The sequence below is a fragment of the Schistocerca serialis genome, chromosome 6 (genome assembly GCF_023864345.2).
Source record: "Schistocerca serialis cubense isolate TAMUIC-IGC-003099 chromosome 6, iqSchSeri2.2, whole genome shotgun sequence".
Lineage (NCBI taxonomy): Eukaryota > Metazoa > Arthropoda > Insecta > Orthoptera > Acrididae > Schistocerca > Schistocerca serialis.
The window spans coordinates 444,557,378-444,701,556 of NC_064643.1; the positions used below are offsets into that span (position 1 = coordinate 444,557,378).

Sequence of the window (144,179 nt, forward strand, 5' to 3'; positions counted from 1 at the left end):
CTTTGAGCCGGTCGTGGGGCCTGTAACTGGCGTCAACACACCAGTTCTCCAACCAGTGACGCGGAACTTCGTCGTTTAGGGAGCGACGAACATAAATCTGCCAATAGGGGGATGCCTCGCCTTATTCGATGACTAAATTCTCAAAATCAGAAATTAGTTATGGACCTAATCAGAATTTGAAATAAGTATATGGAGGCTCACTTGTATGTGGCACCAGAATAAGATAAGAATATTAATAGTTTAAAATGGAACTAGTATACTATAAACGATGAATGTCTCTGATAGGCTCGATAATGCGGATCGCTGACTGTGCGCGACCGCAGAGCCAAAGATACTGCTAGTGTTGGAGTAAGAGAGCGCTGGGAGCACTGTAGTAGGGAAAGACGATGGATTTGGAAGTTTCGGTGGTGTGCTGTGTGTAGCCACCAAGAGTTAGATTAATGCAGGTATGTCAGTATTGTTGAACACGGAAGTAGAAGTCTTCACGCAAATAAGGTAAAGATGTTCAATATTTAAATCTGTTTTTTCCAGCGCGTTAGTATAGAATAGTTGGCTGATAATTTGTAATTGTTGAGTAGCCCCAGAATGTATGTAAACTGTTTTGAGAAAAAGACTAGCTAGATGTTTCATTTTTGTAATGCTTTTAAGATTTGTTATCAGAGCCATGTGTAATTTGATGATTTGCATTTTTGTTGGAGTAACGACGTTAGATAATACTTGCTGTTTAAATCTTATTGTTTGTAAATAATTTAACTTCAATTATCAGATGTTTTTGAAAACACAAACTTAACTTGCAATGTAACTTTGCTAAAAAGAAAAAAAAACAACTGAGTTAAGAATTCACCATAATCAGTACTGCCTCCCAGTGCAGGTCATATATTTTTTTAAGGAAGTAGGATTTTCTTAAATGTTCTCGTTTATCAGCCAAAAGAATTTCATGTGCATTTCAAGTATTATGGCCAGTATTGTTCACTGCTGAGCCTGTAGTTAGCATTCATATTTTTATGAGAGAACAGAATACATCGCGTTCCACCGTAGCTGCTCTAGAGGTAAGATACTTTATTTGTTATGTGCACAGGGACCAAAGTTACCAGTTTTGAACAGGGCCAGATGATTCAATGCCTAAGGGGCTGAATGCATTTTGCAGTGACTGTATTTCGTTATTGGTATTGGGAGTTGCATTGCCCAATCGATTCGTGTAAAGTTTTGCTAACAATAACACAGAGTAAGCGCTCCAGTTGCAGTTAAAGCACGGCACATGACAATTCGAGTTCTTTATCCATTCCACAGATCTGACTTCATTCGACGTAGTCGTAAAGTTTGTTATTTAATTCGTATTGAAGAACGTTACACACAGAACGTTACAAACTGAAGCATATCAAGGTAAAAGATATAAAAGATACCCGTCACAGTCTCATCACAACAGAAAAACAGCCAATACAGCTTCGTTTTTGATATTGCACAGTAAGCATTCACTTTTGGCGAATTTCAAAGGATTTTCCGTAATTCCTTCTGAATACAAGCTGCGCTGTTGTAATAGATAAACACTCAAAAACACTATTATTGCTTTGTCGCCAAGTTCTCAAGGTGCTGCATTCGAGCGAAAAACGACCATCTATATGTCTCCATATGAGCCCTAATTCCCCATATGTTATCTTAGTAGTCTTTACGAGAAATGTATATTGACAGCAGTAGGATCGTTCTGGAGTCAGCTTCAAATGTTGGTCCTCTCAATTTTCTCTATAGTGTTTCTCGAACAGAACGTCGAATTCCCTCCACCGATTCCCATTTGAGTTCCCAAAGCATCTCTGTAACTTATGAGTCTTGTTCGAAACTACCAGTAACAAATCTATTACTGTGTCTCTGAATTGCTCCGATGAGTTCCTTTAATCAGACCTTGACCGGATCCCAAACACTCAAGCAATACTCAAGAATAGGTCGCACAAGCTTGCTATACGTGGTCTCCTTTACACATGATCCACACTTTTCGAAAATTCTCCCAATAAACGAAAGTCCACCATTTGCCTTCCCTGTGTGAATATTCAGATGCTCGTTCCATTTCATATCGCCTTGCAACCCAACGGCCACACATTTAAACGATGTGGCTGTGTCAAGCAGGGCACTACTGATGCTGTTTCTGAATTTATGTTCTCCCTACTCATCTGCACTAACTTACATTTTTCAACATTTAGAGGCACCTGTCCTATATCACACCCACTAGAAATTTTGTCTGAGTCAGCTTGTATCCTCCTACAGTGACTCATCTTCGACACTTTCACGTACACCACAACATCATGAGCTAACAACGCAACAGGCCGCCAGCGCAGCTGTCTTATCACACTTCCCTGGGGCACTCCTGCCGATGCCCATCTCTCTGAACTCTCGCTCTCGTGGACAACACACTGGATTCTATTGCTTAAGAAGTGTTCGAACCACTCCCGTATCTGGGAACCTATTCCAAATGCTCGTATGTTCATTAACAGTTTGCAGTTGGGCACCATGTCAAATGCATTCTGGAAATCTAGAAATACGGAGTCCGCCTGTTGCCGTTCATTCATTGATCGCAGCACAGAGGGGTCCAAAAAAATGAATCCACTGCTTAAAAGTCCATAACTTGCAAACTAATTGACGGAGTTGTCTCGTTTTTGGTGGAAGTGTAGCTTGAAGTCCAACTTCGAAATGGTCACCATTAACATTCACACACAAACGATACCGCCGAACTGCAGCACGAACTACTGACTGCAAAGTGTTCAGTTGGATATTTGCACATGAATGTACGATGGATTCTCGAAGTTCATCCAATGTGCGTGGCTTTTGTCGATACACGACGTCCTTTAGTGTTCCCCACATGTAAAAGTCCAGAGGAGTTAGGTCTGGGGAACGTGGTGGATACTCCACAGCGCCTCTAGAGCCTATCCATCTTCCTGGTAGATTTACGTCGAGATACGCCGTAACACGATTTTGGTAGCGGGATGGGGCATCATCTTGTTGAAAGTAAACTCTTCCGTCTCCATACAAGTCTCGGATGGCAGGTAAAATGGATGTCTGAAGCTTCTGAAGGTACACCTCACCGGTAACTGTGCCGTCAAAGAAGAATGGCCCAATCAAGCCTCGGTAAGACAACCCACACCACACATTTACTCCTGGCAAATTCACGGCTTTGTCTACACGGACGTTCGGATTTTCGGCGGCCCAGTAGATGCAATTGTGGCGATTGACTGTACCATTGAGTTTGAACTGTGCCTCATCAGACCACACAATCATCTCTGCAAACTCTTCATCGTTGCGCACCATGTTAGCAAACCACTCGCAGTACTCCATTCTTCGATCTGGGTGGTCCTCGTTCATTGCGTGTAACAATTGTGTGATGTAGCACTTCCACTTTGCTGTCTTCAAAATTCGCCGAACACTTGAGCGATTCACCCCAGTTTCACGGGCACATTGTCTCACAGACTTCTGTGGTGAGCGAGTGAATTATTGTAACACACGACGGGAGTTAGATGGACTTGTTACTGTTACATGTCATCCAGATAGTTGTTTGTGTACATCTTAAACACAGCCTTCGGCTTCAAATTTGTCTCGACTGCGACGAATCGTTAAAAATGTCGGTGACTCTGTTTGATACTCATTTCGCCATTGCCGTTGAACCTCATTAATGTTTCCGTACTTAAAATACCACTTCAAAACTAACTTCCTTTCATCGAATGAAAGCCTTGTGCCAGCCATGTTTACTCGAGTACCTAGGTGCAACTAAGAACAAATCACTGACTATCTGGTGACTGTCATCTGACAAAACAAAACAACGCCATACAGCGTATGTGTTGCGATTGCCGGAACTACAAACTATTACCCTACCAAAGATGAGACAACTCTGTCAATTAGTTTGCCAGTTATGGACTTTTTAAACAGTGGACACATTTTTTTGGACCCTTCTGTATATAATATGAGGAAAGGGCTTTCTGAAACCTTTCTGATTTGCAGACTCAACTTTTTGGTCTCTAGGAACTTTATTGCATTCAAACTCAGAATATGTTCAAGACTCTGCAACAAATCGACGTTAAGCATATTAGTCTGTTATTCTGCAGGTCCGTTCTTTTGTCCGTCTTATAACAGGAGTCCACTGCGCTTTTCTCCAGGTGCTTGAGACTCTGCACTGGACGAGAGATTCGCAAAAAAATGCAAGATAAGTAAGGGGCCATTGCTGTAGAGAACTGTCTCTAAAATCGAATTCGAATTCCATTTGGACTTGGTGACTTATTTGTTTTCAACTATTGCAATTGTTTGTGTACGCCTTGGATGCTTATTACTATGTCGTCCATATGGGACTCAGTGCGGTAGTCAAACGACGGAATGTTTGTACGATTCTCCTGCATGAACGATTTCTTAAACGGGGAATTTAAAATTTCTGCTTTGGTTTTGCTATCTTCAGCTATCAAGAAGCATTAGAGCCGCTTAATTTTACACGGAACTGTACAGTGCTGCCAAGTGGTGTCTAAGCCACGTTCAGGATGAGGAACTGTTGCGTGGCTTTAAAGTTGTGTGTGTGTCTAAAGGTGTGTGCAGAGATATGGGCCGGTAATGTCTCCATACGTGTGTTATGTCAGAGACCGGTTTATTCTCATGAGTGGATTCTGTAAGTGCGGAGGAGGACGAGATTGTCAATATCAATTAAGAAATGTTCTGGAAGGGCGGAGTCTCGTAAGAAGACAAAATGATATTCATTATAATTTAATTCACCAGAAGTATACATCAAATTTGGTATATCTTATACGAGCAGTAGTATTTGCGTGTATTCTCAAAATGAGGAAAGTTATTCTTAAAATAGTAATCGCTAATAAAACCAAAACACATAACAATTGTTCTGTCTGTCTTAGTAGCTTTGTTACAAATGACATCTACATTCGTCAGCATGTGCCCACGAGATGACTGGCGATGTTATATCACAGACAGGGATTTACAAAAATGGTTCAAATGGCTCTGAGCACTATGGGACTCAACTGCTGAGGTCATAAGTCCCCTAGAACTTAGAACTACTTAAACCTAACTAACCTAAGGACATCACACACATCCATGCCCGAGGCAGGATTCGAACCCGCGACCGTAACGGTCGCGCGGTTCAGGACTGTAGCGCCTAGAACCGATTGGCCACTCCGGTTGGCGATTTACAGTTAGAAAAGCATTCCGCACAGTTGTGATAACAGGCAGCGAGGCCAAACATATACTTTGCGTTTCGGGTTGATTCCCGAAGTGATTCAGGAACCATATGTGGAATAAGCGACTCGTGCGCGGAATAGCAGGTGATGTTTCCGCTGGGAGTAGCTGTAACAGCGAGAGTTGCTTCAACTCGGGTAAGTATCTTTGGCACGCAAAGATATGCTAATAATGCTCGCAGTGAAAAGTATTGGACTGGAGAAGGAACTCATACATTGGCGACAGTTATTCTGTTGAGCGTATTCCTTAGGGCAGTAAAACAATTGGGGAAACGTAGTTTCCAGCCGCTGGAACAAGACAAAAGGTGGTAAGCGGGTATAATAAATAGTATGCCAGGATTAAAGTAGTGTAACGGATTTACGAGGTGCGTTCAATAAGTAATGCAACACCTTTTTTTTTTCTCGGCCAATTTCGGTTGTGATACATAGTGGAATGTTCCCGCTTCAGCCTCTACAGATTCTAGAAGTTCCTATAGGGGGTGGTGATACACGTTGCCATCAAAATGGCGTCTGTAACGGTTGTGCTTTCCAAACAGAGAGTTGTCATTGAGTTGTCATTTAGTTCTGGCAGTGAACAAAAGCACCTTGAGTCGTTGGACGAGACGTGAATAATCATCGTAACAAGGTCGCGCAAATCTATCCAGTCTTCCGAGTGCCGGCTGGTTCCACACAGCTGTCTCTCCTATAGTGATGGAACGTGTGGACACTCTTAATCGAGGTGATCGACGGATCACAACCAAACATCTCGCTTCATAACTGGATGTTTCTGTTGGTGTCACTGATTCACTCTTCACCAGTTGGGGTTCTCTTAGGTGTGTGCCCGCTGCGTTCCTCGTCGTATAACAGAAGACCATAAAGGGCAACAAAGGACCATCTGTGCGGAATCTCTCGCAAGTTACGAGACTGATAGTGACAATCTTTTGTTGAGCATCGTCACAGGCGATGAAACGTGGGCTCATCACTTCGGACTGGAAACAAAACGGCAATGCCACTTTTACTTTCCTTTTTAAATTCTTTCCTTCTTTAAACTTAATTACTAAAAGTTCGAGGGGGTAAATTATAACGTGGGGACTAGAACTTAATTTTAACTAATGAAGGTTTATTTTTATTTCTTTTTAAATGTAAGGTCTTTCATTTATGAAACGTCGATTGTAAATGAGTGACTGCAAAAAACTATGTCCCCACACTAAGCGAGGGGAACAATACAAAAGAAACTCAAAATAAATCCTAAATGCCTCCACCTTTTTTATTTCAACTTAAAGTACAGATTTTGAAAATATCATCCTCTTCAGGTGTTGGCTTCTCGCGTACCACCAGCAAGACCTAAATGTTTTTGTCAATAGTCACTGTTACTGCAAATATAATGGTAGCAGCTGGAATTTCCGCTTTAAAATAGTTGAGGAGGCCAATGTGGTCTCAATGGATACATCACTGACAACAAGCACGGGCAAAATATGCTGTCAACTCACCTCCGATACGTGAGTTCCAGTGCGTGATTCGGAAATGAACTTCTCCTTCTCCATTAGAACGTAAGGCCCCACGCAAGTCTGCGAACCAGAGGAGAGCTTACAAAACTTCATTGACCTGTTCTTCCTCATCCACTCTACAACCGGATCTTGCGCCTCGTCTGTTTGGGCCAACGAAGCAGACACTCCGTGGGGAGGTTGATGAGGAGGTTATTGACGCAGCAAGACGTTGGCTCTGATGTCGACAGGTAGAGAGGTACCTTGCGTGCATATAGACCCTCCCAGTAAGGGGGGTAAGGACGTAGCATGGTTGAAAAATAAGATTTTGTAGCCAAAAGAGTGGGGAAATGCATGATGTATTGTAATCCTGAATAAAACCAACCTGCATTGAAAAAAAAAAGAGTTGCATTAGTTGTTGAAGGCCCCTCGAATATCAGATCGTGTGAGGGGTATATCAACGCACTATTCTTGTATGAGTGTTAGGCACTTTTGCAACGGTAACGCTACGTGCAGCAAGATGCACGACCAGGTGCAGTGAAGCGATATGAAGTGTGCGCTGTGGAAGTAGGAGTGTGCCACGGGGCACCCACCTGGCTCCGCCCTGCCGTGGAGGACAGCGATGTACGGGCAGACTAGTCTGCCTGATGAAGGTACGGTTTATTTTAGAAGGATGAGGATTTCGTAACCAAACAGAAATATAATGTTGGGACACAAGAGCACAACTGATGGAAATCACTTCACTTCTTAGTTCAGGAATATAAATAACCCACATAACCTTCCTTGAACCTGTAAATGGATAATGGAAGTGTAGAGGTGTAGAAACAGCGAGCTTAACGATAGTCACGTCTACCTTTTGAGAGAAAAGCCACAAGCCATGAAGTTGTTCGCCATGGCGGTAGTCTGTTACTAGATTAGTACTAGGATCAGGCGATCGTGGGCTTGTCTATATAGTCGCTAAAAGGCAATTGGCATCTGCTGCCACAGAAACCACTGTAGTGCTCTTGACGAAGGAAGGTGGTGAAGTTGACAGATTCTGAGTGCAATAGAAAACTACGACTTACGAGTTCATTCATGCATTAACGCTCGCATTTTTCAACTATGATTGCGGAATTAGTTCCTCTCCATACGCAAACAGCTGTGCGGTAAAGTACCTGCCGAAACAGCCGGCTTCGTTAGGGACATGGTCGTGTGCCAACTAGGCTCTTTTTAAGGGTGCCATATTCGACCAAATCAAGAAGAAAATGTTAACCCCTGAGTGAAGCTACGACGGGAGACTGCTAACATGACATTGTAATTAGGCTGTTTATGTTTTTTATTGGTAACGCCACCTCTGTATGAAAATCACTGACTGTGCTGTGTGCAGTCTGTGGCTGCTTTGCATTGTCGTAATACTCGCCATTGTAGTGTTGGGCAGCAGCAGCTGGATGCGAACAGCGCGTAGCGTTGCACAGTTGGAGGTGAGCCGCCAGCAGTGGTGGATGTGGGGAGAGAGATGGCGGAGTTTTGAAATTTGTCATGAACTGCTATATATATTATGACTATTAAGGTAAATACATTGTTTGGTCTCTATTAAAATCTTTGATTTGCTAACTATGCCTATCAGTAGTTAGTGCCTTCCGTAGTTTGAATATTTTATTTAGCTGGCAGTAGTGGCGCTCGCTGTATTGCAGTAGTTCGAGTAACCAAGATTTTTGTGAGGTAAGTGATTTGTGAAAGGTATAGGTTAATGTCAGTCAGGGCCATTATTTTGTAGGGATTATTGAAAGTCAGATTGCGTTGCGCTAAAAATATTGTGTGTCAGTTTAAGCACAGTCATGTATAATTGTTCAAAGGGGACGTTTCAACATGTTCGACCACGGCTTATTGCAAAATACTCATTCCCGTTTTGACAGTTCGTTCAGGTGAAACTGAGTAGATGGACACACAGTGAGGTGAAAAGTCATGGGACAGCGATATGCACATGGACAGATGGTGGTAGTACTGCGTTCACAAGCTATAAAATCGCGGTACGTTGGTAGAAATGTCATTTGTACTCATGTGAAAACGTTTCCGACGTGATTATGGAAGCGCGATGGGCATTAACAGACTTTGAACGTGGAATGTTAGTTGGAGCATGCGCATGGGACATGCAATGCCGACTCGGTAGGTGATGTTTGAAGAGATCGCTGTCTCAAAAATCTACAGACACCAGTCTTCGAATGTTGACATGTATTTTGACCGGAAGCCAGGTTGGGATCTTTCTATGCGTCGGTCTGTGGGTCTGATGATGGAGTAATATATCTCCGAAACTGGTACCACGATGAAATAAGAATTTGGAAATTTAGACGGTAGAAAGTTGTTTGATTTGACATTCTGTACTTAACAGCCGAGCTCCCACACCATCTCTGAAAAGATGGACATAAAGAGAGCTCTACAAAGTGTCGACATGTTACCTTGTTCTGTTCAATCACCGAATATGTCTCCAATCGAACACATATCCGACGTAACAGAACGACAGCCCCAGCACCATCCACAAACACTATTAACCACCCTTTTATTGGCCGACGAAGTTCAACAGGAATGGAATGGAATTCAATCCCTCAAACTGACATCCGGCACCTGTATGACACAATTCATGCACGTTTGCATGCTTACATTCTATATTCTGGCGGTTACACCGGTTATCAATGTATCAGTAGTTCACATTTGCAATGGATTATTTCGCACTTATGTTAACTTGTGACTTCGCAATGTTGCTCACTTAAATATGTTAGCTAGACAAATGTATTCCCGAAATTTCGTTAATGTACATTAATTATTGTTTGCTCTTGCACACGCCCTTAATTCATTATCTAATGCTGTTGGCCGATGTGTAGTTGCAAGAACATTTGGTAGTGTGCCTACAGTTGTGACCTGTGAGCATCACAAGCTGTTACAAATATGTGCTATGGTTTTTCCAATTTTATACATAATTGATTTCTCGTTATTACAAAATGTTAAAAAACTTCACAGTTTATTTAGCACTTGACTGTCAAATCTGTAATTCGTTCCTGTAAAAATTTCGTTTGGCGTTCTGGGGTAATTATTGTAATTTTGCATTTCTGCTTTCCGCTGCGCTTCTGCGTATGTGTATTAATTAAGTTACATTCTCGAACTTTAAGTCATTATCTTTGTTTGTAATGATTACCAAGCCTTAAATCCACATGTTGCGCCTGATAGATAAAAAGCAGTTACGTGTTTATTTCTTTCGTTGATCAGCCCAGTAGATACCTGCACTTCACGCGGTGCGCAGCACATCCACTGTTCAGCCAAAACATTATGACCACTGCCCAGCGCGATGTTGGATGCCACTTAGTGGCGTTGCGAGCACGTGACACGGTAACAAAAGTATGTAAGCGGAGCAGACACGGACGGGGACCACCCTTGCGAAGATAAGGGCTGCAAATAGTGCATGGGGGCTTAATAATTTATTATGAATGCAAATTCTTTTTAATTTTTTTTTTAGTAGCTGTATGTCCGGCTACGCAGTCTCGTAAACGGTTGGCCCTGACTAGTTTTAGTACGCAATCTGACTGCATAGAATAACAACAAAGAATGAAAGAAAATTTCCGTTACACAATTAATTAAGTCCACAGCAACTATAAAACGTACGAAACCAAAGCACAAGTGTAACTGTTCTGTGTGTGGAAGTGTGATTCAACGTACACATCTGGCACGGTTCTTCTTCAATAAGACCAGATATTTTAAATACCATTTATACTGAAGTAATTAAAAAAAATAGAAATACTATAATTGCGCAAGATAACCAGAATTACACTCTAATACAAGAACACAAGCCAGATGCTTTGTTGACTGAACCTGTAATGACGCATTATTCAAGACATTGAAATAATAAAAAGAATAGGGAATTTTTTTTTACCTTCATATATATTGACGAAAAGCACTCTGATCATTACAATATCTCCATTAGAACAACGTCTGCGGTCTATCCCATCAAACAGCTGCATAAAACACGGAACAAGCACTCACTACTACAACATCTCAACACCGACTCGCTACCACCTCTCAACAAACACTCTCCACCACGACTTCTCGACAAGAACTCTTCACTACGACATCTCAGCAAGCACTGCCTACTACGAGTTCTCGACAAGCACTGCCAGTGGAGGCGGTGGAATAATACTCTTTGGCGCAATCTCTGGCGCTGTGGCTCAGTGTAGCCACCTTTCAATAGGGAAATACATTCAGATAAACGACTTTGACAAAGTGCATCTACGGAAATTGGTAGGACACTGAAACTGCCACTAGGCACTAAATGGTTGGACGTCCACGACTCTCCACAGAACGTGAGGTTCGGAGGCTTGTCTGCTCCTTAAAGTAGCATAGGTGGTGATCTGTGGCATCTATGCCGAAAGAGCACAATGCTGGTGCTCGAACAAGTGTTTCGGGCACACCGTTAAGCGCACATTGTTGAACATGGATCTCCGCAGCAACCACCCATACGTGCTCACATGTTGACCCAATGACGTCGTCAATTACGGCTGCAGTGGACACGGGACCATTGCGATTCGACCGTGGATCAGTGGAAACGTGTCGGTTCTTCGGGTGAATCACGTTTTTGCTGCACTAGGGCGACGGTCGTCTACACAAACGCCGTCTCGAAATTATCGGCGGCTCGAAACGTGCACCGCGTCACGGACACAGGCTGGTGGCAGCAGTACTAAGTTACGGGAAACATTTCCTAGCGCTTGCGTGGGACCTGTGCTAGCACTCGAAGTCACGCTGACAGCTTCAAGCCATCTGCATCCCTTCATGTTGCATGTCTTCTCCAACGGCGATGTCTTCTTTCACAAGTACAGTTGTCCATGTCGCAGAACCAGAACCTCTGCTAGAGTGGTTTGAAGAGCATTATGGTGAACTCACGTTGATGTGTATGTCTTGGAGACCAAATCCACATTATTTAAATACTATGAAATCTATCTAGGTAGCTATCGGTCGCCATCACAGTGTAGGCAAGTTATAGGCACGTTATATTCTCGAATTACATGATCTGTACTTAGACATCTAATGCCACATACCTCCACAAACCTACCAACAAACTGCCGGATCCCTGACACGCAGAATCAGTGATGTATTTCGTTCTAAGGAAGGACAAATAAGCTATTAAGGAGGTGTTCACGATGTTTTGGCTCATCAGCGTACTTCTTCCTGTGCTTACGTCAAGTACAGCCAACGAAGTGAAGCGTTGTACTTATCATATTGCTAGATGTATCTTTCAACGTTTTCTTGGGTGATTATGCATTTAAAATTATGACACCAAATGTTTCTGTCACTTTCTATTATTTACAAAGACTATAGGTGAATATTGGCTGTGACAGTTACATACACTGCTGGAAAAAAATTCAGAACACCCTTTGAGAGGTTTCCAGTTCACTTAAGATTTATAGTAGCAACAGCACATGTGGAGTACATGCCATGATTACTTTTACATGTCGGTAGTAAAAGCGGCTCTGAGGTTCCAGGTACCGACCCATGCTGGAACACCAATTGTAGCGAGTGGTGTAGCCTCCACAGGTAGCAACGCAGGCGCTGACTCTATCATCCAGTTGATCATGCAGATGGCAAATATTGTCATGGGATACGCAGCTATGCAAGAGTTATTGTTGACGAGCCTCAAGAGACACTTCTCGTCCCATCATATCCCAAGGTGCTTGATTGGAGGCAAGTCTTGCCAAGTACGTTTAAAAAAAATGGTTCAAATGGCTCTGAGCACTATGGGACTCAACTGCTGTGCTCATAAGTCCCCTAGAACTTAGAACTACTTAAACCTAACTAACCTAAGGACAGCACACAACACCCAGCCATCACGAGGCAGAGAAAATCCCTGACCCCGCCGGGAATCGAACCCGGGGACCCGGGCGTGGGAAGCGAGAACGCTACCACACGACCACGAGATGCGGGCTCCAAGTACGTTCAGTTTCACGGGCTGTGTGGGGGTGAGCACGAATCTGTTGAAACAACAAATCACCTTCTTGTTGCAAGAAATGCAAAAGAAGGGATCTAACAATATTAGCATGCCAAACAGAAACACCCACGTGATCGAGAGTTGTAGTTTACCGCACCCCAGACCATAAGGCCAGGTATGGGGCCAGTTTGCCTTGGACGAATGCACTCTATGAGATAGAGCTTATCCGGTCTATGCTATACACGCAAACGATCATTACGTGCTTGCAGGGAGAATCTGCTTCCAATGTTGCAGACCACTGCGCGCTATTCCAAGTGATTCTCTGATGGCACTAAGCGAGCTGTTCACGTACTCTGGCTAGAGGAACGCGTGCCTGTACTCCCAGCGAAAATAACCAGTTTGCTGCGGTAGCTGTTCGATCTGCCAAGCTACCCTTACAATCTGACGATCCTGGCAGGCTTCTATGCTGCGTGGACGTCCAGAGCCTCGTCTGCGGATGTGAGATCGTTCACGTGACGGCTGATACCAGCGCCATTGCACAACCGACGCTGCTCTTCCAACTTGTGTGGCAATTCTCTGCAAGACCATCCCACTACTCGGAAGGCCATAATTTGACCCCTTTCAAACTCACCCAGTGGGCTGTAGGAAACACGAGTGCGTTTTCATGACTTGGCATCCTGCTTGCTTTCAAGTATGCATCACATTAAGCCCTCTGGCTATGAGCCTTCCTTATGGCATTCAACAGATGGCTCATAACCAGAAGGCTATGAGCATCTACTATCCGCTAGGTTGCGTATGCCGTCATCTGATCGAAATTGACGTCGTGTTTCCAGATGTACTAACTTTTTTCCGGCAGAGTATAATGTATTAATGGCACGTTTTGGTAGATTTTTACCTAACAACTGTCATGTTGAATTGCAGGGCACCTGACGATGTTCGTATACGATGAAACTCGTGAAACTCGCTATGGGTAATTAAATCAACCTAAGTTTATAGCTGTGGTGGTTTCCTAAACTTACATATTAATAAGATATGGAAACAAACATATATGGATTCTAATGTGATCAGTATTGATGAGCAGAACGGTACACAAACAGGAAACATTCCGACCGTGTTCTTGATTGAAACAGTTGATTGTAGAAATAGCAGGTAGCTAAGCGGGGGAAAATCCGCTGCTCGTGGTCTCGGGGTAGCGTTCTCGCTTCCCGAGCGCGGGGTCCCGGGTTCGATTCCCGACGGGGTCAGCGATTTTTTTCTGCCTCGTGATGACTGGGTGTTGTTGTGTCGTCATCATCATCATTCATCGCCATTACGGTCGGAGGAAGGCAATGGCAAACCACCTCCACTAGGACCATGCCTAGTAAGACGGTGCGAGTCTCCCGCATCGTCCCCCTACGCTCTGTAAAGAAGCATGGAACTTCATTTCCATTTTTTTCAAGTAGAGGAAAGGACTTCAACACTTCTTCGTGACATACAGAAGCAACAAGGTAACTATGTAGCACACATTACCAGTCAAATTTTTAATGGGAAATAAATAAGTACTTTATTTTACAGTGATAACAGTCTTAATGAACACTCCATACAATGTAGGTAAAATGAGAGACACCTGTTGTTACAATAGTAGTATCAATATGAAAATAGTCACTAGCCAATATCTTCAACAACACAGTCTCATTAACAAGAAGGCGCTAATGTTCCACCTCGGAAAAGTGCTAATGCTGGATCCGCTTGTCAGCGGATGTGAACAGACATTTCTGCAGAGCAGAGCGTAGTAGCTGCAGGTCTTCAGCACACAGGCTTTTGTCGCCGCTCCAACCTCAGGTTGATTCCGCCAATTGGTGACGGCACTGGGATGTTCGGAGCCAACCTTAGCTTCATGTCTCCAACAGGCAGTAAGTCAAAGTTTGATAGCAGATGTACTATCGCCGTCTTCACCTGCATCAACGCGAAACGCATACCTGCAACAAAATAAGCGAGACATCACTTCGTTGAAGGTACGAAAAATAATGTTACATATTATCACTCTTGAAATATGGTAGCGAATCAAAAAACATTTTTTATTCAACATCTCACATAAGATTTTTTTATAAGTTTCGAAATTATTCTGTCAACGGAACCAGTATTGATTCTTTATAGCCACAGAGAGGTATCAGGAATTTGTAAACGTTGAAATCCTGTAGTACAAGTGTTTTAATCAACATAAGGTGTTCGGCAATGAATTCCTTATAAATCATAATGTGCAGCGTGCTAGCTTGCGAGAGAGGATGGAATTACGACCATCCATCTCGTACACAGGCCACTCTGAGTGTGGTTACACGGTTTTCCAAGTGGTTTAAGGGAATTATGGGAGGTACCTAGTCTTCATGTCTTAAAATACGAGGCACAAGCAGACTTGTCAAACTATAGTAAGCTTCCCTAGACTACCGTACGTAAACGTACACTAAGATAGTTTTCATAGTATCTTTGGTCTGATACAGTAGTACCTGCATTACCTGTTGCAAACCTACTCGGCGTTACCTCATAATGATCGCTCCCTTTCCGTATGCAATGAGTGTCTTACTAGATTCCCCTAAACGCAAGAAGTGGTGAACCTTGTATAAACTGAGTGAAGATATATAAAGGGCCGGGTAACCTACGGAACACGTTTTTTTCTGCAAAGTAATCCTCCTGTCTCTTACTCAATATTAAAGAGTGTTTATAGTAAGACGCAAATTGTCAACGTATAATTCAGGTTTTATTGTTTATTTGTAACGTCAAACCGAAGGATGTTGTAGTAAAAATCAGGAAAACAAGCTAGATTTATCATATAGCGCTATAAAACGCAATTTTCTCAACAGAAAGCTAAAAAAATGTAAAACAAAAATATATCAAACATCGCTTACATAATTCGTCGAACTTTCCTCATAAACAATTTTCGCATTTATCAATAATAACAGGAAACTCTTGCATTTCATCAAGATGAAGAACGTTCTATTGAGAACAAAATAACCATAATAATTATACATTTTCTTACGCTTGCGCATGTAAAATGTACTTTCATAAAAAATAACGACTTTGGTTACGTAAAAGTGCAGAAGTCACACTATCAATTAACTTCTATTAATTACAAAATCCAATTTATATTCTGTATGGATATAATATACAGAATGGACTAACACTGAATGGTGTGCAATTCTAATTGCGTGAAAAAAAAACTAAACAAACAAACAAAAAACAAAGACTTATCGTCGGCCCCCATTTTCTTTCTCACATATTCCATTGTGTGTGTGTGTGTGTGTGTGTGTGTGTGTGTGTGTGTGTGTGTGTGTGTGTCTCCAATTCTCCCGATACTACCGGCAATCCTGCCATTTACTATGTCATTTATGTAGTGTATCAAAACTGCCGAACCGTAGTTTTCACAAAGCACAATTCTACAAACAGTTAATATATCGTGAAACTTCCTGGCAGATTAAAACTGTGTGCCCGACCGAGACTCGAACTCGGGACCTTTACCTTTCGCGGGCAAGTGCTCTACCACTTGAGCACTTGCCCGCGAAAGGCAAAGGTCCCGAGTTCGAGTCTCGGTCGGGCACACAGTTTTAATCTGCCAGGAAGTTTCATATCAGCGCACACTCCGCTGCAGAGTGAAAATCTCATTCTGGAGTTAATATATCGTAATTGACAGAATTAAGTTTACGTAATTCAGAGACAGGTGGAGCCCACCAATTCCGTCCCAGTTTTAACTGACGTCTCAGGCGACAGGAGGCGCTACCGGCCACAAACTTACATAAAATAAACTGTGCCAAATCTTGAATGAATGGAAACCACATGACGGGGTAATCCCTCAGAAACAGAGAGAGGACGTGCGGCGAACTTCACTCTTGACGTTTATAAAAAAATGTATTTTTGAATTTTGATACAAAAGAAAGTTTTCTATCTATCTTTGGCAAGAAGACAGACAATAAAGAACTCGATCTGGTAACATAGTAGCATTGGGAACGTGTTTCAAGTTTTTTATAGAACTGGAAACCGCCTCCGACATCTTGTAGGCGTACATGAATGCTAACGGTGTGGACTATACTACGAAATATTTATCGTTTTAGCCCTCCCCCCCCCCCCCCCCCCCGCCCCTTGATCTTTGTTTAGTATTTTCCTTTGCCAGATATCTTAGTCCTATAAGCAAAGAGAGCTTCACTGAAAGTTTAAACGCAGCCAAAACCTCTCAGACAAACAGAAGCTAAACGATTTCAAAGTTAGCGTAAGGAGGGCTATGCGTGAACCGTTCAGTGAATTCGAAAGTAAAATTCTATGTACCGACTTGACAGAAAATCCTAGGAAGTTCTGGTCTTACGTTAAATCAGTAAGTGGATCGAAACAGCATATCCAGACACTCTGGGATAATGATGGCATTGAAACAGAAGATGACACGCGTAAAGCTGAAATACTAAACACCTTTTTCCAAAGCTGTTTACAGAGGAAGACCGCACTGCAGTTCCTTCTCTAAATACTCGCACAAACGAAAATATAGCTGACATCGAAATAAGTGTCCAAGGAATAGAAAAGCAACTGAAATCACTCAACAGAGGAAAGTCCGCTGGACCTGACGGGATACCAATTCGATTCTACACAGAGTACGGGAAAGAACTTGCCCCCCTCCTAACAGCCGTGTACCTCAGGTCTCTAGAGGAACGGAAGCACAGCTAGTCCCAGCTTTCAAGAAGGGTCGTCGAGCAGATGTGCAAAACTATAGGCCTATATCTCTGACACCGATCTGTTGTAGAATTTTAGAACATGTTTTTTACTCGCGTATCATGTCATTTCTGGAAACCCAGAATGTACTCTGTAGGAATCAACATGGATTCCGGAAATAGCGATCGTGTGAGACCCAACTCGCTTTATTTGTTCTTGAGACCCAGAAAATATTAGATACAGGCTCCCAGGTAGATGCCATTTTCCTTGACTTCCGGAAGACGTTCGATACAGTTCCGCACTGTCGCCTGATAAACAAAGTAAGAGCCTACGGAATATCAGACCAGCTGTGTGGCTGGATTGAAGAGTTTTTAGCATACAGAACACAGCATGTTGTTCTCAATGCAGAGACGTCTACAGACGTTAAAGTAACCTCTGGCGTGTCACGGGGGAGTGTTAAGGGACCATTGCTTTTCACAATATATATAAATGACTTAGTAGATACTGCCGGGTTCGCGGATGATCTGTAGTATACAGAGAAGTTGCAGCATTAGAAAATTGCAGCGAAATGCAGGAAGATCTGCAGCGGATAGGCACTTGGTGCAGGGAGTGGTAACTGACCCTTAACATAGACAAATGTAATGTATTGCGAATACATAGAATGAAGGATCCTTTATTGTATGACTATATGATAGCAGAACAAACACTGGTAGCAGTTACTTCTGTAAAATATCTGGGAGTATGCGTACGGAACGATTTGAAGTTGAATGATTATATAAAATTATTTGTTGGTAAGGCGTGTGCCAGGTTGAAATTCATTGGGAGAGTCCTTAGAAAATTTAGTCCATCAACAAAGGAGATGGCTCACAAAACACTCGTTCGACCTATACTTGAGTATTGCTCATTAGTGTGGGATTCGTACCAGGTCGGGTTGACAGAGGAGATAGAGAAGATCGAAAGAAGAGCGGTTCGTTTCGTCACAGGGTTATTTGGTAACCGTGATAGCGTTACGGAGATGTTTAATAAACTCAAGTGGCAGACTCTGCAAGAGAGGCGCTCTGCATCGCGGTGTAGCTTGCTGTCCAGGTTTCGAGAGGGTATGTTTCTGTATGAGGTATCGAATATATTGCTTCCCCCTCCCGAGGAGATTACGAATGTAAAATTAAAGAGATTCGAGCGCGCACAGAGGCTTTCAGGCAGTCGTTCTTCCCGCGAACCATACGCGACTGGAACAGGAAAGGGAGGTAATGACAGTGGCACGTAAAGTGCCCTCCGCCACACATCGTTGGGTGGCTTGCGGAGTATAAATGTAGATGTAGATAAGGAATGTGATTTCCGTAACAAAATGTGGTTTAGACTTCACTTCTATCCATTTTTTATGTTTAAAGATTGCTTACACATGATTCAGATACAGTCGCAGCTAGAACAAGAAGCATAGCTCATTGTATGAAAGCCAGTTAAATTATTTCCATTGCTGTAGAAATGGTGTAAATATAGTTTCAGATGGCGGTAATATTAGCTGTTTAGTCAACGAAAATTTAGTGTAACATCACATGGCGATTGGACGCGAATTTCTAATTATACCGAATAATATACTCGTATGTCACTGAAAAGGTATCATTTAATATAAAGGGGCCAAGTTCAGTATGAATCCGAAAATACTTAGTTACGATTTAATTACGGCGGAAAACTTAAGGATTTCTTACAGTTGCATATATGGCAGACCTTAGAATTACATTTTTACCACATAACGCATAGGCTGCGTAACGATACTACGTCCGTATCTAGCTTTCCTAAACAGTGTACAAAACAAAATGAATCTGAAGATCCTTTGTCATCTTAACAAATCAGGTGCTCTCACGGAGCTTCATACGGAGAAAACTCTTCAATACACAGCGAAAAAGATAAACGTAGAGCACTAACGCATGTCAGTAAAATAATCTATTAAAGTAAAGAAAACTTACAAGGACTGATTGTAACCGCGATCTTTAATGGCAAGTACAGGTTATCCAGTTCATACTATTGCATTCTGCCGGAAATCCACAAAGTAATGGAAACACTTGGAAAACTTTTATCTCGTTTGCTATGTCTGTCAGTATTTCCGGCGTCTTTATTGCTGTGTATTTCACTATCATTAGGATGGTTTAATGTACGTACAATAGAAAGTTGAAAATTTTTTGGTCTGTCCCAAAAATGATACTGTTGTCAGAGAAACGTTTGTTTCTGGTGGCACAGCCGGCCGGAGTGGCCGAGCGGTTCTAGGCACTTCAGTCTGGAACCGCGCGACTGCTACGGTCGCAGGTTCGAATCCTGCCTCGGGCATAGATGTGTATGATGTCCTTAGGTTAATTAGGTTTAAGTTGTTCTAAGTTCTAGGTGACTGATGACCTCAGATGTTAAGTCCCATAGTGCTCAGAGACATTTGAACCATTTTTTGGTGGCACACGTACTACGTTAACGTAAGTCAAGGACCAACATGACTATCGTTTCATTCAAATAATAAAGATGGCCTACTGCTCCCTCTGTATTCTGTTTGTTTCGCACGATTTAGCACCAACGGTGATATGTCCGAAATTACTCAAGCTGTATATGGAGTCTGCTCTATCAGTTTGAAAAGACGAGCTGAAACTGACAGTACATCACTTGATAATGATCCACAACCACAAAACGTCTCTGGCGATAGCATTTTGATGTTCTGTGACCAAGCTAACGCCATAGGATTATGTAACATGTTTTGTGCTCACGTATTATGACGTTTTTTTAGAACGAAAATCTCCTCTACAAAAATCAACATGGATTTCGCAAGCAGAAATCATGCGAAACTGAGCTTGCTCTTTTCCTCCATGAGATTTATAGCGCTGCAGGCAGCGGCACTCAGGTTGATGCGGTGGTCCTTGACTTCAGTAAGGCATTTGTCACAGACCTGCGCACGGCTGGTTCCGGCGGAGGTTCGAGTCCTGCCTCGGGCATGGGTGTGTGTGTTTGTACTTAGGATTGTTTAGGTTAAGTAGTGTGTAAGCTTAGGGACTGATGATCTTAGTAGTTAAGCCCCATAAGATTTCACACACATTTTTGAACAGACCTGCGCAAGACTTATTTAGGGACAGAACTCAACACCTTGCTCTTAACGGAACACAGTCGAATGATGTAAACGTAATTTCTGGAGTACCTCAGGAAAGTGTGATAGAACCGTTATTGATTACAGTGTATGTAAGTAATCTAGTAGAAAATATCTGAGCTCTTTTAGAATGTTCGCAGATGATACGGTTGTCTATAAGAAAGCAGCAACGCCAGAAGACAGTAACGATTTGCAGAATGACAAATGGACGATTGATGAATGTTGCAATCTCTGGCAGATGAGCCTGAACGTAAACAAATGTTAGATACTGTGCATACATAGGAAATGAAATCGACTTCTGTACAGCTACACTACTGATGAAAAACCGCTGGAAACAGTATCTGCCGTAAAATATCTAAAATTAAATATCCAGAATGACCTTAAGTGGAACGACCGTATAAAACAAATGCTAGATGCCAGTCAGATTCATTGGAATATGTTTAAGGGAACTTAACTCATCCGAGACGGAAGTGATTTACAAGTCGCTTGTTCGACAGACTCTTGAGCAGTGTTCATCAGAGCTAATACAGAGGCTTACCATGCACCATTTGCGAGTTGAACAGGGAAGAGGAGATAAGTTACTGATTCCAATAGTACATCCCGCCACTCAGCTTTAGGTGGATTGCGGACTATGATGTAGATGTGGGTGAGGGCTATTTTACGTGAACATTTTACTATGAAACAGTTTTGCTCAAGATGTTCTCCTCCGTATCTCAGTGTTCCGCGGGGATGACTGCAATGCAGACGACCTGGATTCGATTCCTGGTACTGTCAAAGATTTCTCGTGGTGAGGGGGACTGGTACGTGGTGCACTCAACCTCGTGATGCCAACTTAGGAGCAAACTGAATGAGAAGCAACGTCTCCAAGCTCTGAAAAGTCAACTAAACGGCCTGGAGAATGATGGGTTGACCAGATGCCCCTACATACCACAACTGCTTGACGAGGCAAGGCAGAGGATGACACTGCAGTCGGGCCTTCAGGACCAGGGCGAGAGGAACGTTTGTATTTTACTTGCTCGAGACGAGTGTCACATTTCTGGCATATTTATCCCGGAAAAACGCGAATACGAAATCGTCAGTAGTTCTTGGAACTTTTCCAGCAGTGTCTGAGTGGACTGATTTGTTAGGTGGACAAAATGATCCACACCATCAGGGCAGACACGGAACAACAGCCTAGTCACAAGGCAAACTCTCCAATGTGCGCCCCACAGATTCAGTGGTAAGCGGATCCAGTGGACAGTCTGTCAAAATCCGAACACAGACCAAGCATAACAACAAGAAGAAGATTTACTGAACTACAAAAAAAGAAGAAAAATAGGAACAATGAACGGTCCACGTTGAAGATGTGTAGTCGAGCGAATCTCTGTAGCCATGGCGCCGTGGTTCTTTGGGCACTGTGTTAGTCTGCGAATTTGTAGATCCGTGTTCAGATCACCCTAATGTCCTTTTTTTCACGAAACTCTCTGTTCATTATATTCAGATTTGTGTCTGTGTCTTGATGTAACGTCAGTTTGCAACAGTGAATGGTAAGGAGGAGACATCCAGACGTACCTACCAACTCCTCGCTGTACGCAAGTACCACATGATATGACTCTTGCGTTCCGTTTTGAAAATTTTGACTTTTCAATTCCTTTGTTGTGACGTACTTCACACCCGTTTATGTGCTGCTTTAATTTCTGTGAGAGGTCTATTCGGCATCTCGCCTGCTGTCACTATTCATCACATTTATTTGCGACGGTAATATATCCTTACCACATGACTCATATTCCATTCGCACAACCAATATATATCCAGAATGAGATTTTCACTCTGCAGCGGAGTGTGCGCTGATATGAAATTTCCTGGCAGATTAAAACAGTGTGCCCGAGCGAGACGCGAACTCGGAACCTTTGCCACTCGCGGGCAAGTGCTCTACAATCTGAGCTACCGAAGCCCGACGCACGTCCGGTCTCACAGCTTTACTTCTGCCAGTATCTCGTCTCCTACCTTCCAAACTTTACAGAAGCTCTCCTGCGAACCTTGCAGAACTAGCACTCCTGAAAGAAAGGATGCTGCGCAGACATGTCTTAGCCACAGCCTGGGAGAGGTTTCCAGAATGAGATTTTCACTCTGCAGCGGAGTGTGCGCTGCTATGAAATTTCCTGGCAGATAAAAACTGTGTGCTCGACCGAGACTCGAACTCGGGACCTTTTCCTTTCGCGGGCAAGTGCTCTACCATCTTTTCTTTTTTTTTTGTGGACATCTGACAATGTGTGCCCCGACCGGGTCTCGAACCCGGGATCTCCTGCTTACATGACAGACGCTCTATCCATCTTTTTTTATTGTTGGTTTTTTATTTTTATTTTATTTTTTATAAGGAAGGGAAAGTAAACATTTGCTCCAATTTCTAATAAGAATAGAATGGACAAAGTATATATCATTTCTAGGCTGCCGTTGAGCAATATAAGAAATGAAATGTCTTCTTCCTCAGTTTTTTTTTTTTCTTTTTTTTTTTTTTGCAAGTAGTAAACAGAAATTTTATGGTGCACAAAAGACTATCACTTCATTGTGGAAGGAAAGTTGCTCCGCTGCTCTGCGAGAGAAAGAAAATGTTAAAACGAAAATGGGAAAGAAAAAAATGCCTTCTGCATTGGTGAGCATCTGAAGAGTATCTTAAAATTCCGACAAGAACTTAAGTCCCAGGAAGCACATAGGATTCATACGTACAGGTCACTGGCAACCTCTGCTATCCGAAATACTGTATTTGAAGCATTTAACCGTTAATTATGATTTTCAGCATATTTCCAAATATCCTCCTGTAGTCACAATGCTGGCTCATTTTAAAGTGATAAGTTTCTATGTAAGAATAATAGTCTAGGACAGTAGCATGCCTATTCTGCATAATAAACGATGCTGTGTGGCCCATGATCCAAGTTGCAGCGTTGTTTTTTGCTCGTGGATATCTCAGTTTTTGTAGCTGAATGATCTCTAAAAGGTTTACACCACTGGGCGTCGTACGATATATCACCGACAATCGTTGACGAAGAAATGTAGTAATTTCTTCTGCATGTCCGCACGTGAACCTATGAAGAAGCGTGTCGACTCTTCCGCATGCGTCACAGTTGGGCGTTGGATGAAGGCCTATTTTATGTAGCTTTTCATTTGTTGCTACTTTATCGTTGACTGTTAGATACCAGTCGGCTATGACGCGTGATGGTAACATGTCGCTGTGCACATTCCGCCATACTATACTCCAATGTGTATGTGGATGTTTTTCTTCGAGACGATACCTGTGGTTTGTTGTCATGAGAAGGTCATAAAGCTTCCTGTTCGTCAGGCTTCCGTTATCGACGATGTTGTGTCGAATGTAGCTCATTTCCATGTAGTACAGTCGCACATGTCGATAAGAAAGTGGAATGCCGGCGATATTAACGGGTGCGTCAAGGCTTTGAGGCTTCCACCGCTGAAAGAGGTTTCTGATGATATTTGTCCTCCGGGTATGAAACTCCTTCTTGATGCGATTTAGGAGCACGGTGACACATTTTTTGTGTACTTTAATGAGGTTAAGGCCACCTTTGGAAGAAGGTAAGGTTAAGGTATCGAATTGAACTTCGAAAATGTGCCCCCTAAAAAGAAACCAACATAACGCTTGTTGTATACTCTTGGCTAGATGGTCGAAGATTGGAAGAATTTGCGCCAAATAATTCATCTTACTCGTAATGGCGATCTCGATGGTCTTAACTTTCTGTAGTATGTTCAAGTCACGGTCGGAGTGAAGTATCGAAGCAGCACTTAATTTATTAAGCATGTGTGACCAGTTCGTCGTCAGGAATTTGTCTGGTTTGGCCTCAAAGGTAACACCGAGGGTTGTGTGATAATCCTTAAACTTGCACCAGGTAACATGGGATATGTCTCCGGTACCGCCACCGATCTGCAAAGCTGTGGTTTTAGTTCTATTTAGTATTGCTCCTGAAAGAAACGTGAATGTTTCTAAAAGAGTTTCCGCTGACAGAAGTTGTTGCGATGAAGACACAGTTACGCAGATATCGTCAGCATACGCAATGCATGGGATAGTGACAGACTCGACGCTAAGCCCGATCCCGCTATGCGCTAAGTTGTTCAGTAGCGGCTCTACTGCAATGGCGTACAAAATCATTGACAGAGGACATCCTTGGCGGATAGATTGCTCAATGGAAACTTCTTTTGTAAATTGGCCATTAATGAGAATCCGTGAAGAGGCGTTCGTAGTAAGTTTTCGAATTAATTCTATGAGATGAGGTCCAAATCCTAGTTTCTTCATGCTTTTAAAGAGGAAGTCATGACGTACACGGTCATAAGCCTTCTCAAAATCTAGAAAGATCAGAGCGTCCTGTCCTTTGGTTTCAGCATAAAAACAGATGATGTCCCTCAAATCGCAGGAAGCTGAGATTGCACTTCGGCTTTGCACTGCACTGCACTGGTAACTGCCTAAAACCTTGTACATTACGGTTTGCATTCTTAGCTTAATCGATCTGGTGATGATTTTGAAATCGGCATTCAGGAGTGTGATGGGTCGCATGTTTTCGACCTTCCTGCTGTTCCCTTTTTTCGTTAAGGGCAGGATGATACCTTCCGTAAATGCCTTGGGTATGACTTCCAGGTCCCAGACTTCATTCGCTATCTCGAGGAGTGTCGGACGGAGGAGGTTCCAGTATCGCTGGTAAAACTCAGCGCTGAGACCGTCGGGTCCTGGTGATTTCCCTTTCTTTGCACTGTGGACTGCCAGTCGGATTTCGTCCTCTGTGAAAACAGATTCCAGATTTGCATTATCCTGTTGCGACAAGCGACAGCTCAAGGTCCTAAGAAAATCGTCGCACGAGTGTTCATCAACGGATTGCTTCTTGTAAAGTTGACTATAATAGTCGTAGACGTGCGAGATGATGTCACGTTGCTTCGTGATGGCATTCTCAGCGTCATCAACGGCGGCTTCAGTCAACATGGCTTTACACCGTTTCGTCGTTCTCAGGATGTGGTACAAGGGCCCGTTCTTCGGCGGCAACATCCTTGGGGTGGGCTCGCACGATGATGCCTTGCATTCGTTGGCGTTGTATCGCCGTGATTTTCGCTTTATATCGTTTGATCTTTACGTCGATATCGCGAGAAGGATTGTTAGTGCGACTGTACAGTTCTCTCAAACAGCGATAATAAAACTCAATAGTCCGTTTCTGCCAGAAGCTTTTTTGTCGAGCGTAGCTCATGAGGGTGAGGCGTAATTTAGGCTTAGCACACTGAATCCACCACTGCAGTACGCTATCGTAACGACGTCGTTGCCGCTGGAGCTGTTGCCACGTTATGTTCACCTCCTCTTCAATTTGGGCATCCTGCAGATGGCTGACATTCAATTTCCAGTAGCCTTTCCCGCGGTAAATTTGCTGCCGTTGTAGGTTAAGGTAACACTGATATGCACAATGGTCTGAGATGTTGACAGGAGCTATGTCACAATTCACAGTGTGTCGCTGGAGGGCATCGGACACATAGATCCTATCCAGCCGACTGGCAGAAAGACTGGTTACGAAGGTGTACGCTACCCGTTCACCATGCAGTTGTTCCCATGTATCGTGAAGACGCAGGCCATGAATTAAATGTTCAAGTTCGATACATCTGTTCATGTTAGGAGTTTGGTCTCTGTCGTTAAGCACACAATTGAAGTCACCACCAAGGATGAGATGTGCACGATAAGCGCTAAGAAGAATGGGAACCTCGTTTTTATAAAATTTTGAACAATCTCTCTTATGAGTACACGTTAACAATCTGCACACCATTCACTCGAAGAGAAATGCCACGACACTAGGCAACCGCTGCACATCCGTAAAGGGTATACCGTCGCGCAGAAGGATGGCAGTGCCTGGAGATTGATGTTATTGTAAGTAGGCTGTTTACGTTTTCTTATTGGCAACGTTACATAGCGCTTTGTATGAAAATCACTGGCTGTGCTGTGTGCAGTCTGTGGCTAGTTTGCATTGTTGTCTGCCATTGTAGTGTTGGGCAGCAGCAGCTGGATGTGAACAGTGCGTAGCGTTCTGCAGTTGGAGGTGAGCCGCCAGCAGTGGTGGATGTGGGGAGAGAGATGGCGGAGTTTTGAAATTTGTAAGACTGGATGTCATGAACTGGTATATATATTATGACTATTAAGGTAAATACATTGTTTGTTCTCTATTAAAATCTTTCATTTGCTAACTATGCCTATCAGTAGTTAGTGCCTTCAGTAGTTTGAATCTTTTATTTAGCTGGCAGTAGTGGCGCTCGCTGTATTGCAGTAGTTCGAGTAACGAAGATTTTTGGTGAGGTAAGTGATTTGTGAAAGGTATAGGTTAATGTTAGTCAGGGCCATTCATTTGTAGGGATTTTTGAAAGTCAGATTGCGTTGCGCTAAAAATATTGTGTGTCACTTTAAGCACAGTCACGTATATAATTTTTCTAAGGGGACGTTTCATATGGCGACCCTGCCAGGATACCTCACTGGAATCTTCTGATTTTTTTCCTTGTAGTTTGTGTAATTAGTGTAGCCTTTGTTTATTGCTAGTGCATAATCATAGAGAGAATTTCCTTTGTAATTGTAGTTTTTCGTTGTTGTACAGTAAAACAGTTGTGACTTGCATGTAGATTTGCACCAAGTATTTCGCAGCTGCACTTGCAATTAAGTAGACATTATTTGCATTGCTATGTTATCTTATTTTTGCTCTTCAAATTGTTCTTTTCTGTGTTATCGTGTGAAATATTGTGACAATAATGGCGTGTGAAAAACGTAATACTAGGCTCCAAAGTAAACTGAGAAATGACAGTGAAGACGAAAGCAGTGTGTTAGCGCCACCGAGTAATGAATTAACTAATGTTCAAAGTAGTAATTTGGTAATTGTACATAGGGAAATGGAGTGGGCTGCAAACAATGGTGTAGACAGTGAAACAATTAGTGAACAGGGAAGCATTAGCGATCGATCGGTTGGCAACAGCTTGCGTCAGGAATCCGAAATGACAGGACACAATCTTGCAAATACTGTAGATTCAGGTTTTGCGTCCTCACCGTTTTATCAAATAAGTCAAGACACATTTTCTGCTTTTCAAACTGCGAATATTGCTGGTTCAAATGTATTGCTGAATAGCACTGAGGAACACGTTTCAGACACCAGTGCATTGTTATTACGATTAATGCAACAAATGGGACAAAAGCTTCAAAAGTTAGACACAATGGAAAAAAATTAGAGACAAACACAGCAAAAGCTTCAGAAGTTAGACACAATGGAACAAAATCTTCAAAAGTTAGACACAATGGAACAAAATCAGAGACAAACACAGCAACAGTTAGACACAATGGAACAAAATCAGAGACAAACACAACAAAAGCTTCAAAAGTTAGACACCACACTTGAACAAACACGTGAAGATTTAACTACTGAGTTACATAACATTGAATCGAAATGTCAAAAATTTTGTAATGACGTAAAAACACAAATTTGTGAGCATTTACAACCTATTTTTTCGCAGCATGAAAATGCATTACAGAATCACGAAGCATCCATAAAAGGACTGCAAACTATTGTTCATGAAGATCATGAGACCTTGCATGCTAAAATTGACTCGTTGCATCTACCGATTCGGTTACGCAACTTGCAAAAACTCAAGAAAACTTAAAGGACACAGTAGATTGAAATTGGTTCAGAAAGACACATGGAGGAAATTAGTTCATTCTCAGAGAAAGTAGTTGAACTTTTCGATCAGCTGAATAATTTATCTACAAAGGTAGATGATAATCTGAATGACACAAAACCGGTAGTCTTTAATGACACAGACAAGTGCGAACAAATTAGGAAATTCAAACAAAATCAGAATCAAAGTAATACGCAACACCAAAGAGAAATCCGGGAAGTACAAGATCAGCTGACACAGCTAATACAAGAATTACGTATTTCAGAGGCCACTCGTGCGCCAATACGGGAAGAGGGACATAGAAATACGGAACAGCCACAATATAATAACTCAGGACACTTCGGAAATTATGAAAGAAATTGGCAAGGTACACCGAATTTTGAGATGGAACCGCCGAAACGACGTAACAATGACCGACATGCGACTCGCCGACATGATGATTTTGCCTATAAGCTGTTCATTACTACATGTAAATTCAAAACATTTAAGAATTCTGGCAACGACATTCATCCACAAGCCTGGCTTCATCAATTCTCTCATTGTTTTCCGCCCAACTGGTTATTAGAACACAGATTAGAATTTATGTGTGGCTACTTAGAGAATGAACCAGCTGTAAGAATGCGATCGGTCATTCACGATTGCCACAGTGAAGGAGAATTTTACCATGCCTTCCTCTAAACATATTGGTCTCAAGCCACACAAGACCCAGTAAAACATGGCATCATAATGATGAAACATTTCGAACAATCTGAATTTTCCAGTCTTGTGAAATATTTTGAAGACATGTTGCACAAGAATCAGTACCTATCAAACCCATACAGCCCCTCAGAACTCATCCGCATTTGCTTAATCAAATTGCCTGAACATTTACGACATATTATTTTGGCAGGACGCTGCAAAGACGACATTGAAGCTTTTCAGGGACTCTTACAAGAATTAGAAATTGACACTGGCAATCGCAGAACGCGAAAACAGGAACACAACAATTACACGTCACATCCGTCGCAATTCCACGATGAAAGAAATAATAACTGGACACGACAAGGCTATTCTTACAACGCAAATCGTGAACAAAACAGACACCACCCATATGACAACCACTGGCAGAGTAACAGTTACAGAAAAAGATCCCATTTCCGTAGTAATGAATATGACAGAGACAATCATAGAAACAGACAATATGGCAACCAGAACTATTATTATCACGGGAGACAGAATAACTTCAGATGCAATGGATCACCGTGCAGTGATAATTCAGGGAGAAATTCTCCACTACTTAACCGACAAGAAAGAAACTACAGGAACAACCGACATGACGACAGACGATATAATCATAACGACAGACCGGAATTTCATCAGAACTGGCGAGATTCAAACAGAGCAGGGCACTCTCGACATGGTGAATTTGTAGAAGTTAGCTCTCCTAATCCCAATAACGACGCGCGCCATCAAAGAGACAGACAATGACTCGCACTGCAGGCAGCCACGTGCGCCCGCTGGCTCCGAGAAAAATAACATGAGACACTAGCCTTGAGAAAAATTTTAGCATTCCTTACCGACGTATACAACATGATAATTGCTTTGAAGCAGAAACTTTGCGCACTAGAGAGTAAAGGATTGCACCACATTTCACATGTAAAACCGTTTATTGAGAGATAATCTGTTTTTTAAACTTTATGTTTGCCATAAGACATTTCACTTCACATTTCTAGTATGCTTTGTGAGACTTAGAAACTCTTACCATGCAACAATGTTGGAAGTTAAATATCCAGTCAAGAACCAAGAGAACATATTTAAACAGATATTACGAATGCATTGTTATGGTGAACAGACGACAAAGTGTTATTGTATTTGTACATTCTTGCTTGTTAGTTGCACGATTACGTAATGACTATCAGGCTTACATACTTAGGACATATACTGGTACTGCTAATGAGATTTTAATGCAACATTTTGGTTTACTTGAAGATACATTCTGGATTTAAAGTACTTTCTGAGAGATACCAGATGACACAGTGGTTAGTTTATGTGACAGTTACACGATTTTATCATGACGCTACTAATGAGTGACAATTTACAATGTTGCTTTTGCGATGTTTCTGTTTTATGTCTGCACAGTTTTATGTATTATTCTGGAAAGTAAAACATGTTTTAGTAGTAACTTTTGTGGTATAGCTACAAGGAGACAGCGTTTTCCGTAGCACAACAGTACGTTACAGCACAGTACTTTCTTCATCACAACAATAAGCGTAATTACTAAGATATCTATACGCAAAGCATTTCACTTTTGTTTATCATGAGGTAAGTACATTGACTTCTGCAGAACTTAGCTTTCGGAGGACGATAACTACGAGACTTCCACAGAGATTATCTTACAACATGACGCACAGTTTAGCGCTACAGTACACGTATTTGAGTGTTTAATTTTGTACTTAAAACATTTATTTTTAAAGATATTTGAAGTACAATGATACAAAGGTTTTCCGTGATACATTTCATTCCATTGCTGTAATCTGTAACACCTGAGGGTATAATTACATTAATCCTCAGGGGGGTACACGCTTACTTTGTGTACCATGTGTTTGGCAAGCACAAAGAGCCCTAACTAATATGGTATTTGCTTATACAACTTTACACATCGGTACCATATTTCTCTAACACACAAATTACACAGCTATCTGATCAATTAACTGAGAGATAAACATTTTTTTTACTACATCAGTGACAAATGTTTACGCAATTACACAGTTGGGCAACTTCACACTTATGAAATTGTATTTTGTCTGTACTTTGTGAACTGTTCATATTTTTTCGGACCCATTGTGATATTATGAGAGCTTTGAATGATATATATGGTATGGGATCACGATTTTTAAAGTACTTTTGAGGCAGATGACACTTTTGACATGAGCAGAGAATTTTTTTTAGGTTTTGAAATTATTGGAGGATGCTACGACGATTTGAGAGTTGACTGGGGTGTTATGATGTTATTATTATGATGACTATGTGTATTATGCTGTTGAGGTATGTTTATGATCAATAAGCTGATGCTATATGAGTTATTTGAGTATGCTACGTATCTGTTATGATGAAATATTGAAGAAGTGTCAACGAATAAGGTACGGAATAATGAACAGTGGTTAGGGATTCTGGTTTGTGAAAAGGTTGTTGGAAACCAAGAATCGTACCTTAAGAGTTATGAAATGTATGTAAATGCGTGAATGTATTACAATGCCGCCGAAAATTTTTTGGACTCTGTTATATCAATAGGATTTTGTTTCTACAGATTTGTAACGCAAATTCTTGACCTGTGAAATATTTTTTTATGAGACTGTCACTGTAGCGGAAACTGTCGTAAATATTTCCGTAAGAAAGTTAAGTGGCCACCTGCACGTAATGCATTGTGGGCAGCTGCGCGACAGTTGCCTGGAAAAAAGCCATTAGTGTGTGCCTTTCAGAGGCACAGGTGGAAAAAAAAGAGGCCATTATCCTCGCTATTGACATTTCTTTGTAGAAAGCATCGGAAATACGACACGCTCAAACTTGAAAACATATGATTATACTGTGGAGCTTTTAGTTTATGATATTTGCTAAAATGCCTAATGAAATGATGAGAAACATTTTACTTCTATTGTCTTTCTAGTTGAGAGTTTGCTCATTTTGTTTAATATCAAGTTTCTAGCTGCAGCAGCATTGGTTAAAATAAAATTTAATAGATGTACTAATATAAATATTTTATGCCTACAGATCCAGTAAATAATTTTATGATCTATTCAAAAAAACGAAGGAGCATAAAAAGACATTTCCCTTCACAGGAACTCCATACATAATTTTCTTTTCAAGTACTTGGTAATTTTTTGTAGAATAAGTTGTGGTGCACCACTTTAATGACATAGATATTAAGATGTGAATATACATTTCCCTTATCTGCGTTGTTGTCTTTAGTGTACTATTTTTTCTGCTTGAGCTATGTCATGTTTAGGTATAAGTTATTTCATTTTCTATTGCTGTTTACCAGGCATAGTGCTACTAAATTTCACTTTACATTACTCTGTTAAGCCAGTTTTACTATGAATTTATTTTTCTTGTTTGCTTTGCATTGCCTTATATTAGTTGTAATATTGCATTTGCTTTGCTAATTTATGCTGCTTGCTTTGCCATTTGTATTTTTTATCATTGCTGTTTGTGTTAATTGTTTTGTGCTGCTGCATTGCCTCGTCCCTTAGTTTAGCATCTGAGCTCAGTAGATTTAAGTTAGCTTAAGATGGGGTAGGCTATATTAGAGAAAAGGTTGTGATGAATGGAAAGAAATGCATTGAGAAGCTATAAGAATATGGTTTCGCCAAAAAAAAGTATTTTGAAAGAGGACATGAACAAAAAAGTAGGGTTTAGAGACAACAAGTTTAGGTAGGATTTTCTTGGGAATAAATGATGAGGTAAGATAACGAAAAATAAATAATGAGGTAAGAAATGTGTGAACATATAAATACAGAAAGCATGCTTGGATAGAATTTTTTGGTGGAAACAAATATTGAAATAAGAGGAAAGATATATGGAATGAAGTTTTGGGGTGGACTGGAGTACCAAATGTCACACTGAAAACAAACCCTGTTCTGTATTTTTGTGTTATTACACTATGTGAATTTGTGTTTTTCCTGTCTGTACGTGATTAGCTTATAAGATTTACGTTGTAGAATTTTTCTAATACTATGTTATTTACTTTGTAAAGATGTTTAGACATTATTTATTCTGTTTTGTTTTAATGCTCATGTGTGAAGTTGATGTTTCAAGAGTTATTCTGATCTTTTATGTATGTACTCATGTCATAATTCCTGTAACACTGATGTATATGTTATTTCGATTCTTTTGTAAAGCTTGTACTACAAATGTTATCTGTATTGTTATGTTCTTTAATGAGGTATTTTGTACCTTTGTAATTGTATTCTTATGTTATAAAATTGTAATTGACACCAGTTCATCATATTATTAACTTGTAAGTTCCATTTCACTGCACACGTTTCTGTTGGTCATCGTATATGGACAATATGTGAGAAGTAGGGAGTGATAGTGTTTGCACGTGTGTTAATAATTCAGCAAGGGACTGGATAACAGCATTGCTGGTTCTAAGGACAATTCCCAAAATTTTTTGTGAGTGCACAAGTGGTGGTTATGGACTAGCTACATTATCCGCAATACTCTTCAGTGGTGATGGTGCACCTGCACAGTCGCAACAGATGGCTGCTGGCCGTCTCTACATGGACTACAGTGGGTCTGCATCTTTGATGGCCCACCCATACCATTATTTCTACAAGGATTACAGTGGGTCTGCACGTTTGATGGCCCACCAATGCCATTATCTCTACAAGGACTATTGCATCTTTGATGGCCCACCAATACCGTAATCTCTACCAGGACTACAGTGGGTATACTCTGTGATGACCTACCTACCAATATTCTTCAAAAAGTCGAATGACTCTGCTGTGGGTTTCCTCTGTTGTGGCCCATTACCTGTCTGCACATCGAGAGTCAGCACTGTCTTTCCGTTGGAAGGACAACACTACTTCTTCAAGACTGCATGGAAATCCACTACTTCCGCGTGCGTTTTCTTTTACTGCTCAGACTTCGAGAAAAACTCTGCAATTTTACTGTGATGAATGATCACGACTGTCTTTATGGACTGTGAGAAAATTTTAGCTTTTGACCTACATTGTATCAGTAAGTGTGTGCGTTTGATATCTTTGTTATTGTAATTATGAAAAATTTTATCAAATCATTATTGGCCACTGCCCAAAACAATTTGTAAAATTTTTTGTGGGGAGCATGGCGGCTATGTAAGTAGGCTGTTTATGTTTTCTTATTGGCAACGTTACGTAGCGCTTTGTATGAATATCACTGGCTGTGCTGTGTGCAGTCTGTGGCTAGTTTGCATTGCTGTCTGCCATTGTAGTGTTGGGCAGCGGCAGCTGAATGTGAACAGCGCGTAGCGTTGCGCAGTTGGAGGTGAGCCGCCAGCAGTGGTGGATGTGGGGAGAGAGATGGCGGAGTTTTGAAATTTGTAAGACTGGATGTCATGAACTGGTATATATATTATGACTATTAAGGTAAATACATTGTCTGTTCTCTATTAAAATCTTTCATTTGCTAACTATGCCTATCAGTAGTTAGTGCCTTCAGTAGTTTGAATCTTTTATTTAGCTGGCAGTAGTGGCGCTCGCTGTATTGCAGTAGTTCGAGTAACGAAGATTTTTGGTGAGGTAAGTGATTTGTGAAAGGTATAGGTTAATGTTAGTCAGGGCCATTCATTTGTAGGGATTTTTGAAAGTCAGATTGCGTTGCGCGAAAAATATTGTGTGTCACTTTAAGCACAGTCACGTATATAATTTTTCTAAGGGGACGTTTCATTATCAATAAGAATGTAACCGGGCACTTCTAAGACTGTGACTACCTCCTGTAGGAGGGCAATGTCAACGCTGGTACCATACAAGAAATCAGTTAGCGAACGGAGTTTCACCGCACTTTGAATTCTATTGACGTTAAGTGTGGTAATGTTGTAGGTTTGGCTGTCGCACATGATGGTTCAGAGGGCAATGAGCTCTGAGTGTTGGATCGTCCTTCTCGACGGCTTTGAACCAAATTCGTTGGTAACGTCTGGAGTCCGAAGCGAAATGTCAAAACCAATAACGGGTCAGGGAGTGGAAAGGTCGCGCGCAGTGGCCATGCGCGATAGCAGGTACTGCTGCAACTCGTTCTGTCGCCACCACGGCTCATTGCTGTCGGGGTGCTGCGCGGTGCGCGCGCCGCCCTGCCCGCCACCGCCGGCTGAGTCTGTCACCGTGGCTGCATCCGCCTGGCCACCGCGCGGGGCTGCGACTGACGTCAGCGAGTTCCTGCGGGAGCGCTGCTGCAGCTGCTCGCTACTCTGTTCGCTCTTCCTCTTAGCCGTTACGGTGCTCTGTTCCCTCTCAGCGCTCAGTAGTGCCTTCAGGTATTTGGTTTGTTCACGAATGCGTTCTTGCCTCGCGGTGTCCTCGCAGCGCACGGAGCAAGATGATTGAGGTTCAGTCTCGCTGCCACTTTCTGACACGTGTACGGGTCTCAAATCATCCGACTTTTCCTCTTTGCTACTATTCCCTTTGCTTCTGCTTCGGCGGCCTTTCTTCGTTTCTGCTGCAGTCTCTACCGATAGGGTGGTTCAGGCAAACTGATCTGCACCCGCTCCTGTATCTCACACGGCTTAGTGTCAGAGGTGGCTGGCGCATCGTTGGTATCCAGCGGTAACTGCCCCGGTGAGGATGACGGTGCCGAATCGACGTCCGTCCTACCGCGAATGTCTTTGACACTGCATTCCACCTGAACTGGCATCTCCGCCTCGCTAACATGTTCCGGCTGCCGGGGTGGTGGTACAGTCCCCGCGACTACCTCACTCAATAGCGGAACAAGCTTTTCACTACCGTCTGCAGGACGTTCCCGTGGAAGTTGAAATGGACGTCGACGTGTGCAGTTCATCCGCAGATGTTCTGTTGAATTGCAGATCGAACAGGTAGGGGGTTGCCCAATGTAAGTTACCTGTGTGCGACAGCCGCCAATGGTAACATACGAAGGTATATGCTTTTTTAAGTCTACACGTACACTTCGCACCCCGCTGTTAACTTGGTAGTGATATGCACTCGACCATTTTTCATTTGTAACTGACAAAACAGCGCCGTACAGTGACAGAGAACGTGCAATCAGATCATTAGGGCACTCATGTGGCACATTAAATACCCTGACGCTTCTCACTCCGTATCCCGAAGGCACGATTTGGACATTACTAATACTGCCATCGTTATGACGAAATGGTCTCACACCAGCATGCTCCTCAACGAATTTCTCATAAGCGTCACTCGAAATAAATTTGATAAATAACGAGTACTGCACTAAGTCCAACTGGAACGTGTCGACTATATCTTCAAGCAATTTCAAATCCTCAAAAATGCACTCATGAATTTCAAACGCCGTCGGTCGCAAGGCAGCGCGATCGAAAACACACTGAACGCTGTTCGCTCTCTTAATTGCCGACATCGTCCTTACAACAGTTGTACAGAAACAAACGTTAACAGCGCTCGCACACGCTGCTCAGCTCTTCACCTCAGCGACAAGTGCTCTACCATCTGAGCTACCGAAGCACGACTCACGCCCGGTCTCACAGCTTTACTTCTGCCAGTATCTCGTCTCCTACCTTCCAAAACTTTACAGAAGCTCTCCTGCGAACCTTGCAGAACAAGCACTCCTGAAAGAAAAGATACTGCGGAGACATGGCTTAGCCACAGCCTGGGGGATGTTTCCAGAATGAGATTTTCACTCTGCAGCGGAGTGTGCGCTGATATGAAACTTCCTGGCAGATTAAAACTGTGTGCCCGACCGAGACGCGAACTCGGAACCTTTGCCACTCGCGGGCAAGTACTCTACAATCTGAGCTACCGAAGCACGACTCACGCCCGGACTCACAGCTTTACTTCTGCCAGTATCTCGTCTCCTACCTTCCAAACTTTACAGAAACTATCCTGCGAACCTTGCAGAACTAGCACTCCTGAAAGAAAGGAGGAGACGAGATACTGGCAGAAGTAAAGCTGTGAGAACGGGCGTGAGTCGTGCATCGGTAGCTCAGATGGTAGAGCACTTGCCCATGAAAGGCAAAGGTCCCGATTTTGAGTCTCGGTCGGGCACACAGTTTTAATCTGCCAGGATGATTGAACCAATATATAGCACGACAATTGCCCAGACTACAGAAGGAAAAGAGACACGTCAATGACCGGACGAAAAGTTCACAGTTTTATGAAAAAAAAGGTGTACGAGAGAAATCTGAACACGGATCTTCGGTTTGCAGACCAACACCGTGAGCAGACAACCACGACACTAAGGATCTTGTAATTCGCTCGATGTTTCACATCACAGCTTGGCCCGTTCACAGTTTCTATTTTGCTTTTTTTTTTCACAGTACACGTTCTTCCTGTTTTCATGTTTGACCTATGCTTGATGGGCAATCCACTGGGCCATGTTGTGTTGTTGTGGTCTTCAGTCCAGAGACTGGTTTGATGCAGCTCTCCATTCTACTCTATCCTGTGCAAGCCTCTTCATCTCCCAGTACCTACTGCCACCTACATCCTTCTGAATCTGCTTAGTGTATTCATCTCTTGGTCTCCCTCTACGATTTTTACCCTCCACGCTGCCCTCCAATGCTAAATTTGTGATCCCTTGATGCCTCGAAACATGTCCTACCAACCGATCTCTTCTTCTAGTCAAGTTGTGCCACAAACTTCTTTTCTCCCCAATCCTATTCAATACCTCCTCATTAGTTACGTGATCTACCCACCTTATCTTCAGCATTCTTCTGTAGCTCCACATTTCGAAAGCTTCTATTCTCTTCTTGTCCAAACTAGTTATCGTCCATGTTTCACTTCCATACATGGCTACACTCCATACAAATACTTTCAGAAACGACTTCCTGACACTTAAATCTATACTCGATGTTAACAAATTTCTCTTCTTCAGAAACGCTTTCCTTGCCATTGCCAGTCTACATTTTATATCCTCTCTACTTCGACCATCATCAGTTATTTTACTCCCTAAATAGCAAAACTCCTTTACTACTTTAAGTGTCTCATTTCCTAATCTAATTCCCCCAGCATCACCCGATTTAATTTGACTACATTCCATTATCCTTGTTTTGCTTTTGTTGATGTTCATCTTATATCCTCCTTTCAAGACACTGTTCATTCCGTTCAACTGCTCTTCCAAGTCCTTTGCTGTCTCTGACAGAATTACAATGTCATCGGCGAACCTCAAAGTTTTTACTTCTTCTCCATGAATTTTAATACCTACTCCGAATTTTTCTTTTGTTTCCTTCACTGCTTCCTCCATATAAAGATTGAATAACATCGGGGAGAGGCTACAACCCTGTCTCACTCCTTTCCCAACCACTGCTTCCCTTTCATGCCTCTCGACTCTTGTAACTGCCATCTGGTTTCTGTACAAATCGTAAATAGCCTTTCTCTCCCTGTATTTTACCCCTGACACCTTCAGAATTTGAAAGAGAGTATTCCAGTTAACATTGTCAAAAGCTTTCTCTAAGTCTACAAATGCTAGAAACGTAGGTTTGCCTTTTCTTAATCTTTCTTCTAAGATAAGTCGTAAGGTTAGTATTGCCTCACGTGTTCCAACATTTCTACGGAATCCAAACTGATCTTCCCCGAGGTCCGCTTCTACCAGTTTTTCCATTCGTCTGTAAAGAATTCACGTTAGTATTCTGCAGCTGTGACTTATTAAACTGATAGTTCGGTAATTTTCACATCTGTCAGCACCTGCTTTCTTTTGGATTGGAATTATTATATTCTTCTTGAAGTCTGAGGGTATTTCGCCTGTCTCATACATCTTGATCACCAGATGGTAGAGTTTTGTCATGACTGGCTCTCCCAAGGCCATCAGTAGTTCTAATGGAATGTTGTCTATTCCCGGGGCCTTGTTTCGACTCAGGTCTTTCAGTGCTCTGTCAAACTCTTCACGCAGTATCGTATCTCCCATTTCGTCTTCATCTACATCCTCTTCCATTTTCATAATATTGTCGTCAAGTACATGCCCTTGGCCCGCATGTCGTGGTCGTGCGGTAGCGTTCTCGCTTCCCACGCCCGGGTTCGCGGGTTCGATTCCCGGCGGGGTCAGGGATTTTCTCTGCCTCGTGATGGCTGGGTGTTGTGTGATGTCCTTAGGTTAGTTAGGTTTAAGTAGTTCTAAGTTCTAGGGGACTGATGTTAAGTCCCATAGTGCTCAGAGCCATTTGAACATCGCCATTGTATAAACCCCCTATATACTTCTTCCACCTTTCTGCCTTCCCTTCTTTGCTTAGAACTGGGTTTCCATCTGAGCTCTTGATACTCACACAAGTGGTTGTCTTCTCTCCAAAGGTCTCTTTAATTTTCCTGTAGTAAGTATCTATCTTACTCCTAGTGAGACAAGCCTCTACATCCTTACATTTGTCCTCTAGCTATCCCTGCTTAGCCATTTTGCACTTCCTGTCGATCTCATTTTTGAGACGTTTGTATTCCTTTTTGCCTGCTTCATTTACTGCATTTTTATATTTTCTCCTTTCATCAATTAAATTCAATATTTTTTCTGTTACCCAAGGATTTCTATTAGCCCTCGTCTTTTTACCTACTTGATCGTCTGCTGCCTTCACTACTTCATCCCTCAGAGCTACCCATTCTTCTTCTACTGTATTTCTTTCCCCCATTCCTGTCAATTGTTCCCTTATGCTCTCCTTGAAACTCTCTACAACCTCTGGTTCTTTCAGTTTATCCAGGTCCCATCTCCTTAAATTCCCACCTTTTTGCAGTTTCTTCAGTTTCAATCTGCAGTTCATAACCAACATATTGTGGTCAGAATCCACATCTGCCCCTGGAAATGTCTTACAATTTAAAACCTGGTTCTTAAATCTCTGTCTTACCATTATATAATCTATCTGATTACTTTTAGTATCTCCAGGATTCATCCATGTATACAACATTCTTTTATGATTCTTGAACCAAGTGTTAGCTATGATTAAGTTATGCTCTGTGCAAAATTCTATCAGGCGGCTTCCTCTTTCATTTCTTCCCCCCAATCCATATTCACCTACTATGTTTCCTTCTCTCCCTTTTCCTACTGACGAATTCCAGTCACCCATGACTATTAAATTTTCGTCTCCCTTCACTACCTGAACAATTTCTTTTATCTCGTCATACATTTCCTCAATTTCTTCATCATCTGCAGAGCTAGTTGGCATATAAACTTGTACTACTGTAGTAGGCATTGGCTTTGCGTCTATCTTGGCCACAATAATGCGTTCACTATGCTGTTTGTAGTAGCTTACCCCCACTCCTATTTTTTTATTCATTATTAAACCTACTCCTGCATTACCCCTATTTGATTTTGTATTTATAACCCTGTAATCACCTGCCAAAAAGTCTTGTTCCTCCTGCCACCGAACTTCACTAATTCCCACTATATCTAACTTTAACCTATCCATTTCCCTTTTTAAATTTTCTAACCTACCTGCCCGATTAAGGGATCTGACATTCCACGCTCCGATCCGTAGAACGCCAGTTTTCTTTCTCCTGATAACGACGTCCTCTTGAGTAGTCCCCGCCCGGAGATCCGTATGGGGGACTATTTTACCTCCGGAATATTTTACCCAAGAGGACGCCATCATCATTTAATCATACAGTAAAGCTGCATGTCCTCGGGAAAAATTACGGCTGTAGTTTCCCCTTGCTTTCAGCCGTTCGCAGTACCAGCACAGCAAGGCTGTTTTGGTTAATGTTACAAGGGCAGATCAGTCAATCATCCAGACTGTTGCTCCTGCAACTACTGAAAAGGCTGCTGCCCCTCTTCAGGAACTACACGTTTGTCTGGCCTCTCAACAGATACCCCTCCGTTGTGGTTGCACCTACGGTACGGCCATCTGTATCGCTGAGGCCTGCAAGCCTCCCCACCAACGGCAAGGTCCATGGTTCATGGGGGGCACTGGGCCATATTACCATTAAAACTGATGGGGTACGGTGGGGAGTTCACCTTGTCAGTAAGTATAAGGCAACATCTGAAATAGCTGAATATAATTTCAACGTAGGAAATGACTTCTTCCTGTTTATTACAAAGGCTGAGAAAGATAACTGACGGATGCACTGAGGTGACAAAAGTCACGAATAGCAACATCCACATATACAGCTGGCGGTAGTACCGCATACAGAAAGTTCAAAGGGCAGTGCATTAGCGGAGCTCTCATTTTCACTCAGATGATTGGTGTGGAAAGGTTTGCAATATGATTACGGCAGCACAGTACGAATTAATAGACTGTGAACACGGAAGGGTAGTTGGAGCAATGGGACATTGCATTTCGGAAACAGGTAGGGAATTCAATATTCCGAGATCCACAGTGTCAAGAGTGTGCCGACAGTACCATATTTCAAGCAACACCTCTCACCACGAACAACTCACACTCAACTACCGAGAAGAGCGGTGTTGGGGTGGATTTGTCAGTGCTAACAGACAAGTAACACTGCGCGAAACAACCTTAGAAATCAATGTGGGACGTACAATGAAGTCTCCGTTAGAACAGTGCTGCGAAATTTGACGTTAATGTGCTATGGCAGCAAACGACTGATCGGAGTGCCTTTGGTAGCAACACGACATCGGCTGCAGCACCTCTCCTGGGCTCGTGACCACATCGGCTGGATCCTAAACGACTGGAAAGCCTTATCCTGTTCAGATGAGTTCCGATTTCAGTTGGTAACACGAAGCCATGGATGCAAGTTGTCAAGAAGGCACTGGGTCGTCTGGACCAACTGAAGCGATCATTGAACTGAAAAAAAAAATTATGTTCGGCTATGGAGATCATCTGCAGCTACTCATTGACGTCATGTTCCCAAACAACGACGCAATTTTTATGGATGACTATGCGCCATGTGACAGGGCCACAATTATTCTCCATTGGTTAGGAGAACGTTCTGGACAGTTAGAACGAATAGTTCGGCCGCCCAAATCGCCCAACATGAATCCCATAGAATATCCGTGGGAAATAATCAAGAGGCCATTTCGTGCACAAAATCCTGCTCTGGCAACACTATCGCAATTACGAACGGCTATGGAGACAGCATGGCTCATATTTCTGCAGGGGACTTCCAGTGATTGGTTGAGTCCATGGCACCTCATGCTGGTCCACTATCCGGGCAAAAGGAGGTCTGACACGATGTTAGGAGTATCTCATGACTTCTGTCACTTCATTTTATCTTACAGCCTCTGAAACAAATATTTGATAAAAATATGTGATTAGGAAGGCAGGATCGCTAAGGAAGAAAATCGTTTTTCACCGGTGCACCCCTTTACAGAGCGCACATATCTACATCAACATCTATATCTAAATATACAATTGCATCTATACACCGCAAGCTTCTTAATTGTGTGTTGCGGTGAATACCTCTATTGATCCCTTTTCCCATTCGCGCAAGGCACATGGAAAGAACGACTGTCAACAAAATTCGGTATTAGCTGTAATTTGTCGAATTTACTCGTTGCAGTCAATTCTCGAGACGTATGTAGGAGGAAGTAATGCTTTGCTCAACTCTATTACTTCAACTTGGTAAGGATCCCAGACTGATGTGCAATACTCAAGAATCGGTCGAAAAAGTGGTTTTTATGGCAGTTCATTCACGAATTAATTTCTTTTCGTTAAGATTTTTGCTAAGAATCTCACTCTAACATCTGTTTTTCGAACTGTTAGCTCCATAGGGTCATTTAAATTAAGGTCGCCCCGTATGGTTACTAACGGCTTTGCCACAGTGATAACACCAGTTCCCATATCACTAAAATTACTCCAATCGAGGAGAAACTTGGCCGGTCGCTATGGCCGAGCGGTTCTAGGCGCTTCAGTCCGGAACAGCGCCGCTGATACGGTCGCAGGTTCGATTCCTGCCTCGGGCATGAATGTGTGTGATATCCTTAGGTTACTTAGGTTTAAGTAGTTCCAAGTCTAGGGGACTCATGACCTCAGCTGTTAAGTCCCATAGTGCTTAGAGCCATTTGAAGCATTTGAAGGAGAAACTTGGGTAAAACATAACAATGGCCGGGAGGGCGGTGTGCTAACCATATCCCCCCCCTTGTATCAGCATCTAGTCACACCTTATCGATGTGGCTGACACGGTGGTCGGTCGGTACCGTTGGGTCTTCCGAGGCATGCTCGGACGGAGAGAGCATGGATACTCCTATATACTTTACGGAAGTTAATGTTTCCATCAATATGTCACCAATAGTGTAATTGTCAAGTCGTGAATTAGTTCTCAAATGTATGCGCAGCAAGTTGCATTTATCTACGTTCACGTTCACTTGCCATTCCCTGCACCATTCGTCAATCTCTGCAGATCTTCCTGCAGTTCACTACCGTCCACTGCCGTCGCGACCTCCGACCAGGAAACCCAATCGTCTGCAAACAGCCTCAAGGAGCCTGTGACGTAATCCACTAGATCAATTCTGTATATATTGTAAACGATAACGCCGTGCGGAGTGGCCGCGCGGTTTGAGGCACCATGTCGCGGATTGCGCTACCCCTCCCGCTGGAGGTTCGAGTCCTCCCTAGGACATGGGTGTGTGTGTGTTCTTAGCATAAGTTAGTTTAATGGGAGTTGGAATGCCCTATCCCGACAATGTTAAGTTTAGTGACTTGGCTTCCCTGTATTTCAGGAACCACTGTAGCCATTGACGTGAAACTTTTACAGGACATTGAACTGTATGCCCTGCGTCTACTGAACTACAATCTAACTGCATTTCAGCCACTGCTTTTGGAAAATACAATATTTTAATGACACGATTAAAATTGTGTGTACATTGTTGTACGTTATCCCAAATAATTTTAATTACACATAGCATTACGTTGTTCTTTTAGTTTAGTAGACTGAGGATATGTGTGTTATTACTCCCTGAAAATCTGAATACTCTATTCGAAGTTATTTCTCAGATTTAGGGAAAAATGCAACAGAAAATGTAAATTTTGAGGAACGGCTTCAAAAGTTTCTAAAGACTGTAACTCAATTAATATATGCTTAATTTTTTATTTTTAGTCACTCAGAAGCACCCTGCACCATACTGAATATCATCCTGTTCATCTTTTTCCACGTTTTTCTTCTTTTATTCTTTCCGGACTCCTTAGTGGCCAACTGTGCTGCATACTCTGCTTTACCATTGCGAACCTTGTCCATCCGTTCAAGTTCTCTGATTCAGATTTTTTAGGTTAGATGGCCTTGGGCAAGTACAGACAGGGCAACAGCCTCAACGGGTGCGGGGCAAAGTCAGGACATGCGGGGACCAAGCAGCAATCGGTATTGTAATTGTCAACTGTCGAAGCTGCGTTGGTAAAGTACCGGAACTTCAAGCGCTGATAGAAAGCACCGAAGCTGAAATCGTTATAGGTACAGAAAGCTGGCTTAAGCCAGAGATAAATTCTGCCGAAATTTTTACAAAGGTACAGACGGTGTTTAGAAAGGATAGATTGCATGCAACCGGTGGTGGAGTGTTCGTCGCTGTTAGTAGTAGTTTATCCTGTAGTGAAGTAGAAGTGGATAGTTCCTGTGAATTATTATGGGTGGAGGTTACACTAAACAACCGAACTAGGTTAATAATTGGCTCCTTTTACCGACCTCCCGACTCAGCACCATTAGTGGCAGAACAACTGAGAGAAAATTTGGAATACATTTCACATAAATTTTCTCAGCATGTTATAGTCTTAGGTGGAGATTTCAATTTACCAGATATAGACTGGGACACTCAGATGTTTAGGACGGGTGGTAGGGACAGAGCATCGAGTGACATTATACTGAGTGCACTATCCGAAAATTATCTCGAGCAATTAAACAGAGAACCGACTCGTGGAGATAACATCTTGGACCTACTGATAACAAACAGACCCGAACTTTTCGACTCTGTATGTACAGAACAGGGAATCAGTGATCATAAGGCCGTTGCAGCATCCCTGAATATGGAAGTTAATAGGAATATAAAAAAAGGGAGGAAGGTTTATCTGTTTAGCAAGAGTAATAGAAGGCAGATTTCAGACTACCTAACAGATCAAAACGAAAATTTCTGTTCCTACACTGACAATGTTGAGTGTTTATGGAAAAAGTTCAAGGCAATCGTAAAATGCGTTTTAGACAGGTACGTGCCGAGTAAAACTGTGAGGGACGGGAAAAACCCACCGTGGTACAACAACAAAGTTAGGAAACTACTGCGAAAGCAAAGAGAGCTCCACTCCAAGTTTAAACGCAGCCAAAACCTCTCAGACAAACAGAAGCTAAACGATGTCAAAGTTAGCGTAAGGAGGGCTATGCGTGAAGCGTTCATTGAATTCGAAAGTAAAATTCTATGTACCGACTTGACAGAAAATCCTAGGAAGTTCTGGTCTTACGTTAAATCAGTAAGTGGATCGAAACAGCATATCCAGACACTACGGGATGATGATGGCATTGAAACAGAGGATGACACGCGTAAAGCTGAAATACTAAACACCTTTTTCCAAAGCTGTTTCACAGAGGAAGGCCGCACTGCAGTTCCTTCTCTAAATCCTCGCACAAACGAAAAAATGGCTGACATCGAAATAAGTGTCCAAGGAATAGAAAAGCAACTGGAATCACTCAATAGAGGAAAGTCCACTGGACCTGACGGGATACCAATTCGATTCTACACAGAGTACGCGAAAGAACTTGCCCCCCTTCTAACAGCCGTGTACCGCAAGTCTCTAGAGGAACGGAGGGTTCCAAATGATTGGAAAAGAGCACAGATAGTCCCAGTCTTCAAGAAGGGTCGTCGAGCAGATGCGCAAAACTATAGACCTATATCTCTTACGTCGATTTCTTGTAGAATTTTAGAACATGTTTTTTGCTTGCGTATCATGTCATTTCTGGAAACCCAGAATCTACTATGTAGGAATCAACATGGATTCCGGAAACAGCGATCGTGTGAGACCCAACTCGCCTTATTTGTTCATGAGACCCAGAAAATATTAGATACAGGCTCCCAGGTAGATGCTATTTTTCTTGACTTCCGGAAGGCGTTCGATACAGTTCCGCACTGTCGCCTGATAAACAAAGTAAGAGCCTACGGAATATCAGACCAGCTGTGTGGCTGGATTGAAGAGTTTTTAGCAAACAGAACACAGCATGTTGTTATCAATGGAGAGACGTCTACAGACGTTAAAGTAACCTCTGGCGTGCCACAGGGGAGTGTTATGGCACCATTGCTTTTCACAATATGTATAAATGACTTAGTAGATAGTGTCGGAAGTTCCATGCGGCTTTTCGCGGATGAGCTGTAGTATACAGAGAAGTTGCAGCATTAGAAAATTGTAGCGAAATGCAGGAAGATCTGCAGCGGATAGGCACTTGGTGCAGGGAGTGGCAACTGACCCTTAACATAGACAAATGTAATGTATTGCGAATACATAGATAGAAGGATCCTTTATTGTATGATTATATGATAGCGGAACAAACACTGGTAGCAGTTACGTCTGTAAAATATCTGGGAGTATGCGTGCGGAACGATTTGAAGTGGAATGATCATATAAAATTAATTGTTGGTAAGGCGGGTACCAGGTTGAGATTCATTGCGAGAGTCCTTAGAAAATGTAGTCCATCAACAAAGGAGGTGGCTTACAAAACACTCGTTCGACCTATACTTGAGTATTGCTCATCAGTGTGGGATCCGTACCAGGTCGGGTTGACGGAGGAGATAGAGAAGAGCCAAAGAAGAGCGGCGCGTTTCGTCACCGGGTTATTTGGTAACCGTGATAGCGTTACGGAGATGTTTAATATACTCAAGTGGCAGACTCTGCAAGAGAGGCGCTCTGCATCGCGGTGTAGCTTGCTCGTCAGGTTTCGAGAGGGTGCGTTTCTGGATGAGGTATCGAATATATTGCTTCCCCCTACTTATACCTCCCGAGGAGATCACGAACGTAAAATTAGAGAGATTATAGCGCGCACGGAGGCTTTCAGACAGTCGTTCTTCCCGCGAACCATACGCGACTGGAACAGGAAAGGGAGGTAATGACAGTGGCACGTAAAGTGCCCTCCGCCACACACCGTTGGGTGGCTTGCGGAGTATCAATGTAGATGTAGATGTAGATTAATTCCCATAAGCTGTAACACTTTCACCCTATCGATGTTGCCATCATTAAAAGCAATAACAGCATCACCGACCCCCCACTTTAGTGTCTTCATTCCAAGAAAAACATTTTTTGGCAAGCGAGTCGATATAAGATTATTGAACGACTCATTGGGATTTTAAGTCTGATCATGCAGACACTTCTCCAGTAATTCAGGATTTTCGAGATCTCTGTAAATAGGTTTTATGATATCCATGACTGCTGCTGGGATGGAATGTTTATGGCTGTATGAACTGTTTGAGTACTGGGCATTGTGGTTATTGCACCATGAATCAGGTCCAGGAGGGCAAAGGTGGTGTACTGGTTTTTCATCAGTTGACAGTCTGTGGAAGAAGGTAGCCCATACTACCTGTTTCATTTCCAACAAATCCTAAATGGGCATCCCATAATACTGCTGTAGTTCATCAATCATTTTGTCTGTCAGCCTGCCTCTTATGGTTTTACCATCAGAAAGTTATATATATAATTTTATTCGGAAAAGTGCAAATTTTATAATGAGATAAAAATCTGAAAATGTTAAAAAAACATTTTCCATTCTTACTCCCCTAAAGTAGTGTGTGAGTCTAGGGACCGATGACCTCTGCACTTTTGTCCCTTAGGAATTCGCAAACATTTGAACATTTGTAAACGATAGCGTTCGTATCAAAATTTCTTCGGGTATTCCTGGAATTACGTTTGCATCTGTCGATTTCGTTCCGTTAAGACCGATGTGTTGATTTGTTTCAGCAAGGACCTCTTGGACCGTGTCACAAATCCGGTAACCTCGTATTTTATCCATTATATGACAGCATGGCCTGCATCGAAGGACCTCCTGAAGTCAAGGAACACGGCACCAATCAGAGCGCCGATGTCCGGAGTTTCACTACGTTTTTGTTTTCGGAATCCATGTTGACTTTTATACAGCAAATTTTCTTCTTCAAATTATTATAATGCATAAGCATAAGACATTTTCCGTAATGCTTCATCTGACTGGCGTCGGCGATACACGCCTATAATTATGTACACCTTTTCTACAACCGTTGCTGATAACGGGACTGATGACAATGGAAAAGCGGAGGTATTTGATTACGAATTGTAGTTCCGGCCTCCTAGCTTAACCAGATTCCATCTGTCTCTTACACACCGAGTGAGATACAGCAGTGGTAGAACGCTGGATTCCACCTTTCGCGAAGCTACATACCGATTTAGGTTGAATACTGTTTCCACTTGTCTCCACACCTAAACAGCAAGTGAGGAACCGCAGTAGTACAACACCAGAGCCCATCTGTCTGGCACATACACACTCAATGACGTACCACAGTGGTAGAACACTGATTCCACCTGTGCCTACACCTACACACCAAATGAGATGTTGCGGCGGTAGGACACCATGCAAGATTTGATATGGGATAGGTATCCTGCTGATACTTCCATTATTTAAAAGTAACAATAACAAACATCCAAAAATAGGATAAGGTATAAATAAAGACCTTGTTGGACGTCCCTACCAAACGAAGGTGACGGACTAACGCAACAAATATTTCTGTTGTTCTAGAGAAAGATGCTAACCGCAGCTTGAATCACAGAATTGACACAAGAATTGGAAAGACAAAAAACATTAAAGGATGAGAATTAATAGACAGAAACTGTTTCAGAAGTAAAATCCGCACTTTAGAAGCCTACCAAGGGCCGAAACAAACGCAGGGAATAATATCGGTATAAAGCGTCAACTTAACAATACGATCTGTGAATTTTTTATAGACTTTTATGCTGAATTTTATTGTCTCCATACGTAATAGCTGTGTACCGTCGTCCTACATGATTTAGAGCTGTTGTCTTTGACGTTTGCCTCAAGCACTTCAGTTCTGAATTTATCTGAAAATCGTAGATGGCGCCAACTGTCAGTTGGTTAGAAACGACACTAAATGTAGTTATTGACGAACGTGTAGCATCTACACGTCGGAAATTTTACAGTGATACTTACGTGTCAGTTAAACTGGAACTACATACATGTTCATACGAAATATTATTTTTTTAAGTAAAAAGCTATAAAGATGATGAATGGAGTGACTCACCAATACAGATGCGTGGACCTTCGCCAAAAGGCAGAAAGCTGAAAGGATGTCTGGATGCCTTCTGCTCCATAGAGAAGTGCTCCGGGTCGAATTCCTCAGGGTTGAGATAGAACTTCTTGTCATGATGGAGTCCCAGGACAGGAACGATCACCTTAGTCCCTTTTTCCAAGACACAATCGTGTCCTGGCAGCTTATAGTCCTTCTCGACCTCACGATTTAGAATTGGAGCGGCCGGGTGAATTCGAAGGGTTTCTGTAAAAAAAGGGACATATCTCAACGTAGATATCTTAGAGAGTATTCTAAAGTGCCCTCCACGTAAAGTCTTATTGCTCCTCATATAAAAACATAGTAATCTCGATTGAGTAAGAGAAGATCTGTCATTCAGAAATTCGTAAACTGTTTGGTTTATGGCCAGCGTTCTTTTATAACCGGTGTTTGCTGCCCTATGAACAGTAAAATAGGTAACAGCGTAGGAGGCTATGAGCGGAAGGTTTATGAATTAGATATTTTTATTCTGTATAATACAATGAAGTGCCAAAGAAACTGGTACAGATACGTGTATTCAAATATAGAGATATGTAAACAGACAGGATAAGCGACTGCGGTCGGTAACGCCTATACAGGGTGTTACAAAAAGGTACGGCCAAACTTTCAGGAAACATTCCTCACACACATAGAAAGAAAATATGTTATGTGGACATGTGTCCGGAAACGCTTACATTCCATGTTAGAGCTCATTTTATTACTTCTCTTCAAATCACATTAATCATGGAACGGAAACACACAGCAACAGAACGTAACAGCGTGACTTCAAACACTTTGTTACAGGAAATGTTCAAAATGTCCTCCGTTAGCGAGGCTACATGCATCCACTCTCCGTCGCATGGAATCCCTGATGCGCTGATGCAGCCCTGGAGAATGGCGTATTGTATCACAGCCGTCCACAATACGAGCACGAACAGCCTCCACATTTGGTACCGGGGTTGCGTAGACAAGAGCTTTCAAATGCCCCCATAAATGAAAGTCAAGAGGGCTGAGGTCAGGAGAGTGTGGAGGCCATGGTATTGGTCCGCCTCTACCAATCCATCGGTCACCGAATCTGATGTGGAGAAGCGTACGAACACTTCGACTGAAATGTGCAGGAGCTCCATCGTGCATGAACCACATGTTGTGTTGTACTTGTAAAGGCACATGTTCTAGCAGCACAGGTAGAGTATCCCGTATGAAATCATGATAACGTGCTCCATTGAGCGTCGGTGGAAGAACATGGGGCCCAATCAAGACATCACCAACAATGCCTGCCCAAACGTTCACAGAAAATCTGTGCTGATGACGTGATTGCACAATTGCGTGCGGATTCTCGTCAGCCCACACATGTTGATTGTGAAAATTTACAATTTGATCACGTTGGAATGAAGCCTCATCCGTAAAGAGAACATTTGCACTGAAATGAGGATTGACACATTGTTGGATGAACCAATAGCAGAAGTGTACCCGTGGAGGAAAATCAGCTGCTGATAGTGCCTGCACACGCTGTACATGGTACGGAAACAAGTGGTTCTCCCGTAGCACTCTCCATACAGTGACGTGGTCAACGTTACCTTGTACAGCAGCAACTTCTCTGACGCTGACATTAGGGGATGGACGTGTACGGGTATGGTGACAAGCTCATCAAACCATCGACCCTGCAAGGCAGTAGGGGACGTTTCAACCTGCTGGAGGTTCTATAATGGTATATGAGACGTGTGCAGGTGGAGTGATTGGGACCCCTGATATGTCTAAATACGACTTTGACAGGTGGCACGTACGTAAGCATGTTGTCTGATCACCTGCATCCATTCATGTCCATTGTGCGCCCCGACGGCCGTGGGCAATTTCAAAGAGGACAATTCGACATCCCACACGTCCAGAATTGCTGTTGAGTGGCTTCAGGAACACTCTTCTGCATTTAAACACTTCCGCTGGCTGCGAAACTTCCCAGATATTAATATTGTTGAGCATATATGCAGTGCCACGCAACGTGCTCTTCAGAATAGATCTCCACCCCCTCGCAATCTTACAGATTTATGGACATCCCTGCAGGATCCATGGTGTCAGTTCCCTCTAGCTCTACTTCATACAACAGTCGAATCCATACCACATGATGCTGCGGTACTTCTGCGTGCTCGCGGGGGCTCTACACAATATTAGACAGGTGCACCAGTTTCTTTGGCTCTTCATTGTAAAATAAACAATGGTATTCCAACCATACACAATAACTGCTGGCTGCTCGTGGATGATTAATGACAAAGGAGATTAAAATTACGTAATAGAACTGCTTGGATTTTTCCGAAAATCGTCAGGTGTCTGTGTGAGTGAGTGTGTGTGTTTGTGTATGTGTGTGTGTGTGTGTAGAGTACATAAATGACAGATTAAAGAATCTGGCAATTATAGTTAGGGGTCGAACGATGACAGATTAAAGAATCTGGCAATTATAGTTAGGGGTCGAACGATAGTCTTCTTGGACATAAGTGGGTAATGCTCGTTTCACAACAATTCCAACGAACGTGACGTCATTTTGACGCCACGTGCAATATTGACGACGGCGTGATCTTTGTGACAAGGAAGAATATGACTATTATTCCTCTTCGATCAAGTCGAAGTAATTTAAGTTCTCCTCTTAGATTCTTGCAGCACACACTAGGAAGTCGCTATATATTCGGGAATAAGGGAATAAAGATACAAATGTTTGTGAGAAGAAAAAATACAAATTTTATAGTAACTCATTTTAATCGCAGCATTTAAAGCTGCACCTTTATGTTCCAGCCGAACCACATACTCGGAAATCATCATATATTCGCAGATAGTCAGACTTTAGTGAAAAGGGAGAATATGAATTTTTTTGGTGCTAACTTCAGACTCAGCAATTAAAGCTGCACCCTTAGGTTCCTGTCCCACCGCACCCTCGGAAAACGCCACACATTCGTAGATGAACAGCGAAATATTTCTGACGAAGAAGAATACGAATGTTAATGCTCCTCGTTTCACTCGCATCAATTTATAATGTCCTCGTAGGTTTCTCCCTAACCACACACTCGAAAGGCGGCACATATTCAAAAATAAAGAGACAAATATTTGTGATAATGGAGAATATGAGTTTTATAATTACTCGTTTCAGTTGCAGCAATTTAAGCCGTCCTCTTAGGTTCTTGCCTAGCCATATACTCGGAAATTGCTAAATATTTATTTCACCCTTCGTTCTTAGATCGGACTGAACGTAAGTACCATCTAATATTGCAGAACGTATTTGTATTACGTTCACAAGAAAGTAACAGAACGTGTTAACGACGGTCACATGGAAAAGTAAATTACATATAACGGGTTGCGAACCAACAACTTTCGACTCCAGAAACCACAACATTATTCATTAAGCAGCTAACCATGTGATGTTTGCCTCGGGTCTTTGTAATGATATTCTATCTTGAATTATTGACGATAGCAACTCACTCCTAAGGGAGCGTTATAATGTATGGAACTGGGAACCTAGAAACGACGGAGAGGCTTCTTCCCCACTGTAGCCCGCAGTGGTACACAACCCCACAACAGGCTACGGCAGTCCACCCACCCCATCGCCGCCCCACACTGAACCCAAGTTATGGCACAGTTCGGCCCCCAATGGACCCCTACCCTCTCCTCCCACCCCCCCCCCCCTTCCCTCCCGAGAACGTCTCACACCAGAGACGACTGTAACCCCAATGATTGCGTGCTAGAGTAATTATGGTGTATGCGTACGTGGAGAAAGTGTTTGCGCAGCAATCGCCGACATAGTGTAACTGAGGAGGAATAAGGGGAACCAACCCGCATTCGCCGAGGCAGATGGGAAACCGCCTTAAAACCCATCCACAGACTGACCGGCACACTGGGCCTCGACACTAATCCGCAGGGCGGAATCGTGCCAGGGACAGGCACGCCTTCCCGGCTGGAAAGCCGTACTTAAGACCGTTCGCATAACCTGGCAGGCTTAAGGGAGCATTGTTATATGAAGGCATCAACCGTCGATAAATAGTTACGTGACACTTTATTATCGCAATAATTGTCGTGGTTTTGTAAAGTTACGCGCGCATGAAATTTTGTGATAGAACCGTATCGTCTACTAACGAAAGTTGCTCATCGATATTTTGTGTGACGTGAAAATTACGTCACGTTTAATAGAATTGTGAGACGAACATTACCCGTCATATAGGTACAAAGACATTGCTACTGAAGGTAGCGTAGCAAGGAAGGATTCGTGATGTGTCGGCTTCGTTTATTTCGGGGGGCATTTGTGGCTTTAACCTCGGTACGACTTTACATTGATGCTGTAGATTTCTTTGATATGCATTGTTGTGTATATCATTAAATAGCCAAACGGCGGATGATGGTGTAATAAGTGAACAGCTACATTGTTGATCGTTTGTTTGGTAATTTGCGTTCTTTTCCGTAAATGACTCTTAGTATGTTAGGATCACATTTCAACTACTACAGTGTGTGAAAAAATCATAATCATACAACGTACCGTTCACAACCTTTTCCAAGTATGGCATCTGAGTCATTATATCTTCATATGTCACATCGCCGTTGTTCTTTTCCAGTATGTCGTCAATTTCTTCTTGCATTTTCTTCTGGATATCCGGGTGTCTAGCGAGCTCGTACAGACAGAAGCTTATGGTGGTGGAGGAAGTTTCGAACCCAGCGAGAAAGAACTCCCACGACTGTGCTGCCACCTCGCTGATCGTCAGGGTCTTACTTTTTTCTGTCAAGTAAAAAATATCTTTGTAGGCAGTCACTTACGTTACAAAACAAACACGTTTAATAAAGCATAATCCTACTACAGTGATTCATGGAACGATTCATTATGAAGATTTCCCACTAGTTATTGTCGATGAACATTATGTAGGACTGAAATACCAACACTAATTGCAGAAAACGTGCTTCTGACCCATTCTGTCGCTAAACTCATAATATTTATAAAGGAAATAGTGCACAAACTTAAAGAAGATACTTTCTTATTTATACAGGTTGTTTAGAATTGAGTGTTCTACATTCTTTGGGAGGCTGTGGTGGTGAAGACTAGAAAAAAACCCATAAACATAAGTGCGGAAACAAATAATCGTGTTGAGAACGACGTTCATTACTAAGTTCTTATTGCCTGTGTTCGCTTCTGTACTTGGTCCTCCGGCAGTGAGGGCAGTGCCCGTCAGCATGTTTCCAGTTCTAACACTGAGTTAGCACTATCACGATAAACGCCAGTGGGCAGGCGCAAATCCAAGAGGTGTCAAGGGGACGAGGCATCATATTCGCTTTAATACCTTTGTGTGGGGCATGACCTGATGGTGACAGACTCATGTAATCACGAAGTTCAATAGAGAAATGTGCAGGGGCTGGTTCTCACCAATTTATTCGCGATAAACAATCCGCGTTACTGGAGATCGTTATCTTTGCAGGAACACAACGATGTGATTTTCGCACCTTGACGCACCGCCTCATTTTAACTCCTCGCATGATAGTACCTACCAATATAGTTTAATTAACGGTGGAATGGTCGAGGATGTGCGTCGTCATGGTCTCCCCATTTGTCTGGTCTTAATCTCTTGGATTTTTGGTTTTGGGGACATTTTGTATACTTCACAAACATCGACAGCGTAAAGATGTTGCGTAAGCGTCTGTCTCAAGCATGTGACTAACTCTGAGGCAGCTATGTGTGATAGCTCGAGTTCGTGATTCTTTATGAAAGAGGACTGAATGATGAGGTGTGAATGATAGGCACTTTGGCATCTCCTGTAGTTTCAACGGACGGATGGTTACTGCAGGGAAGAATGATCTGTACATCAACAACTTTTTATTTCAAGTTGTATGTGAATAAGACTTTTTTATGGTTTTGGCCAGTACTATCTCCTGGGACAATACAGGACATTTTTAAAACGACTTATATAAGATACGCTTAATCACTTCTGTTCGTTCCTGTGTGTCTAACAGATCTCAGTGGAAAATTTAGAAAGCACTAACGGTCTCTAATGGAAAGCTACACAAGTACAATACACATCTTTACTAATGGGGACGGCCGAGCGGTTCTAGGCGCTTCAGTCCGGAACCGTGCTGCTGCTACAGTCGCCGGTTCGAATCCTGCCTTGGGCATGGATGTGTGTGATGTCCTTAGGTTAGTTAGACTTAAGTTCTAAGTCTAGGGGACTGTTGACCTCAGATGTGAGGTCCCATAGTGCTCAGAGCCGTTTGAACCATTTTTGAACTAATGGAGAGGCATGAAGAAATCAATTTCTTAGTCTGTTCTCATGAACCACGTACAATATCTCGTTAATTTTATGATCAGTTAGTTCTACTGCCTGCTCAACAAGTATAGATTCACTCCCAATATTGGCAATAGAAACACAAAACTGAACGCCATATGAACTCATTCCTGTCACTTTCACTATCATATTTATATCAATGATAACTGATACAGAAGCCGCTTAAGTACTTTCAATTGAGCTGTCTTGCACCAGATGCAGGACAACCTAAAGTAGTGATAATAATTCCAATGCTCCCACAGCATGCCTCCATCTCCTGGCATTCATACTGAGGGGCTGGAAGTGTATGACTTGTACGGTAAGCGCTGGAACTTGGTTTTTAGGAAGTCAGTAGTTCCCCATCATGGATGAGCTTGCAGAGGTGTGGCAGGGAGATATCTAATTGTTGTCCGACGTATCGTCATGAAAAAAGTGTTATTAAATATTCACTTGATTAGACAATTGAGAAAAGAAGAGCAGTCGATCGCAAACTCCTTCGTTTTATTACAGCAGATCTAGATTTTAACTATCACACAGTCATCTGCAGTGCATATACCAAATGTGGCATTAGTGCAAAGCGTCAGATAGTAAACAATATTGGTGGTGTAGAGCGCGCTTGAGTTTAGCATTCACTCATGTGCTGTATTTTTCTCCGCTGTGTATGTTGGACTATCACTGCACACAGTGAGATCATACAGAGTCCAATCTGATTCATTTGATTGGTCAGGAAACTACAACAGAGGAGCTAACGCCCCCATGGCATAAGCTGTACTTGGTGGCCAAGAAGGTGCTGAGGTAGGCAAGCTGCGAGCAGCGCGGTCCAGGCAGTAAAGTGATGGTGTCAGCGAGTTGGGAAGGGCGCTAACGCAAGGCGCATACACTGGCCTGTGTCAGCGTTCACGTAGACTACACTCTGATTCACGAATGACGGGTCCAGAATAGATCCAGGCACGGACGAGGGATGTAGTGTAGGCAGTTCCAATCGACAGTTGCGGTACAAGAATATGGTTTCTTTCTGCTCCAAAAAAGTGTACACCCTTCAAAATTATGTCTCTTGCTCGCTTATCTACAATTCATCACTTAAAACCACCATCAGCCATGATAACTCGCAACAGAAGGAATAAAAATTCACTAAATAACTCGCTACGATCACGTTTAATGCTTGCACTGGCTACAGTGTCCGCAACAGACCACTCAGAGCATTACTGAAAGCTCACTGACTCGAAGAAGGCGTAATGCCTGGCTTGCAGAGAGAGCATAAACTCGAACGCCATCATTATTGACTCCAACTTCACCCACACACCTCAGGGAGGGCGCACTGGAGCCACAGAATCAAAGCGCGGACCCAGAGTGTCTGGAGACTTGTGATGGCAACAGTGCCTGCAGTTGCCAGTGGGGGAGGACAGCAATAGAGTTTGTCTGCACACGCGAAAGTGGCTGAGTGGGTGTAGGGCTCTGGGTTCGAACCGTAACCCACAAGGGTGGGAGGCTGGTCGCTAAGTCAGGAGTATGAGATCTAGCATGAATGGTAGGCCTGTGTCTAGAACGGCCAAGGTCAAGTGGTGGCAGCTTGTAATTTCTTGTAGACTTATAGACTGGCATGGACCTCCTCTCGAAGCTGGTGGTTGGCAGACTGCAGGCATCCGTCTAGATATGAGTAGTATTTATATGAACTTGGCTCATCCCTTGTTTCGTGATCTGTAGCAACAGTGGCTGTGCCTTTCTCCTGTGACAAAGATGAAATCTGCAGGGATATGATTTGTAGTAATTGCCCTGAAGGTGTGGAGGCAGTATTGTCGACTCAGCGGGTTTCTCTTGGTTTAACCATGCCTGGCTGGCCTCTGTCTAATCTGCTTTCATATGCCTCTTGCATTAACGGCGTCATTATTCAGAAATGCCGAGTAAAATAGTTGCTGTGCAACATGCCTCTCCTCTGCAGGCGATCTGACCCACCAGATCACAGTTCATTATACAGTAGCTCTGCAAAGACTTGATATGCATCTTACAGGTTACTCATTATGTAAAGTACATTCAGTTTTTCCTTTACTATAGCTCAGCTAAACTAGAGGCTTTATTTTTCTTTTTATCTAAACGATGTTCTCTATGACTAGCCCGCTAATTATCACTCGTTTTCACCCGTGACCATGACTCCATTGAAACCTCACAAACTTGTAAAGGAACGGTGTCACGTTCTCCCTTGATAAATTTCTTAGGAATTATTTAACAGCGAATGGTGCTACTCAGTTAAATATTCATGCTTGGCAATCTTCTTTGCTTATCACGTGGGTTTTCAACTAATTCTTGGTTACTAATCATTACTTATTACAGGTAACCCAATCTACTATCAACTGATGTACTGTGAGTTTCTAGTGGTGTGTGGGTATTGACTCTTGTCAAAAGGAATTGGACCAGCACATAATCGTGATCAGTCGGTACTGGTTCCCAGTGTCACAACATGATAATATACAAACAGAGTTTGTTCATTAGTCCCACCTCAGATGGTACTTCCTTCCGAACCTTCAAAAGGCCAGCTGGGTACTGCTCCAAAGGCAGCAGTGTACGGTTTAGCTGCGCATGCTCTCCATGATGTATAGCAACCATGTATCCCAACACCTCTACTGGGGCATCCTCTGTGCTTTAAGCCAGTGACTGCAAGAACCTCGCTTTGGAAACTCCTAGGTCCAGCAAATCCAATCAGGTCTGTGTAATGCTCAGGAGTCGGTTCATTTTCCCAACAGCCGTTTCCCCAAACCTCGTTGCCTCCGCCATTAGTCCCACAACGTACATACGTTACACAATATGCTCTGTCACAGGTTTACTAACTGGATAGTGTGATATTCTATTCCAATTTTGTTACTCTCTGCCACTTCTCTTACTCGACCCAGAGTATTATTATGCTCTAAAACCTCGTCGACAGCTGTGATCTCTAATATCATCTTCAGCAGCCTCCCTCCTGCATCTAACTATCCTCTATAATATCTCTGCAAAATATGTGGCATCAAATATATCGCTTGGCGAAATTTCTCCCGCAACCGTCCGTAAGAAATACGTAACCCCTGGTATTACTCTCACACTTCTTCTGGCACTCCCTTTGGCCCTTCTTCAAGGTGCCACTCTGAGAATCCCTCCTCTAGCGTTCACACTTCGCTTCTCACATGCCAGGCATTCTATACCAACCATAATATTTATCGATGATGATTGGGAATTTATTCCTCACTTTGCATGCACTGTGTGTAAGCCTTAACATCTATCGGTTACTAGTGAGAATGGCATCCTCCTGTCTGGATAACAGCACCCTTCCCTTCAATTGTTGGTCCTGCAACGTGCTTACTACTTCTTCTCTGAAGATTTGCAGTGTTGCCGGGACTATAACGTCCGTCATGATCGTCTTTGGTGTTGCCGCAACCCAGGTAAAAGAAGCTGCAATCATTCCTCCCCCTCCCGCTTTCCGAAAGACCCAACGTTGATAATCTGCTTCCATAGATAAAAAAATCAATATGTCATAATACTTCTCTTGTACTCGATAAATCATTACAGTCCACCTCAAAACAAACCAGGCGTGGATAACCCTTAAAATTCCTTAACTAACAAAATAATCCACTAAGCACATATCACACATATGAGATACAATCACTGACAATCCTTCCCTTCCACGTAACAATAAACGTCCGAGACTAGCATTAAAAGTAAAATTTTTTTCATACAGATATGCTGAAATAAAATCCCCCTACGTATTTCAGCAATCCTTACACATATGGAATTTCATGTATGGCTTGCTCTCCACTCTTCCTCTTGTTGCTCGCCTTAGGTGCCAAAATCTGTGACAAAGAGTCCACAGTGCGCTGAAAACGTCGAAGGTGCCTCACATGGACAACAGTTGTCTGTGCAAGCAAATGCAATTTCACATTACTGCTGATGCCTTTTCAATCACTTGGTATGGCCCCTAGCACCGTGATAATTTCTTCTTCTTATACTTTGGGATATATGAATTTGTTGACGTTACTCACAGTCCTACTTGATACCCTAGTAATTTACCTATACGCTTCTCCATCCTCTTCTGATCTTCCAGTGCTTTGATATTTGTCTTTTGCTCGCTTTTCCAGAAATTCTCAACGTCGTTGCAAATTTCCGTACTGCTTTCCTACTCGTATTACATTTTGGTTTGACTACATCAAATGGTAAACGCACATTCCTGCTATACACCACCTTATGCAGCGAAAGGCTCGTGCCAAGATCCCTTTTCGAATTGTATCACAGTCATTATGGTGGCAATTGAAATAATGGCTCGACATCTTACGAGTAATTCGATGGACGTGCTACTTCCGTTACCATGTGGATTTAATGGACTAGTTCTGAGTTCATAAGCCCACAACACAAGGCACAACTGCTACACCAGATCTCACGTGGAGTTGGTAATTTGGTCCATGAGTGTCGTCTCAGAGTTATTTACTTTTACCTTGCTCTCATAACTGAAATGGCGATCATCACAGGGACTCTTTCATAGGGAATGATCAATAATAGTCAGAATATAGTGTTTTGATACTGGCGTCTGACTAACAGATCTAGCAACGTTGGAATGTGGTTATGGCATTTTTTAAACCAAAAAGCATTCGATGACACTAGTAATGACCCTAAGGGACTGTAAGTGCTGCCTTTGTTCGGTCCTCTGGCACTGCTACAAACTGGTGATAACCACTCTTTCGATCTATTTGAGAAAAGTTCTTACAATGCTCTAAGCTACCAGACTTTTCGTAATTTTAGATATCGGTTATGCATGCATCACTGTTTTACTACTTAAGTACTGATAATTGCGACAGAATCTACGCTTCTTCATTCTGTCTGATGAATTCTTAGGTATGAACTTGACCGGTGCTCCCCAGCGACCAGTACTTTGTTACGTCATTGTTCAGTTGTTGGTTAATAAATTCTTGCATATTCGGTTGTAATTGATGGGGCATCATATACGGTTTCCAGTACACAGATCCATTATTTCCAGTAGGAATCCTGTGCCGTGTTAAGGGCGTTGCGAGCAACGGACCATGAGGGCTAAACAGGTCTTCAAATGCTAACAATTCTTCCTTAGCTACCCTCTCTCTATGTTTGCATGTAATGCCTTGCTTATGGCTATAGTTCACACTTGACCAGCCCCGATCGTCTTTGTCTATCACATCTAAATTAGTAACTAACAATCATTTGCGTAAACTAAATTCATTGTTACTGAAACTATCCACACCGATGGAAGTCATTCTCACACCGTTTATTTCCTGTATATATACAATATTGCAACGTATAATACATCACAAAGCCTCCAACACATCATTATCCTCTGGAGGCTCTACCACACACACTTGTTAATAACGACTTTCGTTCCCCCAATCACCCAAGTAATTTCCCAGTGCCTTATAGCGAATTGAGCCTTAATGATTTTGCCTGCATATTAATTGATTTGATCTTTATGACAAACGAAACTTGTGATAATACGTTATTGATGACAGTTTCTTCCAGCTGGAATAATGTCCCTGTGAGTTCCAACATGCATCGCAGAAAGTCAGTTTTAACATGGTGCTTTCATAGGACTGTGCAACACCCTTCACCAACATGGGGCACAACCTTCACACTATCCTGTAACTATTCGCTCCAAACCTGAAACCCAGCAGTGCTCACTGTAGTGACTCCACATCACTACACTCTACTCTATGTAACCTATAATGTGGAAGGTTTAACTGTATTCTAGTGTCCAATAAAAATCAGTCTTTTCTACCAGTTACATCTAGTAAGCAATATTGCACCTCTGGTAGGATTTGAAGTTCCAAGTTGTGATTAATGATACACTCCTGGAAATGGAAAAAAGAACACATTGACACCGGTGTGTCAGACCCACCATACTTGCTCTGGACACTGCGAGAGGGCTGTACAAGCAATGATCACACGCACGGCACAGCGGACACACCAGGAACCGCGGTGTTGGCCGTCGAATGGCGCTAGCTGCGCAGCATTTGTGCACCGCCGCCGTCAGTGTCAGCCAGTTTGCCGTGGCATACGGAGCTCCATCGCAGTCTTTAACACTGGTAGCATGCCGCGACAGTGTGAACGTGAACCGTATGTGCAGTTGACGGACTTTGAGCGAGGGCGTATAGTGGGCATGCGGGAGGCCGGGTGGACGTACCGCCGAATTGCTCAACACGTGGGGCGTGAGGTCTCCACAGTACATCGATGTTGTCTCCAGTGGTCGGCGGAAGGTGCACGTGCCCATCGACCTGGGACCGGACCGCAGCGACGCACGGATGCACGCCAAGACCGTAGGATCCTACGCAGTGCCGTAGGGGACCGCACCGCCACTTCCCAGCGAATTAGGGACACTGTTGCTCCTGGGGTATCGGCGAGGACCATTCGCAACCATCTCCATGAAGCTGGGCTACAGTCCCGCACACCGTTAGGCCGTCTTCCGCTCACGCCCCAACATCGTGCAGCCCGCCTCCAGTGGTGTCGCGACAGGCGTGAATGGAGGGACGAATGGAGACGTGTCGTCTTCAGCGATGAGAGTCGCTTCTGCCTTGGTGCCAATGATGTTCGTATGCGTGTTTGGCGCCGTGCAGGTGGGCGCCACAATCAGGACTGCATACGACCGAGGCACACAGGGCCAACACCCGGCATCATGGTGTGGGGAGCGATCTCCTACACTGGCCGTACACCACTGGTGATCGTTGAGGGGACACTGAATAGTGCACGGTACATCCAAACCGTCATCGAACCCATCGTTCTACAATTCCTAGACCGGCAAGGGAACTTGCTGTTCCAACAGGACAATGCACGTCCGCATGTATCCCGTGCCACCCAACGTGCTCTAGAAGGTGTAAGTCAACTACCCTGGCCAGCAAGATCTCCGGATCTGTCCCCCATTGAGCATGTTTGGGACTGGATGAAGCGTCGTCTCACGCAGTCTGCACGTCCAGCACGAACGCTGGTCCAACTGAGGCACCAGGTGGAAATGGCATGGCAAGCCGTTCCACAGGACTACATCCAGCATCTCTACGATCGTCTCCATGGGAGAATAGCAGCCTGCATTGCTGCGAAAGGTGGATATACACTGTACTAGTGCCGACATTGTGCATGCTCTGTTGCCTGTGTCTATGTGCCTGCGGTTCTGTCAGTGTGATCATGTGATGTATCTGACCCCAGGAATGTGTCAATAAAGTTTCCCCTTCCTGGGACAATGAATTCACGGTGTTCTTATTTCAGTTTCCAGGAGTGTAAATTATTCTACACCTGCCCACTTCGTCTTTTGTTCCTAAAATCCTGCTTCTAGTGTCAAGTTATGCCGCATTTCATACATTGAGCTTGGGGACGCTCCTGCTGGATGTGGCCAAACATGGATATCTGCAACATTTTTTGTCAGTTGAGAAGACATCATTCTCATACATAGCAAATGCCTTTGCTGCCCCATCAAACCCACTTTGGTCATTCGTAATAAGTCTGTCTCTTGGCTGCCATTATACTATCTACAAATGATGACACATCTTTTTTTGACTTTTCTGAAAACAGGAGAAACTAAATTTGCATAAATTGAATCTAATCAAGGAGCAGTCAAACCGGACAAGGCCAAACCCTGTCTCATAGCAGCTAGCCATCTAGACGTCTCTCAATTACTTGTCTTTAATTATGCTACTTTATTCGCCAAGAGACACCCTGTCTCTCTGACTCTAGCATTGTGGAAACCCCATCCACCAAACCACAACGAAAAAAAGGAAAAAAAGAAAATAACAAGAAATAACAACAACAGAAATACACACACACACGCACGCAGAAGCAACTACACTAATTCTTAATTTTACAGCTAGTGATAAGCGACCATGACTCAGTACACTGTTTAGTAAAATGTCCTTAGTGATGACACATGTGACAGCTAACAGGTTCTGACTTAGTATATAGCGTGCTATGGTATAACAGATTGAAATGTGTGCGCCTGACTTTGTACATTCCGGTGTAATCTCCTTTACAATTTCCACTGAACTGTGACAAGTTGGTCAGTTCTTCCAGCTTCAAAAACTCCACCTTCAAGTTTCCGTGACAGTCTCGTTTCTTAACCATTCCTCATGGACACAAAACAAGAGAAGGAAAAGCAGTCAGACGTCTCACCATTCCTTGTACTTGATGCAGTTTTCTTGGGCTAAAGACATGGTCCTGGACCTCACTGCAGATGTCAGTAACCGTATCACTCACCCTTTGCAGGGAGCGAGACTGGTTGACCTCTATGATGGGCAGTGGAACTAAGTTGCGCATGGTCAGGATGTCAGTCTTTCCCTACTGTGGGCGTGGTTGCAGTATAGTGTTTGGTGGATGCCTGGTTATTGTCTGATATATTGTCATGAAAATAGCATTGTTATTCCCTTTGTTGTATAGCAAACTACAACATTCGACAGTGCTCAGTGGAGCCTACACCCTCAAGCCGTACTTGGCTGGCAAGGAGATGCTGAGGTAGGCAAGCGACTTGTTGTCACTGACCAGTTGCAGTATCGCTTAGCCAACATAGCAAAGGAGTTGTCTATCCAACAAGGGTGTTGATACAAGGTATCGACACAAACTTGGTGTAGGGCATGCCGGAGGACATAGAATCATGCCACAGACTGTGAGTTAAAGAGCATTGAGCTCTCATTTAAATTTATGGCGAAAGAATCAGCCTTCAAGAATTATGAAACGAACCCTGTCGTGCAGGACCGGATGCCACAAAGGGCGCAGATTCACCACGAGATGGGGAAACGCAAAGGCGTCTATAGTCTATTGAGGCTTAAGCGCTGTAATGTGCAAGTGAGACAGACTAGAACCTTCGTCATAGGGAAACCCAGTGGAAGGCTTTTGTGCTCAATGAAATGTAGCAGTGTTAAATATGGCGGACCTAAGATTGGCCATAAAGGGAATCATTTGTGAAAACTATTTAATTCTGTAGTAATGCAGGGAATGGAGCCACAGTAATTTTAATCTGCTATCCTCCATAAAATTTCATGGTGATCCCAATAAAACTTGAATGTTGATCATATCTATAATAGTTTAGGATTTACTGTTAAAGTGAAACTAACAAGTTTTGTAACAAAGACCTGAATGCTAAAATCTTAACGCTGTGGACGATCTTAACGATCGACATTCCATATAGAAGCGCATGATTCAAATAACAAACTTTGTAAATATCAACTCTGTAACTTTATTTGTTTCAAAATATAAAGTAAATTTAAATTATCAGTATTTTCAGTTAAGCATCACATCATCATTTCCTCCAAACGAAACACATTGAACGATGACAGCATGACACCTCATTGAATTATTAGGTAATAGAATATTTGTTGTAAAGTTTAGTGCATAATAGTTACTTTCGTTCTTCATTTACTTATCAGAAAGAACGCTGATGCAACGCTACTGGCCTTGACATTCAAAGATAAGAAGGGAATTGCATTTGTTTTATGTAAAAGAATTTAACGTCTGTTATGTTATGGATATAATTGTTACTTTATTTAGAACGTGACAGTGGTCAAGCTTTGATTATTTAAATATGTTAAAATGTAATGTAGAATAAGCTGTAGCCAATCAAATGGACGACTTCGGGAAAGAAAACTGCGCTAGTCAGTTGAGCGAAGATGTTCGGTGCGCGAAAAACGCGGTCGGAGACGGGCAGAGGGCAGTTCTGGTCGAGACACCAAAGGGGACAGTTCGGATGGAGACGCGAAAACGGACAGTTCGGCTGGAGACACCCAAGGGTACAGTTCGGATTGAGACATGAAAGCGGACAGTCGGTCTTCAGGCAGCTAGCAAGTGAAACGACTTAGAAAATTTAGCGTTGTGTAGTATCGCGAGACAGTCTCTGAGCGGAGAGCAGCCGCGCAACTGGTGTGAGCTCTAACTTTTCGCGTAGATAACTTGTATTTCGGGATGAGATTATGAATGATCGAACTGTGTCAAATTGATATGCGCTCGAGTGTAACGGTAACTCTAAATACGACCATTTTCACTATTAGTTTGCTTTCTGAATAAACATTATTCTAACCAAATCGCAACTGTGTGGCCTACATCATTTGTGGGTCGTTAATTTAGCTCCCGGTATTATTATTACTGTTATTATTACTGTATTTCGCAAACTTGGCAACAGCCAGACAATTAAAGCAACGGATCACAAGTGTCTAATTTGGGGCGTGTAATGTGACACGTGCGGTTCCACACCTAGACGAGTTTGAACCAAGACATTTCGACGAAGTGGAACCGCATGAGAGCCCGAACATCTTTGGGATATTAGCTCGCAGGGCGCAGTGTGATTGGAGGCGGCTCGCAGCGACAGTGCCTGTCCACGCAAGCGCAGACAGACAGCAACAGCGTTTCCTGCAAGGATGAAGGATACGAGCAGCTGCAGAGTCTCAGTCTCGAACCAGACACCACAATGGTAGGAGGCCGGCAGCAACAAGGAATACAGGAAAGCGTTGTTTCAATGTGATGGTGGCCAAATTTTGAGTGGAATGCTGCATTATACGCAAAGCTGTTATTTGTGGGGACAAATGGGTAAAGCCTATAGGTTTTATTTAAGAGGTCAAATCAGTTAGTAATGCACATTTGTTTCAATGCATAACATCCCTGCTTTGCCAAAGTCGCTGATGCATTAGCTTCTTGACCCTTGACAGCTGGTTTTGGTGCTGGTGATAACAGAAATTAAGTTACCATCAAAGGCAGGATTAACACCAAACAGGTCCCATCACCATAACTAGTGCCAACTTGCTGAGCTACAACCAAAATCGTCCCCCCTGTGTCACCTGGAGTGAAGGAAGACACACTGAAATGTAAGAACATTAAACTCACATTACATTCATTGTACCTTCTTGTTTAACAACTTTCTGGGTATGCTATTTTTACATGAAGTTACACAGTACATTATGCGTGGTTCTAGTTGTAACACTTACATTTCAATGGGTTACGTATATACTATAAAGGAAATACTGTGAAAGTTATTATGAAACTGTATATCGTTACTGCAGTTCTACCGGAGCTGATTTTTCTCTGAACGAAAATTACTATTAAATTTTGAATTCGGTCTTCCAAAGCGAGACAAGAGAAGTGCTAAAACCTTAGACGAGTTCACTCTTGGTGCACGCAGGGAGAGAGATGTTAGTCTCCGTATAGCCATTGTCTAAGTCAGTCAGTTTCAAAGGATTTCAGTAATATGAAGCAGCGAATACCGAAAAAGGAATATTAAAACGACTCGGATGGAAGGATTTGGAGGCAAGCAGGCCATATTATAGCTTGCTTCGTGATCTAATGATGAGAGGCCAAATTTAATACGACGGGGCTGCTACGCATTGGAAATAACCAAATAGTCATGCTGAGATAAGGCAAAACTTGCTTTGGACAGTATGAATATGTGGAAATCCTCTGACTGGAAGCTCTATACTGTTTTTCAGCTGCAATAATGTTAGATTATTCAACGTTCCTTTCAGTTTCGTAACAGGAAATAAGCTTTCTTTCTTTTTGCTTCATGCATTTAAAAAAGAAAATTTACTTTCATAAGTTTTTGTAAACTTATGACTTTGTTTGAATTAATTTAAATGTGAATTTTACATATAATCCTTCCCTGTTTTGTGATGTTTAGTAAAAACTCTATTTCTGATGTTTAACTGCTATATCTTCTCCAATATGTTAGTCTGACAGTAGCGTTTCAAATTATGTGCAGGGTGATAATTATTGAACAATATGAAAAAAACCTAAATTAGTTACGAACTACAGAGTGCACACGCCTTATTCAACATGTAAACGTCTCTACAGATATGCCGTGTTCGATATGCCTGCCATCATTGGCGATGATGTGGGGCAGACGAATAGTGAAATTCTGAATGACCTTTTTGAGTGTCAGAACATCTACATCTTCATTTATTTATTTATTTATTTATTTATTTATTGTTCCGTGGGACCACATTTAGGAGAAGTCTCCATGGTCATGGAACGAGTCAATACATGAAATTATAACACGATTGTAGAAACAGATAAAATGAAATATAAGAAACATATTCAGGCGACAAGTCGTTAGTTTAAATAAAGAAAATCAAGAATGTAACACTGGAATTTGCTTTATTTTTTTTTTATCTCATCCAAGAGCTCCTCGACAGAATAGAAGGAGTGAGCCATGAGGAAACTCTTCAGTTTAGACTTAAAAGTGTTTGGGCTACTGCTAAGATTTTTGAGTTCTTGTGGTAGCTTATTGAAAATGGATGCAGCAGAATACTGCACTCCTTTCTGCACAAGAGTCAAGGAAGTGCATTCCACATGCAGATTTGATTTCTGCCTAGTATTAACTGAGTGAAAGCTGCTAACTCTTGGGAATAAGCTAATATTGCTAACAACAAACGACATTAAAGAAAATACATACTGTGAGGGCAATGTCAAAATTCCCAGACTATTGAAAAGGGGTCGACAAGAGGTTTTCGAACTTACACCATACATAGCTCGAACAGCCCGTTTTTGAGCCAAAAATACCCTTTTTGAATCAGAAGAATTACCCCAAAAAATAATACCATATGACATAAGCGTATGAAAATATGCGAAGTATACTACTTTTCGTGTTGAAATGTCACTTATTTCAGATACTGTTCTAATGGTAAATAAAGCGGCATTTAGTTTCTGAACAAGATCCTGAACATGGGCTTTCCACAACAGCTCACTATCTATCCGTACGCCTAGGAACTTGAACTGTTCCGTCTCGCTTATAACATGCCCATTCTGTCTGATTAAAATGTCAGTTCTTGTTGAATTGTGGGTTAGAAACTGTAAAAACTGAGTCTTACTGTGATTTAGCATCAAATTATTTTCCACAAGCCACGAACTTATATCATGAACTACATTATTTGATAATGTTTCAATATTACACACAAGATCCTTCACTACCAAGGTGGTGTCATCAGCAAACAGAAATATTTTTGAATCACCTGTAATACTAGAAGGCATATCATTTACATAAATAAGGAACAGCAGTGGCCCCAGCACCGACCCTTGGGGAACGCCCCATTTAACAGTGCCCCATTGGCACTGAACATCATTACCACTCTCAATATTGCGGAGGATTACCTTCTGCTTTCTGTTCTTAAAGTAGGAGGCGAACCAATTGTAAGCTACTCCCCTTACTCCATAATGTTCCAACTTCTGCAGTAATATTTTGTGGTCAACACAGTCAAAAGCCTTCGTTAAATCAAAGAAAACACCTAACGTTCGCAACCTTTTATTTAATCCGTCCAAAACCTCACAGAGAAAAGAGACTATAGCATTTTCAGTTGTTAAGCCATTTCTAAAACCAAACTGTACATTTGACAGCAAATTATGTGAATTTAAATGCTGCAGTAACCTTGTATATACAACCCTCTCGATAACTTTAGCAAACACCGATGGCATAGAAATAGGTCTATAATTGTCAACATTATCCCTGTCTCCCTTTTTATAAAGTGGCTTCACTACCGAGTACTTTAATCGGTCAGGAAACCGACCACTCCTAAAGGAAAAGTTACAGATATGGCTAAGTACTGAGCTAACATACGTGGAACAATACTTCAGTATTCTGCTAGATACCCCGTCATATCCATGAGAGTTCTTGGTCTTTAGTGATTTAATTATTAACTCAATCTCCCTCTTGTCAGTATCATGGAGGAGCATTTCAGGTAACAGTCTCGGAACACTTTTTTCTAAGAGCGCTATATGATTCCCTGTTGGGACTAGGTTTCTATTTAGTTCACCTGCTATATTCAGAAAGTGATTATTAAGTACTGTACATATATGCGACTTATCAGTAACACGGACATCCCCACTACGCACTGATTCTATATTCTCGACCTGTCTCTGCAGACCAGCCACTTCCTTTACGACTGACCATACGGTTTTAATTTTATCCTGAGACTTAGCTATTCTATCTGCATACCACATACTTTTTGCCTTCCTAATAACTTTTTTAAGCACCTTACAATACTGTTTGTAATGGGCTGCTGCATTTAGATTTTGACTGTTTCTAACGTTTTGATATAATTGCCACTTTGTTCTACAAGATATTCTTATCCCTTTAGTCAGCCACCCAGGCTGCCTGTTTGTGCTAGTACCCTGTTTTGAACGTTCTAACGGAAAGCAACTTTCAAAGAGCACGAGAAAAGTCTTGAGGAAAGCATTATATTTATCGTCTACTGTATCAGCACTATAAACATCTTGCCACTCTTGTTCCTTGATAAGGTTTAAAAAAGTCTGTACAGCAACTGGATCAGCTTTCCTAAAAAGTTGGTAACTATATTTAACATGTGTTGCAGCACAAAAATCTTTTAGACTTAAAATTTGTGCATCATGATCTGAAAGGCCATTCACCTTTTTTGCTAACAGAATGCCCTTCTAATAATGATGAATGAACAAAAATATTGTCTATTGTTGTTCTACTGTTCCCTTGCACTCTCGTTGGAAAGAATACGGTTTGCATAAGATTATATGAATTAAGGAGGTCTACCAGCATCCTTTTCCTTGCACAATCACTTATATAATTAATATTGAAGTCACCACATATAACTAACTTTTTGTATTTCCTATAAAGTGAACCAAGAACCTCCTCTAGCTTTAGCAAAAATGTTGTGAAATCGGAGTCTGGGGATCTATAAATAACAACAGTAAGAAGTTTAGCTCCACTAAATTTAACCACACCTGCACAACATTCAAACACCTTTTCAGTGCAGTACTTTGAAACATCAATTGACTCAAATGGGATACCGTTTTTCACATACATGGCTACTCCCCCACACCGCTAAGACCACCTCATCTACATGAATACTCTGCGAATCATATTTAGGTGGCTGGCAAAGGGTTCTTCGAACCACATTCACAACTCCCTATTGTTCCAATCTCGTATAGCGCGCGGAAAGATCGAACACCTATATCTTTCCGTACGAGCTCCGATTTCCTTTATTTTATCTTGGTGATCGTTTCTACTTTCTACCTATGTAGGTCGGTGTCCACAAAATATTTTCGCATTCGGAGGAGAAAGTCGGTAATTGGAATTTCGTGAGAAGATTCCGTCGCAACTAAAAATGCCTTCCTTTTAATAATGTCCAGCCCAAATCCTGTACATTTCAGTGACACTCTCTGCCCTATTTCGCGATAATACGAAACGTGCTGACCTTCGTTGAACTTTTTCGATGTAATCCGTCAGTCCTGTCTGGTAAGGATACCACACCGCGCAGCAGTATTCTAAAAGAGGACAGAAAGCGTAGTGTAGGCAGTCTCGTTAATAAATCTGTTACATTTTTTAAGTGTCCTGCCAATAAAACGCAGTCTTTGGTGTGCCTTCCCCACAACATTTTCTATGTATTCCTTCCAATTTAAGTTGTTCGTAATTGTAATTCCTAGGTATTTAGTAGGATTTACGGCCTTTATATTTGACTGATTTATCGTGTAACCGAAGTTTAACGGATTCCTTTTAGCACTCATGTGGATGACCTCACACATTTCGTTATTTAGGGTCATCTGCCAATTTTCGCACCATTAGATACCTTTTCTAAATCGTTTTGCAGTTTGTTTTGATCTTCTGATGACTTTTTTAGTCGATAATCGACAGTGTCATCTGCTAACAACCTAAGACGGCTGCTGAGATTGTCTCCCAAATCTATTATGTAGATATGGAAAAGCAAAGGGCCTAGAACACTACCTTGTGGAAAGTCAGAAATCACTTCTGTTTTACTCGATGACTTTCCGGCAATCGATGCTGTCGATGACCTCCTGATGACTATTTTCAGCTCAGCAATGGTTTTGCGGTTATTGCCGTACACATTTTCTTTAATATAGCCGAATAAAAAGAGTCGCATGTGTTCATATTCACAGAACATTGTGGCCAATGGAGGCCCATGCTAGTGGCCTCTGGGCATCCCAGAACAGAATTTGGTCCCCAAAGTGCTCCTCCAGGACTTCAAACACTCTCCTGTTCGATGCGGTCGAGCTCCATCTTGCAGGAATCGTATCTTGTCGAAAGCGGGGTTACTTAGAACAATGGGGATGAAATCATCTTCCAAATCCTTAACATATCGTTCGGTAGTCAACGTGCCATCAAGGAATATCGCACCGATTATTACGTAACTGTGCATTGCACGCCACACACTCTTCGTGGGTGAAGAGACTTCTCGATCGCGGAATGAGTGTTCTCAGGCCCCCAAATGGGCCAATTTTGCTTATTGACGAACCCTTCCAAATGAAACTGGGCTTCGTTGCTAAACAAAAGGATATTCACTTCAAAGTCCTGTTCGTCATTTCTGTGGACAATAGTGTTCGCGAAACACAAGCGCTGTTCCATGGCCCTGGGGCTTAATGGCAGATGGATTTCATTCTCGTACGGGAAGAGATGCAGGACTTCAATAACAATTTGTCGCAGTGTCTCCCAGCTTATTCCCACCTGTCGTGCTGCTCATCTGATCGATTTTCTGGGGCTGATTTGAAACGCAGCACGTGTTTCTCGATGTTTCCTGGCGCTTTCAGCCTTTTTGACGACCGACATTGCCAACAATGTCGTCATGAACACTACCCGCTCTCTCAAACTTGCGAATCAAATTCTTGGTTGTTAGCATATTTGGACTTGTTGTCTTCATTTTAAACTCGGTCGCAAACTTCCTTTCAGCCGCAGTTCGGCTGTTATTGCTCGCATAGTGTGCCTTCATAAGCGCTATAAGCTCGGTCGCACTGCACCGTAACGTTTGCACGTGCAAATGGCCGACAACAACAAGACGCATGCGCATACTAGTTCCCATCATTCGCCGCGGCCAGCTGTGCAGTTTGAATGGCCTAACGCAAACCGTTCAGAAGTTATGACGATTTTATTTCATACACTTCAATAATTGTCACCCTTTAGATTTAAGATGACGACTGCAGTAAATACCAACGTTGTTAGTTCATGTCTAGTTACGAATAAAATATTAAAGTTATAAGTTACAGTAATATTATCTTGAATGCTTTCATAAAATGAATTCTCCTATCTGTTGCAGTTTCAGGCACATTTTCTGCTTTGTAGTGTTGTACTCAGTACAGTAATATGTAGAAGTTTAGATAAGTTTTGTAATGAGAAAAGTTATTTCGTACAGATGTAAACGAAGGAAACTATTTCTTGGTTTAACATCCTGGTCTTTACGAAAGTAGAAAAGCTGTATGAAAGAAAATACTGGTAATCATTTGGCTGAAATGTAAAACACATAGTTGCCCTACTCTAACTGGTAGCAGATATTAACAAGTAGAGCTTCTAGAGATGTGTTACACCAGTCCCCGCCTGAGTTGTAGTCCAAGTCTTGGCGCTGCATTTCCGATAAGAAACATCATCCATAACTCAAGTAACCAGAGAAAATATTAGTGTTAACATGCTTTAGAAACGACTGTCACCTATTAGAATGTTTGTTGGAGTAACAATAGTCTTGAAAGTAACAAAAGAAGTTTTTCAGGCCTTGATTTGTTAATTAAGACTGCTTTTGATTTTGTGTTTTGTAAGTAACTGCATCGAAAATTGGTTTTCATCTTAGATGACTAAGTCCCTTTACATAGTTGCTACCCATTCATTCTTTACACTTAACTTAATAATATAAGTTAGTATTTTGTTAAACATGGTGTTAGATTGGACTGTACAATTAATGTCAGGCAACAAATGTTTCATAACTATTGTGGTTACATTCGGTCAGGTCAGAAATTCTGAATCAAGTTTAAACCCAAGAAACAATAATAAAGGCAATACAAGTAAAAAAAGAAAAAAATGTAAGCTACTGATGACAGCGAACAATAGCAATATGGCTCATGATAGATCTCTCATAGTCTATCCGACAATGAAGAAAGATTCTACATGACTATTTTAAAATGGATCTATACCTCCAACTACTTATTCCTACTAAGAGGTGTAGAGTGCATCGGTGATGGAGAAGGGGGAGATAACATGAAGCCAGCATACTGGTATTAGATTGCTCTAAAAGTATGAAAACCTGGTGGACAATCATATTTCAGAAACTGTGACTTTTCAGGGACTGATATGAAGTTAAATTCTTTTAGGTGGCCACTTCTATACTAGGAGTGAGAATTATTACCGTTTTAGAAGAAGAAATGTGGCATGTGTATTGTCTGGGTAATCAACAATATTAATTCCAATGATGTTAAATCAGATATTTGTTGCATATTATGTGCACCAGAACAGAATAATGATATCTTGACATGGTGCAAGAGCATTTAAGGATGACAGTCTAGATAATGAGAGATATAACATTTAAATTTATTTTTAACATCATTGACACTGAGAAACAGGACTTACCTTCCTCATTCTTCTGCCGTACAATTAAGAAGCTGTCGTCGACGTATCCTTTGTTCTTCAGCTGAATCATCAGCTGTAAGAAGTCCTTCCTGATGATGCCTGTCTCCTCTCGGTGTTTGACTGTGTCCTTGACGACGCGTGTGAAGTACTCTGCGACATCCTTTGGCGTGAAGGGTACAGGCAGCAGTTTGCGCAGTTTGGGATTAGAGAGGCCCAGAGACAGGGTCAGGAAGGTACGCAGGGATGGCTTGAAGAAGCGCCGCCCCCACTGACGGAACTCCGCCTCGGGGTTGTGCTGACTGTCGATATCGATTCCGAAAGCGCAGGATGCGATGACGTCAGTAGTGTAGCGGGCAACCAGCTCGCGGACTTCCACAACACTGCCCACAGGTGTGACATCAACCAGAATGCGTGCATTGTCGCGCACTATACTGAACATGGCGCGCATTTTTCCCGACGTGAATGTGGGTGTCAGTTTCTGGCGCAGAGACCGCCACTTGGAGCCACCGAGGAGGAAAAGGTGTACTGACAGGGGATCTGTTTCCTCGTCGATGTAGATGCCCCGGTCGGGAAAGTGGTTGAAATCCTTTACTAGGATCGTTTTGATCAACTCTGGATCCCGCACAACGAGGACAGGGTAGTTTAATGCGTAAATACCGACGACATCCTTGCCATCTGTTTCTAAATAGATGTCCCGCAGGTCCTCGCTAGGGTTCTTCCTCATTAGCGTCGTGTTACAGGCATTTCCTAGCGGGAAAGTTGGCTCTAGATATGGCAAACCTTTCTTCTTCCAGTATGTATAATTGATTTTAAATTTGACATAAAGTATCGCGAAAATAGTTGTCAGGAGAGCCAACATTTCAGTCCCCCATGAATCGAAGAAGATAGCCATTTTGATTCCTAGACAAACGAAAAAAAGAATAGAACATTAGTCTGATAGCACGTAATTCCTTATATGCTTTGCTGCATTGTTCAGGCCCTTGACTACCACACTTTAGAAACAACACTAAAGTGAACTGTACGATACGAACAGAATAAAGAACAGGTGTTACCTATCCCAGTTCTTCATGTCTCTTTCAGCACTTTAATTCCACTATAACTTAGCTTTCAAACATCCGAAAAGAAATATGAAGCTGATTCCTATGAAGTTCTCTTTCCTTTTGTACCTGATGTCGTCTGGATAAACTGATGTATTCTAATACATGTGGAGTGATAGATGTTGTGAGAGAAGCCAATTTGTTGAGTAGATACGTTGATACAGTAGATGAAGCAGATCTACTATGCTGTTTTCAGTCTAGATTGTTGCAAGAAATTTGTTAAGATTAAGGGACGTTCTTACACAAGTGCGCTTGCCACGCGAGACTGGTCACAGGATTAGGAACAGTGCCATTGTTTAATATAACTGCTTCTAAACTGGTAGTATCTATATCGTTCAATATAGATTTTACATAATTATATCCTTTATCACATATTCACGTTTCAGAAGTAACAAATTCTCTTTACTGTCCATACATTTCTTGGGACAAAGTATCAGGTACACCGAGTGGCCACGCGGTTTGAGGCGCCATTCACGGATTGTGCGGCCCCTCCTGCCGGAGGCTCGAGTCCTCCCTCGAGGATGGGTGTTAGTTTAAGTCAGTTTAAGCAGTGTGTAAGTATAGGGACACATGACCTCAGCAGGTTGGTGCCTTAGGAATTCACACACACACACACACACACACACACACACACAAAGTACCTGCTTTCTGCCACACTTTAAAGTGGAAACATAAATAAATACTTGACTTTTATTTGGTTTACTTTTATTATTCCCTTCAGAACCGTCCTGCATCAGTTCGTTTTTTTCTTCTTTTTTAGGGAGCAAAGACAACTGAGGTAATAGACGCCCTTGACATAAGACCACTAACAAGTAAAAGAAGTTAAAAGTGACTACACACGTAGCCCAATAGGCAAACGGAAAGAGAACTAAAAACAAGGACTTCCTCTGAGAGAAAGATCCACAAAATACGCTGTACAGACAGCAGAGGTCCCGAACCAAATATTAAATGTCCTTCGCGTCGCTCGCTAAAACTGCCGGTAACTCGGACGGTAAACATACAGTGGAACGTAAGCGGTTAAAAAAAGGGCCTTCGGTCAAGAAATGGCGAACTCTCAAATGTCGATGAAAATGAGCACAAAGTGGTGGTGTATCACCAGTTAATAAATGGCGATGGCTATAAAGGCAGCACCCAATACACAACCTAGCTAAAAATGTTCCCCTCGCGACGAGAGACCCAAGAGAAGATTGGCCATGTCGCTGGGAGAGGATAAACTCCATCAAGCTTGTTCCAATGAAGAGAAGACCATTTGTGATAAACCTTACACATATTCCCGTCAGCCACATGCAGACAATATATGGTAACAGGCATTTAACGATCTAGGAGGCACATTGGCATATAAAATACTCCAAATAAAAATGTAGATCAATTTTTGCAAGTTTAGATCCATTGTTGTGGCTGGACAAAGAGCAATTTCTTAATTGTGCTTCAGCTGCAGTGAAGATAAGTTTTGACTATTTTCAAACACCTGTAGCACGTCTGTGAGACGTTTGAAAGTGAGTGTGTCAAGTTTGGAGTGCAAAATACACAGCGCGCGTGGTATGTAAGTAGAAGTTGACCTTTTTACTTTTTCTATGAGGGGTATTCAAGAAATAATGCAACGCATCCTTCATCTCGGCCAATTGCGGAATCCGTTGAAGGACTTGGGGAATACTATGGCTTCAGCTCCTGAAGTTTGGTGTTGTGCTAGGTGGCAGCACTATACATAGCTTTCAAAATGGCGACTGTAAACAAGGTGCGTCCCAAGCAGAGCGCGGTCACTGAATTTTTTTTTGGTGGAAAACCAAAGCACCGCAAATAATCATGGGCGCTTGAGGAATTTCTACGGTGACCTGGCAGTGAACAAAAGCACGTTGAATCGCTGGGCGAATTAATCCTCTCCCAACGACTTGGCCGACTTTCTCTTGGGCCTGTCGTCGCGAGGGCAACATTTTTAGCTGGGATGTGTATGGGGCGCTGTCTTTATAGCCATCGCCATTTATTAACTGGTGATACCCCACTATTTTGTGCTCATTGTCATCGACATTTCAGAGTTCGCCATTTCCTGGCCGAACGCCCTTTCTTTAGCCGCTTACGTTCCACTGTATATGTACCATCCGAGTTACCGGCAGTTTTAGCGAGCGACGCGAAGGACATTTAATATTTGGTTCGGGACCTCTGCTGTCTCTACAGCGTATTTTGTGGATCTTTGTCCCATAGGAAGTCTTTGTTTTTAGCTCTCTTTTACTTGTTAATAGTCTTATGTCAAGGGCACCTATGACCTCAGTTGTCTTTGCTCCCTAAAAAAGAAGAAAAAAACGAACTGATGCAGAACGCTTCTGAAGGGAATTATAAAAGTAAACCAAATAAAAGTCAAGTATTTATTTATGTTTCCACTTTAAAGTGTGGCAGAAAGTAGGTACTTGTGTGTGTGTGTGTGTGTGTGTGTGTGTGTGTGTGTGTGTGAGTGAATTCCTGAGGCAGCAACCTGCTGAGGTCATCTGTCCCTATACTTACACACTGCTTAAACTGACTTAATCTAACTTATGCTAAGAACATCACACACACACACCCATCCTCGAGGGAGAACTCGAGCCTTCGGCAGGAGGGGTGGCGCAATCCGTGACATGGCGCCTCAAACCACGCGGCCACTCAGCGTGCCTGATACTTTGTCCCAAGAAATTTATGGAAAGTAAACAGAACTGCTTACTTCTGCAACGTGAATATGTGATAAAGGACACAATTATCTAAGATCTATATTGAACGATGTAGATACTACCAGTTTAGAAGCAGTTATATTAAACAGTGGCACTGTTTCTAATCAGAATAAGGTCGTGCAAATCTGCCCCACCTCTCGCGTGGTAAGTGGCCACACGCAGCTGTGACGACTGTAGTCTTGGAACGTGCGGACACTCCAATTGGAGGTGTTCGACGGATCATAATCAACCACCTCGCTGCACAGCTGGACGTTTCTGATGGTAGTGCTGACGCAGTCGTCCACCAGTTGGGGTACACATAGCTGAGTGCCCGCTGGGTTCCTCGCCGCCTAACAGACGACCGTAAAGAGCACCGAAGGACCATCTGTGCGGTAATGCTTGCGCTTTACGAAGTTTATAGTGACAATTATTATCGAACATCGTCACAGGCAATGAAAGATTGGTTCATCACTTCGAACTGGAAATAAAACGACAATCCATAGAGTGGCGCCACACCACCTCTCCTCCGAGGGAGGTAGTCATGGCGACGACCCTCTAGGACTCTTAAGGAATTATTCTGTTGGATGTCCTCCCTTACGGAGCAACGTTCATTTTTGAAGTTTGCTTAGCCACCCTTAGGAAACTAAAGAAACAACTTCAGTGTGTTTGTCGCCACAAAAATGAACAATAACTTCTCTTTTTCCATGACTACGTAGGGTCTCAAGACTGCACACCTGAGAGCAGCTCACAAAAATTCTCTGGACTGTTCTGCCTCACCCACTCTACAGCTCGAATCTCCCATCTTCCGACTTCTATCTGTTTGTCCCAATGAAGGATGCATTCCGCAGGAAACACTACATGCTTGACCGGGAGGTTATTAATGCAGCGAGACGTTGACTCCGACGTCGATCAGTAAGGTGGCGTCATGCAGCCATTCAGACCCTCCCAGTAACATGGGGTAAGGCGTCGCATTGAACGGATATTTTGTTCAAAAATAGGGTTTTGTAGCCAGAAGTGTGGAGTGCACTGGGCTCTACTTGCTTTCATAAAGAAAGTGTTGCATTAGTTGCTTAAGTCCCCTTGTCCTTTTACTACTATAGCTACTGTCTTGCGTTTAGTTTTATATGCAAGTCGTCTATCAAGTACAAAAGATGTTTCTCTTGTTCAGATCGCACAAAAATATCGCAACTCACAATCTATATGAGCTCTCCAACACGAATTCCGACTCTGAAATATTAATACTCAGATGGAGATGATAACAGTTCTAATAAAGTTGATGAAGCCGTTGACTATAATGAGCATGATTGACAAACTGAGAAGGAATAAGATCCTGAAGATATTTGTAGTGGAGGTACCGGTTTGCAAATAAAATGTATTTCATCGGAAGATAAAACAGAGTAAATAGAAGAAAATCGGAACTGTCAATAAAACCAAAACAAAATGTAAAACTTCGTTTAAACATTTTTGCTTATTATAATAAACTTATAAACTGTGAATCTTAAAAATGCAAATCATTACTTTAAATAATAAAATAAAAACGCTTTATTTAATAAAGGTAACAGACTTTCATTTGTTATGGACCTCTATGCAAAATTCTGGTAGAAGCATGCCACCTGTAGCAAAGATTATCAATTGAAAACCCTGAGGTAATAATAATAACCTAATAAATCAGGTATTCCTTAAATGTGGCTCCGTTTAAGTGATTAATATGTAATCGACTGATACGGAGTACAAAGTACGCCGTGGGCCCGCTAACGTAAGAGGAATGACCTTGCCCACTAGAGGGTTAAGAGAAATTGTGCTGTCATAGAGAGCTTCCTTTGGTAGCTTTCCAGACTTCCTATTTAGCGTCTGACGTTGTCCATCAGATTAAATCATAAATAGATAGACTCGTTAGCATGGCTGGAAAGCAAAACTATGCAGTCTCATATACTATTTTGAGCGAATATTTTCATTTCTACAGACCTACTACAACAAAAATCTTTGCACGAAACAACAAGTCTACTGTTAGCAGTCACAATTTATTTATTTCCACGACGCAATTCGGAAGTTTAAACCTCCATTATCAGGCGGATTTGTGTGAATTAACGCCACATGTATGTGTTGTGTTACGACTTTGGGATAACCTGTGGCATTATCTCCAATCGTTACAGGATGTTTTCCTATCGTGTTACATGACAAACACAATCAGACATTCCACAATGAGATTTTCACTCTGCAGCGGAGTGTGCGCTGATATGAAACTTCCTGGCAGATTAAAACTGTGTGCCCGACCGAGACTCGAACTCGGGACCTTTGTCTTTCGCGGGCAAGTGCACTACCATCTGAGCTACCGAAGCACGACTCATTCTGGAAACATCCCACAGGCTGTGGCTAAGCCATGTCTCCGCGGTATCCTTCCTTTCAGGAGTGCTAGTTCTGCAAGGTTCGCAGGAGAGCTTCTGTAAAATTTGGAAGGTAGGAGACGAGATACTGGCAGAAGTAAAGCTGTAAAGACCGGGCCTGAGTCGTGCTTCGGTAGCTCAGATGGTAGAGCACTTGCCCGCGAAAGGCAAAGCTCCCGATTTCGAGGCTCGGTCGGACACACAGTTTTAATCTACCAGGAAGTTTCATATCAGCGCATACTCCGCTGCAGAGTGAAAATCTCGTTCTGGAAACATCCCCCAGGCTGTGGCTAAGCCATGTCTCCGGAGTATCCTTTCTTTCAGGAGTGCTAGTTCTGCAAGGTTCGCAGGAGAGCTTCTGTAAAGTTTGGAAGGTAGGAGACGAGATACTGGCAGAAGTAAAGCTGTGAGTCGTGCTTCGGTCGCTCAGATGGTAGATCACTTGCCCGCGAAAGGCAAAGCTCCCGAGTTCGAGTCTCGGTCGGGCACACAGTTTTAATCTGCCAGGAAGTTACAATCAGACGTTGTGAATACTGTGGGCAGCTAACATGGACACTAGAATATAATATTATAGGTTACATTTATAATATTTATCATAACACAGCGAATCAAATGAAAAAATGTGAAAATAGCTATATTTAGGCCCATATGAAGAAAATTTGTTCGGTAATTTACACAAAAACAACGAAATATTTTACTAGTTGGAAACTTCAAATGATCATCTAACATATCAATGCATGTGCAGACGTTTCCTTAAAAAACAAAAAGGAAAAACAACTGGGATGCTGTTAATTCCACTTGCACAAGAACAGTTATGTAGAAACAAAACGTCAAGCATTGTCCTTTGTTGTTGAATTAGGTAACAGCTGAATTACTTGTGTCTCGTAAAATGTTGTTTCATTTTTTACCGACCAAAGAACGATGTTATGTTTTTCGTTATTGTTTTTGTTGCTGTTGCTGTGTGTGTGTGTATGTGCGCGCGCGCGCGCGCGTGTGTGTGTGTGTGTGTGTGTGTGTGTGTGTGTTTGTGTGTGTGTGTGTGTGTATGTGTGTATGTTTGCCTGTATGATAAGATTTTATTGGAAGAAAATTTCGCCGTCTGTAATTAGCACTAAATAGCACAGCATAAATTTTGGCAAAGAAGGGAAACATAACGACTCAACATAGAGCTCAAACTTCTATCAGAAAACTGTAACAGGGAAAAAGCATTTCTTAAAGAAAGATATTTGTCTAGTTAGACGACAGATGTAGGCAGATTGAGTGCAGTTTTATGATATAGCCTTTCACCTGACTGGCAGTGTGGTGTTGAAGTTTTTTTCGTAACATGCAGTACTTGAGGCGTTGTGCTTCAAACTTCTTTTCGCCGAATTCGTTTTTTTTTTGTGGTTTTGTGTGGTATCTCTGTTGAAATACATCTGAAGACCTACGAATAACCTTCATACACCGACAATATCTCCTCATTTTGCTGTATTACGTCGCAGGTAAATACAAACCTTAAAAATGCTTTTAGTTTGTGAGATTCAGACGTAGACATATCCACCAGTCATCACGCTCTATCGAAGTAAACAATTTGATTTCTTTCTCCCAATTAGTGCCCAAGTGCTCAGTCTGAGTCTCCATGACCTGTCTATTTGTGTTTGTGAGTGGTGCTGCTGTCAGGTAAAGTTCTGAATTATATAACTGCGCCAGCTACATTTGTTTACTTTTACTGCTTATGTTTGTACACGAACATTATTTAATATTAATTATCTATAGGTACTGGATCTGGTACCGCGCGCCGCGGAATTTGAGTCCGCGACAGACGTCATGGACGTCGAAGACCCACAGTCGTCTCTGCACCATCGCGCCCTAAGCTGTGGCGGCGCGCGCCTCCTGGCCCGCTTTTAGTGTGAGGGCGCCACAGGGGGACACGTGGTCCCAGCGGCCAATAGCGGCGCCCCCGACAGCGTACTTAAGCGCCTGCCTCGCGCTCAGCCAGGCGCCTGTACTCCCATGTCCCACCCAGTCTCCATCTCTCCACCCTCCTTACCCTCTCCCAAGGTGGCTTCCGCCGGCTCCCCCTCCCTGATGATGTCCTCCTCCCCTGCATCTACCCCTCCTATCAACTTTGATCCTCCCCCCCCTCCTGTGTCCTTTCCTTCAGGCACCCTCCCTCCCCCCCCTTTTTCCCTTCCCTTCTCTTTCCCTTCCCCCCTCCCTCCTACCCTCTCCTCCGGGCTTCACTCCCCCTTCCTCCCTCCCCCTCTCTCCTTTGCCCATGGCATCTCTGCTCTCCCCTCTCCCATTTCCCCTTCCTCCTCCTCCACCTCCTCTCTTGGCAGGTCCCCGGACTCGTACACGCTGAGTGGACATTCGCGCGCCGGAGATCATCGCCATCAGTGTCTCGTGAGTGCCGTCGTGTTTCCTGTTCAGTGTTCCCGTCATACTCCATCGTTCACCTGTGCCGTCGCCTTCTTCAGTGTTAGTGCGTCGTGACAACAGTTTGTAGTGAATTCTCGTCAAGTGTGAACGGCTCCGTGTTTGTCTTTATATGTCTCCTGTTTTATTACCCACCGTTATGTCACATTTGTGTATTCTTTCTGTTCTTTCTTTATCTCCTCTACGGCTGAAGAGCGGCGTACTGTGCTGCTGACAGCCTGCCTGTTTGTACGGGTTTGAAAATAACAATAAAGAAAAAAAAAAAAAAAAAAAAAGCTCAGCCAGCAGTCTAACATCACGTGCGTCTCAGGATACATCACCTCAGACAGCATATTGACTTTCGTGTTTCTGTTCCAGTGGACGTGGTTGTCTTGTTTGGTTCGTTACTTTGTTGTCTGTTCTTGTTGTGTTGTAACGTCCTCCGTTGGTCGTGTCCGTCCTCTCCCGTTGTGTTGTTGCTACCCCGCAACCGATCTGGTCGCCGTTACAACACTGGACTACTTAGCTTCCGCATTTCCGCAGATTGTCGTGCCCACGGAAAAATCTAAGCAGTGGAAAAAATAATAACTGGAAATGGAAGACAGATGTTAGGGCGTGGCGAGGGAAGCAGAGGGCATTGCGTAGTCTGGCCAGAAGCTTACCAAACTCAATACTCCTGGGCAGTCTGCGCACCTTAGAGACAGCAGACAGAGTCTCCAACAGAGGAGCCCTGTGCATTACTCAGACAGTGGGCTGCATTGATGCCGGTGTGTAACGTAACTACGTCGGTGCGTGAGAAACAGCGTGCTGCAGTCGAGTTTCTCCAGGACACGTAACCCACACGTGCAGCGCCTACTCCTTCGTCATGACAATGGCAGGCCACACGGAGCGTTGCCACATGTCCAACAATCCGACGCCTTGAGTTCAGTGTCATCGACTATTCTCCATATAGTCCCGATTTGGACCCAGCCTATTTTTCTATACAAGATTGAGTATGCACTGAGTGCATGGGGTGTATACGAACACACACATACATATGGATGCATAAAGGGTGTCCTGCCATAATCACTTTTGAAATTACGGAGGCCAAGAAAATTATGGTCCTACAGCTTGAACTTCCGGCGCTACACATTAGTTTCATATTTTTAGCACAGTGATATTTGTTGTAGTCCCCATATCGTGTTAGTGGTCATATAAAGCAACGTATATATTCAATTTTTATGTCGTGAGATGGTAATACATTCATATTTATCTAAAGAGTGGCTGATCTGCATACTGCTGTGTTTGTGTGACCAGTAGTGCGTCTTATTTCTGTATATTCCATAAAGTATGATCTGGCCTTGTAACACAAATCAAACGGCCTTTCTGTGCTGGTATTGTGAATGGCTGCATGAAAGGGGAAACTACAGCCGTAATTTTTCCCGAGGTCATGCAGCTTTACTGTATGGTTAAATGATGATGGCGTCCTCTTGGGTAAAATATTTCGGAGGTAAAATAGTACCCCATTCGGATCTCCGGGCGGGGACTACTCAGGAGGACGTTGTTATCAGGAGAAAGAAAACTGGCGTTCTACAGATCGGAGCGTGGAATGTCAGATCCCTTAATCAGGCAGGTAGGTTAGAAAATTTAAAAAGAGAAATGGATAGATTAAAGTTAGATATAGTAGGAATTAGTGAAGTTCGGTGGCAGGAGGAACAAGACTTTTGGTCAGGCGAATATAGGGTTATAAATACAAAATCAAACAGGGGTAATGCAGGAGTCGGTTTAATAATGAATAAAAAAATACGAGTAACATATTACAAACAGCATAGTGAACGCATTATTGTGGCCAAGATAGACACGATGCCCATGCCTACTACAGCACTACAAGTTTATATGAGAACTAGCTCAGCAGATGACGAAGAAATTGAAGAAATGTATAATGAAATAAAAGAAATTATTCAGATAGTGAAGGGAGACGAAAATTTAATAGTCATGGGTGACTGGAATTCGGTAGTAGCAAAAGGGAGAGAAGGAAACGTAATAGGTGAATATGCATTGGGGGTAAGAAATGAAAGAGGAAGCCGCCTGATAGAATTTAGCACAGAGCACAACTTAATCATAGCTAACACTTGGTTGAAGAATCATAAAAGAAAGTTGTATACATGGAAGAAGTCTGGAGATACTGACAGGTTTCAGATAGATTATATAATGGTAAGACAGAGATTTGGGATCCAGGTTTTAAATTGTAAATACACTGCTGCAAATGGAAAAAGGAACACATTGACACCGGTGTGTCAGACCCACCATACTTGCTACGGACACTGCGAGAGGGCTGTACAATCAATGATCACACGTACGGCACAGCGGACACACCAGGAACCGCGGTGTTGGCCGTCGAATGGCGCTAGCTGCGCAGCATTTGTGCACCGCCGCCGTCAGTGTCAGCCAGTTTGCCGTGGTATACGGAGCTCCATCGCAGTCTTTAACACTGGTAGCATGCCGCGACAGCATGGACGTGAACCGTATGTGCAGTTGACGGACTTTGAGCGAGGGCGTATAGTGGGCACGCGGGAGGCCGGGTGGACGTACCGCCGAATTGCTCAACACGTGGGACGTGAGGTCTCCACAGTACATCGATGTTGTCGCCAGTGGTCGGCGGAAGGTGCACGTGCCCGTCGACCTGGGACCGGACCGCAGCGACGCACGGATGCACGCCAAGACCGTAGGATCCTATGCAGTGCCGTAGGAGACCGCACCGCCACTTCCCAGCAAATTAGGGACACTGTTGCTCCTGGGGTATCGGCGAGGACCATTCGCAACCGTCTCCATGAAGCTGGGCTACGGTCCCGCACACCGTTAGGCCGTCTTCCGCTCACGCCCCAACATCGTGCAGCCCGCCTCCAGTGGTGTCGCGACAGGCGTGAATGGAGGGACGAATGGAGACGTGTCGTCTTCAGCGATGAGAGTCGCTTCTGCCTTGGTGCCAATGATGTTCGTATGCGTGTCTGGCGCCGTGCAGGTGAGCGCCACAATCAGGACTGCATACGACCGAGGCACACAGGGCCAACACCCGGCATCATGGTGTCGGGAGCGATCTCCTATACTGGCCGTACACCACTGGTGATCGTCGAGGGGACACTGAATAGTGCACGGTACATCCAAACCGTCATCGAACCCATCGTTCTACCATTCCTAGACCGGCAAGGGAACTTGCTGTTCCAACAGGACAATGCACGTCCGCATGTATCCCGTGCCACCCAACGTGCTCTAGAAGGTGTAAGTCAACTACCATGGCCAGCAAGATCTCCGGATCTGTCCCCCATTGAGCATGTTTGGGACTGGATGAAGCGTCGTCTCACGCGGTCTGCACGTCCAGCACGAACGCTGGTCCAACTGAGGCGCCAGGTGGAAATGGCATGGCAAGCCGTTCCACAGGACTACATCCAGCATCTCTACGATCGTCTCCATGGGAGAATAGCAGCCTGCATTGCTGCGAAAGGTGGATATACACTGTACTAGTGCCGACATTGTGCATGCTCTGTTGCCTGTGTCTATGTGCCTGTGGTTCTGTCAGTGTGATCATGTGATGTATCTGACCCCAGGAATGTGACAATAAAGTTTCCCCTTCCTGGGACAATGAATTCACGGTGTTCTTATTTCAATTTCCAGGAGTGTATTTCCAGGGGCAGATGTGGACTCTGACCACAATCTATTGGTTATGAACTGTAGATTAAAACTGAAGAAACCGCAAAAAGGTGGGAATTTATGGAGATGGGACCTGGATAAACTGACTAAACCAGAGGTTGTACAGAGTTTCAGGGAGATCATAAGGGAACAATTAACAGGAATGGGGCAAAGAAATACAGTAGAAGAAGAATGGGTAGCTTTGGGAGGTGAAGTAGTGAAGGCAGCAGAGGATCTAGTAGGTAAAAAGACGAGGGCTAGTAGAAATCCTTGGGTAACAGAAGACATCCTGAATGTAATTGATGAAAGGAGAAAATATAAAAATGCAGTGAATGAAGCAGGCAAAAAGGAATACCAACGTCTCAAAAAGGAGTTCGACAGGAAGTGCAAAATGGCTAAGCAGGATGTAGAGGCTTATCTCACTAGGGGTAAGATAGATACTGCCTACAGGAAAATTAAAGAGACCTTTGGAGAAAAGAGAACCAATTGTATAAATATCAAGAGCTCAGATGGAAACCCAGTTCTAAGCAAAGAAGGGAAAGCAGAAAGGTGGAAGGAGTGTATATAGAGGGTCTATACAAGGGCGATGTATTTGAGGACAATATTATGGAAATGAAAGAGGATGTAGATGGAGATTAGCTGGAAGGTATGATATGCGTGAAGAGTTTGACGGAGCACTGAAAGACTTGAGTCGAAACAAGGCCCCGGGAGTGGACAACATTCCATTAGAATTACTGACGGCCTTGGGAGAGCCAGTCCTCCACCATCTGGTTAGCAAGATGTATGAGACAGACGAAATACTCTCAGACTTCAAGAAGAATATAATAATTCCAATACCAAAGAAAGCAGGTGCTGACTGATGTGAAAATTACCGAAATATCAGTTTAATAAGTCACGAGTTCAAAATACTAAGGCGAATTCTTTACAGACGTATGAAAGGACTTGTACAGGCCGACCTCGGGGAAGATCATTTTGGATTCCGTAGAAATGTTGGAACACGTGAGGCAATACTGACCCTACGACGTATCTTAGAAACTAGATTAAGGAAAGGCAAACCTACGTTTCTAGCATTTGTAGACTTAGAGGAAGCTTTTGACAATGTTGACAGGAATACTCTCTTTCAAATTCTGATGGTGGCAGGGGTAAAATACAGGGAGCGAAATGCTATATACAATTTGTACAGAAACCAGATGGCAGTTACAAGAGTCGAGGGACATGAAAGGGGAACAGTGTTTGGGAAGGGAATGAGACAGGGTTGTAGCCTATCCCCAATGCTATTCAATCTGTATATTGAGCAAGCAGTGAAGGAAACAAAAGAAAAATTCGGAGTAGGTATTAAAATCCATGGAGATGAAATAAAACTTTGAGGTTCGCCGATGACATTGTAATTCTGTCAGAGACAGCAAAGGAAGCTTTCGAAATGTGGTGCTACTGAAGAATGCTGAAGATTAGATGGGTAGATCATATAACTAATGAAGAGGTATTGAATTGGATTGGGGAGAAGAGATGTTTGTGGCACAACTTGACTAGAAATAGGGATCGGTTGGTAGGACATGTTCTGAGGCATCAAGTGATCACCAATTTAGTATTGGAGGGCAGCGTGGAGGGTAAAAATCGTAGAGGGAGAGCAAGAGATGAATACACTGAACAAATTCAGAAGGATTTAGGTTGCAGTAGGTACTGGGAGATGAAGAAGCTTGCGTAGGATAGAGTAGCATGGAGAGCTGCATCAAACCAGTCTCAGGACTGAAGAAATGGCTCTGAGCACTATGGGACTTAACATCTGTGGTCATCAGTCCCCTAGAACTTAGAACTACTTAAACCTAACTAACCTAAAGACATCACACACATCCATGCCCGAGGCAGGATTCGAACCTGCGACCGTAGCAGTCGCGCGGTTCCGAACTAAGCGCCTAGAACCGCGAGACCACCGCGGCCGGCGCCAGGACTGAAGACCACAACAACAAAATCACTAGGGTCTTGCAGTAACAGCAGAGCTCTTGCCTCTGGCCAGTGTCAGCAGACAGGTTGAAATCGTACAATCACTATCACTATAAGGAAACAACCTGTAAAATGTTTGAAATACCCTGTAACTCCGATTCTGATCCGAGGACGTGGGGAAAACTTTCTAAACATGTGCCGTCCCAACTACAGGTTTTCAGTACAAACTGCTCCCAGGAACAAAGCAGAACATTACATTTTCATTGTTGGATACACTCTCTGCCAGGCACTTTTGTGAGATTTCCATAGTAGCTATGTGGATGCAAATCGTTTTTTAAACGATTTTTTTTCCAAAATCGCCACATCATGTATAGCCTAAGTAATATCGAGTGTTTTTGTACATAAAAAACAGTTTAGTTTGTCCATGATTGTTAATTGAGATTTATTAAGTATGGTGGACTCGCCTCCGTTGTCGCAGACACGCACAGAGTGGAAAAAAACACGTGATGCTACACGCTATTGACACTAGAGTGGCAATATCCACTGCCTACTCACATTGTGTATGTGACTACTTTTCACGTATTCTTCGACAGCATTTATGTCTGTTTGGTGCAAGTATACTGTACTGGCAGAAACCGTATTCTGCAGGCATATGTGTCACATATCATTCCAAAAAGCTGTCGGAGGACGTTCTATATGCCACAAAACATATAATCATTTCGTATTTTTATCAAGCTAATAAAGGACTTTTTTTAGTGCAGCAAAAAGTGAGTTCATTTGCAGAAGGGGAACCACTACGGAAATGAGCTGCAACAGTGTTCAGCCGTGTTCCGGCTCGTATCGGGAAGTTGCTAGTGTGCCAGAGACATTACGTCTCCGCCACTGTGGACTCGCCTAGAGTGGAGGGGGAGGGTGGGGCCAGTGAACTCAATGCCGGTGAACCTGTGCCAGTGACAACCATACTCTTAGTAATTATTATTTAGTTTCAGCCGTTAAGCAAGAGGTTGTGCTTCGGATGTATTGCAACAAGTGTTTCTGCCACACGTTTGCTGTGTTTTATGCAGTGCCACATTTAGTATAAATCATTCCCGATGTGGGGTGCGTGTCCAGCCTTCAAGCGAGTCTCATACTCTTGGCTTCGAGTTACGGATTCATGCACGTGGGTGCTGGGCATGCCGTGTGGCAATAGGTGAAGTCTGTTTATTTTAACCGAAGGCATTATACACTCCTGGAAATGGAAAAAAGAACACATTGACACCGGTGTGTCAGACCCACCATACTTGCTCCGGACACTGCGAGAGGGCTGTACAAGCAATGATCACACGCACGGCACAGCGGACACACCAGGAACCGCGGTGATGGCCGTCGAATGGCGCTAGCTGCGCAGCATTTAAGCACCGCCGCCGTCAGTGTCAGTCAGTTTGCCGTGGCATACGGAGCTCCATCGCAGTCTTTAACACTGGTAGCATGCCGCGACAGCGTGGACGTGAACCGTATGTGCAGTTGACGGACTTTGAGCGAGGGCGTATAGTGGGCATGCGGGAGGCAGGGTGGACGTACCGCCGAATTGCCCAACACGTGGGGCGTGCGGTCTCCACAGTACATCGATGTTGTCGCCAGTGGTCGGCGGAAGGTGCACGTGCCCGTCGACCTGGGACCGGACCGCAGCGACGCACGAATGCACGCCAAGACCGTAGGATCCTACGCAGTGCCGTAGGGGACCGCACCGCCACTTCCCAGCAAATTAGGGACACTGTTGCTCCTGGGGTATCGGCGAGGACCATTCGCAACCGTCTCCATGAAGCTGGGCTACGGTCCCGCACACCGTTAGGCTGTCTTCCGCTCACGCCCCAACATCGTGCAGCCCGCCTCCAGTGGTGTCGCGACAGGCGTGAATGGAGGGACGAATGGAGACGTGTCGTCTTCAGCGATGAGAGTCGCTTCTGCCTTGGTGCCAATGATGTTCGTATGCGTGTTTGGCGCCGTGCCGGTGGGCGCCACAATCAGGACTGCATACGACCGAGGCACACAGGGCCAACACCCGGCATCATGGTGTGGGGAGCGATCTCCTACACTGGCCGTACACCACTGGTGATCGTCGAGGGGACACTGAATAGTGCACGGTACATCCAAACCGTCATCGAACCCATCGTTCTACCATTCCTAGACCGGCAAGGGAACTTGCTGTTCCAACAGGACAATGCACGTCCGCATGTGTCCCGTGCCACCCAACGTGCTCTAGAAGGTGTAAGTCAACTACCCTGGCCAGCAAGATCTCCGGATCTGTCCCCCATTGAGCATGTTTGGGACTGGATGAAGCGTCGTCTCACGCGGTCTGCACGTCCAGCACGAACGCTGGTCCAACTGAGGCGCCAGGTGGAAATGGCATGGCAAGCCGTTCCACAGGACTACATCCAGCATCTCTACGATCGTCTCCATGGGAGAATAGCAGCCTGCATTGCTGCGAAAGGTGGATATACACTGTACTAGTGCCGACATTGTGCATGCTCTGTTGCCTGTGTCTATGTGCCTGTGGTTCTGTCAGTGTGATCATGTGATGTATCTGACCCCAGGAATGTGTAAATAAAGTTTCCCCTTCCTGGGACAATGAATTCACGGTGTTCTTATTTCAATTTCCAAGAGTGTATGTGTTTCACTAACACACTGGCATCCTATTCAATTTGGTGATTTTGAATTTTATTGAACCTAATAGATCTCACTGACTTCCTACAGACCTATTTGCCTGTAATGCTCACAACTGGGCTTTAAGGGAGTTAAAAATAAAATTAAGTGTGTGTTGTCGTTACGTTAAAAAGGTATTCCCCGTAATCTCAAGTGGCCCATTGCCAATGAAATTAAAATTCTGGGAGTAACGGTGCAAGAGGCAACTAAGACATTTCCTCATGGATATCTAGCTTGCTGAGAGTAATTTTATTACTTTGTGTAAGCTATTGTAAGATGGACTTTATTAGAAACTCGTAAGTTTCTCTTGACGACTCTGGGTAAAGAGTGTCATTGGAAGTTGAAGCGATTGTTAGTATTATTTGACCTGAATCATTTTAATATGCACCTTTTAAAATACTGAATACATATCCAGTTGTGTGCCGACTGTTGGTTACTCATGTAAGTGTACATCACGCTTTTGAAAATGGAATGAAACATCTGCTATGTTCAATTATGATTTACCTCTTTGTTTGGATTCACATTAAATACTTACTCAAAACTGATTATTTGTTTGTAAATATTTAAGAAACTTGTTTAAAGGTTATACCTCCGGGAAATAAATAAAATTAGTGTAATAATTTTATAGTTAGTGATCTAGAACCTTACTGCTCCCTGCTCTGTGCACTACTACCATTTAAAGTGTAAGCAAATAAAGTTGCGCGCATTCTAAATGCCATCAACACTGCACAGAAGAATAAAGTGAGAGTTCGACAAATCGTAATGTCGAATTCCACGAAGAAAAATGTTATTGCACTAAAGTAAACTTTTCAAAATTGTTCTTGATGTACACAGGTACCAAAGAAAACTCATAGAACGTGTGTGTGTGTGTGGGGGGGGGGGGGGAGCGGTGGGGAAGTTCCATTGTACTAAAAACATCTCTTGACGCCAGTTTCAGTAGAAAATAACACCCATTAGGCATCATAAACATAGGAACGCATGACACGAAGTTTGCCAAAAGTCAGGAAGTTTGTCACTTCTTGAAATACTTTGTGAAGCCGCGAAGTAATGCGAGTTTATAGTTAATATTACAGCTTCGTGCATGCTTGGATTCGGTTCAGTGCAATGTCTCAAAGATATTTACAGTTGCGGTAATTCACATTAACACTGAAGACAAAAATTTTGTACAGTTAACATTGCTAAATGCAATGAGTTGTGACATATTATGAGAAATTATATTCCCTGTGTCATGAAATTAGAGACTGAAAGTTCTTTGAAAGATTTGCTATCAAACAAGACTATGGATATACAGAATTCCGTGGTAATTTCTAATATCAGTGGGGGAAATGACGCACAAATAATTATTCAAGTTGGAATGTAGAATCTGTGAGACTGCGGACAATCAATGACGAAGCCAATGGCATATAAATGTGAGAACTATATGACAATTGACTTAACAGGCAATCTATCAAAGTTCCATTAAAAACAATGGAAAATAAATTTTATGATTTATTATACGATGATTCTATGACTTTAGGAAACGTAGAGGTGCAGGGAGGCATTGCTGACGGTCGGCTTGATTACAATTGCAAAATGAAAGATAGATGAAAACTCTTTCGTAAGATTTGTGTCCGAGGATGAGGATGAGTGTTGAAGCTAGTCATTTCTAATTTTCAAAATAATAGGTGTAAACTGAAGGGAAAAGCATACAAGAAACAAGGGGGAAGAACAAGAATGAAAGCCCAAGAGAGAAGTTCTGTGATAGAAAGAGCGTAAAATAGGTATATTGTTACCGGCCGTGGTGGCCGAGCGTTTCTAGGCGCTTCAGTCCGGAACCGCGCGACCGCTACGGTCGCAGATTCGAATCTTGTCTCGGGAATGGATGTATGTGATGTCCTTAAGCTAGTTAGGTTTAAGTAGTTTTATGTTCTAGGGGACTGATGACCTCAGATGTTAAGTCCCATAGTGCTTAGAGCCATTTGAAGGTATATTGTCCTTATACACTATTGCTCAAGCTGTACATCCAAGAAGTAATGTTGGAAACTTAAATTCAGTGTGAAAGGAATCTCAGTAATGAGAATGGCTGATGAGGTAGCTGTAATAAGTGAGGGAAAATTACAGAAGCTGTTGCATGGCATGAGTATGCTAATCAACGTAGAACATATACTGACAGCATACCAAAGAAAAACGAAGTAGTAGCAAATATGAGATTAACGATAAACTTAATATAAAAACCGGGAACAGCGTAATAAACGTAGTGAAAAATTCTGCAACTTTGGAGGCAAAATAACGCATGACGAACGAAATTAGGATAGAAGAAACATACTAACACAAGCCAATAGGAGATTCCCTGCTAAGATGAGTCTGGCTGTACCAAACGTAGGTCTTAATTTAAGCAGGACAGTTCTGGGATTGGACAATTGGGCACAGCATTGCATAGAATTCAAATAATCGAAATGTTCGACATCTGGTGTTACAGTAGAATGTTGAAGGATAAGTGGTCTCATGAGATAAAAAATGAGGGAGATCTCCGCAGCATGGAATACGTGGAAAACGTTGAGTAGAAGGAGGAACAGAATGATAGCGTACATGGAGAGACTTCTAAAAATAATTTCAAGATACTAGAGGGAGGCGTAGAGGGCAAAAGACGAGGAGTGGAATGCATCCAAGAAATAATCGAGGACATTGAGCGCAAGTGCTACTCGGAGATGGAGGGGTTGGCAAAGTGAAGAAAGTAGTGGCGGGCCACATCAAATCGTCCAAATGATTGACGACTCCCAAAAAAGTCATGGGTCTGACGACAATCCATACACTATAATTTTAATTAAGGGTGGAGCCCCTCCACGCCCACACCGGCATGATGGCCAACACAAAAGGTCTACTGCCATCTCTGCATAAGGGTTAGTATTCACTAAAGTGAGGTGTCGCAGGATGTGGGTACTGCGATGTTTGCGTACGTCTGGTTAGGATTAACCATTAATACGCGCTCATCTGGAGATAGATTGGTCGAAATCTGACGAAGGGTAGCGGTTTGAAGGGCAGAGGAAAAAAAGTGCCAAGGCAAGAGCCAAGGGAAAAAAACCTCTGCGAAAGTTAGGTCGGGCGGCAAGAGCAGTAGCGGTTGTCTTGCTGCCTGCGATAGGTTGTGCAAGGATAGGCTTTGTTAGTAGTGGGTATCATGCATGTCGATACCTTGACGTTGTGCGTTTGTGCTGCTCGGCGGCTGGCGCTGGGTGTTGGTACAGAGTCCTCGTTCAGCGTCCTGCAACCTGCAACAGTTAGGTTTGTTATCGGTCTTGTGTCCGATAGGTCATATACCGGAGGCACAGTGTGAGGGAGTGTTGGCAGATTGTTCGTGCGTCTGTGGGCGAGCTCGTCGGTGTCCCTGCTGTGGCCTGTTGGTCGGCTCTAATAGCAGCTGGTAGTTGCCAGTCAGTGTTGCTGATATGCAGGGGCTTACCGGCGTTTGTCGCTGTTTGCGTATGTTAGTTTACCATAGGTGGTTATGCCCTAGCTAGCAGTGTCTTTGGCCGCTTGTGTTTCCACCTGTGGTTGTGATCGTAGTTTCCCAGAGTGAGGATGAATGGATTGTTCGAGTGTCTCGAGTTCCTGTATAGTCGTGTGGCGTGTTTCTTGAATACTTCCTTGAGGGTATCAAGGCGGTATTCATGGTGAAGATCCACGGTGCGTGTGTAGCGTGGAGCATTGCTAATGATTCGTAGCACTTTGTTCTGTATGATCTGCAGGCGGCGCAGTCGTGTGGGAGCTGCATATCCCCAGACGGGAGCTGCGTACGTCATCAGAGGTCTAATCAGTGTCGTGTATAAGGACCTCGACACCCTCCTATTCAGTGTGCTTTCCCTGTTGAGCATTGGGTAGAGCTGTTTGAGCCTCGCGTGCGCTCGGTTGGCAACGTATTCGATGTGGTCCCCCCATGTAAGTTTCCGGTCCAGCCAGACACCAAAGTATCTGACTTTCTCTCGGAAACGTATTGGGCGTGTATGTAGTGTTATCGGTCTACAGTGTTGGTGTTTGCGCAGTAGTTTCGGTCTGCGTGTGAACAGAACTGCTTCGCACTTGTCGACGTTTACTTTAATACGCCATCGCTCCAGCCAAGGCTCAGCTGTTCTGAGTGCTGACTGTATTCGTGAGTTGATGTTCGACGGTTTCCAGTCTTGCGCGAGGATGGCTGTGTCATCCGCGTAGACGGCTAACGTCGTGTTTCGTGTCGCTGGGTAGTCATTAATGTACAGGTTAAACAAGATGGGCCCCAGAATGCTTCCTTGGGGTACTCCAGCTTGGATACCGTGTTGTGTTGATTGTTTATCCTGCACGTTAGTGTTGAAACATCTGTTCGTGAGATATGAGTGTATGAGACGTACGAGTCCGTCTGGGAAACCAGCTTCGCTTAGTTTGCGTATGAGTCCGTTGTGCCAGAGACGATCGAAAGCCTTTTCGATGTCTAGGAACACGGCCCCTGTGGCTTTGTTCATGTTGTAGCCGTGTGTTATATGTTCGACTACGCGGAGGAGTTGTTGTGTTGTCGAGTGGTGATTCCTAAAGCCGAATTGCTCCGGTCTTAGGGTGTCGTTGGCGATGCAATGCCTAGTGATACGTTTTAGTATTACCTTCTCAACAATCTTGCTGAGCGAGCACAGCAGACTGATGGGTCGGTAATTTTGTGGGAAGGAGTGGTCTTTCCCTGGCTTCCTGAACATCAGGACCTTGGCCGCCTTCCAAAAGTCAGGGAAGTGTTGGTGTGTCAGGATGGCATTCGTTAGGTGTGTGAGGTATTCTACGGCTTTATCCGTGAACTCCTGGAGGACACGGTTTTGAATGCCATCAGGCCCAGGGGCTTTTCTAGCGTTGGTGTGCTTGATAGCCCATGTGACTTCATTTGTGCTAGCACGTCTGATTTCGTCGCGCGAGGGCTGGGCTACAAGTCGTGTAACCTCCTGGTCCGTTTCAAGTGTGAATGCTGGGTCTGAGGGAACCAGATTCGGCATGAAGGACGCTGCAAGTGTTGTGGCCATAAGCTCTGCCTTCTCCGTCGCGGAGTAGGCTGGGCCGTCTGGTCCTTGTAACGTGGGAATGTAATGTTTCTCCCTGGTGAAGTGTCTGGCCAGCTGCCACACGTCAGGACGTGTGGTATCCAGCCGAGCGAGTTTCTGTCCCCATTGTTCGTTTCTGAATGTTTGGATTTTATTCCGTATTATGCCCTGGAGTCTGTTGACGTGCAGTTTATAGAACGGGCGCCTGGTACGCTGCCAGTATCTCCTGAGGCGGTTCCTCATTGAGATAAGGCCCAGGATTTCCTGGGGCAGGGCCGTCGAGTGTTGTCTTGGTGTTGTAAATGGAATGGCGTCAGTCATTGCGTCTTGGACGGCAGTTGTGAGAGCCTCCACAGCCTCATCGATTTGCTGTGTGTTGTTAATTTCGTGGGTGTCAGGAATGCGACTATCAAGCGTTTCCTTGAACAGTGTCCAGTTCGCACGCTTGTAGTTAAGCATCCTGCGTGGTTCGATGTCCTGCAGTGCCTCTTCCATGTGCAGTATTACAGGCATGTGGTCTGAGTCCAGATCGTTTTCAACCGTTAGGTTGAGTGTGCATGTGATGCCCTTTATGAGGGCTATGTCTAACACGTCTGGCCTATGTCGGGCCTGTGTAGGCACGAACGTGGGAACGTCTGGCCCAAGTATAATGTAGTTTTGGCCTAGTGCGTGTTCGTACAGTTTCTTGCCGTTGGAGGTTCGTATTCGTGAGTTCCAATCGGGGTGTTTTGCGTTGAGGTCTCCAGCGGCTATTACCCGCGGTGCCATGTTGAGTACTGTGCTGATATCGCGTGTTACTATGTTTTTAGGAGGATTGTATAGCGATACCAGTGTGGTGTTGGCTCCGTTGAACTTGACCCTAACGGCCGTAGCCTCCAGTCTTTCAAGTGCTGGGAGCTCGATGTTCGTGTGGTCTATGTCTCTGTGTATAATGATTGCCGTGCCGCCTCCCCTCCTGCCATCCGCTCGGTCGGTACGATAGACGCAATAACCTGGGAGGTTTAGTTGTTTGCGAGGCGTAAGCAGTGTTTCGTTCACAAGAGCGATTCGGATACCCGTTCGCTCCATGAACGCGGCCATCTCGGTTTTTTTGTTTGCGATCCCGTTGGCATTCCAAAACAGGATCTGTGTGATTGTGTTTAAGTCTGCGTTTCGGGGCTGGTGTGGTGTATTATCCATGTAGTAGTGTAAAGAGCGGTGTGATAGTGGCTTGGAAGCTAGTCCAGTTGAGCGTACCCGACATGAACTGCATGAAGAGTTGTGAGACACACCCCATAATCTTCGTGACTATTTCGGTGGTCTTGCGTCTGGGGAATAATATCTCCATTATTCTCTGGAATGTTGTTGTGATGTTGGTCATGTAGGCCTGGGAGTTGTTGGTCGTGTTAGCGGCCGCTTGTTCCAGTGTTGGCGTTTGGTGAGGGCTGGCCTGCGAGTCGGTTGTTCGTGTGGCAGTTGTGGACGCCTGTGTATTTTCTGAGGTGAGTGGATGTGTTATGTGGGTTGTTGAGTTGGTGTCCGGGATGTGTTCGTGGGTGTTGGTGTTCTGTTGACTGTGTACTTGTTGTGGTGTGGTCGTGTTCCTCGTGCTGCGGCTGTTTCTCCTTCTCCTCCTCCTCTGGCGCTGTGGTTGTCCCTGTGTGGGTGCGTTTTCTGTAGCCTGTGGTGGGCTGCAGTTCGCGATCTCAGGGGGTAGGGTGGTGTTGTTGCTTGTTTCGTGTGGTGTGCCCGGTGCGGGTGTGGTGTCATTTGTTGTGCTTGTCTGTTGTGTGTCTGTTGCTGGGGGTGTTTGCTGAGCGTGTTCTGAGCTCTGGGGCTCCTCAGACCGTCCCGCGCTGCTGGAGCTGCCAGCGACCGCTCCAGCGAAGGATATTCCACTTCTTACTGGGCGCGGGGGCGGTTTTGGAACTGTGATGGCGGTTGGTTTCGCATGTTTCGCGATTTTGCGTCTCAGAGCTGCTTTGTATGCAATGCACCCTCTGTAGTTTGCCGGATGGGCAGCACCACAGTTGGCGCACTTGCGAGGTGCTGTATTGGGGAGTTTGCAGCGTTGGGTTGTGTGACCGCCAGCGCAAATGCGGCAGCGGGGTGCGAGACCGCATCTGATACCCGCGTGCGCATAGCGCTGGCAGTTGTGGCATTGTTGGGGGGTGAGCGGCGTGTTGTACACCTCTACATTAACGACCATGTGAAGAAATAATTTTAACTTCAGCAGGTCGCGGGATTTGGCCGTGTCGGCCAGCTCCGCCATATAGTTATGTGACGGTCTCGCTGTGCCGAACTCTGACATCCGGTTTACCCGAATGCACTCCCACCCGAGAGCAGAGAGTTCTTTGTGTACCGTGTCGGTCGGGGTTCGTGAGTCTATCCCCTTAATCACGTACTGTTGTGTTTTTTCCAAGACTGTCCTGTACGTGAAGTGTTCTACCTTCCTTTCTTTGAGAAAGGCCAGTAGATTCGTGTAGTCTGCCTTGTTCGCCACGTACAGTGCGGCGTGTTCCCCGGTGAGCTTAGAGTAGTATGTTGTGGGGCTGTGCTTATTGTTAAATTCTTTGTTTAGGAGACATAGGTCTCCATAGTTGTGAATGATGACCGGTGGGAAGCCAGTCGCGGTGTTGTTTGTGTTCTGTGTAGCTGCGTGTATGTTTGTGGTTGCTGCAGTCGCAGGGTTGTTTGTGTTGGTCCCTGTGTTGTTATTGTTTGTTCGCGGCGTGGATGGTGTTGGCAGCAGCGCTCGGCCGTTGCCTCGTGAGTTTGTGGGCTCACTTGTTTGCGTAGTTGGCTGCTGTTTGCCCCTTGGGCCGACCTGCTGCCACGGCCCGTCTTCATCTGTGTTTGTTGTGTCCTCTGTCGGCTCTGGATCCGGTTCCGTCCAGAGCCGACAGAGGACACACTATAATTTTGAACTCTGTTCTTTAGCTGACAATCGGAAGTAATGCTTTAAACTATGCGCTGACTCTAATATGGTGTACAGTGCAGCATGATTGTGTTTGTGTACCTGTGCGTTCACTAAAAGCACACAAGCACAGAAAATTGACGGGTTTAGAAAGTGGTCGGTTGCAGAATGAAAAATACGTGTTGTGATGCCAGGTCAGCGCAGTACTTGCCTGTTGATGACGCAGCTGCTGCAGTGTGGAATACTGTGCGATGTATCCTGCGCGCCACTTATATACGCGATACGAGTTCTGAGTTATGCAACTCACTAGTCCCCACGTGACTACGAAAGAGATAAAAGAATACACGCCCTTCGGTTTCAGTGGTGGGCAAAAAATCAGTACGGGCTGGTTAAAATGCTTTAAATGCAAGGAGAAAAGCCATTTGCTGATTCTCCAGCAGCTCATTCTTTGAAAATCAAACTAAGGGCCTTATTGAAAGGAAGAAGATTATACACTCGAAAACTTTTAAAATGCTGAGGAAACTGGGCTCGGTTCGAGAACTTTGGCAAGAATTGCTTCAGGTCGTGAATTAGCAGGACCTCGTTCTAAAACAAGAATCGTATTACTGTTTTAGCCTCTGCTAATGCTACAGGTTTCCACCGATTTCCTGCGGTATTCATTGGTGAAAGGAGAAAAGAGCGTGGTTTCAAACACGTTAATATGTCTGCGATGTCTATTGTCAACAGGCCACAAAAGAGCCTCTGAACGGGTAGTACGATTTTGTCAGAGTAGTTTACGGAAGTTGTTGTACAGAAAAACGGTTCAAATGGTTCTGAGCACTATGGGACTTAATTTCTGAGGTCATCAGTCCCCTAGAGCTTAGAACTACTTAAACCTAACTAACCTAAGGACATCACACACATCCATGCCCGAGGCAGGATTCGAGCCTGCGACCGTAGCGGTCACGCGGTTCCAGACTGTAGCGCCTAGAACCGCTAGGCCACCCCTTGCGGCCTGTTGTACAGACTGTAAAAACTAGTGAGTTAAAGAATGGCGAAAGAGAGGAAACATTTCTGCCTCTTGACAGCATGCAGACTCGTCCATCATGTGACATATTAAAAGAAAGGGACAAGTTTGTAAAAGTGATGTTTGTTCTAGCTAACGTAACCTCCTCATTACCGCCGGTGGATCAAGGCGTTATTAAGATTTCCAGACGTTATTAAAGAAAAGAATTTTTGCGTAAATTATCGGTTGAAAAAGAGAGGAGTAGGGAGAAGACCCCTTTTGAGAAATCATAAAAATATTTATTTGGAAGACGCAACTTACATTTCGGAAGATGTAGCGTGAAGGGACAGAGTTTGAAAATGCCTAGAATAAAACGTTTGGTATGGCAGAAAGTTCTCAAAGTGCAATTAAAAGTTACGAACAGAATGCTCAGTATGTTAAGGGAACTCAACTGTCACCAAGATGATGAAGAAGACATTCAGAAATGTGTGTCGACGGTTTAGATCCAGGAACAAAATTATGCAGGTTGGCGACCTTGTAAACCTCGTCACTGATAAAACTGAAAGGTCCAGCATCTTGTCCACCAGTGGTCCAGAAAATGAAGACGAAAATATACCGGGGGTTTCTGAGGCATTTACATGTTTAGATACTGTCTTGTGATGGTTTGAAGTTCAAGATGAAAGCGACCACTATCAAATATATGTTCTGAAAGGAGTGTGACTTGCTTAGACAGACTAAATGTAAGAACTTTTTTAAACGTTGGATTTATACGTATATACTCTACGTGTAATTTGCACCTGTATTACTCATTTTTGTTTACTAGGCTGTCATTCTGGAACCGCGCGACCGCTACGGTCGCAGGTTCGAATCCTGCCTCGGGCATGGATGTGTGTGATGTCCTTAGGTTAGTTAGGTTTAAGTAGTTCTAAGTTCTAGGGGACTGATGGCCTTAGAAGTTAAGTCCCATAGTGCTCAGAGCCATTTACTAGGCTGTACTGCATACATTCCTACCGAACTTGCCTTTGAAATGAAAAAGAGATTCATGTTATGATCCTCTTCAGTCACGAAATATCATATGCGATACCACCAGGTTTTAATTTTCTCTCGGGCTCGTACGGAGATGAATCTTTTGTGGCCCTTAGTACCATGTACGATACACATCGCACTTGTAACAGCTCACTTGTAACAGCTCACTTGTTCATTCTTTTGTCGAGCACCACGCGGTGGGATCACTGATTTCAAACTTCGGATTCTGCAAACTGCACAACACGTCTCAGCGAAATAACGGAAAAAACATATCTTTATTCTAATTTCAAGTGTTTTCCCTTGCTTTGACGAGCTATAAAACCTTTACAGATATACCTTGGCTACTAGCTAATTATAAATTAATGTTCTAATCGATTTATAAGCTTTAAACTTTTTGGTATCACATATGATAACTCAGGACTCAGTGCCAACATTGTTTATGCCAGTGGAAGAGAGGTTATCTTGTACTTAGCTTGATTACCAGGTTTGACTGCAAAATTCAGAAAGACAAATCAGAATGCCGAGCGGAAGGCTGCTAGAGGCCTTACTTTTGTACAGTATGAGCAGTAAAAATCGTTACTTTACTTAACTACTGACAGTAATTGCTTTAACGGTGCGCAAAAAATAAAATAAATTATGAAAAGTAATGTTAATACTGATCTACATTTTCATACGAGGGAAAGGAAAAATTTTGTATGATAATTTTGGAACGTTTACTTACATTTGTTGAATGTTCTTTCTTTCCATAATAAAACAACATGGAATGTCAGAGTTGTGTCTATAATTGTCCTTCCTAAATTCTGAGGTATTACACACTGCAGCTCCAACGGCACTGATATAGGCATACGTATCCAAATATATACACAAGTAAACAGGCAGAATGTGGCGCTGCGGTCGGCAATGCCTATATAAGACAAAAAGTGTCCGACGCATTTGTTAGATCGGTTACTGTTACTGCAATGGCAGGTTATCAAGATTTAAGTGAGTTTGATCGTGGTGTTACAGTCGGCGCACAAGCAAAGGGATACAGCATCTCCGAAGTAGCGACGAAGTGGTGATTTTCCAGTGCGATCGATACACGGCTATTCGGTGAATATCAGGAACCCGGTAAAACATCAAATCTCCAACATTGCTGCAGCCAGAGAAAGATCCTGCAGGAACGGGACAACGGCAACTGAAGAGAATCGTTCAGTTTGACAGAAATGCAACTCTTCAGCAAATTGCTGCAGATTTCAATGGTGGGTCATCAACAAGTGTCAGCGTGCGAACCATTCAACGAAACGTCATCGATATGGGCTTCGGAGCCGAAAGCCAACTCATGTACCATTGACGACACAAAGCTTTACGCCTCGCCTGGCCCTGTCAACGCCGACATTGGACTGTTGATGACTGGAAACATGTTGCTTGGTCGGACGAGTCTCGTTTCAAATTGTATCCAGCCGATGGACGTGTACGGGTATGGAAGCAACGTCATGAATCCATGGACCCTACATGTCAGCACAGGACTATTCAAGCTGGTGGACGCTCTGTAATGGTGTGGAGCGTATGCAGTTGGAGTGATATGGGACCCTTGATACGTCTACATACGACACTGACAGGTGACACGTACGTAAGCACCTTGCTGATCACCTGCATCCATTCACGTCCATTGCGCATTCCGACGGACTTGGGCAATTCCGGCAAGACAATTCGACACCCCACACGTTTATAATGGCTCCAGAGTGGCTCCAGAAACACTCTTCTCCGTTTAAACACTTCCGCTGGCCACTAAACTCCACAGACATGAACATTATTGAGCACACCTGGGATGCTTTGCAATTTTCCACCCCCTGGTACTCTTATGGGTTTATGGATAGCCGTGCAGGATTCATGGTGTCAGTTCCCTCCAGCACTACTTCAGACATTAGTCGAGTCCATGCTATGTCGTGTTGCGTGCTCGGGGAGGCCCTACACGAGATTAGGCAGGTGCACCAATTTCTTTGACTCTTTAGTGTATATGTTACGATCAATAAAAAAAAAATTCACTGTGGTTTGAAAAATATTTTTGAGGCCGTTCATTGTCAAATAGCATTAACACAAATCGTTTAACACAATCGTAGCCCACTTGTATTTTTTATGTGCTAGGTACGGAAGAGCTTATGCATATGTGTAACTATAATTAGTAAATTCGTAAATAAAGGTACATGACCACAGACCGATAACCTGAATAAACCGTTTTCCGAACACCCATGCCCCCCCATTAGTCCAGGTGATTGTCACTGTATTGTACTACACTCCTGGAAATGGAAAAAAGAACACATTGACACCGGTGTGTCAGACCCACCATACTTGCTCCGGACACTGCGAGAGGGCTGTACAAGCAATGATCACACCCACAGCACAGCGGACACACCAGGAACCGCGGTATTGGCCGTCGAATGGCGCTAGCTGCGCAGTATTTGTGCACCGCCGCCGTCAGTGTCAGCCAGTTTGCCGTGGCATACGGAGCTCCATCGCAGTCTTTAACACTGGTAGCATGCCGCGACAGCGTGGACGTGAACCGTATGTGCAGTTGACGGACTTTGAGCGAGGGCGTATAGTGGGCATGCGGGAGGCCGGGTGGACGTACCGCCGAATTGCTCAACACGTGGGGCGTGAGGTCTCCACAGTACATCGATGTTGTCGCCAGTGGTCGGCGGAAGGTGCACGTGCCCGTCGACCTGGGACCGGACCGCAGCGACGCACGGATGCACGCCAAGACCGTAGGATCCTACGCAGTGCCGTAGGGGACCGCACCGCCACTTCCCAGCAAATTAGGGACACTGTTGCTCCTGGGGTATCGGCGAGGACCATTCGCAACCGTCTCCATGAAGCTGGGCTACGGTCCCGCACACCGTTAGGCCGTCTTCCGCTCACGCCCCAACATCGTGCAGCCCGCCTCCAGTGGTGTCGCGACAGGCGTGAATAGAGGGACGAATGGAGACGTGTCGTCTTCAGCGATGAGAGTCGCTTCTGCCTTGGTGCCAATGATGTTCGTATGCGTGTTTGGCGCCGTGCAGGTGGGCGCCACAATCAGGACTGCATACGACCGAGGCACACAGGGCCAACACCCGGCATCATGGTGTGGGGAGCGATCTCCTACACTGACCGTACACCACTGGTGATCGTCGAGGGGACACTGAATAGTGCACGGTACATCCAAACCGTCATCGAACCCATCGTTCTACCATTCCTAGACCGGCAAGGGAACTTGCTGTTCCAACAGGACAATGCACGTCCGCATGTATCCCGTGCCACCCAACGTGCTCTAGAAGGTGTAAGTCAACTACCCTGGCCAGCAAGATCTCCGGATCTGTCCCCCATTGAGCATGTTTGGGACTGGATGAAGCGTCGTCTCACGTGGTCTGCATGTCCAGCACGAACGCTGGTCCAACTGAGGTGCCAGGTGGAAATGGCATGGCAAGCCGTTCCACAGGACTACATCCAGCATCTCTACGATCGTCTCCATGGGAGAATAGCAGCTTGCATTGCTGCGAAAGGTGGATATACACTGTACTAGTGCCGACATTGTGCATGCTCTGTTGCCTGTGTCTATGTGCCTGTGGTTCTGTCAGTGTGATCATGTGATGTATCTGACCCCAGGAATGTGTCAATAAAGTTTCCCCTTCCTGGGACAATGAATTCACGGTGTTCTTATTTCAATTTCCAGGAGTGTATAATGTCCCCCCAATGGAGGCAGACACTTTAATTATTAAATATGTCTGCTTCCATTCAACTTTCGCAACTTCTATGGATGCAGGCTGTTATTTTACTTCCTTTTAAATTATTGTCTTCAAACTGCTTTTTTCTTTACTGTTGGGAGATGTCAATGAGTCGTACGTTATCATATTGCGTTTCCATACAAACATGTTTAAAATTCTCTATATAGATAGATAAAAGGAGTATTGTGTTCTGTGTACGCTTATATGTTCATTGTTTTTAGTTTGATGTTTTGATGTCGATGTGAATTGATTACATTTCTCACTGGATTTCTGTTTTAAATATTAAACATCAAACATCATAATTATTTTCATTCCCAGGAATGTTTCATCTAAGTGCAGTGTTAAAATTTTGCTTCAATAATTACAATGTCTCTTACTATGCTTATTTGCATACTCGTGACTGGATATTTTATTTCGCCCTTAGGTGTGTGTTCTTCAAATGCTCCACCATTTGGTCAAGTCTTAAGGACAGGCAGGGAAAAAACCCGAAGAGAGGCATTCAGCCATTAGTTATTGACTGTACACATCGCAAATTAATAGTAGATTTTATAACTGATCATTGTCACCGACAGATTTTAATATGTTCATGACATTCTTACAGATTAATTCAAGTTAACAGATATTTCACATAGCATATGTGATTTTCAGAACCAACACTGAATAGGATTAAATATTTGCTTCAACTGAAACGAGTGGAGAACGAGAGTTTAATATTCACATTTTAAGTAAGAGGTAACAGATTTTATTGTTAGTGACGTCCTGTTACAATTTTCTTTATTTTACCTGTTTGTTGGTGTGTGTCGCAACGATGTCAGCGTTATATTTTGGAGTGAGAGGTCGGCGGAACTTTTCCGGTCTGTGATCCAGGGGAGTGGTGTCTTGGAATCAGCAATGACACTCAGGACGGTAGCAAGAAAAACAGCTCTCGAAAGGCATCCACGAGATGGCAGAACTATATGCAACATTCGTACAACTTCATAAATAAGTGAAATGAGGTTAAAATAAACTTTTTTCTTGGAAAGCAAAGGGTGTATTTTTCCATCGTATTTTAAACTACCTGCAATAGGAAGCGAGAGGGATGCGAGAGACAGCAGTCTGTTACACAACTGTGACTCTCTGACATTTTTCATTCATTGCTTATAGCAGACGATAGTCAGTCTAAAATCTGGTTTTAGATTAACATGCATCTGAAAAACTGTCCATACGTCCACAACGCAGTTACTGTACATCTTCGTACGGTATTGATTACATTGTTTCATAGCACATGTTTTAACCTGCGTAACGCTCTCCCGTAGTTGCAGTATCAGCGACGTCATTTGGTAACCTTCGACAGTCAACTGTCAGTTCATTTGTGCATATTGCCTACCGTCTTAAAAAAACACACACATTTTTTTCGTGTTCTTTATGACACTTCAGTACCCAATGTTGATGATTAGATGTCACACATCACACTCAAGATTCATAAGTTTAACCATTATGTCAGCATCACGAGGTAAGTAAGCATTCACGATTATTTCTAAGTAGAACGACTTTTTCCTAAACGAGTTCGTTCTACTAAAACCCTGTCCACCACCGATTCACTTCACTCCTGTAGGAATGAGAATACAATTGCTTCTGCACGAACAAGTCTATAGGATACACCAGTACCATCACGCCAGTTCCTTGTACCTGTGCACTTACACATTGCTCTTACAACCCGTTTATGTATCGATAGAGTGCGGCATGTCATTACTTACCTCCATCGATAATCATCAGTACTTGTAAAAAGTTCATTAATCTGACAGTTACGAAACACGTAACTAACAACCACGAAGGAAAGTCTCCAAAACTATTTAACAAACTAATGGAAAAATGAATCTACTTTATCGAACATTATCTGGCCAACCCCACTCTTTTTACATTTACACAGTTGCTATTTGAGTTTCATATAATATTTGCAGGAATAGATTTACATAATTCCTGTACCTAATGTTTCAATAATCAGACACTACTAATACTCTCAAGCTGGATACATACAAATAACATCCATCTTTCAAATTAGTTCATTGCCTTCTAGGTAATGCAGTGTACATTGCGACGCTGAAGGGGCAACATTTGTGGGGAAAAATTTAGACTTGTGAGACACCACGTGCGTCAGTACGAATAAAAAATGAAGTGAAGTGAGAAATCACTGTTCCTAAGTCCCCCAAATGTGTGGTTGGACTTTAAAATATTGTACATGTGCCAAGTAAAGCATCTGCCGCATTTAACCCATAGGGAGAGCAGTCACAAGTTTAATGAAATTGCAGGCACGAAAATACAGTGAAATAATGTTCACTTCTCACTTTTCGCGGACTGAATTTATTGCAGAAAATTGAAACGAAAGTATTTTTTCAGTCACTTCACAACAGTTTACTATTAAAATAACATCCGTCAGTCTGAGATCCTAAGAAAGCTGAACTGCATCAAGTGTTTGCTTAACCTTTAGAAAACCTACGAAAGTTATTCTAAGTGCTTCAGTAGATTTCTGAGTCGAAGTTTTTGTAATCATGAACTGACGATATTATTAATTGGAGATCACCATCAACGTTAACTACAGAACTGATCACAGATGTCTAGATTAAGTCACCTAATCTCAGATTATTCAGAGTCCCCACGCTGAAAAATATTTCGAACTCTTTGCGATCGACACTTGCAAAATATTTATGAGTCTCAAATATCCGTTCATGCGACGTGAACACAAGCTAATATTATTTCCTAAATCACTGCTTAAATGTAAGTTACTTATTCTATTGTTTACTTTACTATTCTCATCATTATTTACAGCTACCACACTTTCAGTCTCTTTTCTTACACTTCTAGCTATGACTGCCAATCCACACATCATAAAAGTTTTTTGTCTAATTTTTTTTATCACAGTTAGCCACCATCTTTCTATCCACCTCAGTAAGGGGCTTCTTTGTCTCCTCATCCTTTGCCTTACGTAAATGCTTGCATGATTCAATTTCGACCCTCACTTCAGTCTCAACCCTATAAATTCGGGTAAGCATATTCCTCTCTACCTCCCCAAACTTTACTGCTACATCCTCCACTTGATAGGTTAATCCCTCAATTTTACCACTCAAAACATCTTTCAAACTCCCCCCTTCCAATTTTCTTAATTATCTTTAGAATTTTCGCACTTAACTCGGCATAGAACGTTCCACACTTCCCTTAGGGCTTCCCAATGCATTGTTCAATTTCAAAATACTGGCTTCATCACTGTCCAGAGGCCACTCAATGCATCCGCCGTATTTAACGCTCAATGAAAGCAGTCACAAGTTTATTAAAATTGCAGGCCGGAATATGTCGTGAAGTAGCGCTCACTTCTCAGTTTTCTCAGACTGAATTTCTTGCAGGAAAATGAAACGAAAGTATCTTTTCAGTCTATTCACAACAGTTTATTATGAAACTAATATCTGTCAGTGTAAGACCCTAAGTAAGTGGATGTCGATCACATGTTCCCTTAATCTCTGGAAAATCCACGAAAATTGTTCAGAGTTTTTGAAATCGTGAACAAATGACACTTTTAATTGGAAATCACCATCAACGCTAACTGCAGAACTTCTCAGAGTTAGACTAATTTGCATAATCTCAGGTTATTCAGACTCCACACGCTGAACAATGTTTCACTCTTTGCGATCGATACTCACGAAATATTTACAAGTTCGAAACAATCAGTCAAGCGAAAATTATTTAAGACTGTCTCGCAGTTATTGGACGCGAAAGTTTTACAAAGTAAATTTTACACAATACTTAGCAACTGTTTCGGTTACACACGCGAGGATACTTCCAGACGCACATACGGCGTAATTGTATGCGTACTCCGCTTCGACTGACTCCCGAAGTCCAAGTCTGTCCCACGAAAGTGGTCGCCGTTACTTGCAGCCTTGCACTGAAGTGAGTCCATCTCATGTACATCAAACTACCGAAAACACATGTAAACTATAAATTTAATGTTATGTGCACATACTATACATGCTTTTGGACGTAAGTTTCATCATATTTTTAATGCTCTCTTAGTTTTTGTGTATCTTTAATGGTGTTCTCACAAATTGTGCTTTCGCCCACATGGACGCTATTTTTCGGTGTTATATGACTAATAAATATTAAAAAATTGAATTAATTACAGCCATGCATCTCTAATTATCTCTGTTTGCTAGTGTTGTCTTTGCTTTCAGCGTTTCATCTTTCATTTACTAGAAAAATCACTTTTTCATGACCACAATATACATTCCAACCTGTAATTTGAAATAGGAAATATTCACAGAAATGCCATTAGAACAGTTCGATAGTGCTTACTGAGATCTATCCATTGACATTATGTTTATCTGAATCGCTAAAGACATTATTGAGCTATCAACATTTACAGATCATTTAATACAGAAAACATTTAACATTTAATACTTCGTAAACTAAATCTGAAATTGAGGGCCCACCTGCACACACTCTCATCTGATTTTTGTTTTTAAAACCATGTGACTGGTTTTTCTGTCACTAATTTAATTTAGTTTTTAATTAGAGTTATCTTTATCTCAAATTTTCATTCATCTAGTTGACCATGGTAGCTACTCTCTGCATTGTGTTGGAACAGTCAGGATCATTCCACTGTGAGATCAGCGTTAGGCTAGATGACCTGCAGTCAGGATTTATCGTACTTTGAGCACCGCCAGTCATCGCTCTTCAAAGTGTCGCAAAGTTAGTCTGGTCTAACATGGCCCACTCAACTGTCAAACTGCTCTCTTCTGGCCATCACAACACCCGCCGACTCGAATGCCAGTGTTATGATAGTACGCATGCTTGGCCGCATCTATTGTCAAAGTTTTTCATAGGCACTTTTGGAATGTGCCATCTCTCCTTAATTAACCCCTATCAAAAATTGCAGAAAATGAACTCCTTATAACAGTGTCTTTTTACAAAATAAACAGTTTCCAAATTACATATTTACACCTAATAATTTATGACATTTTGAGTAAGTGAGACTGGTCTGCTATTCCTGTTCACACACAGAGCAAAAACTTACCTATTCACAACAAGAAATGTAAATAATACTGTACATTTACAGAGAAATGTTTCTAAGTTCACATCTGTGATTTCATGAACACACTATACTGCTATTATCTTCACACATGACAGGAAACATTTATATAATAGAACACACCCATGTAATGTAACAGTTTAAATTTGACTAAAAATTTATTAAAATTATTCAGTTGAACTGTAACTATAATAATCGAACATTGAGATATCCAGTTTAAAAGCTATGCTAAGTGTCTTTGAGTAACGGTTGGAAGAAAATGGGGTAGTAAGTATTTGTTAAGGAAACTAAGAATATAATAATGAACATTTATAATAGTTATAAAAAGTATAATAATCAGAGGTTATTTATAAATGCATTAAATGTTTGTGAAAGCTAACGAGATGGTTGGGGACCCACTCTGGGTTTGCAACCTATATTGTGTAGATGACCGTGGTGCAGAGTGGTGTTGGAAGAACGAAATGGTGACAGTTGCAGGCAGGGTAGCCTGGTGTGAGGATGTAACAGTGCCATGTCTGGCGATGTTGAAATTTAGTGAGCGCTAAGACTTCAAATACTAGTGAAAGTTGGTGTGGCACTAGTATTGACAAGTCGTCTCTGGAAATTGCAGGTTTTGGTAAGTAAGTTTATCCAAGATTAATTTATGATGGGAAAGTGGCTGCTGAAAGCAATGTGGTGGTAATAAATTAATTCCATCTCTAAGGTAATGTGAATAGCTTAGCCAATTATCTTGTAACAATCTTCAACTACAGCTCCACAACAGCTATGACAAACACAGCAAGAACTTATACAGCGTGAATCACCTAGAATTTGCACTGCAGATATTGCGGAAATGGAAAGTGCTATTGATGTGCTGTTTTCACAGAATGGATTGGTGGTCAGGGGCTCGTGTTTTTAACCATTCAGCATATTATAATAATACTTAGAATGTGTATTTTTTGTGCAATCGTACAATTTTTAAATGACATTAACAAACTAAAAGTTGGATAAATTGGAATGTCAGTGGCGTTTTTTGCATGAGTCTAGTCGGAGTAGTATTTCAGAAATCGGTGAAAATTTCACAATGGGGACCTGCACACAGTTACAATTATAATAGTATGATTATTTAGTTTAAGCTTCTATAAGTTGCTTTATAAAACATTTTTTAGTTCCAGTTTTTCTCTCACTATGACATATTTTAACATAGATGGCAACTCCTCCTTTCTGTTCCATCCTAAGTTTCTAAACCTTCTAAACAAGGCGAAGCTCATATACTTTGTTTTTTAATCCCTGATATTCTGATGCAATATACAACATCACTTCTCACTTCACTTTTATGAAAACCGTGTGATATTTCCGAATTAATTTTTCACTGTACTTTTATAAGAAGCTTTTGCTACTTTAACATCCTAGTACCTCCATGTCTGAACTTCTCATTAAGCTTAACTTCATACAATGCTGAATCATTGGACACTGATCTTAGCCTAAAACAGAGGTACTCTCATGAGTTACAGTCCTCCCCCACCCCACTCAAAGGTTTTGCTGTCATCCCTGCCAATTTACCCTCCCTATTCCTTCTGAGATGCAGGCCATGTCTCCTGAAGTCTCACTTACCAATATTAGCCACAGAAACCAAACCTATATCTGACAAAGCAGCCGCCCGAGCAGCTGATCTAACTCCTTATTGACTCACCTGACAGAACTATTCATTTGAGACTGATCATACTGCATGAAAGCAGGAACAAAGTCAAAATCTTTATGCTTCGTTGCAGATGCTATTTTTACCAGGTCACACTCAATCTTGTAGCCCTGATCTCTATCAGTACTGTTTTCTGCTCTCCCACAATCACAAACAGTGTCTTGCTTTGTAAAAACCATGCACAATGATCCTATATCCTCCTTCACATGGCTAAGACATGCACTGGGCTTAAACAGGCTTGTGGCCTGGTACCTGTCATCTAATGTTTCCTGCTAGATCTGGCCCACACCTCTTCCATGGCTATGCTCTAACAACAGAACTTTCCTCCTGCTTTCTACTTTTTTCTTTCCTTCTACTTTCTACTTTTCTTTTTTTTTGAACAGTTGGTTTCCCGGTGAAAGTCTGTTGAGTATTAACTACACCTACATGTATCTGAGGCTCTTCTGTAGTTAACTGAGGAGGCTAGGCAAATCTATTCTTTACGCCACTGCTGAAACAGTCAGATACTGTTCTCTTTCTGTGGCCCCTGTTCCTTGCTGCTACTTCCCACCTGTCTTCACCTTTCTCGCCCCTTAACCTCATAAGTTCCTCTGTAGCACTATACAGTTATTACTTAAGGGCTCTAATCTTCCCTTCCTGTTCAGTTATTTTCCTATCCCTCGAACATACTTTGCAATACCATGGAAGAGATTAATTTACTTCCCCAAATCACATGCCACTGCATTCTCCCAATGTAACCATCTGTCACAACAGCTGCATACATCCCAGAACAAACGTTTCTATGGCAGTTCAAACACTTCTCCCTCGCGGCTGTTTGCAAGCTTCTTAGAAAATTCATTCAGAAAGTAATAGTATTGTTCTATTAACTACAGATCTCAAGAGTCACTAAAGTTATGTGTAACATTAACATATATGTATACTATTGATATAGTAACGTAGTTCACTTAAAATAACGTTAAAATTCAAAACCTGTATACCCGAAAAATTAGGAGAAGGATCGCATAGCGTGATATGGACTTCGTGCGTTTTGAAAAGAAACAAAGGACAGAACTTAAAACCGTTAATTCCCCGAGTTGACACGGCACTCCTAAATGTATGTGTAACAAAAAAACCTACATTATTGACTTAATACATATGTAACGGTCTTGAATTCGTAAAAAATCTCCGTCTAAAGTACTCTGAAATGGGCCCTAAGGATACGTCTTTCTTTACTACAAAGAAGTTGAAACAGAAGACAAAAAGTATCGAATTAAGTCCCTTACGATGTAATATTAACTTAACTGACAGTTATTACAGAATAAACTATCTATCTACGCAAGCTCAATATTAAAAAATGTGGGATCTGCGCCACGGCTGTCAACCCAATTCATAATATTCATGGTTTAGTATTACTCCTAATCGAATCTTGAACAAAACAGCAAGTGTCTGTATTTGTGTTAACTTGGAATACTTTTTCCTCTGACTGGCTTTGTTTGTTGAGGCAATTAATGCTTGTCACACTTTTCCTTCGCAAAATTAATTCTCGTCGCACCGTTCCTTCCCAGAAACCTATATTCCTACGAATCTGATGGTGTAATTGTACCCTCTCTTCCTGCTCTTTCTTTCTTAACATCAACTCGGATGTAGTGCAATCTACTTCACGTATTTCACCCAGGGCGTCTACTTATTGTTACTGATAGTCCTGTTGTGTCCCTTTAAACGTCTTACGTCTCTACTTGTTTATAGCAGGTTATCTCGACCGCAGAATGGAATATGAACTGTGATTTGTGTGGCATGACATTTAGGCCGTACTAACACCCACGAATTTCTCCGTGCTTCTCCTAAAACACCTTTGAGTAGCTGAGTGCATAATAATGGAATTGACGGGAAGTTGATAATGCTGCTACGAGTTCCGTCCGCCGAGTACTGAACAGTGGCTTGCAGGGTATTTGTTTAGATGAAGCCGTAGGATGTTCGCAGATGAAGCAATTTCCTATAAGAAGGCAATAGTGAAGTGGTTTAGGGAAAACACCAAGTGGGCAGAGGCATGAATGGAAATTTGCATCGAGGAAGGGGCCGTTCTAGGGCAATCAGTGCAGGAGTGGAAAGACAATGGGGTTAGCGCATCTGCCTACTGAGCAGGAAACCTGGGTTCGAATCCCTGGCTAAGGACAAATTTTCATTCGTCGCTTCAATCTGTATACATAGATCATAGACGATTGAGACTTGACAAGATCTCTAGAACGATTTAGTGTCATTTGACAGAGCCACTGAGCCGTTGACAACATATGAATTTAGTTCAGACCCTTGCTGCCGAAGTAAACGGCAGATCCTTCTTACAGCACGATACTGCAGGCGACATTGCGGTCCGAAGACACAAAAACAGTGAAACCAGACCATCACGCTTCAGACAACGAGCCTCTTATCAGCAGCTTAAGATAACTCTCGAACGAGCCTGTTTGACATCCGGGAGCAGTGCTACAGCCACGAAATTACTCTCAGTACGATGAGTTGCAGATACCGCAAACGGAACACAGTGTGTTTTACCTTCTACTCGCATCACCGTGACTGGAAATTTTATCCTTATCAGAAGCTTCCTTTCACATCCGTTTTCAGCTGTAGAACGGACAGACAACACGGCAATTGCGATCCAGTTGATTACAGCTAAAATAATCTTAAATGAAACACTGATCAACAGATTTTGTTAGTTTTCCTTCCAAATAAATATATTACAACGGTGCAACAGCTAAACGAACAACACAAATATGCATGTATACAGTGTGTTCCGAAACTATTCGTTCAAACGAATATAGGGGGCATACAACACCAAAAAGTATATTTCGTTAAGGAACATATGGTTTCTGAAGTCAGCTTGTAATGTTAGGGAACACTTCGTTAGTGCCGCTAACATAAGTCGTGGTGTCGGTGTCGCTGACTGAGGACGCATGCTGACAGTCTAAAATTCTCTGTGTACGGATGGTTCGTTGTTGGACATGCTTTGAAATATGCCGATTCATTCGCAGGCGTCACCGCCTTTTGACCGCAACGGTGAACATGGAGCTGTTACGTATAATGAAATGGCTGACGTCCGTATGGTATACGGGTCGGTAAATGGAAATGGACGACCTGCAGTGAGAGGGTATCGACAGTGCTTTCCCCACCGATGGGTTCCACAGCATCAAATGTTTGGACGTCTGCAACACCTGCTATGTGAAACAGACAGTTTCCATGCAATTATGCGTTATGCAGGTCGGAATCGAACAGTGTGAACTCCCGAAACGGAAGAGGAGATTCAGCGACTTGTCGACACTCCTTCCACAAGTAAACGACGTACTGCACACATTCTTGGCATCGGACGTATGAAATGTGTTACATGACCAGCAGTTTTATTCTTTCCATCTTCAGCGCATGGCAGCACTAACACCTGAAAATTTTCCCCAAGGCGTGCAGTTTGAACACGCTGCCTTGCACCCCTTATATCAGGTGACGAGATTTTGTTTACTGGTGATGGCTGTTTCAATATCCACAGTACGCATGTTTTGGCACATAGGGATCCACGAGATACTCGACCTCGAGTCGTCTACAGCAATTCGGTGTCAATGTGTGGCAGCTGTTCTCGGCGATGGATGACTGCACCATGTATTCTTCCATTCCGACTCAACGAACGGAAATATCGCATCTTTGTGGAACATGTGTTGCCAGAAATGGATGTTATACAAAGGATATACCTGCAGCACGATGGGACTGGCTAAACGATTCACCTGACCTCTCGTATCTACACTCATGCTCCTAAATTAAGGATAATTGCAGAATGTGGTACCACACAACGTGGCACTACACAAAACTGGCACTAATGTCATAGACACTTAGGGAACAAATACGACACAGATCTGTAAGTCCACGGTATTGGTGATAAGTTGCGAAAACCGTCCCGAAACACATGTGCTACAAAATTCCACTGTTCCCTGCACATGTACCCTTACATTAATATGTGATATGATCACCATGCACACGTACAAAGGCCACACAACCAGTTGGAATACTCTGGATCAGGTCGTCGAGCACCTGCTGGGGTATAGCCTCCCATTCTTGCACCAGTGCCTGCCGGAGCTCCTGAAGTGTCTTAGGGGTTTGCAGAGGTGCACCGATATGTCGACCGTAAGCATCATAGACATGCTCGATGGGGTTTAGGTCTGGAGAACAGGTAGGCCACTCCATTCGCCTGATATATTCTGTTTCAAGGTACTCCTCCATAATGGCAGCTCAGTGGGGCCGTGCGTTATCATCCATCAGGAGGAAGGTGGGGCCCTGTTACAGTTCCTTTGTCAAAGACATGCAGCGCTGTACATGCACCAATCATAATCCCAACCACACCATCAAATCACGACCTCCATACAGGCCCTTTCAAGGACATTAAGGGGTTGTTATCTGGTTCGTGGTTCACACCAAATGAAAATTTGGAGAGAATCACTGCTCAGACTATACCAGGACTCGACCGTGAACATAACCTGGGACCACTGTTCCAGTGACCATGTACTGTGTTCTTGACACCAGGTTTTACAGGCTCTCCTGTTACCAGGGGTCAAGGGGTCAGTGGAATGCGTCTTGCCGGTCTCCGGGCGAATAAACCATGTCTGTTCAGTCGTCTGTAGACTGCGTGTCTGGAGACATCTGTTCCAGTGGCTGTGGTAAGGTCCCGAGAAATGCTACCTGCAGTACTCCGTGGCTGTCTGCAAGCAGTGATGGTGAGATATTGTTCTTCTTGTGGTGTTGTACACCGTGGACGTCCCGTACTGTAGCGCCTGGACACGTTTCCTGTCTGCTGAAATAGTTGCCATAATCTTGAGATCACACTTTGTGGCACACGGAGGGCCCATACTACTACCTGCAGTATTTGGCCAGCCTCCAATTGCCCCAGTATTCTACCCCTCATAGCGTCATCAACATGTGTTATTTGAGCTATTATCAACACACAGTCACCATTAGCACGTCTGAAAACGTCTGCACACTTACTCGCTGCACTGTACTCTGACATGAACCAACACACCTCTGCCTATGTGGACCGCTGCCAGCACTGCACGGTCATACCCCAAGGTGATTTAAACCTGCAAACCGCCCACCAGAGCGTAGTTTCATCATGTATCAGCATTATCCTTAATTTATGAGCATGAGTGTAGATATCTACCTCTGGGAGCATATGAAGCAGCACATGTAAGAAACAGTTGTGGAAACAGAACAAGACCTCGATGCTGGAATTGCCAATGCTGATCCTACCACTGCGGAAGTGCCAGGAATCTCCGAACCGACAAGATAACCAATTCTCAAAAGGTGTGCTGCGCGCATTTAGGCTAACAGTCGTGCATTCGAGCAGTCTCTGTGAATGCCACTGCTGTAATTAGCATGCCAAACTACCTTCTGTGTAAATCGTCCTTATCGTCAGAAACTGCCGTCTGGGCTATGTGTATCATAACTAAATGTATTGGTTTTGATATTCTCTACCTCTTGTATTAAACTCAACGAAAAGTCTCGGAAAACACTGTGTAATACAATTTGTGCAGCATCTGCAAATGGACACCAACATTTCTGGGCACTCCCTTTGAGCTGATGTCGCTTCAAGAAAAAGTGGTTTCTGTATGGGTGGGATGCTCGCTTAGTGCTTTGATATGTTTTTTCTCACAATACTTCTTTTAACGTTTGAGACAGCTGACAGAAAAATTGCACGAGTTCGGTCGGCTACTACACATCAAATTATTTTATTTTCGACAAGTTTATGACAGCATTGACCAATCCATGTCATGGAAATCGTTAGATGAATTTGCCATCCCAAAGAATTACATCAGACTAATTGAAGCTTGCTACTCTCAATCAACTTGTCAAGCACGATTCGGGAACCTACTATCCCCACCACTCAGTATTCGAAATGGATTGAAACAAGTAATCCTTTGCCAGCAATACAGTCAACTTAGCCTGGAGAAAGTGAGTAGTGGCACTGGTCTAATCGAAGAAATGCAGATGGCGGGAGCAGACACAATCTTGATATTTGCTGATGATGCGATTTTTTGTGAAACTGTGGAGCAAGTATATGCTGAAACTTCCTAATTTCTTCACAACGTGAAGAAAATTGGGCTGGTTGTAAAAGACGATAAAACAAAATATCTCGATGTATCACCCCATCAAGCTCTTTTTCCTTCCATTGTTGTTGGCTGACATACCTTTGAACGATTTCAAGAATTCGGGTACCTGGCATCCACACTGAGTAATGAAACTGAAGTGGCAAAGAAAGTGAATCAACGAATGATAAACGCTAGTTGCATGTACTTTAGCCTGAACCATTTATTCAAGTAATGACTTATGTCAAAGGTAAATAAGATCCAGCTGTACATGACAATGGTATGACCAGTGTTTTTATATGGCTGCGAAACCAGGTCGACGTCAACAACAACTGAAGAAGCAATCTGTGCCACCAACAGGAAAGCATTCCAAAGATCTGTGATTCTATTGTAGCCGCACCATCGTTTAGGATAGGGAAAGTTAGTTTCGTGTGATATTCAGAGTATGAGCTAAAGCCAGGTGAGGACCGGATTGCAGTAAGTTATGCATACCAGCAGTTGCAATGGCAAATAGAGGTTAAGGCTGTAGAAGTGCCGGAGAGGGCGCACACAGCAGTTTCCATGGCGCAAGTCACAGGCAGAAGAGGGCGACTGGCCAACCTAAGTGTTATGTGTACGTGACTCAGAGCGACATGTTAGTAAAACAGAGGCACTCAGCCAAGTATAAATAGGTGCTGTTTTATAATGAGATTTAATCAAGTGTGGCAGCTCTCCTGGACAGCGGGGCATATCACACCGCCGGGCTACGCGCAGCAACAGATGGGGTGCCAGCGTCCCAGTTCATGGCGGGCCATTGGTTCGACCCTCTGAGGCTGACACAGGATCCGCAGCCAACCAGGGTGGGCCACTCATTGGCTCGCTACCACAGGCAGTCCTCTCAGATCCCAACACATGCCAGAGACTTCCACGGTGAGGGCCGCAGATTCAGCCGCCAGATTGCATGTGGTCGTTGCTGCCGCATTCTCAGCTACGCCAGCGAGGAAGAAGCAGCGCCGGGGCCGGCCTGCGGCTCTTGGCGGAGCAGCGTGGAGACAACGGGGATGGAGGCTGCTGAGTCGGCTGCTGACACAGCCATCCTGACGTAATCGGAACTCTGCAGCTGGCGTACAAGGCCGGCACGACACAGCGTTGCATTGCGCAGGCCACTGGGGTGCTTCCTCAGCATTGCAGGACTCTGTGACGTGGACCGAGGTGAACGGAGCACTGTAGTGGAAACGAACAAATCATTTGGAAAGTTATTGCGGAGTTTTAATATGGCAACTCCTGATACCCACCCACTACATTTGGTGTCTTCCCGCTACACTTGGTCGGCCTGATACATTCGGTGGCAGAAGCCATCACAACACTATCTATAGTAACATGTAAGGTAAATGAGAATGAAGAACAAAAGAAGACCTGTATTAGCTGTTTGGAAAGCCATACATTAACAGAATATTAGGGAAGACAAGGTTACAGTGGTTTGGCCATATCCTTCGAGTTGATGGATTCCTCGCACACCTGTTGGAAAACTTCCAAGAGTACATCCAAAGACGTGATGGAAGGATCAAGTAGTAACAATCCTCAGACAAGGGGAGTCGACAGTGGTGGAAAGTAAAGATAAGGACCGACAATGACGGACTACCATCTACAGTACATATCTCCCGTGTTCTGACTGAACCACTCCTTTTTTATTGTGTTCTTGTACTTGTTCTTTTATAATTTTTTGTGGTGTGCTGATTTTGTTTGCCTTTCTTGTGTGGTTATTTCTTTTGTTTTATGTGCTGCAGTCCTTAAAGGCCCGTTAATACAATAAATGGTGACTGTGAAAACAGAAACTGAAATAAAAATGCTTCATACTTGGTATGTTGCCATTTTGCAGAAAGTCAGGAAAATACCCATTTTCTGACGAACTGTAGGGTCCATGATACGAGACTCAGATAAAAGTTGTAGCTATCAAATTTATAGAGAATTTTGTATGGTTTCAAAAAGAAAGTAGATGCCAAAGTGCTAGGAGCACAAAAAACTTACGTTTTTGAAGAATAGCCTGAAAAAGTCCTAAATTATCAACGTTTTTTGGTTACAAAAAGTTAGATACAGAAAGTGAGCTAAGATAAATTTTGTTGGCAAAACATTGTTTTCTGGTCTTTCCAAGCATATGAACGAATTAAAAAATAAAATCTTCTACAGCACGGTTTTGAAAGGTATATGCTTCTATCCGACAATTTGACTGGACCAAGTGGCCCGTCAATGAAAGCACCGCTACGGAAGAAAAATCGTCGCATCGTAGATACTTTGTGCCAAACGTGTGAAGTGTGGGAAGGTCGCCAGTTTGAGCGTAAGAGCACTTAGCAGCAGAGTTTCCACACAGTCTCAAGCCTATATGAAACTTCTTCTCGCTGCACTCCCCACAAAATAAAGAAAGGTAATATTTTTATTGATTTCTATATTTTCGCTGTTCGTGCAGTAAAACTTCAGCATTAGGCATGAGGTTTTAATTTATTGCCTCTTTACTCTATTCGCAACATTTTTTGCAAACTTTGTGCACATATACCACAGAAAGTACCTGCAAAATTATATCATTGTACAGTCTGCTCCGAAAGTCCTGTCACCCCTCCTTTTTAAGGCGTGATGTTTATTTATTTCGAACACGTCATAGCAGATGTATGAGAAACGTTGGTACATTGCGTTCCAGCTTGTTTAGTGATCCAGAAAATCGGTATGGGCACTATCATTGTAGCGGCACAAAATGTCGCAGCGCCAGGCCCTGTGTAAAATTTTCCGAAACACAGGCAGTGTGATTTCTTCAAATACCTCCGTAGCAGCGTGCTTCAATTCGTCAATCGTTTGGTATCGTTGTTCCGCGACATGCTGCTTAATTGTTCCCCAGCGGGAATTGTCACATGATGTCAGATCTGGATTCCTCGGAAGCCTCTCGATCGACGCTGGCAGACTGTACTGATCCTCTACCTATCCACGTCTGGGGTAACACTTCAACCAAGAACAATCGAAGTCGGAGAGCTTATTGTGCTGGAGCTCCATTTTGTTGAAGCTAACCGTCATCAAGAACGTTCAGTCTCTGGAGCTCTGGAATAAATCATTCACGCAACATTTGCAAGTAAGAATGTTGATTCATTGCACCGTCAAAGAAATTCAGCTCTATGATGTGCCTACTGGATACTGTAGCCCAGATCATAACATGTGGGAAATTATTTTCTGATTTTTCATAACAGTATGGGTTTTCCTTGCTCCATAAGAAAATACCCCCATTCAGACAAGATATATTTGGGTTTTCCTTGCTCCAGAAAAAAATACTCCTAGTCAGACAAGATAGATAAAGTGCACATTCGTCTGAGAAGAGAACTTTGGCCCCCTGTGGGAGTGTCACAAACATATCGACTAATCTTGCGCAAGCTTCATGTTGGCTTTTCTCTATTTTCATTATTATTGACAAGCACAAGAGAAAAGGTCGCACACTTACAAGCTCTCTGATGCAATCTGTGCAGTGAAAGGTATGGATATTTTTCTTTTAAACAATCGTTTTACATGGCAAGGTCAAGCATTCGAAAAAAATGCACTACCTTTACTATTTTCTGCCACTTTCAGTTGACTAATAACACTTTAAGTAATAACGTAATGTCGAATAAAAAGCATGCGTCGTTAACACTTAATGAAAAGATTAAGGTAATTGAGCCAATTGAGAAAGACAAACTCTCTGTGCTCCAAATAATGTTGCGTTTCAAATATGGTAAAACGTAAGTACTTTAAGAAACAAGGATAAAGTAAGGGACGGGTGGATGAAAAGAATGGCCAAGGGAAAAGAAAGACGAAGAAGATGGGAAATGAAGATTTTAATGAGATGGTGTGGGACTGGTTCGTAAGTAAGCGTGCAAAAAACTTACCGTTTTCTGGACGTATGTTGTAGAGTGAGGCCCTGAAAATCGTCAAAGATCTTGGAAATAAGGCATCCAAAGTGTAGCTCGACAGATTCAAAGCAAGTTACGACATCGTGTGGAATGTAGCATGTGGGGAATCTAAGGTCGTGCAGGAAAATGTAGCAACAGAATGGAAGACAACAGTGTACAACCTAATTGCAAAGTATGACCGGAAAACATGCCCAGTGATAATGACACAGGACTACTCTATCGCACACTGCCTTCAAACTCTCTAGCAATTCGAGATGAAAAGCACACCGGCGGGAAAATTTCCAAGGAAAGAATCTCTGTGCCTCTGTGTGTAAAAATGTTTGCTGAAATAGAGAAGCCACTGGTGACTAGAAAGACGGCAAAACCACTGTGTTTCAAAAACATAGAAGTCTGTAGTCTCCCAGTTACATGGTGAAGCGAGAAAAAGGCGTAGATGGTGAGTGGTGTTACGCAAGAAAAGCTGGGTTCTCTGCATACCAGAATATCGAAACGTGAGACTGGCTTGGTACCCGCCAGGTTCTACCAGCGTCACATAACCCATGGACCATGGTGTTACTTACACATCCAAGTCGCATTACAGGTGATTATTGATGACTCTCTAATACTTAGTGTTGAAGAAGCCGAAAGTACATTCGCTCTTGCACGTCTCGTTTCTTACCTGGGTGCAGTAGATTGGAATGTCCCGGCAGTAAGGGAAATAAAGTTCAAAATTGTTACCAAGTTTTTCAACAAAGCTGGGCTTAGAAGTCAAAAACAAGGTGCTTCTGTGGCCACTGGAGCACAAGAAAATGCAATAGCAATTTATGAATTAATTAAACTGCAAAACATTACATCTAGTGCAGATGAGTATATGGTGATTTTCTGTCAGTTCATTCTATTTTACTTCAGAAGCAGGTTTAATGTAAGTCAGCTACACAGAACATGATCAGGAAGAAAGAAAGGAAAAAGAAGAGGAACCAAATTATATGCATAGAAAAATCAATGTTCCTGAAGAGTCTAATGTCTGCATAAACTATGTTATGCAGATTGTGGCAAACACAAGTTCTCCCACACTGTTTGAACTATCGTATAGTGTAAAAATTGCGTAAAAAAACAGTTGTGAAAAGTAAATTCAAACAGGTTTCCCATCCTTCAAATGTGGCGAGCAAGTGAAAGTAAAGCAAAAATCCATGGGGATATATATATGTACATACAACAAGAAACGAAGCGAAGATTAGAGTGAAAATACAAACATCCAGTATTGTTTATCAATTAGTGTAATAGTCCAGTGCTCTGCTGTACAACACACAGCAAATGAACATCTACTGTGCGAGAGTGAAGGTACGTAAATACACTCCTGGAAATGGAAAAAAGAACACATTGACACCGGTGTGTCAGACCCACCATACTTGCTCCGGACACTGCGAGAGGGCTGTACAAGCAATGATCACACGCACGGCACAGCGGACACACCAGGAACCGCGGTGTTGGCCGTCGAATGGCGCTAGCTGCGCAGCATTTGTGCACCGCCGCCGTCAGTGTCAGCCAGTTTGCCGTGGCATACGGAGCTCCATCGCAGTCTTTAACACTGGTAGCATGCCGCGACAGCGTGGACGTGAACCGTATGTGCAGTTGACGGACTTTGAGCGAGGGCGTATAGTGGGCATGCGGGAGGCCGGGTGGACGTACCGCCGAATTGCTCAACACGTGGGGCGTGAGGTCTCCACAGTACATCGATGTTGTCGCCAGTGGTCGGCGGAAGGTGCACGTGCCCGTCGACCTGGGACCGGACCGCAGCGACGCACGGATGCATGCCAAGACCGTAGGATCCTACGCAGTGCCGTAGGGGACCGCACCGCCACTTCCCAGCAAATTAGGGACACTGTTGCTCCTGGGGTATCGGCGAGGACCATTCGCAACCGTCTCCATGAAGCTGGGCTACGGTCCCGCACACCGTTAGGCCGTCTTCCGCTCACGCCCCAACATCGTGCAGCCCGCCTCCAGTGGTGTCGCGACAGGCGTGAATGGAGGGACGAATGGAGACGTGTCGTCTTCAGCGATGAGAGTCGCTTCTGCCTTGGTGCCAATGATGGTCGTATGCGTGTTTGGCGCCGTGCAGGTGAGCGCCACAATCAGGACTGCATACGACCGAGGCACACAGGGCCAACACCCGGCATCATGGTGTGGGGAGCGATCTCCTACACTGGCCGTACACCACTGGTGATCGTCGAGGGGACACTGAATAGTGCACGGTACATCCAAACCGTCATCGAACCCATCTTTCTACCATTCCTAGACCGGCAAGGGAACTTGCTGTTCCAACAGGACAATGCACGTCCGCATGTATCCCGTGCCACCCAACGTGCTCTAGAAGGTGTAAGTCAACTACCCTGGCCAGCAAGATCTCCGGATCTGTCCCCCATTGAGCATGTTTGGGACTGGATGAAGCGTCGTCTCACGCGGTCTGCACGTCCAGCACGAACGCTGGTCCAACTGAGGCGCCAGGTCGAAATGGCATGGCAAGCCGTTCCACAGGACTACATCCAGCATCTCTACGATCGTCTCCATGGGAGTATAGCAGGCTGCATTGCTGCGAAAGGTGTATATACACTGTACTAGTGCCGACATTGTGCATGCTCTGTTGCCTGTGTCTATGTGCCTGTGGTTCTGTCAGTGTGATCATGTGATGTATCTGACCCGAGGAATGTGTCAATAAAGTTTCCCCTTCCTGGGACAATGAATTCACGGTGTTCTTATTTCAATTTCCAGGAGTGTATGTGCATAATTAAAAAATTATTCTATTGTGCGTTATACCTGACAAATTTGGTGTGGCCTAGGGAGTTTTGTGTAATCTGTAAATTTGGAAAATTGTTTTAATGCCATGCTATTCCGTTTTGAGCAAGATTTACTGTTTTTAGTATTCTCTCTCTCTCCTTATATTGGCGGGCATAAGTATTTACGTCTGCTGAGTTGTTTAGAAACATGGAGCCACTTGTTGACATAACCCAGCACACAGGTTTGGCATCAGGGAAGTCCAAAGCCCTGATGATGAAGTGCCCAGCCCTCATGTAGGTTATTAGTATCTGTCATCGCCTGGTGTGACCCCATTACGGTCTGTAAACTCACAAGGCATAGCTCCAATTGAAAATGACGGAATATGTAAGTGGTAATTCATGTTTCTGCAATATTAAATCATTCTTGCAAACTTGCATTGAATGCTTAAAAGATGTTTCCTCGTTTCCAGGTGTGGAAATGGGAGATGTTCACCCTTGGTCTAGGGGCAGTTTGCCTCCATCGGCGGAACGGTTCGGACCCCTGTATACATCTACACCGCGGAGGGTTCGAGCGGGAAGCGATCATGAAATTGTTTACCTCTTGTGTTTCTCTCAAGTAACTATGCTACAGACACAACATGGCTCGCTCATATAGAAAACCATTAAGATCAACCGGACTGGCGTGACTCAAAGCATTCGAAATCGAGCGCTTCATACGGAAAGAGACCCCAATAGAATCACAGGGACTGGTAGGCATCCACCTCTCTATTACGAGTAGTGTCGTCTACCCTAAATTTATCAACGATACAGTATGTGATAATTTGTACATGAGCATAAGAATGGGCTAAAATTCAAACATTCTGATGGCAACGTGGGGTAGTGTCCATCTATCCCTTGGGATTCGGACTCTGCACTGTCTTTGAACCTCTCATCTACGTTCCGGAAGACATCGTGGTCAAAGCCTAACAGCCATATGGACACGTAATCAGTCATGTCACCGGAAACAGGATCACTTTTACGACGTATCCCCTTCTTAACAGGATAAGGCAAGATCGTCTCGAGCTTACAAGGTACGCTAGATCTTACTTCCTTATTGGAGGCCGTAGAGCGATAATTATTTACGACAGGCAGCCGAATGTCTGCTCGGGTTTTGGCAAGGAGGGCCAGGTATGCTCAGAGTGCGTCCAAACGCGAATAATTCAAATACCGATGGGCGAAGCTGTACCCCCACCCACAACAGCAGCCATGTCTCTTACATTCGCTGCCGCATTCCGGAAGGAGGCCCTATTGCACGTTCCAGACACCAGACTCCGGACGATTCCATGTCACAGTCGACGCAGGTCGATGACAACGCGTCCAAGATGCCAGCCGAGGTACGACCCGCTGAGCAGCTCCAACATAAGTCCGACGTCGCGGGAATGGAGATCAATATGGAAATAAGTCAGCTAGTGGTACCTACGGCCACTTTTGAGCCCGACGTTCAAGATTTACATACAGTATTCAGATCTGGAGATGAATGTACGACAGAAACCAGATGGCGCTATGGTTGGCCCGCTAGATGGCGCTGCCATAGGTCAAACGGATATCAACTGCGTTTTATTAAATAGGAACCCCCATTTTTATTACATATTCTTGTAATACGTAAAGAAATATGAATGTTTTAGTTGGACCACTTTTTTCGCTTTCTGATAGATGGCGCTGTAATAGTCACAAACGTATAAGTACGTCGTATCACGTAACATTCCGCCAGTGCGGACGGTATTTGCTTCGTGATACATTACCTGTGTTAAAATGGACCGTTTACCAATTGCGGAAAAGGTCAATATCGTGTTGATGTATGGCTATTGTGATCAAAATGCCCAGTGGGCGTGTGCTATGTTTGCTGATCGGTATCCTGGACGACATCATCCAAGTTTCCGGACCGTTCGCCGGATAGTTACGTTATGTAAGGAAACAGCAAGTATTCAGCGACATGTGAAACGTCAACCACGACCTGCAACAAATGATGATGCCCAAGTAGATGTTTCAGCTGCTGTCGCGGCTAATCCGCACATCAGTAGTAGACAAATTGCGCGAGAATCGGGAATATCAAAAACGTCGGTGTTGAGAATGCTACATCAACATCGACTGCATCCGTACCATATTTCTATGCACCAGGAATTGCATGGCGACGACTTTGAACGTCGTGTACAGTTCGGCCACAGGGAACAAGAGAAATTAAGGGACGATGACAGACTTTTTGCACCCGTTCTATTCAACGACGAAGCGTCATTCACCAACAGCGGTAACGTAAACCTGCATAATATTCACTATTGAGCAACGGAAAATCCACGATGGCTGCGACAAGTGGAACATCAGCGTGCTTCGTGATGACTGGGTGTTGTGTGATATCCTTAGGTTAGTTAGGTTTAAGTAGTTCTAAGTTCTAGGGGACTGATGACCATAGATGTTAAGTCCCATAGTGCTCAGAGCCATTTGAACCATCAGCGAGCTTGGCGGGTTGATGTTGGGTGCGGCATTATGGGAGGAAGGGTAATTGGCCCCCATTGTATCGATGGCAATCTAAATGGTGCAATGTATGCTGATTTCCTACGTAATGTTCTACCGATGTTACTACAAGATGTTTACTTGCATGACAGAATGGTGATGCACTTCCAACATGATGAATGTCCGGAACATAGCTCGCGTGCGGTTGAAGCGGTATTGAATAGCATATTTCATGACTGGTGGATTGGTCGTCGAAGCACCATACCATGGCCAACACGTTCACCGGATCTGACGTCTCCGGATTTCTTTCTGTAGGGAAAGTTGAACGATATCTTCTATCGTGATCCACCGTCAACGCCTGATAATATGCGTCAGCGCATTGTCAGTGCATGTGCGTACATTACGGAAGGCGAACTACTCGCTGTTGAGAGGAATGTCGTTACACGTATTTCCAAATGCATTGAGGTTGACGGATATGATTTTCAGCATTTATTGGTATTTACAGGTAATCACGCTGTAACAGCATGCGTTGTCAGAAGTGATAAGTTCACAAAGGTACACGTATCACTAGAATGTGTGTTCTTATGGGGCAACTATCCAAGGATTTCCACCCATTAATATCCAAACAGCAGACTCTGTACACAATTTATTAAATTGCCAATACTAAACTCTTTTAAATAACAACAAATTCATATAACTTACAGAACTTAACAAATGAGCTTTAAAAACAATAACGGCGGCTTGCCACCATAAAATCAAAGAACCTTTTACAATAGTGCTTTTAGAGTTTACCCAAGAGACAAAATCCAGTAATAAGTTAACTTGGCAATACAACTTAAGATCATTTACAAACCTTTAAGAATGATAATGACACTTTGCACCATAAAACAGGAAAACATTAAGAGCAGTAATAAACTAAAAAAATAATAATAATGGCAATTTGGCACCATAAAATAAGAGAAATTTTTTCTGCAAGAACAAATTACAATAGTGCTTTATAAGATTTTACTCCACAGACCAAGATCCAATAATAAGTTAACTTAGCATTACAATTTAAAATCAATTATATAAAAAGACTTTGAGAAAGATTATGGCACTTGCCACCATAGAATCAAAGAAGTGCAACTTACAACCAATAAATATAATAACAAAATAATAATTTGATAGAACCAAAGGGCAAGAGCAACTCCCAGCGCAATCACAGACGAGCGAGCTCTCAACACTTCAGAGCCTTCCCACGAGAAACGGTCCCCGAAATAAACCGCTGAGAGCTCCCCGACATGTCTCCCACAACTGCCCATCTCTTACGCAGCTTGGTTATGTTCTGTAACACACGACAGATAATATCAACACAAGATAAAATTAAAAAATCAAATATCAATATAACATCCCGACAGCACATGATAACCACGGCGCCGTTAGCTAGGGCGCTCTAAACAAGTGCCGGAAGCCAACAAACACAAGTCTTAATAAACAATTCTCGCTTCTTAAAACAAAACAATAAAAGCCAAGCACACATGAATAGTCAAACCACAGTCTCAGAAGTGCCTTAACGACACCAAACGCGACTATGCCACCAATTTAATAATAACACAGTGAGATAAAATTACAGAACATGCCACTAAATGCTGTTACATAAACCAAATTGACGACATCGTGTTGTTCAGGTCCCAGAAGACCGCATATACCAAGCAGCAGTAATTCACTATGCATATACTGTCCAAAACCGTCTTTCTTAGGCAGACTTTACCTAACACATCAAATTCCAAATATACCATACATGAACGCAACTCCGGGTAGGTAACAGGAACCACCTACGTGAAATCCTTCAAAAAGGAACAAACAGGCACCACCAAAGGTAACGCTGAGCAGACAGGGTGGGCAACGACCCACTCAGTGGGAAAACCAAAAGATACTCCAGTTGAGCAAATAAATTAGTACCAACAAATATCGTAACGTGCCACACACACACACAGCAAAAACTTCGAACAACGCCGTCCCACATCAGGATGAAGTTCGGAAACCGCTGCTGGTGCTTCCAACTGAAAATCTGAAGAGCCAACCGAGCCCACCCCCTAACCTGGCAGACGACTCCAAAATTCAGCAACTATTTGTCTCCAGGTCAGAGAATCACAGGACCCCACCGGACCTCCACATCAGACAGGCAGTCAGAACAAGTACGCCGACTCCAATTAACCACCGCTGCATGTCCAGTACAGAGGCGAGTCGCCTCCGCCCCAGACCATTCTGCTCATAATGCGAGGCACAACAGCTTTAGCGTTAGTCACCAGCAGGTCAGGCAGAGCGAACTTCACGTTCCGTGCAATACCCGGAAACCGACTACACTCTCGCTTTCCGCCGGCCACCGCAAACACACGTCAGCAACATATAGCAAATCACCATCGGAGCGCCACCCGCACCAGAACAACGAACTATAACCGATTATAGCGCGCGCTCTAAACAAGATCACAGGATAGCGGCGCGCGCCGTATCAATCACATTGGAACAACCGAAATAAAATGTTCAAACGTACCTACGTTCTGTGTTTAATTTAAAAAACCTACCTGTTACCAACTGTTCGTCTAAAACTGTGAGCCATATGCTTGTGACTATTACTGCGCCATCTATCACAAAGCGAAAAAAGTGGTCCAACTAAAACATTCATATTTCTTTACGTACTACACGAATACGTAATAAAAAATGGGGGTTCCTATTTTTTAAAAAACGTAGTTGATATCCGTTTGACCTATGGCAGCGCCATCTAGCGGGCCAACCATAGCGCCATCTGGTTTCCCCCTTCAAGCTAGACAAGTTTCGCTCTTCGTAGTTTTTTCATTTGACGCTTATTTCGTGAGATATTTGGTCCGGCCACGATCAATGGACCACCCTGTTTAACTATGCAGAAATAGCATAGGATCTCAAAAGCAACATAAACTATACAGAATATCCAGAACACATACTTATCTTCTATGTATGAAGTATCATGTACTCGTAAGCTAACGTGCATAATGTAAACATCTTCAAAACCATCGCTTTTGACCAAGTAACATCAATGTCACTCTCCTTTAACGAATATAGATATCCCATATTCCCATTTTGTATCAGGATTTTTATCCGTATCTTATATATTTTTCCATAGCTTTATCTGTTTCCTATGTGTAAATGTTCAATAATATTTTTACTGTTATTTATTACCCTCTTTATCGTGCAACAGTGATGTGTGTTACTCCATCAATCTAGGTGGAACCTACAAAGTATATACGAGTTTACTTTCTCCCCTCCTTCTTCCAAATGTCAACGCAAAGAAAGAAGAAATCGAACCCTTATACACCCTAAAGCAGGCATGGACTGCAGTGTATGTGGAATGCTAGTTTTAGCTGTCTTTAATACAGTTTTATGTTTACTAATTCTTACAAAAAGTCTGCTTACACGACCACCTAACAACGATGACATCCGTTTATACCTTCTCACATACTGATAACGGAGAGTACTGTCTAACTACTGCTGTCAAAGCTGCATATATGCTTTAAAAATTCAAATATTACGTGACAGAACGATATAATTTTCAGAATATTGGTCAACTGCAGTAATCAAAGACTGTACATATACGCTACAGATGCAGGACTTATCTAACAGATGGAAATAATACAATGTTATTATCAGAATTTTTATAGCTTTTGTAATGTAAAAGAACGTTCAACAGTGTTGCTATTAAACGCTACAGATGTTGCAATGTTAGAGGAAGGGCCTTAACATGGGAAACGAGACTAGAAACGAATGACGGGGTGACTAGCAGCAGGTTGAAAACCTGTACAGTACACACACACACACACACACACACACACACACACACACACACACACACACACACACGGTGTGGAATCAACTCAGACGCACTTTCAGTGTACACACAATTTACATCTACACATAGTGGGCAATGAACACAGACAAGCAGTATGCAGGGTGAACATTAATAAAACCGACAAACTGGAGAAAAAAGGGCCAATGAAAGTGTGTCTAGAAATGGACGGCGTCAACAAATCGTTCCGAAACACGTCACGGAGTTGTTTCGTATACGTGCCACAACAGATATTTATAGTGGCGTGCGACGCAACGCACGTGCTCACACGTCGCATCATGGGTTGCAGCACTCTTTCGCACTCTTCGACCTCTCTCTGAATAGCGCTTTGAAGAGTCTGCACATCAGCAACTGATTCAGCATACACAACACTTTTCAGATGCTTCCAGAGATAAAAACCCAGGAGGTTAAAATCCTGTGACCTAGCAGACCATACCAAAGGACCTCTGCTTCCTATACGACATCCGGGAAAGATGTTGAGGTGTCGGCGAACTGTAATGCAGAAGTGGGGTGCAGAAACCACTTAACCTGTCGTATTGCCAAGGGCACATTCTCAAGCAGTTCAGGCAGAGTATTCCATAGGAAGTTCAGGTATGTTCCTCCATCTGTGTGTTGCGGAATAATAAGTGGTCCAAGTATGTGGCCACCAAGAATCCCTGCCCACACAGTGAAACTGAACCGTTGTTGATAAGACGCTTCATCAATTCCCCACAGATAACGATTATGCAGATTTGTGATGCCAGTTCTGGCAAATGTTGCTTCGTCGGTAAAAAGGACTGATGACAGAAATTCCGTAATTGTGGTGGTCTGGCACAAAAAAAAGCTAAAAAATCCTTCGCATAGAAAGAAATCCGCTGCTGACAAGCCTTGCACTCGTTGCAGGTGAAAAGCATAGTAGAGGTCGTCATGCAGGACACACTTAATCGTACATTAATTTACACCATGTCGATGCGTCGCTTGCCCCGAGCTTGTATTAGGGTGCGTCTCAATGTAGAACATGGCCCTCCTGGTGTATGCGCAGTCCGCCGCCTCCTTGCACGTTCGTTTGTCTAAAAGGACCCACGATCATACAAACATCCAAAAAGGGTTTGATATCGTATGCGACGTGGTTGGTGTTCATAAGGGTACTTCGTTTGGTGTAGCCGTGCCGCCTCTCGACTGTTACCATCTGCTTGGCAGTACACAAGCACCATCTCGGCTGCTGCTTACAGGAAGCTGCGTCAATCACGCAGCATGTAACACACAAGGAACACACGGTACGTGGTCAGACGAACTTTCATTCGTCAGTGCCATCTGCCGTTGCAATGGTGCATTTCCAGATACGTGTTCATACGACGTGTTTCCTCCATTTCCAGTCAGGAACCCCTCCTTGCAGTTTTTCGGTTTTATTAACTTTCACACTGTATACCTCCACACACAGTGTTCAATCAGCTCACTCACGCATACCTACCTGTACTATGGCAAATGGATGACACTATTTCACATAAGTTGATGCAATTTCCTTATATACACATAAATAAATACACCACACATGTGAGTAGTGCGAGTGTCATCAGGTTTCGATACCATTCTCACAAATGACCCATATGCAGAAGAGGAGGTAGAAAAGCACAAACACCTCCAATCAGGAATTCCTAGTAATCTTCAACTGCGAGAGCCATTGGTGCTGCAAGATATCCAACTTTTAATGGGGACTTTGCTGTGTACCATGCAGGATAAAAATTACACAGTCTAACGTATTTGCTTAACATTGACATAAATGTGTTACAGCCGTTCGCTACTTGTTAGCAGCAGACACAGTGGCTGCGCCAAAGACTGAGACGGCGTGGAGTTTTACAATTATTTATTGAACTTTCTTTACAATTTCTCCCCTCGTCGTCACTGCCCAGCCCTGCGGATCCCTCCGCCTGGCTGCTGCTGTGTAGATTCTCCGACAATGCGCGCAACGCGTGCCACCGATCGCACTCGGGACCTCTGGCCACCAGTGCTCCGCTGAAGCCAGGATGCCCTGTGGTTGAGATGAACTCGTCGCCGCTAGCCGCGTCGCCTGCTGCACCGGTGGCTGGGAAGCCGTCAGTCGCGATGTCCGCGAGGTCCCGTCATGGACGGACCACGCGCCGCGGGGCCGGGTTGCCGTGAAGTCCGGGCGTCAGTCCCTGGCGGCGCCTGTGACCAAAGCCGCGCTGCGGCCGGTCCTGATGGAAGTTCTCGCTGTAGTTAGTCAGCCGTGGTGCCGACCGGACTCGGGTCGACTCCCAGTTGACATCTGGCGGCGAACGGATGACTCCTGTGAGCTGGAACAGATTTCCGGAATCATCACCTACGAAGATTGAACATTCGCACACGGACCACGTCCGTCCTCAGATCCGAACTACTTCCTAATAGCTTCTGTCTGTTGCTGCCTGCACTCCACTATTTATATCCGGCAGGAGGACTTTTTTACCCTCGGTGGTAGCTTTTTGTTATTACTCCCGCAGTATATTGCAGGCGTAACTTAGTGTGCTGGCCTCATTTCGCCTTACTCAGCACTCTCCAGGCTTCGCTCGGCGCTTGGTCTGTGTGCGTCCTTGCGTCAGCTTGTTGGTAGACTGCAACTGTCAGCAAGGCTGTCTGTGCTGCACTTACTTCGCAACGCCTGGGTCGCCAGCTGACTCTGTTTTGCCATTCTCCACTGCGTGAAGCAATGCTTACTACATGTGGTCGCAACACTGCCTCCTCCTGAAAATTAAATTCGTCCCCGAATTTACCCTATACGTTAACTCTAGTTCTATCCTATATTCTACTTCTTCCCTATATACATCCAGGTTTCCCTGACTCATGCCCTACTGGTAATCAATTCTACAGGAATCTCATCGAACGGTCTTCCATTAACATGCTGAATCCTCCGTTTTAATCAGTCATATACCACACCGATAAATACAATCAACACGGTAATAGTACTGGTTGAAATACCAATGGTCACTATGCTACATTCCCGCCTGGTATCGTACTCCTCCACATGCCTCAATAATTGTTGCATTGAAATTTGACCTTTCTCCGAATCTACTAGTTTATCTATCGTTTGCAATAGTGTAGCATCCAAGTTGTTGTTAATATACGTCAAATTTTCTCCTGGAGCGATGCTGAATGACGCATATGACCAGTACAACGTCAGTTGAGTATCTGTAATCTTGGTGATTCCCGTGACTGTCACTGGTAAGCTGAAACGATCCCCTACTATTTCACAATTTGTCCCGTTGATTAGCAAAGCACTGTCCCGTAATTCCATCTCCATGGTTGCTATCCAATTCCCATTGTCATAACACTTGGCTGATATCCTCTCCGTAGCGAATAGTGAATACAACCAATGCCTCCCAACTTGCTGAAAATGTGGCGTAGGCTTCACTATTATTCTCTGACACTCTGAAGCTTCTACTTCTGCCCTAACTAACTGGATCTCACACGATCCCTTACCCGTGAAAACAACCCGTGATGGACAAATGGAAACTGACTCCATTAGACATCTACTCAACTCTTAACTCGACATAGTATCATGAGTGTCCCCCTCCTTAGAAATGAATAAAACCTCCTGTGTCCTGAACTGTACGCCCTTCCCCGTGCGCTCCCATCTGGCCAGATAAGGATGCACTGTGTAACAGTGATACTGTCTCCCCACACTAGTTACTGGATATCTTATCTCTATATACACCTTAACGAGATCCGTTGTTACCTTAATCCTAGACATATGATAAAAAAGTGACGTAATCGCTTCAATTATCGGCATTACATGCCCTACCCCCTCTGGAAACTCTCCCTGTGCCTGTTTCAGACTCTGTATGAACTTTTCTGGTGACATCAACGACACACTCACCTGCCTGTGCAGTGCGTGATGTACTGCCTCTTGCAATTCATCCATCCTCACTCGTGCATCACCAATGCCTTTAACCAGTTCCCACAGCAATTTAGCCATTTCCAGCTTCCTTTCCACTATATCCAATCGGGTTTGTACCTGTTCCAGATCCGTATTCAATAATTTCTGTGTTTGTTCTATATATTCTCGTATCCCTGTAGCCATCCCACGCACCAAGCGTGTTACATTCAACACCTCTGTACCTGATTCCCGTATCTCTGTTGTGTGTATATCCACTAACTCCCCTATGCTTTCCTCCCTGTCGTGAATAACTGGTAAAGAATTGTTCAAAAATAATACACACATGATAATTACTGCTAACTACACATCCCTCGAACACAACTTATACTTAATACCCGGTTTACTGTCTGTTTCTGGCGCTTCTTTTCGCTTTCTGCCAGAAGGAGAAGTACATATACACGGATCTACTACCCCCTGGAAGGGCTTAACTCTACTAACATGAACCACGATTGTCTTGGTAGGCAATTGTAATTTTACATTGACAGGTGATGTCATTTCCACTATCTGGTATGGTCCCTGGAACTTGTTTGTGAACTTCTTGGTTCTCCCTTTTGGAACATACGGATTAGCTAGTAGCACCTATTGGCCTACTCTGTACTGTGGCAACTTCCTCGTTGTACCTACCATCCGTTCTTGTCGTTCCAACACTTTTGTGTTAGCTCGTCTATCTCTCTGCCATACTTCCTTAATGGTTTTCGCAAGTTGTCTTACATGCTCACCCTCTGCTCCCAGCCTTGGACGAAGCACGTCAAAAGGTGGTGGCATCTTCTGCCCGTACACCACTTCGTATGGCGGCGACAATCCTGTGGACGTATGTACCTTACTATTATATGCACTGGTTACAAATTGCAAATACACATCCTAGTCGGTGTGTTGACTATTTACACAGTGACTCAACATCTTAGCGATCATGCGATGCACTGTCTCCGTTCGTCCGTTTGCTTGCAGATGGAATGGACTAGTCCGTAGTTTCTTTACCTTCAGTAACTTACACAGTTGCTTCATCAGATCAGATGTGAAATTAGTACCTTGATCTGAGATTAAGAACTGAAGTATCCCATACCTCAGTAACCAATTATTAACTAAAGCTTGTGCAACCGTACTTGCTTTCTGATCTGGTAATGCGACCATGACTAAATACCTAGAAAAGTGGTCAATCACTGTTAACACATACTTATTCCCTGCTGCACCCCTATTAAATGACCCTAATACATCGACTCCGATTTGTTGGAAAGGTCTCTCTGCCTGTGGTAATCTTTGAAGCTGAATCTTTTGATGGCCCAAGTCCGAACGCTGTGCGCATGGCACGCATACCTGACGTACTCGTCCACGTCTTGACGTTGTGTCCTCCACCAAAACTTCTCCGCTATCCGCCTATCCGTAGCTCTTCTCCCGCCATGTCCTGAAAGAAAATGGTCATGCGCCTGTTGCAAAACTTCAGATCTTAACGCTGCTGGTACGAACGCGCGGGCCGCATTTCGTCGACCTGCAAAGTAACCCGTCCTGTACTAGGAACTGCGGTTGCTTTCTGAACAATTGGCAATCACTATCCACGGCTTGTCCCCTTACCCCTGTTACTTGTAATACTCCCACTTTCCTGCTCAATGCGTCAGCATTGGAATGTTTCACACCTAGCTCGTGTATCACCTCATAATCGAACTCAGAGTTTTTGTGCCCATCTCACTAGCCTACTCGCTGGGTCTTTCAGACCTAATAACCATTTCAGAGCTGAATGATCCGTCACAACCATAAACCTTCTACCGTACAGATAACATCGAAAGTACCAAATCCCGTATATTACCGCTAACAGTTCCTTCTCCGTCGTGGAGTAATTTTGTTCTGCCTTGTTAAGTTGACAAGATGCGAACGCAATCGGATGTTCTTTGCCATAAATTTCTTGCCCAAGTAAAACCCCAAGAGCGTGATTAGACGCGTCACATTGTAGTATAAACTCCTTCGAAAAGTCTGGAAACTTCAAAACTGGATCTGATGTCAGTATCTGTTTCAACTCTTGAAATGCTTTCTCGCACTCTGACGTCCATTGGAAGGTACCACCTTTTCTTAGCAACTTAGTAAGTGGCCTCGCTATTTCTGTGAACCCCTGTACGAATTTTCGATAATAGCTCGCAAGACCAATATACGATTGCAGTTGTTTAACCGTTTGCGGAACCGGAAAATCTCGAACTGCAGAAGTGAGATGAGGATCTGCCTGTACCCCGTACTGACTGATAACATGCCCGAGATAATTTACTTGTGCTTGCGCAAAATGGCATTTGTCCAAACTTAATGTTAGCCGTGCTGCCTCTAATCTTTTAAACACCTCCTCTACCAGTTCCACATGCTGCTCTACATCTCTTGAAAAAACTATAATGTCATCCAGATGCACCATGCATTTTTTCGGTTTCAACCCGCGAGGGACTCCATCCAACAACCTCTGAAATGTTGCTGGAGCGTTTTTTGGTCCAAACGGCATTCTTTTATACTCGAAGTGACCACAATGCGTCGAAAATGCTGTTTTTGGCCTGTCCTCTGGACATACTTCAATCTGGTGATAACAGCTTCGCAAATCCATAGTGGAGAAAAATTTACACTGCCCTAGGTTGTTTAACGTTTATGTGATATTTGGAATCGGATATACGTCCGCCACTGTCCGTTCATTCAAAAGCGAAATTTTTTCGACCCATCCGGTGTCTTATTCGGAACTAGGACCATGCTACTAGACCAAGGACTATTACTGTGCTGGATTAGCCCATCTTCCAGTTGTTGCTGTATTAATTGCTCTACAACTGGTTGTAATTGTTTCGGTAGTCTGTATGGCTTACAATACACCGGAGCGTGATTCCCTGTCGGAATACGACGCTGTGTTATCGGGGTAGCAGGTAACGTACCCTGTGCTTCAAACAACGCTTTATACTTTAGGAATAATGCTTCCATACCCGGAAGATCATTTCCTCTCAAATGATTTACCTTGTCACGAAGTGCAGACGTGCTGACAGTTTGCTTTACATCATAGTCTAGCCTCGAACTATCGATGTCCTCTTCATCCATTAACTTTACTGTGGTTATTACTAATCCATTCTGCAGATGGACATCATCCCACCCAAGGTTATCTAAGCTCACCGGAACCATAAACTGCCCGTTTGTGTCCGTTTTCCCGTGATACACTCCTACGAATAAAGCAATGCTTTTCGTCTGAAACCTCATTACTCGGTAATGGCTCTACCAAGAATAACCCCTGCTGTGGCATATCGACATCCACCGGTAACCAGATCAACTTCCCTGTACCTGTTCGTACTTTGTCACACGAAATCACCTTTAATGCACTTGAATGCAGTTTAGTTGGTATCACCTTAGCTATCGCTGCACCTTACGACTCTGAAACATTTGTAACGTCTGTACCCATTGACAAGTTCCCATCGAGTTCCAGCGTATGTTGCGAAAGGTCAATTTTGGCGTGAGTTTAATCCGAAAGTCCAACCCAAGTATCCCTGAAAATCCCTGTCCCACAGTTGACAACACCTCCATTTGGTCCCGGAACCACATGTTCCCTGTCTTAAACTTGAGCTGTGCTGTTCCTAGTGCATCTAACTTTTTATCACCTACGGCGTGCAATCTGTATCTCGGAGCTTCCAATCCTTTCTTTCCCACGAGGTCCACGCTGACAACTGATACATCCGCTCCAGTATCCACTAAAACTCCTCGCCACTTATCTTTTATCCATACCACAAAAGAATAAATTTTTAAATGGTTCAAATGGCTCTGAGCACTATGGCACTTAGCATCTGAGGTCATCAGTCCCCTAGAACTTAGAACTACTTAAACCTAACTAACCTAAGGACATCACACACATCCATGCGTGAGGAAGGATTCGAACTTGCGACCGCAGCGGTCGAGCGGTTCCAGACTGAAGCGCCTAGAGCCGCCCGGCCACACCGGCCGGCATAAATTTTTATTTATGCACGTATTTATGTGCCTTCTCTCTTGCACTGTACATGTTCATTTACTGTATACTGTACAACAGATCACTTGACTTATACACCAACTGATAAATAATATTGCATTTCTGTATTTTCACTCTAATCTCCACTCCATTTCTTGTTGTATGTACTTATACATTACTCCCATGTTTATTTGCTTTACGTTTCACTATTTCCGCAACAGGGAAACTGTTTGAACTTGCTTTTCAAAACTGTTTCTTTTATGCAGTTTTTTTGCACTAACAATAGTTCAAACAGCAAAGGAGAATTTGTGTGTGCTGCAATTTGCATAACGAAGTTTATGCACACAGTTGATTCTTCAGACTTATTCGTTTTTCTAGGGACGTAATTTTGATACTCTTCTTCTGCCTTTGTTTCTTCCTGATCATCTTCTGTGTAGGAGATTTCTATTGAATCTGTTGCTGAAGTAATAGTGGAATGTGTTGACAGAGTCATCATTTCGAATGTAGTCATGTGCAATACATGAAATGTTTCGCATTTTAATTAATTAGGAATTCTACTGCGTTTTCTCGTGCTTCCATGGCCACGGAAGCAATTTGTTACTGACTTATACACGCTGCTTTATTGAAACACTTGGTAACAGTTTTGGGCTCTATTTTCCTTACTACCAAGCCAGTTCAATTTGCTTCATGCAGGACAGAAACTGATCATGCAAGAGCAAAAGTGCTTTCGAATTCTCTAACATTAAGAGTAAGAGACTGCACCAGTAATCACCTATAATGGGACTTCGATGTGTAAATAAACCCCTGAACCATGGACTGTGTGACTAGTTGAACCTGGCGAGAAACAAGCCAGTTACATGTTTCATAACGTAACTTTCGGATGGCTGGTTCCATTGCCTAGGAAAATGAAAATTTTTAGGTTTCCGGTCTTCATTCTGGTATTCAAAGAGCCGAGCCTTTCTTCCGGAAGGGCACTCACCGTCTACACCTTTTTATTGCTTTTCTATGCGACTGGAATCTTACTCGCTTCAATGTTTTCGGAGCAACGCGGGTTTTACCGCCTTTCTAATAACCAGTGGCTTCTCTATTTCATCTAACATATTTCCACACTGTAGTGCAGTGATTCTTTCCTTAGACACTTTTCCGCCGGTGTACTTTTCACCTCGAATTGCTAGAGAGTTTGAAGGCAATGCTCGATGTAGTAGTCTTGTCTCAATAGTGCTGGACATATTGTCTTCCATTCTGTTGATACACTTTCCTGCACGACCTTAGATTCCCCCACATGCTGCATTTCATATGATGTTGTGCCTTGCATCGAAACCTTTCAGCCATACATTGGACACATTGCACTCCGGAGTTCGAAACTCTCCAACTATTTTCGGAACCTCACTTTCCAATGCAGGTCCAGAAAGTCTTTTGCACACGCAGGTACGAACATGTCCCACACTATCTCATTAATATCTTCAATTCCCGTCTTCTTGGCCTTTCTATTCATTTCCCCATTCTTTTCGTCCATTCATCCCTCATTTTATTCGTGTTTCTTAAAGTATCAAAAATGTGTCTTTTACAAATTTGAAATGCAGCATTATGTCACGCACAAAGAGTTTGTCTTTTCCACATGCCTCGTTTACCTTGATCTTTTCGTTAAGTGTTAACATCACATACTTTTTATTTGACATCATGTTATCACTTAAAGTGTTATTAGTCGCCCGCAGCTCGTGGTCGTGCGGTAGCGTTCTCGCTTCCCACGCCCGGGTTCCCGGGTTCGATTCCCGGCGGGGTCAGGGATTTTCTCTGCCTCGTGATGGCTGGGTGTTGTGTGATGTCCTTAGGTTAGTTAGGTTTAAGTAGTTCTAAGTTCTAGGGGACTGATGACCATAGATGTTAAGTCCCATAGTGCTTAGAGCCATTTGAAGCCATTTGTTATTAGTCAACTGAAAGTTGCAGAAAATAATACCAGTAATACATTTCTTTGAAATGCTTGACATTGCCCAGTAAAACGATTGTTTAACGGAACAACATCCCACCTCTTTCACTGTACCGATTGCAGCAGAGTGTTTGTGAGTGTCCAACATTGTTCCAGTTTGCTCCTGTGCGCATCAACAATAATGGAAATCGAGAAACGCCGACAATCTGAGCACTCAGGAATGAACCATTTCCTTTGATTCATCGACACTGTGCGTAACGTGTCCGTTGTTGCACAGAGCGGAGCAGTTTGATGTCCACACCCTGCTCCAAACCTCTTTTCTTAGTTTTGTGCTGCTCGATAGCAGCGTCAGAGCTGTACAGTCTTTGTGTTCAAACTGCTGTCCTTGTGGAGTCGTGAAAAGCTAATATATACTGTAATCCTTAACACATTTCTCAAGCTCTTTGAAAGTTACTCTCCCTTAGAACGTTCTAAACACGGTACTACCACTAAAAGGCAGACTGGGTAGCTGATTGGTGGGATAAGAATGTCTTCTAGAACAAAGCGGGAATTATATCAAAATGTTAGAAGTAGTGACAATCATGCTACAGTAGCCCATTGCAAACAGTATAGTAAGGTGCTTCAAAATTTTATTACGAAGGCAAAGAGTATGTAGTACGCAAATAGAATAGCTAATTCACACGATAAAATTAAAACCATGTGGTCAGTTGTGAAGGAAGTCTCTGGGCAGCACCACAGGGTTGACGATATGAAGTCAGTTCGCAGTAAAAATATTTCTGTTACTGATAAGCCAGATATATGTACAGTATTTAACTATCACTTTCTAAACATTGCTGTTGAATTAAATAAAAACTTAGTTTCTACGGCGAATCCTATAAATTTCTTGGAAAATGCGTTTCTGAGACTGATGTCTGAAATACTCCTCTGTGATACTGAAAAGGGGGAGATTGAGTCGCTAATTAAATCACTACAGACCAAGGATTTTCATGGATCTGATGGAGTAACTAGCAGAATATCAAAGTGCTATGCCACATATGTTAGCTCTGTAGTTAGCTATATTTGTAATTTTTCCTCTACAAATGGTCAGTTACCCAAACGATTAAAGTAGTCATTAGAAAATCAGCTTTATAAAAAGTGAGAATAGGGTAATGTAGATGATTTTCGATCTACTCCTATGCCATCAGTGTTTGCTAAAGTTATTGAAAAGGCTGCGTATGTAAGGATGATTGATAATTTTATTTCATATAATTTGCTATCTAACGTACAGTTCCGTTTTAGAAGTAGTTTAACAACTTAAAATGCTGTATTCTCTTTATCTGTGAGGTATTGGGCTCATCAATAAAGGTTTCGAATGCTAAGCATCTTTTTTTATTTAACTAAGGTGCTTGATTGTGTTGATCACAAAATATTGCTCCAGAAGTTGGACCATTATGGAATACGGGGAGTAGCTCATAGACTGTTCACTTTTTACTTTAACAGAGAGCATGGTCACATAGGGGAGAGGGTGTCTCAGGGATCAGTGTTGGGGCCACTCCTGTTCCTTATTTATATAAATGGTATGCCCTCTAGTATTACAGGTGATTCTAAAATATTTATGTTTGTTGATGATATTAACTTGGTAGTAAAGGATGATGTGTCCAACTGTGGCATTGTTCCAAATAGTGCAACTCATAAGTTCATGGCTTGTCGAAAATAAATTAAGGCTAAATCACAGTAAGACTCAGTTTTTAAATTTTCTAACACACCATTCAATAAAATCCGACGTTTTAATTTCACAGAATGGGCAAATGATTCGTGAAACTCAACAGTTCAAATTTCTTGGTGCTCAGATAGATAATAAACTGTCACAGAAAGTCCACATTCAGGATCTCGCTCAAAGACTTAATGCTGCTATTTTTACTATTCGAACGGTATCGGAAGTAAGTGATAGTTCGACAAGGAAAGTACTCTAGTTTGCTTATTTTCATTCGATTATGACGCATGGTATGATATTTTGGGATAAATCTTCCCAATCTCAAAGGATATTTTTGGCTCAGAAAGGGGCGGTTCGGGCAATTTATGGTGTAAGTTCACGAACGTCTTGCCGACCCCTGTTCACTGGTCTGGGTATTCCAACAGTGGTCTCTCAATATATACATTCCTTGCTGTCGTTTCGTGTTAACAATGTCAGCCTATTCCCAAGAATTAGGAGCTTCCACTCAAATAATACTAGGAAGAAGTTCAATCTGCATTTGGATCGCGTTTCCTTCTCTCTTGTGCACAAAGGTGTGTGGTACAGTGATGCATATATTTTCAATAAGCTACCGCAAGAATACAAAAATCCACGCGCTTTTAACTCAAGAGTTTTCTCATGGGTCACTCCTTCTGTTCTTTCGAGGAGTTCCTTAAAAAATTAAGCTGATTCCTGTATTATGTTGTTGACTGCGTTTACATAAAGTTATGGCTTGTCTTTTTTTGGGTTCATAAACATTTTATTTTAGCTGTGATTACTTTTATGTTGCAGTTTCATGTACTGACTTGTCCCAGGACCTTGGAGAGATGCTCCTCAATTTGGTGCTATGGAACTAGGTGTGTGAAATAAAAATAAAATAAAAACATTGTATAAGCCTTTTTCTGTATTATACAATGAATTATTAATTAAATCTTAAAATTTGCATTCCCTTTCCGTATTAGGGAAGTTCTACTTTAAACAAAAAATTAGTGAAAGTGTATTGAATGCACAAGGACTGAAATACTTATATATTTTGGACAGATTTCCGAATTACACACATTCTAATTTGATCAGGTTTTACTTCAGTTGTTAAGATCCATCGCTGGTGGATTAATCTCATCTAAGATAGACAATGCAGTGGGCTCATCTACATCCATTTTCTGCAAACCACTGTGACATATGGAGCATGGGAAAAATGATTGTTTAAATGCCCCTGTGTGTGTTATAAATAAACTAATCGTATCCCCATGATACCTACTGAAGTAATATTTAGAAGGTTGTAGCATGTTCATAGAGTCATCATTTAAAGTCGATTATTGAAACATTTTACGTAGCCTTTCTCAAAGTATTTTACGTTTACTTTCTACAGTCTGTCATTTCAGTTCCTTCATCGTCTCTGTAACACTGTGCCGCAAATCTAAAAACATGTAGCCATGTGTTCTGCCCATGTCTGTATGTATTAAACATTCCCTGTTAGTCCCATTTGGTTTGAGTCCCACAGTAGCATTCTACAGTGGGTCACATGAGTGACTTGTAAACAATCTCTTTTCTAGATTGATTGCATTTGCTTAGTTCCTACTGGTAAACCTACCACCTGCTTTACCCGCAACTCTCTTTTCTGTTTCTGTTCCTAGAAAGTGTTACACAAGTATTTGTATAGGTTAACCAATTGCAGCAGTGATTCATTGATGTTAAAGTCATTGGATGATATTATAGTCATTGGGTACAATGTTTCTTCCTTTTCTGAAGTAAACAATTTTTCTGGACATTTAACGTACTTTGCCACTGTATGTACCACTCTGAAGTCTTACAAAGATTATCTGAATATTTATGCAGCTTCTTTCTGACGAAGCTAACTCCATTACCTGCGATCTGAGTTACCATTAATATTGTGGACTGTGGTACACCAGAGGTTACTTCTATATCTGTTGATAACTCTATATCAACGACTACATCCTCTCTATGGTACTGAATCAAATGCTTCTTGGAAATCAGGAAATACTGCTTCTACCTGACAGCCTTGATACAATGGTTACACTATGTCAGGTGAGGAACATGCAAGCTGAGTTTCACATGATCGATGGAGGTCATTCTAATGAGATACCTCATTATGTCTGAGTTCAGAATGTGTTCTAAGATTCTACCACAAATGGACGTCAAAGATAGTCGACAGCAGTTTTATAATGCAGTGGATACCTGAGGTAGTACGTTTTGGGAGTTCTCTGAGGAAAGCTATACATCATTGGTATTGTATTAGTATCATTTTTTACAATTTTTGCCCATACATAGATCTTTCTTTGTTAAAATTTTACCATAAAATGTGGTAATTTGTTGCATTTTTGCTGTAACATGTAGCATTTTCTTACAATTTTCCTGTAACATGTGGCATTTTTTTTACAGTCTTACTGTAATATAGGTTACTTTGATATAATTTCGTTGTTGCATGCAATATTTTGTTACAACAGTTATATCTTTATCTCTTTCTGAGATTACAACAGCTGAACTATTGAGTCTCCTCATATGTAAAAATATGCCAACTCTCTTCAGCATAGCAACAACAACTTTACTGTAAAGTCTCTCGAACACAGTAAATGTACAAACTCCTAACATTCTCTCTGCAGCAGCTGAAGTTTTAAGTCTCTTGGGATAAATGTGTGAGGAAATATAATGTATTGTATCTTGTAAAAATATTGTTTATTATTACATATATTTTCATACAACTTTTAACATAGTTGACATTAAATTTTGCATTTTGTTAACAGCGAAAATAAATAACTACCATTAAAATGTAATTCATTTTTCTTTTTCTCAACACCATCTATCAGTCTGCAATATTTCCCAAATAACGGTTTTATATGCTTTTAATTCTGCTTGTATTGCATCTGCAACAACTATAGAT

General features: G+C 43.1%; 1 protein-coding gene across 1 annotated transcript; it reads right to left on the reverse strand.

Moving 5' to 3' along the window:
- Positions 1 to 14,125: 14,125 nt before the first annotated feature.
- Positions 14,126 to 98,441, reverse strand: LOC126484191 (cytochrome P450 6k1-like). Its single transcript, XM_050107603.1, has 5 exons — positions 98,429 to 98,441; positions 73,450 to 74,349; positions 53,372 to 53,608; positions 48,838 to 49,089; positions 14,126 to 14,578 (listed from the first exon to the last, which is right to left on the reverse strand). Exons 2-5 carry the CDS (start codon positions 74,339 to 74,341, stop codon positions 14,406 to 14,408), a joined length of 1,554 nt encoding a protein of 517 aa, XP_049963560.1. The 5' UTR covers positions 74,342 to 74,349; positions 98,429 to 98,441; the 3' UTR covers positions 14,126 to 14,405.
- Positions 98,442 to 144,179: the final 45,738 nt, after the last annotated feature.

Bases quoted from the DNA above. Each gene is read 5' to 3' on its own strand.
- LOC126484191 (XM_050107603.1), bottom strand. From the start codon at position 74,341: ATGGCTATCTTCTTCGATTCATGGGGGACTGAAATGTTGGCTCTCCTG. The intron at 53,609-73,449 runs GTAAGTCCTGTT...TTTACTTGACAG, and splicing joins ACGGCAGAAGAATGAGGAAG to AAAAAAGTAAGACCCTGACG. The intron at 14,579-48,837 runs GTGAGTCACTCC...ATTTTGTTGCAG, and splicing joins AGGTCCACGCATCTGTATTG to GTATGCGTTTCGCGTTGATG.